This window comes from Malaclemys terrapin, chromosome 12 (genome assembly GCF_027887155.1).
Source record: "Malaclemys terrapin pileata isolate rMalTer1 chromosome 12, rMalTer1.hap1, whole genome shotgun sequence".
NCBI lineage: Eukaryota > Metazoa > Chordata > Testudines > Emydidae > Malaclemys > Malaclemys terrapin.
In genome coordinates, this window is record NC_071516.1 from 1,747,542 (window position 1) to 1,865,799 (window position 118,258).

General features: G+C 48.1%; 5 protein-coding genes and 1 long non-coding RNA gene across 9 annotated transcripts in view; all 6 read right to left on the bottom strand.

The window, feature by feature from the left end:
- The window catches only part of BPIFB4 (BPI fold containing family B member 4), a 10,475-nt gene extending 6,267 nt beyond the window's left edge, over positions 1 to 4,208 (bottom strand). The window contains exons 1-6 of the mRNA XM_054045937.1: positions 4,139 to 4,208; positions 3,149 to 3,442; positions 2,977 to 3,070; positions 2,136 to 2,240; positions 1,210 to 1,353; positions 418 to 478 (exon numbers count right to left, since the gene is read on the bottom strand). Of these exons, the coding sequence (XP_053901912.1) occupies positions 418 to 478; positions 1,210 to 1,353; positions 2,136 to 2,240; positions 2,977 to 3,070; positions 3,149 to 3,442; positions 4,139 to 4,208 (768 nt within the window). The remainder of the gene's footprint in view (positions 1 to 417; positions 479 to 1,209; positions 1,354 to 2,135; positions 2,241 to 2,976; positions 3,071 to 3,148; positions 3,443 to 4,138) is intronic.
- Positions 4,209 to 10,070: 5,862 nt separating this feature from the next.
- LOC128846924 (BPI fold-containing family B member 3-like) lies at positions 10,071 to 20,730 on the bottom strand. The gene is made up of 16 exons (XM_054046194.1): positions 20,690 to 20,730; positions 19,457 to 19,582; positions 18,992 to 19,106; positions 18,010 to 18,114; positions 17,539 to 17,676; positions 17,046 to 17,106; positions 16,289 to 16,349; positions 15,423 to 15,514; positions 14,571 to 14,753; positions 13,667 to 13,720; positions 13,401 to 13,565; positions 13,228 to 13,295; positions 12,594 to 12,636; positions 11,467 to 11,530; positions 11,274 to 11,350; positions 10,071 to 10,443 (listed from the first exon to the last, which is right to left on the bottom strand). Exons 2-16 carry the CDS (start codon positions 19,566 to 19,568, stop codon positions 10,414 to 10,416), a joined length of 1,368 nt encoding a protein of 455 aa, XP_053902169.1. The 5' UTR covers positions 19,569 to 19,582; positions 20,690 to 20,730; the 3' UTR covers positions 10,071 to 10,413.
- Positions 20,731 to 28,756: 8,026 nt separating this feature from the next.
- Positions 28,757 to 30,623, bottom strand: LOC128845845 (uncharacterized). Its single transcript, XR_008446742.1, has 4 exons — positions 30,556 to 30,623; positions 30,090 to 30,153; positions 29,299 to 29,375; positions 28,757 to 29,165 (listed from the first exon to the last, which is right to left on the bottom strand). It is a non-coding gene; the product is annotated as an uncharacterized LOC128845845 (long non-coding RNA).
- Positions 30,624 to 32,397: 1,774 nt separating this feature from the next.
- BPIFB6 (BPI fold containing family B member 6) lies at positions 32,398 to 41,496 on the bottom strand. Its single transcript, XM_054045938.1, has 8 exons — positions 41,411 to 41,496; positions 37,650 to 37,796; positions 37,139 to 37,202; positions 36,105 to 36,165; positions 35,106 to 35,197; positions 34,648 to 34,824; positions 32,759 to 32,929; positions 32,398 to 32,481 (listed from the first exon to the last, which is right to left on the bottom strand). Exons 1-8 carry the CDS (start codon positions 41,494 to 41,496, stop codon positions 32,398 to 32,400), a joined length of 882 nt encoding a protein of 293 aa, XP_053901913.1.
- Positions 41,497 to 56,584: 15,088 nt separating this feature from the next.
- LOC128846668 (BPI fold-containing family B member 4-like) lies at positions 56,585 to 70,514 on the bottom strand. Its single transcript, XM_054045910.1, has 16 exons — positions 70,432 to 70,514; positions 69,657 to 69,777; positions 68,448 to 68,562; positions 66,920 to 67,027; positions 66,036 to 66,179; positions 65,044 to 65,107; positions 64,492 to 64,555; positions 63,108 to 63,199; positions 62,146 to 62,325; positions 61,666 to 61,719; positions 60,407 to 60,574; positions 60,229 to 60,296; positions 59,753 to 59,795; positions 59,147 to 59,210; positions 58,158 to 58,231; positions 56,585 to 57,125 (listed from the first exon to the last, which is right to left on the bottom strand). Exons 2-16 carry the CDS (start codon positions 69,760 to 69,762, stop codon positions 57,102 to 57,104), a joined length of 1,368 nt encoding a protein of 455 aa, XP_053901885.1. The 5' UTR covers positions 69,763 to 69,777; positions 70,432 to 70,514; the 3' UTR covers positions 56,585 to 57,101.
- An 18,254-nt stretch (positions 70,515 to 88,768) lies between these two features.
- Positions 88,769 to 110,408, bottom strand: LOC128846655 (uncharacterized). Of its 4 annotated transcripts, none has more exons than XM_054045897.1 (16): positions 109,884 to 110,408; positions 108,954 to 109,068; positions 107,328 to 107,418; positions 106,943 to 107,047; positions 104,545 to 104,700; positions 103,851 to 103,914; positions 102,700 to 102,763; positions 99,715 to 99,800; positions 97,377 to 97,553; positions 95,554 to 95,607; positions 94,723 to 94,893; positions 93,587 to 93,654; positions 93,347 to 93,389; positions 92,888 to 92,951; positions 90,577 to 90,656; positions 88,769 to 89,523 (listed from the first exon to the last, which is right to left on the bottom strand). In XM_054045897.1, exons 2-16 carry the CDS (start codon positions 109,051 to 109,053, stop codon positions 89,485 to 89,487), a joined length of 1,362 nt encoding a protein of 453 aa, XP_053901872.1. In that variant the 5' UTR covers positions 109,054 to 109,068; positions 109,884 to 110,408; the 3' UTR covers positions 88,769 to 89,484. The 4 variants fall into 4 exon arrangements, with proteins under 4 accessions (XP_053901872.1, XP_053901871.1, XP_053901870.1 ...); XM_054045896.1 differs by having other exon boundaries at positions 109,685 to 110,408; XM_054045895.1 differs by having other exon boundaries at positions 109,639 to 110,408.
- Between the last annotated feature and the right edge of the window lie 7,850 nt (positions 110,409 to 118,258).

Below are 118,258 nucleotides of genomic sequence, written 5' to 3' on the forward strand. Positions count from 1 at the left end.
ACCCAAACCAAAACTCTGGCCCCAAAGACCCTGAACTTTGAAGGAATGGTGGGTTTTGAATACAAGCCTAGGTCAGGATTGAAACTTTACTAATGGCTTCTGCTTTTATAACGGGTTGAACCAAAACCCTGGATCTAACCTCTAGGGTGTATGAAATCTGAATGCTATAGCCGGAACCCCTCTCTACTGTGGATTTATTCTCTTCTCCCTTCTTTGTGAATATTAGGGAGTCAGAAGGAGAATCAAGGAGCAAACTGTTTGGGAAAGGGCTACACTTTACATTTCTCAAAGATCGTCTAACAGAGGATAATTTTTTGAGAAAGATTAAAATATTTGCTTGTTTAAAACATTCAAAAGACATTTTGGAGCATGGCTGTAGTTATGTGAAGCACTAACATACTCTCTTTTTGGACTTACCAATTCAGGAAGCAATCTGTTAAGGACCCGCGCCAATAAATTATCCACAATTGGGAGCAGGCTGAGAAAAATAAAACAAGAGGATGAAAAATGTTGGAAAGGAATAAAAGTATCTTGTTGAACAACAGAACTATGGATTAATAGTACCCGATGAGTACCGGTGTGGACCTCTGGAAGTAACGGCCCTGCCAATAAGACAGCAGTATAAAGCAGTTACGTGCTTTGTGGAAGTTTTGATTTTGAATGCTGTGATGAACCAAATGCTCATCCCATAGAAGCAAACGAGAGGTTTGCCACTGAGCTGTATGTACTACGGTTTAACCTTTTTAAAGTATTCATGTCTTTAAAAGAAACTACCTTGTCCCAGGAGGGGACTGTGCTGTGTATGTGAAATGTTGTGTATCTCAGAACACACACAGTGGTAAAGGAATCCAAGAGAAGAATAGGAAATATAGACGTATTTCCTTATGGAATAACTGGAGCATCTCACACACCACTCTGCGGTAACTCTAGTAAGTGCCAACTTTTCCGTAGCGACCACTGTCTTGTAAATGCATATTGCGTAACCTCCAAATAATATTGGTTTTGTTAATTGCATATGTATGTGACCAGCTACATCCTTAACTTACCACAATGGTCACCATCACACATGCAAATTAGGCACAAAAATGTAAACACATTTTAATACATGCAGCTGCATTTGCAGTTCAGAAGATATGGCCCTGAAGGTCATCAGTGCATGTTCATAATACCATCAGCACTATGGTCAGTTTAAATACCTTTTGCACCTACCCTCTAAGGATTCTGATTTTAATACCATCGAGAAGGGTATCGCAGCTCTCAATCACCAGCTTGGGGTAGCCTGTGCCATCCATGGTCAGTCTGACTTTCGACGTGATGTTCACTTCCACTGCAATGTCAAGCAAACCTAGGAGGCTGCACAAGACGACAAGAGCAACGTCAAGACAAAGGATCTCCTCCAAGTGGAGACTGATGGACTCTGTCCCCAACCAGCGGCTGCCTCCTGATACGCAGAAGCCTCCATCCTTTCACCCTTGCCCAGGGATGGACGCAGTCCCACGGCAGAGCACAGGCACTGAAACCTGTCAGTGCTTGGATATGATGGGAAAGACAGGAGCTTGCTACCTAAAATGGGGAGTGAAGGTAGCACCATGGCCCAACCTCCTCCCCAGTATAGCTGGCCAGGGTAGAGGGCAGTGCATCCCCAACGTCCTTAACAGTGTGATGGAGCTGCCATGGCTCTGAGGCCAAACTCTGGCTGAGTCTGAGGGCTCCTCCTAGGCCTGCCTGCTGCATCAACGCCCGTCCCACATCCCTCTGCTTCTACTTCACTTCACAGGAGTTATAGAATCATAGACTATCAGGGTTGGAAGGGACCTCAGGAGGTCATCTAGTCCCACCCCCTGCTCAAAGCAGGACCAATCCCCAGGCAGATTTTTACCCCAGGTCCCTAAATGGCCCCCTCAAGGATTGAACTCACAACCCTGGGTTTAGCAGGCCAATGCTCAAACCACTGAGCTATCCCTCCCACCCTTAGAGTCTGAGCCCCTTGCGTCATTCAGTGACTTGTGTTTGACTGGCCTCGAAGCTGACACTTCCCTCCGGAATGATTCCCCACCCCCGGGTCAGGGGCTAGAGAATGCCCAGTGGAGGTGCTGATTTTACTAGCTGTCCGGAGTGAACGAGACCCTACTCACCTCTTACCATTGATTGCCACTCTAGTATACAAGTCCAGGCGGACTCCAATCCCTGGTAGGAGTCTCACAGATACTTTGGGGAGCGTTAGTTCCACAATTCTCAACCTGCAGGATGCAAAGAGGGATCGTGAGCAAGTGACTGACTGGGAGGGCAAGTCTCAAGAAACGACTTAGAAATGTAGCATACAAATGGTGTCTTCTGACCTCCTTTAAAGAGCTTTTGAACTAATGCATAACTGTTTCAAAACTGTTTAAAGATACATTGCTCTAGGGTTACATTAGCACTTTCTCTAAAACAAGGATCTCAAATGGTTAAACAAGGTTTTAAATGATGCCCTCTGTGCATAGCAAAATCATGTCATCAGAATAATTTTAAAATGCCTCCACTGAAGTAAAGTAAGTGCCAATGGAGACAGAACCTTAAGGAACCAAATTCTCTCAAAACCTAGCTCCCAACATACACATCTCTCAAGTCACCATGGGAACCTTGCAAACCCGGTGATAATTGGATAGAAAAATTATACCCAGTAGTTCAATGTAGCTCTTGCATTTGTGCACGCCTATTTGCTTCCTGCTTTCAGCTGGTAGGGGTCACAGAAGTACTGAAATGCTCTTCAATATACTATCCTGGATACAGGACGTTACTGCTGTATTTTTGACCCTTCCAGAAGCAGTGGAAATCTTGTGGGATTTCCAGCCCAATTTCTAAGCTAGAGAGGTTTCAACTCTGAACCTCCTAGAGTTTACCGGCTGCTCCTGAGCCGTACTACATTATTGCCCGTGACCGTGCAGTGGGCTCGTTGCCACCTCTGTGCAGAGACCTTTGCAGTGCGTTCCTTACCCTGTGAGCCCCTGGACGGTGCTGAGCAAACCTCCTTCCCCGAGGATACCAAGTAGACCTCCGTCACCCAGCAGACCTCCTTTTCCTAGCAATCCTCCAGCAAGGCCATTGGGGGGACTCCCTCCAGGAACATAACCACCAGCCCCAGGTAGGCCTCCGCCATAAGCATTGCCACCACCGCCAAGGAGACCTCCGCCACCACCTCCACCAAGCAGGCCACCTGTAAGCCCACCAAGCAGTCCACCACCACCACCCCCTCCACCAAGCAAGCCACCAGTAATCCCGCCAAGCAGCCCTCCTCCACCGCCACCTCCACCAAGTAAGCCCCCAAGTAGGCCACCACCGCCACCACCACCAAGGAGACCTCCTAGCAGGCCTCCACCTGCATCTGGACCTCCACTATCAAGTGGCACATCTCCGACTGCGCCTTGGAGGGCATTGCCTTGTATCAGCGAGCCTGTGACAGCTGGAAACAATGCACTGGGTAAGTATTCAGCAAATGGGAATCTGGCTTCTTTTTGTACCGTCTGCCTACTTTATTTTAACAAGGGAGATGTCAGGCCACCTATATCCACCTGAGCTCAAACCCTGGATGAATCAGAACTAATGAATTTTAGTTCTGACTTCTGAATATTCTCCATAAGCATGGTTACAACTGTTGCTTTGACAACACATTAGAATTCCTCATTTCTGTCATCGTCATGTCAGCAAAGGGAATTCTGGACCTATTTGACACTACGGGGATGGGCAGCAGCAGAAAGACCTCTCTGTGAAAGACAGAGCAGATGAATTTGCCTAGTGCCTGGATAAGCAGAATAACATTTCTTGCACAATCACAATAATCATGCACCCGGCACACGTCCCAACTGCGTGGCCTCACTGTGCAGGTCAGTAACTGTAGCATCTCTGTGTGCCTACACCTGGCGGGGGCCAGCCTCAAAGCGGGTAGCTATTGCTGTCATTGGATAACCCTCGGGGAGAGGCAAGTGACTGAGGCAGACGGGCCACCACTTCACTCTCTCATGGGCAGCCCTTGACTGCGCTGATGTCAGATCTGCATATTGCCCTCCATGGCTGGGGTGGGTTAGCTGGGTACTGTCCTCCCCATAGGAGCGTGTGAGCCAGGATACATGTAACCTGGCTTTTTGACATATCTGCCTACTTCTCTCATGTCCGCTTTTCCCACGTATTCCCTGCCGTACAAGCCTGGTGGTTTTTCCCTTGCCAGGCATCTCGCCTGCTCTAACAGGCCTTACTGCTTTATGTCTGCACAATAGTTTCAGCACCTCTGATGACTGCTATTATTCCTATTTCCATCTGTACCCCAAAGGTGACGTTCCATTGACTTACCATTGCCTATCACGCCTTTACCAACCCTGAGGACAGCGTCTGGTGCAGGCTGGCTTAGAGCTGGTGTAGGCTGGTTTAGAGCTGGTGTAGGCTGGCTTAGAGCTGGTGTAGGCTGGTTTAGAGCTGGTGTCAGCAGACCACAGAAGATGGCAATGCCCCAGCCCTTTAGCATCATGGCGTCTGTGCCCTGGTGAGAACATTTCTGGTTAGCAATATGCCACGTCGTAAAAGGGGAAGAAACAAAGCTGCACCATGAAGAGAACAAGGAGTCCCAGGGAAATTCAGGACAGGAAAATGGAGAAATAGATCATACACATGAAATGGAAAAGAGAGAAAGGAGTAAGGGGCCGAATTCTGCTCCCATTGGGCCTGATCCAAATCCCACTAAAGTCAATGGGAAGATTGCATTAACCATAATTACCAAAATATGGCATACTTATACCAGGATTGCAAAAGAAATTTAAAAATAAATAGCAAAAGTTCTTCGCAGCAGTATTGTAAGGACCATGAGCACAATGAAATCATTACAACTGTGCTCTCCAAAGACTAAAAGCACCTGTACCGGCCTCATTCCTTTCTTTACCTGACTTTATCCCGAGTGTGAAAGGTGTTATTCTTGCTTTGCTGAGCTCTTGATCAGCCAGAGGTTCGGTAGCTGTCCATAGCAGCCTTGTTCTCGCTGTGCTCCGCGTCTGAAAATATAGAAAAGGCAGGTCTTATATAGCAAAAATCTGCAGTGGCGAAGAGGAAAGCAGCCGAAATGGCGAAAGGTGGGATAATGGCTTGAGTGCAAAAAAGAGGTTTGTGGTTTTGATGGATTCCAATATAAATAACTGTCTGTAAATCTGGGAAAGCTATGAAGCAACAGGTATCAGATACAGCCCAGGTTAATCAGCCAGTGCTGTAACTCAGTATTCCAAGGGCTAATGCCCACGTCCCCAAGCGCACACCAGTCATTTGCTAATACGACAGGGTTCCTGCTCCCACAGGCCCGATCCTGCAAACTCTTGCTCATGTGACCAGCACATAAAAGGGCGACTGATGGGGTTGGACCAAACAGCCATTCCGAATTCAAACACAGCGTGATCTGTGCAGCCCGGTCTCACCTAGCCCAGCTGAGATCTCACTGGAGACCAGAGCTTTCAGCTGTGACTGCGGAGAGTGAGGCACCTGCACCCACGTCTGCGTACGTAGGTATGTGGCCTGGTCCTCACAGATGCTGAGCATTGGCAGCTCCCATTGACCTGGGACAATCAGACCCCGCTGAAAACCAGCCCACCGATTTAGGTGCCAAAATGTAGATTTTGGTGCCCAGCTTTAGCACCCACTTTTGTGACGGCACCACACAAAATTGCCAGCGAGCCATCTCTATGTACATGTGTGTGCGCACATATCCCAGAGTCTGGGGCACAACTGTGGCCTTTATTTATTTGTTTAGATTTCTAAGCATCTCAGACAATCCGTGCCCAGCCGGTTCACCGGATGCGATTCCATCGTTTTCAATGTACAATCCCATCAGCCACTGACCATCCCACTCGAATAACCACCCCTGAATTGCACGTGCAAATTAGAGATGCAATTGCACATTCAAGTCTGCACATTCAGATCTCAATGGCTCAGAGATAATGTCAGCGCCAGGATTAGACTAACGAGCTCTAAGCCCGTGTCTACACTGCAATTTAAAACCTGCAGCTGGCCTGTGCCAGCTGCCTTGGGCTAAGGGGCTGTTTAAGTGTGCTCTAGACATTTGGGCTTGGGCTGGAGGGTCCCAGAACTTCTACACTGCAATAAACAACTCCTTAGCCCAAGCCCCACCAGCCTGAGTCAGCAGGCATGGGCCAGCCACGGGTGGCAAATTGCAGTGTAGACAGACCCTGAGTGCCCAAAGCAGGGTCAAGCCCACCAGGGCAAAGCTTCCTTTCATGCAAATGTCACTGGCTGCTTTTCGTCTCTTTGTTGTCTGTTATGCACAGTTCATGTCGGAAAAACAAATGAAATCCCTCACAAACAAGACACTAAGTTCCCTGATAACCTGCCCACGATGAGCCCAGCACAACACCATATGGTGCTGAACACCAGCTCTGAATCACAGAACAACAGCATCTGGAGCCTGCCTGGGGAACAGTCTCCAGGAAAGCTCAGAAGGAGGTTTATGTCCTTAAAGTTTCAACCTGAGACGTGTTTCCTGAAGATTATCAGCCCAGTTTCTACAGCCTCCATCGTGTTACTGATAGAACTGACGCCTTCCACAGACATCGACAAGTCCTTACCCAGTGGGAAATTGAGATTTCATGTCAGCTACCAGCTTAAATTGCCATCAGCTCATAACGATGCTTTTGTCCTAGTCACCTGAACGGTTAATACCTTTGAGATAAAATCTTTTGTTAGATCCCAGCTAGAGCAGTCAAGTATATCGCACAATAAGGGAAAATATGTTTTCAAACCAAGTAATCAGGTCATCAACTCAGCTTATCCATATCAGAGTCTTGGGATATAATTACCACCTTCCTGGACTCCCATTAAGTGCAGCTCTGGGAAATACCAGTGGATGTTGTTACAAGAGCAAACATTTTAAATAATGGGCCATCTTCCTACAGAAAAAGGAATGTCTCTTCACTGATACTCTCAGCTCTGCTTATAGGCCATCTCTGTGAATCACTGGCACATTTTCTAAGTTTAAATGCACACGGTGCTCTGAACTTTTGTCAACAACTGCCACCATTGCATGTGCGAAATAGGTAATTGTGCATGCAAATTGCTAACCAGTACTGGGCAAGCAGTGAGAAAATTACTTGCCAGAATGTTTGTGAAATCTGAATCATAATGCAATTCCGAGTCGATCGTCCTTTCTTTGCTGGTGTCGCTTCCCCATAAACATTAGTGTGACTGGGTTTTGACCCTGTGTGTCACTGAAGCCCTGTCAAGGTGGGGTGCGGGAGGGAAGGGACGAGCCATACAGGGAAGGTGCTACACACCGTTGGCCTGCTGGAGAGCAATGCCACAACAGACCCAAACCGATCCATGTGGAAGGGAAGTTTCATTTGGGGCTGACAGAGGAGGAGGCTATGTTTGTGCAGATGCCGACTCCCTGTGCAAGGGATACAAGGTGGCAGTGGCCACTAGTCCAACATGTGGGCCACAGACCCGACCAGGCAGGGAGGATGCAGCCCTGCTGCTTTCACAGACACTTTACATGCACCTGGAGGGACAGACTAGTGTCCTGCACAAAGGCCAGTCGCTTGGGTTTGGGCTGGGAGGGTGAATTGCTCTATAAACGATGCCCTAACCAGCGTGGAGGCCCCTGGGAGCTGGAGAGGGCATACTGGGTTACTGAGCTCCCAGAGGGCCGTGGAATAGACAGCAGTGTCATTCAGATGTTCATTTCTGGAATAGTTAAGTGCCAGTAGAACAGTGCAGCTGCCTCCGTTTCTTCCCAGCACAGACGGTGTCTCAGCTCTCCGGCTCGCAGCACAGAGATCTTCCTTTTGACAACCGATTTCTGGTGAAAGCCAAGGAGTTTCCCAGCCACAGAGGGAGGCATTTCCAGCCAGATGATTTAGCAAATGGGCCACTTTCCTGTGCAGGGTTTTCTCCAAAGCGCTAATGAGTGGCAGCGTGACTACCTTTCCATTTCCGCCACCCCACCACTTTATAGGTCTCTGCAGCAACACGGACGTTAACAATTCAGGGCCAGATCCTCTGCTGGTGTAAATTGGCGTAAGCTTGAGACACATCAATGGCACTGTATGCCCATGGGCACAACTTCTGCACATCTCCAAAGATCCCCAGGTGTTGAGCCGGAGCCTTACCTGGTGTAAATCTGAGTCGCTCCATTGATTTCCGTGGCTCTGTGCTGACGTTACCGGCCTGTTCTCTCCCCAGCCGCTCCCCGTAATAGCTGGGAGACAAACTAGAAGTTGGTTCTGTTCAGTTTGCACAACTCACATATTCAGCTGGACCTGTGACGTCCAGCTTGTGAAAGGGCATTTTCAATAGTACCTGGTTCAATGTACCCGGGGAAGGACGTCATCTAGGGCCATATTCAGTCATCTAGGGCCATGTCATCTAGGGTCATAGCAACTCCACAAACCCAACTGCGACCACTAGGTCTGAACGTGGCCCCTGTATACATGGCCATAGACATGTCACACACAGACCAGATAAACGCAGCCAACAGAAGCTCAAGGAACGAAGCCTCTACTTCTACAGAGAGCGATTAGAGGAATAATTAATAAACGGCTTATGGCCTAATTTTCAGAGGTGCTGAGTGGGTGCAGCCCCCACTGACGTCCACAGGACCTTTGACAATCAGGCCATTAGTGGTTAACCTCCTAAGACATTTCCAGACGATCCGCCTCGATCTGCGGCTGAGGAACATGCAGCAGGCGCGTCCTGCTCAGCTGTTGGGTATAGTGACCTCATCTGGCCGTGTGGGGAGCACATCTCCCAACCTCGCAGATAAGGAGCTTCCTTCAAACAGTCTCTTTGAAATGCCAGGCAGACTCAGTGCTCCTCAGCCAGGCAGGCAAGCAAGAAACCTCCCCTTCCCTTGCTCAGCTGTTCCAAGGCAGCACATAAGAGAGGCCCCCGGCTAGGAAGGATGGTCTAGTGGGTAGCGGCACTAGATTGGAACTCAAGAGACCCGTGTGCAATTCCTGACTCGCCTCCAGACTGCCTGTGTGTCTTTGAGCAACTCACTTGGCCTAAGCTCCCCACCTGTAAAGTGGGGACAATACTGACTGTATGAGGACTGTGAGGTGCTTAGATACTACACTGACGAGGGCCATGTGAGCAGAAAGGCTGTACTCCAGGGCACAGGAATTGCTCCCACTAGGGGAGCATCGCCGCTGAAAGGGGGCAGAGAGGCTAGTGCAAACACAGAGGTAACATTACCTCCAGCTATCCGCGGGAACTGAAACCTTCCTACGGACACTGTTGCATGTGACTCATTGGTGCATGGACATGCGGGGCGTTGCCTGATTGGTGGGGAAGGGCACTGTGACAGTGCTGCGGGCTGGCACTCTGGTCATTATTAGTACTAATTAGGCCCAGCCTCCCTGAGAAGGACTAATTGTACAGAGGTGTACCTGATTACCAGGCCAGATTGTAGGGTTACCAACCCTCCAGGAATTAAAGAGTAATCTTTTAATTAACAACTATGTCATGTGATAAAACCTCCAGGAATATGTCCAACCAAAACTGGCAACCCTACCAGATTGGGGCTAATTAGCCCATTAGCAGGGAAGCTGTATAAAAGGGCACAGGAAGGCTTGCTAATGGGGGAAGAGAAGACGAGAAACAGAAGGCTAGGAGAGCCTGGCAAAGGCAGTCCTGAGTAGGCTCCCTTCCCCACCCCGCTTTTGGAGAAGGGATTAGAAAGTTGAGATGCAGGTGTGGAGACACTGCTACGTTTTGGGGGGAGGGATTAAAACACTGTCACTAAACTCCCCAGTGGTGTTTCCAGAAAGAAGGCTCAGAGCAGTCGGAGTTTGTGGAAGGGAGGAGTGGCCCATCGCAGACATGCATTTGGGGTGGCTCAGGCATTGTGCTGAACTTCAGAAATGTGACCCTTAACATAGCCGCCTAGCAAACTATTAATGACGGCTCCCCTTTCCCATCAGAAGCTCTTCGTTATTGTCAGATGCAAATTTCTGTATTCGTTGTGTGGCAGTGGGGGTGAGGGGAGCATTCTGACCACCCGAGTCTTACAGCAAAGGGGAACAAAACCACATCAGGAATGCTGATGCAATGAAAGCTTTTATTGAAAGGGTAACAAGAAGTGAAACGCAGCCCCGTGCACAAAGCAGGGTTCTCGGCTCCAAACTCTCCTGAAGCTTAAACTGACTGCAGAAGTTTGCTTAGAAAACCCCAACTATTTTCAACCAATTAAGCAACAATTTCATTCCTACTAAGTCTTTTCTACAGCTTGATTCAATGATCAGAAGCAGAACAACATTTTGTTTCTATCGTCATAGCCTTGACTCAAAGTGTCAGGGGGAACAAAAGGAAGGAAGTGCAGGGTTCTTCAGTCGTGAATTCTCTCCTTCATCCCTGGGCTGTCCCCAACACTCGCCCCTTGTGGGAGGGTTAGGCTAGCGCGTTAACCGATAGAGCGTTCTGTGGGAAAGAAAAGGCACTCGTTCAGAGAATTCAATTTTCTTACTGGGATTTTCACCAACTTTTCTAACCCGCGCTAGAGGGTCCATTTAAAGAATTAGCAATGGTTAATGGGTGCTACAGTACCAGTATGTAGTACATTGGGGTTAATGGCCCTAGTTTTGATCACAAGTGGAAATCAGATGGAGGTTTAAATCCAATCTATAGCAAACATTTAATGTACCCACTTCACAAAGCTACTACATGGGTTAGTATAACTCGTCGTCTCATCTCAGGAGACAATTTGACTAGAACAGGATGGGGAGTTACAAACTATCACCTAGAGTAAGGTTAGAAGATTTGACAGGACATACATGTATGAAATTGCGACAGTATGCGGCTCCTGGTTGCACTGTGAAGATTTATCATTATGTCCCATTCAGTGAGAAGACATTTGTTTCTCAAATAAAGCAGCAGGGTTTGTAAGGTTTTACCATGCCGACAAGGTGGGACATTTCAATTGAAGTCCTTACTTTTAGAAGTGGCCTCTAATTTTCTACCGTATTTCGCACCTGCACTAATTGTGTGTCCAATTTTGTGGACACAAAGTATATCACTTAATTGCTGGAATACTTGATTGCAGCAGCTTAGTCAACAAAATACTATAAAATAGAAGAAAAATGTAGAGAGAAATTCAGAGGCAGAGTGAGGCTCTTCTTGAAAATTCAGGACCATGACTGGCAGGGTCTAACAGTATGTTACTGCGAAGTCTGAGGAAGTGAGAATCCAGAAAAAGAGACCATCATGAAACTCTACAGAAAAACAACATGAAGAAATGAGCAAACCCTTACATTAATGACTTTGACAAGACCATTCTCCCACTTCAGGTTGAGAAGATTAGGCAGAGGAATTCCGACCTCCAGAGCACCTGAAATAAACAAACAGAAACTATCAGCCTATCATTGGTTGTAGCCAACGAGGAAAGACAAGAGAGCTCTGAAACACTTGCGGAACTCTCAGAAGACTCAAAGATAAAGACCGTACCATTGATGAGTGGCACGTATGCAGCATTGAGTATGTCACTGATTAATGGTTCAAGAAGTGCAACCTGCAATGGAGAAAAAAGCATCTTAGTGACCACATATTTTATGACTGAAAAAGAGAACTTCTGCCCTTTCATTGTGGAGACATTGAATTTGATCCATTCTGTCTCCGGATCAGAACGTCCCCCCACCTGCCAGCTGTTTATCATGGGACTGTTTTTAGTAAGCAAGACAATCATTTCAAGGGGTTGAGACATTCCCATTTCACAGATCACAAGAGGAGGGCAGCTCGTGACTCAGTTCCCTGCTGGGCCCCAGACTGTCAAGTCACTTCATTTCTCTGTGACTCTTTTCCTATAAAATGGGAATAATAGCTCTTCCCCACCTCACTGAGGGCTGTGAGGGTAAAGACCTTAAAGATTATCAGGTGCTCAAATACTACAATCATAGAGGCCATCTAACTCTCTCATATAGATAGAAGGTGCTGAACGAGAGGTGCCTTCAGTAAGCTCCCTGTCAGGATCCCAGTTAGTCCAATCTGTGATGCCCCTTTTATATTTTAAGTGAGCAGCAAGAGTCCGGAGATTGCTTCAAAATCTCCCACTTGCTCCCCACTAGAGATGCCACAGGCTAGGTGTCAGCTTATGGAGATCAAAGCTTCCTTTGCTCTAGGAAGATGCCTATAAGGGTATAAAACTGAGTGGTGTCAAATTTATTAAGCAAATTCTATCAGTGCAGGACACTCGGAGCTCTTAAAATGCAAATCTTAGGCAAGAGTTTCCCAACTTTTTCAGGACTGAAAGCAGGTGTGTTAATCACAGAAATGACTGACAGGTAATTATGCTCCATTCCCTCCCACCCTCTCCTGCAACCTTCACAAACTCACAAGATGCTCCGAACGTGTGAAATTAATTCATATATTCAAACGCAATTCTTAGAAATCAGAATGGCTTAGTGTGAATGATAGAGTTTATTAAAATAACCTTCTCCAGGAGCATGAGAATACCAGCGTTTTCTCCCACAAGAAAAGCTTGGAGACCAACACTTATTAAAACTTTTGTTCCTTATTCCCTGGATACAGTCTCCATCATTATTGTACTTTGTTCAGTGGGTGTGTCATGAACTTACATTGAAATCACTAATTAGCGAAGAAGCCAGTCTGAGGCCGACTCTACAAAAAATGGAAAAAGTCAAGACAGAGTCAGAGACTATCCTATGTGATATCAACTTCTCCAGTATCTGCATAGCCGGTGGAAAGACATTAGTAGATCAGAGAAAACTAATATTTCACCGGGATGGCAACACAGTTACACAAACAGTTTATCATTAAATCAACAGACATGGAAAATCTAGGGTTTGACCTCCCGGTGCCTGATCTCCGCAGACTACAACATATTGTAACAATACAATGAAGTCCAACTCTAATCAAGTCTTCGAATGTTAATGAGATGCCCATTTGGCCCCTGAATTTGTCTTATACATGTACAGAAACAATTTTTGTGAAAACCAAGCTGAAAATAGAGGGACATTTTTCAGTAACCAAAGCTCCCTAATTATTTTTTATTCTTTTCAGAGTCCACATTTCAAATATCTGTCGTTACCGAAGTGAGCCCAGGGAATCTAATGTAAAGAATTATCAACTCTTTGTATTGAATTTAAATTGTGCATTTCCATTTAATCTGGTCTGGTTCACTGCCTGTTGTTCTCCTGAGGAATATTCCTTCCGATAGGAACGAGGCACAAGGGACGAAGCCCCATTTACCTTTCCAGAGCTACGGAGATGCGGAGTTTGTTGTCTGAAACGGTAGGCTGGACACTCAGAACAATATCCTGCAATTAGAGCAAGAAAATAAAGCAAATTGATTCCTTCCTCTCTCATTTCCAAGATTGAAAACAAACCCCCAAGTCACCTAAACTTGTTCTCTTCATACGTACAGCATCCAGAACAAAGAGAGACTGCTGGGGCGAAGCGGAGGGGGAAACCTCAATGGAAGCAGGGAGGCGCACCATGACTTTCCCATTTTGCACCGACACTGCAGGCGTTTCCAGAACTCTGATCTTCAGCAACGGTTGCTGGGACTCCGGCAGCAGTTCAGAGACCTGTGCAAAGTCACCAGGACTCAGTTACGGAAAGAAGCAGAAGATTTTGAAGGTAAGAGGGATATGGCAAAAAAAAATCTGAAAAAAATAAAATGGCTGACCTCAGGAATGAGCCCGCGAAGGGCAGAGGCGGTCAGCGGGGTGTCACTGGGAAGCTGAGGGAGAAATACAAAGCTGAATTGCTTCCAAGAACTGGATCGTGCATAAACCGTTATCCCTGGTAATGTTTCTTTGCTCAGCCAATTCTCAGGGTTGTTCTACTGGCAGCAGATCGTGCAAGTGGCAGTTTGCTGAGATTATGCAGATACAGTGGATGATGCAAGGAGAATTGTGTGGCCCAGATTCATCTCCTCTGCCACTTCTCTAACTGCTTCGGGGCTGAACCTGACCCCGAGCCGTTAATTACTAGCAAGCTGACATCCAGCGCGTCATAGCCTGGATTCTGCAAGTCCTTGCACAGGGAGTTGCAGGACGCCTATGGTTGCTATGCGCCACACAAGGCTGAGATACGCCACATGTGGGCACAGGTAAGTTGATTTGTCAGTCGTTTGCACTAAGCAGAAGTCTCAAGCGTCTTGTGCCCTTACTCTTAAGAGCTCAGAGTAAAAAACTTGCAGGGTATGGGCAGAAAATGGGCTTGTCTCAAAAGTCAAGGGCTTAATTGCCAGCGAGGGGTGCAGCTGGACTCTCCCCTCTATGACCTTACTGCTATTACTAGATAGAGAGAAGTCAGTGGCCATGCAGAAGCCCTCTCAATAAGGCAGGATCAGGTTCCCCTGCTCATCAACGTTTTTACCTTGTGCTCACATGTGCAGCATCCCACCCCTGTGCTGTGCAAGCTCAAGCCCCATGTGTTATCAAAATGCACAAGGCAGGAATCTTATCCTAACGAGTCTGACTGTTCCTAGGGCATTTGAGAGCAAAAATAGAGGAGGGGGCCTAAAGGTGGCATGCCTGGGCAGAAGGCTCAAAGGAAATGGATCCCTTCCTGTTTGCCACGCTCACCGTTTGAGCTGCAATGTCTGTGCTGAGATTCCCGGGCGCCAGCAGCAGTTTGAGCACTGAGCTGAGGAGACACACGGAAAGGCCAAGCTGGGAAGGGCTGGCCACCACGGACCGCAGAGATACGGTTGCTGCTGAGCACGTGGGATCGTCCACTCTATTGCCAAGCAGATCTTCAACTACAGCCTGAAAGAAAGTTTAGAAGGGGCGGGGGGGGGGTGACATCCATAAAGCTCCCTACAATGGAATACACTAGTCATTAAGCCAATATCATTGCGGCCACACTGTATAGTAAGATTCCATTCATAAATAGTTTATAAATGGTCTCTGCACAATTCATAGATGTTTTAATAAATAGTTAATCAATTGTGAAAACATCCAACAGATCAATAGGTTGCTTCTAGCCATGGCTTACAAACATCTGATATCCTCTCCTGATGTCCTTATAACCATCAACACCACATACTACTGATGTCCGTAATATGTTTGTAACGTCTATTAGCTATCTATCAACTCTTTATAAATGGAACCTTACTATCAAGCGTGACCACCGTTGCTTTAGGAAATGCTAGCATTAGGTGCTTCTGATTGAAGATCAACTTAACATTGTTGTATTAAACTAGCAAATATCTAAGCTGTTGTTCATCTCTCATACCCGACCATCAAACTTTAGTGTATGATGAAGTCTATAGCGAGTGAGGAAGTGACCGTCACTGTGAACGAGTCCTCTGCTCCAGACAACTGGGAAACAGGGGGCTCCTTTGAGAAATCGTCACCACACCGAAGGGGATCACAGGAACCATCCGGCATTGCAGGCTCAGGGCTGCGCACGCTAAGGAAAGTGACAGCACTTACATTTAAATTCAGTTTGATCTCCGCATCACTGACCACGGGGAGGCTCGCTAAAGTGTACTGGAGATCTCCTACCACACCCAGTGGGACCACGGCTGTAAGGAGACAAAGAGTCTCTTAAAATGGGATGAAGGGGAAATGCCCCTGCTCTCTGTTCCTGTTATTTGTTATATTCTCATCGCACCTAGGAGCCCAGTCAGGGACCAGGACCCCACTATGGTGGGCGCTGTGCAGACACAGAACAGACAGACAGTCCCTGTCCGGAAGAGCTTACACACAAAGTATTTCTGGATATCCCCAATCACCCTATTCCCAGCAGAACACGTCTGAGGGCAGCAGTCCTTGAAATGACCCGCATTGGGACGAGAACATGCAGAGAAGCACCCAGCTGTGGCGCTGAGTCCCTCTGAGCAAAGCTGTAGGAATTGGCTCAGAACTGAGCTGTGTCGCTCTCTCAGGACTAAGTGGCTCTTAGGATGGAGAAGTCGCAGGCTCCCTGTGGGAAGTCCCAAAGCAGCCATTGAACTTGCCCAGTATCTTCTCTATCAGAAACTTTACAGAGTTTTCTCCCCACATGGGGAAGGTTTGTTTCCCATCCCCTGTTGTTTGGATCACTCGGTTCTGAAATAATCTCACTTCCAGCACCAGAGCACTGATGGCTTCTACTGCCTACGTTCTACAGCTGCCCTTTTTGCTGCAGGACAGCTTAACAACGGCTTAAAGATTTAGAAAACCTGGTAGATCCTTTAGGTGAAATACTCTTGTAAAATCAGATCATTTTTCCTATTGGGCAGCTACAAAGTGCTGACCTGGACCAGGGAGGGAATATTTTGGAACAGGAAGGAAGGAGGAAGTGACCACAGACTTACAGTTCACGGTGCTCAGCAGAGGGTTCACGGTGTTGAGCACGGTATCAATTAAAGGACACAGCTGTAACACACAGGGAAAAGATCCTATTGCACGAGACTCTCCGAGTCACTGGATTCTGTCTCAGGCTGTATCATACTGGTACAGTCATAGGAATATTGCTGGTTCATGAACTTGGCAAGAAGCTGCCATAATGCAGCCCAGGAAGTTCATTGCCTGCATGGGGAAGCCTCTTAGAAAGCCTCCTCCCTCCACACCCTCTCTGCTGACAAATGAAGGACCAATGCTGACCTCTCAGAAGGGGTACAATTGTGGTGCACCAAGGGGTGCAGAAGCTCACCTCTCTGCCCAGTGCTTGTCATGAAGCCCATCCCTCTATTAACTTCTGCACGGGATAGTCTGTGGACCCTCTGAACCCAGCTGAGTTTCAGCCCAGGGACAAGATTTTCACAGCTTACGTGCACAAAATGCACAGTCAATTATGTACCCATTGACTGGGAATGCAGACTGGAGTAAGTGAGCATGCAGATAGCTGGGCACGTGACAACACGCTATTGCACATTACAAGGGCCCAGTTTTCAAAATGGTGGGCCAGCCCCTCCTTCGGGGGTGAGCCTTTACTCTCAGGAATGGTCCTTTCTCATGAGAGGCGCCCCAATGACTTAGGGCAATAGGGACCACTCAGCTGACTACTGGTTTGCACATTTGGGCTTCTCAGGAATCACTCTGATCCTTGCCACCATTGCTTTGCAGACTTACCACTCCAGGAAAGAGGTTCCCAAGGGCCTTGTTTAGGACAGCTGGACGTACTGGGAACACACTAAACAACAGAAGAATAGAAAATTAGAGGTGATGCCAGCTAGTAACTGGAAAACGAACGTAATCAGCACAAGAGAAATCGAACTGCTTGCTCGTAGCGTCATGCTGCCCTCCGCACAGCACAAGGCTGGGATTTTGTTCTGGAATTAATAGCAAGAAAGAAATTCAGGATCTGGCCCAATATTAGGATTGATATGCGTCCACGTATAGCGCAGCACAATGCAGAAACTCTCTCGTTTGGCCATTTGAGCCAAACCTTTGAAAGAAACATTTGTTCTAGTCACAGGAAACGAATACGGCACTGAGGTATCCTAAGTATCAAACACAAGAATTAGCGAATTTATTCTCTTTGAAGATAATAGTAAAAATGGCTGGTGCCGACCCATCTGTGGCGCACGATCATTGCGGCACAGCAGATATCTGTGGTACCTACTTGAGGAGCCGAACGTTAACAAGCTGCGTCTTGCAGTCTTCAACGATTAACTTGGGGGCGCCCATGTCATCCTGTGCCAGTCTGGCTCTTGCGGCAATGTTCACGTCCACCTGGAGATTGAGCACCTTAGCTAGAAGGCTGAAAGAAGACGGAGGAATTAATTGCATCCATCTTAACAATCGCCCCTGCTGACTGACTCTACGAAAGAGGGCCGGCTAATGGTCTCTTCACAGGACGTGTCTACATGCTAAACTGGGGGCTCTCCGATTAACTCAGCACCGTTTTACACTATCATCTTTCTGTTATTTCTGCGCCATGTGAACTTTTAAAGGTGGAAATATGGTAAATAAATGACACCTGCTGATATACACAAGCCTGTGAAAGAAACGACTCTGTCCACAGAGAGCCAGGAGGAACGCGTCCTGGTCTGAGTTTTCTCACGTTGCACTCTTCTGCTTTAAGACCACTCACCTTTTGCCTTCAATTAACACTTGGGTGTTGACGTTCAGCTGGACCCCCACTCCTGGCAGGAGCTTCAGCGATACTTTGGGGAGAGTAAGTTTTTTAATTTCCAGCCTGGAGAACGAAAGCAAACAAGAAGTAGGCAATAAAACGCTAGTGCTGAGGACACGGACTCTCCATAGCCCAGCGTTCGGCCCCTCAGCCAGCCAGTCCCCCGGAAGTGGCTTCAGGAGCTAGAGGGGTTTTCAGCGTGGGAGTTTAAGCTATGTTTTCACAGTGCTTTAATTCCACTGTGTGCTGGGAACTCTCCCTCCTGCACAAGTAGAACTGGGTACAGGGTTTTTTCCTTCAAGGGCCTACACTAGCTGTTAATAGGTTAAAACCCCAAAACGGAGGGAAAAACCCACCAACTGCGATTCCAGCGTCATGCTTGACAGAGCAAGGAGTGAGCGATGCTGCCTCAGGTGTCACCATTGGGTGGTTATGAAGCACACGTAGGTTCATCACTTATGGAGTTGCTCATATTGACAGTAATGGGTCATATTCTGGACAGGCGAGTGCATGGGCACATACCCAGAAACATAGTCTCAGTACCACGTGGGACAAATGCTCGCTCCAATCTTAGACCCCCAAAAGATCCTGGGGAAGCTGCCCCACTGCTCCTCTCTGACTCGGACCAGCAGAGGGATGTTATTGGGGGTGGCCAGTGGGTCGGGGTGCGCAGTGGATGATCAGGGCTGACAGAGACTAATGCAGACAGCACTTCCTACTAGATTATTCTCTCTCTCTCTCTCTCTCTCATTAGAAACGTATTGGAGTAGGGAGGGGAGGGGACTGCTCATATCCAGAATGGGGCCGGACATCAGCGCTGCCTTTTGCAACATCTTTGTGCTCCTCGTTGGAAGCTAGTTACGCCAGTTCCCCTCTCCCCCATTGGCCAGAAATCAGCCCAGGGTTTGTTCCCGGACACCTGAGCTGCCCCCTGACTTACTTTGTGAGGTCAGTGCCCAGCAGATTTCCCAGGTTCAGGAGCCCCCCATTGCCAGCTGACACGGTTCCTAGCACACTGTTGAGAATGTCGCCTCTGTGGAGCACAGTATCTATAACTGAAGAGATGACCTAGTGGTTAGAGGAGGTAAGGTGGGTTCCACCCCCAACTGTGTAGCCTGGGGCACGTCTCCTCCCCTGCCCGTGCTGCGCTTTCCCCATTTGTGAAGTGGGTTTGGTGATAGTTTCCCACCTGGGTAAAGCCCTTTGAAATCTTTGGGTACAAAGTACTTTATAAGCGCAAGAATGACTCTGATTATCCTTGTCACTGATACTCGGTGACTTTGGTACTGCCCACAGCTTTTCTGTGTAGGAGCAAATAAAAGGAAGGACAAAATGGTTCAGAAAATGGTAATAAATCTGACCCCTTCCACAACACTGAATTGAATAGTATTCTAATAAAACTTACTTTTTACTAATCCATTTGCATTCACGCTGGAAAGAACCTGAGTAGCGCCGTCTAGTCCTTGAGATGGGGTCAGCAGGCTGCCAAAGAGGAGAATGGCCCAAACCTTTAGCATCTTGGCTGTGGTACCTGTGAAAAGCATTCCCAGTCCATTAAACATCAGAGGATGATGATCAGGAACCGGAGACAGGACATGGTGCCAGACGGGATTAGAATAGACAGGGAAAGAAGCCAGTTGCACAGAATGAAGGGGAAGCAGAGAGAAAGGAGGAAGGCATGGCAGAAGGGATCCATTTAGGCAACAAGCAGATGAATGGCAATAGGTACTTGTGGCTAACTCCTGATCCCATTGAAGTTAATGAAGTCAAATTACCCTGGATTTAGAAGAGACCAAAACTTGAACCTTCAGCGGATGACTTCCATAATGGAGCCATGTGACAGAAGCGAGCAGTTATCCCACTTTCCTTACTCCCTCGCCTTAGGATAGTTGCATCATTTTCCTCATTCCATCGGGAATGGTTTCCGGAATTTTTGAACTGGAGTTTGACTGAGAATTTTCTCCCACAAACCAGAACCTGTATCCCACATGTAGGGGAGTCAGAACCTTGTTTGCAACACGACATGTCGTGAACATTCCTGGGATGGCATAAACACAGGTTTCCCTGGAGAGTCAGTTAGGACGGAGTGCAAACCCTTATTAAACACAAGCCTCTGATAAAAGCATGAAGTGTCTAAAAGTGTTAGAGTCGTTTTTCAAGGACTATGTTAAAGAAAAGTGCAAAAGGAACACGTCAAACTTTTTTTGGTTTTAGAGATATTACCAGCTCCAGCCATACAGTCCCTCTACTTAAATGGGGGGACACAACTAGAATTAGTATTGTCTCGAGAACCAGAATGAACTTCTTCATTGCTCCCATTGTATCAACACATTTAAATGGAAATATAACAACACAGAGCAAAAAGTATCAAGATAAAAATTAAGGGTCAACTTCACCTTGGGTCTAAGTGCACCTGGTTTATGGATCTACTCAAGGGATGATTTTAATTATTATTATTTATGAAAGCCTTGAAATAATACTCCAAGAATTCTCAACAACATGCAGCAAGTATATATATGTGCTTCGAAATCCATAAAGAGCAGCAATCTCTCCGCCCCCCTCTCTCTGTAATGGTGGATTTGCTTTCGTCCAGGCTTGATCTAAGAGAATGCTCTTCAGAGAGTAGTTTTGGTCTTACCTTCGCAAGCTCTTGGTCACTAAGAAAGGTCTCAAGAGTTGTCCTCCTTCTCTGTAGCTGACCTGCAACTGGCAGCCCTTATATACAAAAAAATCTGTGACTGGAATGAGGAAAATGACATGACTGAGGAAAAAGTCAGGCTAATTGTTTGGGTTTAACAATAAGGTGTGATCTCTGATGTCTTCCAATGCAAATATTTCCTTATAGATGTGAAAAGTTAGGTAAATTATTGAGCAACATGTATCAAATGCACATCCTGGTTTCTGGCCAGCACTTAGTTCGGCATTCCAGGGTGCTAATCCATAAAGGTTGACCTAAAAGGTCCTTGCCTCTTTGCTAGTCTAGTGCAGTGAGTTTTCTGCCTTGCTGCTCAACTGAATAGTAAAACTGGGATTGGTATGTAGGGCTGGTTGAAAATCTTCCCATTGAAACAGTTTTTGATGGCTATGTGGGTCTTTCATTAAATGAGGTGGGGGTGAGAAAAAAAAAAGTGTCTGCTTTCCTCGGAAAATTTCAACTTATAAGAAAACGTGACCACCTGAAAACAAAACCCTTTTCAGTTTTCAGCCAAATACCAAAAAAATTCAGCTTGAAATCTGTAGTTCGGGTACCTCATGCCCCCATCCACCTCTACAGGCTGGGTTCTCCAGCTAGACTACATCTCCCATGATGCACCACAACCAGGGGCTCCCAGCATGCACTGTGGTGGCTTAGCAAGGGGGAGACTGTGGTTTATAATTGGAAATGAAGCCCAGCACACACAGAAGAATGAAGGTGTGAGGCACTTGAACTATAACTCCCATGAGGCATTGCAGCATCATTTCCAATTTAAAATTTTTGGTTTTCAGCCAGAAGTTTTTGCTTGTAAACAAAATGGCAGATGGAATTCAATACTGATAAGTGCAAAGTAATGCACGTGGGAAAACATAATTCCAGCTACACAAATGATGGTGTTTAAATTAGCTGTTACCACTCAAGTAAAATCTGTATGATGGACACAGCACTGACCAGCCAAGGGAAAGAGAAGCCATGTGAGTTAATATAGGGCTCAAGGTCCAGAAGTCAGGAGGATCCTAGGCTGTAGCCACTGATTTTTCTGGCCTGGTGCTGGCACCACAGTAAATTATAACCCACCCACTGCACGGTGTGCATGTTTCCTGCACTCGTTAGCACATTAAGCAGTACCCATGAGGTCTTGTCTCTGTTGAGTCACTGAGTGACCATACACGATGCACTTAGGGCCAGCCTGTGGCATAAAGCGGAGGTGCCTTTTCCATTTGGGACAGTGCTCTGTGGCCAGCCAGGTCCAGGAGCCATCCACCTGGGAGAGAGGGTCCCAGGGATGCACCGATAGAGCAGTCCCTGCAGGCAAAGGGGGATTGGTGGGACACGTGATTAGTTGTGAATGAACCACTCATTACCATTAGAGAGACTTCCCAATGGGATTCTCTGCACCTGTGAGGCACAATGCGGGACCCACCAGAAAAGCACCTGCTCGGATTTAACACTTTGTTTAAACTTCTGACAGAAAGACGTGTCCCCAGAGGATTAGCCAAGATGGCTTTTAAAGCCATCACACTACTTCCAGCTTTGAAGATCTTATCTAGCAGCCAAAGTCAGCATAGGAGCGGTGCCAAGGTACTTATAATGCTGCCATTGTCCCAGCAACTTAATCACTCCCTAACCTCAAAAGAACAACGGGTTTCATTGCTGGCTAGAACATGACATGTAATGGGATACAAGTGTGTGTTGATAAAGGAGTGTTGTGCTGTCAGCTCATCTGAGTCACATCAAACTTGGAGTGGATGAAAATAAGAAGCATGAAATCAGCAGAAGCACAGCTCCGGTAAATGTCACTGGGATTAATCAAGAAGACCGGACTGTGTAATAATGGGACACCTTTCCATGACAAAGAGCCGCTGCTCATTAGTGACCTTTCATTCATGCTCAGAAGTTGGCTTCTTGTCAGCTGTAGTCAAATAGAGATGTCAATGGAAGTCATGTGCCTGTTTTAAGGGCACCATAATGGCATTACATATGTTGTGCAAATTGAAGGGGATTTTCCTAAAAAGAATCACATTGAGACCAGTTCTAAGGTACTTTCGTAAATGTAACTCGCAAGACACAACGATTAAGAAATTAAATTATTGTAGGAAGAAAGGAATAGAGATGAAACTGGAGGAGATGAGACTAGTTCAAAAGGAGAAGAATGGGGTGAATAGAATATGATTTTGGTGCCAGTAATCACTGCGCAATCTTAATTGGAAAGCAGATAACATACCTAAGAGGAGACTAAGGCTTGTCTACACTTGAAATGCTACAGTGGCACAGCTGCACCACTTCGGAGTAGACAGTACCTATGCCAACAGGACAGGTTCTGCCATCGGCGTAGGGAATCCACCCCCCCGAGAAGCAGTAACTAGGTTGATGGAAGAATTCTTCCGGTGACTTAGCGCTGTCTACACAGGGACTTGGGCATCTTAACTACGCTGCTCAGAGGGGTGGATTTTTCACGCCCCTGAGTGACCATTATGCTGACTTAGTTTTCCAGTGTAGACCAGGCCTTAGAGAGATCTGGGGACTAGGGAGAAGGAAACTGGCATTGCAAATGTGTGTGAGAGAAAAACAATTGAAATCAGGTGATGGGAGAATTAAGTTGTTATGGAGTCCAGTTATCTGTCTCCTTCAGCCTAAAGGGCCCCATGTGTGTGACTCCTGTTGGGGGGAGGGATAACTCAGTGGTTTGAGCATTGGCCTCCTAAACCCAGGGTTCTGAGTTCAATCATTGAGGAGGCCACTTAGGGATCTGGGGCAAGATCAGTACTTGGTCCTGCTAGTGAAGGCAGGGGGCTGGACTCGACGACCTTTCAAGGTCCCTTCCAGTTCTAGGAGATAGGATATCTCCATTAATTTATTTATTTATTGAAGTGACTCCATTAACATGGATAGTGATGGGAAAATAGACTCCCAGGGCCAGATTCCAAATGCAGCGATTGTGGTATCGCCACTGGTGTCAGCTGAGCGATCTGGGTTTATATCAATGTGACTTAGAGCAGAATCTGGCCTGCAGGAGTTTTGGATATTCCTGTATCACTGAGCTCAACACAGTGCGGAAAAAAACCTTTTACCCTGACTTAAAAGAATCAGACACCTTGGCTGCTCTATGCGGCACCACTGGGATCACTCTTATACAAGCGGCAGCCTCTCTGCTCATATACACCCCATCCCATCCCTGCTGCCAGAGGGAAGGAGATGTGGGCTGAGGTGCCCCTATACTGTGCTAATCTCCAGCTGTGCTTTTAGCCCCTAGGGGCCATTAGCAGCCAATGCAAGTTAGAGCTGCTCATAGGCTTCTCTCACTTGTCTGGAAACAGACCTATTCATGGTCTACGTGCAGTGCCGGTGGGTGATGCAGGACCAGAGAGTCATGCATACTCCCCCAGTCAGCTTCCAATAGCCCTTACACCACACACCTAGTGGCATTATCATAATTGCCAAAAACGAAGGTTTGGGGCCTGCAAAGAGCGTTTGGTGGGAAATCAAATAGACACCACCTGGGATTTGCCATTTGATTTGGGTTTTCCCTGCGAGATATGGAAAGATATTTTGATTTTTTTTTCTTCCATCAGAATTCAAGCTTGGTTCTCATCAGCTGCCGAAGGAGTGAGAATGAAGATCTTCATTTTTTCTTGGAATTGAAAAGAATGTTTGCTAAGCAATGGGGAGAGAAGGTACAAAAACCATCTCTCACAGGGAAACATCTCTGCGGCGTCTGGCTGCTCTTCTCTTTGATTAGAATTTTTTGCTGAAGACAATTTCTTGTCAGCATTACAAAGTGAATGCTTTCTGTGTTTCGCATTATAGGCATGGAAAGATCATTGGTTTTCATGGCTGGCTTTTACAGACTTTTTAGGGACACCATCTTGAAAACAAGTGCAAAGCCATTTTCAAAGTTAGCCTTAAATCTCCACTAGCTACCTGATGAATGACATCTACCTTTAACATCTTGCCGCCAAGTTAAAGGCTGGATGAATGGACTGTAAGGTGGATAGAAAGCTGGCTAGATCGTCGGGCTCAACAGGTAGTGATCAATGGCTCCATGTCTAGTTAGCAGCCGGTTTCAAGCGGAGTGCCCCAAGGGTCGGTCCTGGGGCCGGTTTTGTTTAATATCTTTATTAATGATCTGGAGGATGGTGTGGACCGCACTCTTAGCAAGTTTGCAGATGACACTAAACTGGGAGGCGTGGTAGATACACTAGAGGGTAGGGATCGGATATAGAGGGACCTAGACAAATTAGAGGATTGGGCCAGAAAAAACCTGATGAGGTTCAACAAGGACAAGTGCAGAGTCCTGCACTTAGGATGGAAGAATCTCATGCACTGCTACAGACTAGGGACCGAATGGCTAGGTAGCAGTTCTGCAGAAAAGGACCTAGGGGTCACAGTGGACGAGAAGCTGGATATGAGTCAACAGTGTGCTCTTGTTGCCGAGAAGGCTAATGGCATTTTGGGCTGTATAAGTAGGGGCATTGCCAGCAGATCGAGGAACGTGATCATTCCCCTCTATTCGGCATTGGTGAGGCCTTATCTGGAGTACTGTGTCCAGTTTTGGGCCCCACACTACAAGAAGGAGGTGGAAAAATTTGAAAGAATCCAGCGGAGGACAACAAAAATTATTAGGGGTCTGGAGCACATGACTTATGAGGAGAGGCTGAGGGAACTGGGATTGTTTAGTCTCCAGAAGAGAAGAATGAGGGGGGATTTGATAGCTGCTTTCAACTACCTGAAGGGGGGTTCCAAAGAGGATGGAGCTCGGCTGTTCTCAGTGGTGGCAGATGACAGAACAAGGAGCAATGGTCTCAAGTTGCAGTGGGAGAGGTCTAGGTTGGATATTAGGAAACACTGTTTCACTAGGAGGGTGGTGAAGCACTGGAATGCGTTGCCTAGGGAGGTGGTAGAATCTCCTTCCTTGGAGGTTTTTAAGGCCCGGCTTGACAAAGCCCTGGCTGGGATGATTTAGTTGGGAATTGGTCCTGCTTTGAGCAGGGGGTTGGACTAGATGACCTCCCGAGGTCCCTTCCAACCCTGATATTCTATGATTTTATAATTCTATACCAAAGTGTTTGCAATCTTTGAACTGTGAAAGCAGCAAACAAAAAGTAATTTTTACTTATCAAATTTCACCCTGGATATTTTGGTGGACAATTGCTTGTAAACATATGCAGAGACCTTTTCAGAATTAATCTTGTAATTCAACAGCAGATCCCAGATTAATGATGTCTGCAAATGCAAAAGAGTCTGCAATTTTTGAAAGCCTTTTTACTGTGAAAGCAGAAGCCCAGAGATTATGTTTGCTAAATGCAAAGATATTTGCACTCTTGGAACGCCCTCGTTATAGAATTCTGAATGTTTTGATACCATAGGCACTGCTAAAATCCCCATAAAGAGAGCCATGCTGTTTACTGTACCTCTATATGCCAAGGCGTGGAATGCATTTAAGAGATTGGACCATAGCATTGTGCACCCAAAATCCAAATTAATGACTACAAATGATGAAGGGAGCCGTGAGCAGCAGTACGGTCCTGTCCACATTAATTAAATGGCTTCTTTATTGCTGATTTTGCAAACACAGACAATACAGGGACCAACTTTTCCAAAATGATTTCTTGTGCAAAATGGCTGGGTTTAAAAAAAAAAAACGGACTGCCAGTGAGACAAGGGAAGAGTTTTATGGGATAGTGGGAAATGTACTGAACATGTGAGAAAATAATAAACAAATATGACCTTGAGAAGTAGCTGGTTTGTGCTGACTCTGGAAGCAGACCTCATAGACGCTCGGTGCAAAAGGAGACGGTATCAGGCAAGCTGAACATTTAGCTGGGGAGTGAGTGAGTTGGGAAGAACCCTTCTATTGTGAGAGTCCAACTTGTGTTTGGCAACTTCCGGAACTTTAAACTGTATTCTACTGTTCAGCCACTAGGTGCAGTGTATGTACATCATCTTATTTACAGGAATCTCGGCTGTACCTGGCAGAGCATTAGGGGACCATATGGTGCGTATGCGCTCAGTAATTCCCACACTGATTGAGTCTGAGCCAGTCACATCTAACTGGGGCCCCCAGCAGTGACTGGCAGTTTCTATCACATTTCATCACTGGCACTTAGACACATCATCACCGCTGTGCAGGAGAAAATAACGACACCACTTGAAATTCAGACGTACTTGGTATCCCATGGAGTATGGAGTGGGGCAAGGCAGTTACGAGGTGAGCGCGGTCTGTACAATACAGCCATGAGGCGTGGCTAGGTGATCTCCAGCCCATGCCTCAAACTGTGCTCAGCTCCCATGGTGATGGAGAAAGGAGAAGAGCTGCCCCTATTTGCCAGGACAAGAGTTAACTTAACACAATAGGGCACGTTTGCGGTCAAGAATCAGTTTCCTCTTACGGAGCTTTCGTGCCCTGCTTTGTGACCCAGCGGCAGTGAAGGAAGCCATACCGTTGACCGCTTTCATTAAACGGCCACCAAACCTTTTCCTTTGATCTAAGTGCATGGTGCCCTGTGTTTACCAGCAGTCAAGAGTCCCTGGAGTTTGCTGCCATATTGTCCCAGTCCCACTATGTCTTCTCTTGCTTTTAGTATCATAAGTATCACAAGCCTCTAGCATGCTGGGCAGCCCATAAATTCAGCACTCCCCGCTGTCACACATGGCACAATCATAGCCCAGCCTGGCAGGATGTCAGGACCCAGAGGGTCCTAGAAGGCAACTGTATGAATGAGATTCAACTACATTCATAAGAACAGTCAGACTGGGTCAAACCAAAGGTCCATCTAGCCCAGTATCTTGTCTGCCGACCACGGCCAATGCCAGGTGCCCCAGAGGGAATGAACAGAACAGGGAATCATCAAGTGATCCATCCCCTGTCGCCCATTCCCAGCTTCTGGCAAACAGAGGCTAGGGACACCATCCCTGCTCATCCTGGCTAATAGCCATTGATGGACCTATCTTCCATGAATTTATCTAGTTCTTTTTTTAACCCTGTTATAATCTTGGCCTTCACAACATCCTCTGGCAAGGAGTTCCACAGGTTGACTGTGTTGTGTGAAGAAATACTTTGTTTGTTTTAAACCTGCTGCCTATTAATTTCATTTGGTGACCCCTAGTTCTTGTGGTATAAGAAGGTAAATAACACTTCCATATTTACTTTCTCCACACCAGTCATGATTTTATAGACCTCTATCATATCCCTCCACCCTTAGTCGTCTCTTTTCCAAGCTGAAAAGTCCCAGGCTTATTAATCTCTCCTCATACAGCAGCCATTCCATACCCCTCATCATTTTTGTTGTCCTTTTCGGAACCTTTTCCAATCCAATCTCTCTTTTTTTGAGATGGGGCGACCACATCTGCACGCAGTGCAGCTGCTGGTCATTTGTTCCCAGGCACCTACCTAACTAAAATGAAGGGAATCAATGTTCCATTTGCTCTCTTGAAATATCCCTGCGTAGACAGTCATTGCCATGGACAGTGTGTGCGCTGACCAGCTGCAGAGCGCTGCACACTCAGAGGTTCATAACAACCCAGTGAACTTGCAAAACTGTTTTTATAGAGTAAGAAAAATACAGGTTTCCTTTCCTTTGTTAGATGTTCCATTGAGAGACCTGGGTCATGTTAGAGAGGGGTCCAAGCTGTGGAGTTCAAAACTGTAATCAGACCCAAATCCAAACTTCCCTAACATTTGGGGATGCTCAGATTCACTTTTAGAGATTGGCCCAGGTCAGATCCAGATCTGGACGGGCTCCAGTGGTGCCAGATCCAGTCGTGGTTGGGTTCGGGATATATCGGAACAGTTCGTTTGTAACTCCAGAGCATATTTCAGCACCACATTGCATAAACGGGAGTCTGCTCAAGGCAGGCTCAGGACTGGAAGGGGTTGGAGAGCACTGGCGACATTGTGTGGCGACATCTGCTCAGTGTCCTCCTGCCTAGCACGCTTTCGTTCCTCACAGTCCTGGACTCTGCAGCCAGACACAGCCGGTAAAACCTTCTGAAAAGAGGAAACACCAAGAATGCAGAGAAAGAAACTAGAATCTTTTATCGCAACGGCACATGAAATGTGAAACTCCACTGCCCACAGTGCACTGCTGTTCTAAACTCCCGTGAAGGCTACAAGCTGTAACAAAACGTCACTGAGAAAATGACAGAGATTAATTCTATTCAAGCAAAGGAGAGCCCTTTGATTCCGCTACAGGCAGAGCCCAGCATACGCCAGTTACCGGGAGCGGTGTTGCCTTTTTATATTAGTTCTTTAAAGCCAAAATATTGAATCAAAATGTTACAAATAAAAGAGGAAGACATGCTTCCGGGGACACCAGACTTGCTGTTCTCCGTCTCGCTGACTCTTTCAGTGGTGGTGAATAGTGCAGACACGCCTCCTGGATCAGCTCGATGTGGCTTTTACATTCAGCACAAGAGCATTCTGACAGAAGTAAAACATGTCACAGATATTAGTCACCAGCTAGTTCAGCGCTTCGGTCCCTACGTGCTGACTACCAGCACAGACCATGCAATTTACAGAGAAGCATGTGGCAAGTAAGTCTCCATACACTTACCTCAGACATGCTAATATCAGCATTTGCATATTTAATGCCTAGCAGGTGAGGCAGAGGAATCCCTTCTTGCAGTGCCCCTAAAATGAACAAACAGAAACCAGGGTGAGAACTGCCTTGGGCAGTTGAAGACAGTAGCAGTGCTCTGGTCACTTCTCCCCTAGTCTCCTGCAGCTTCCCAACTTCTGTTAAAAATGCCTAGAAGATTTTGTGTGTACACCCAGGAGGACTATTCTATTATTCCGATGGCACATTTTCCATTCCAAATATCCATCTAACGCCCAATAGCTAGACTGGGTCTTCTGTGTATTTTGTGATCAGCAAACCTAAGGAAAGCTAAGGTCAGATGAGCCCACTGGTGTTTGGAGATTTCCAAAACGTACTGAATTTATGAAAACGATCTCCAGTTTCCCATGGGATCTAGTTTTTATTTTGTCAGCAGGTACCACATTCAAGGAGCTTCCAAAAATGCACCTGTGGTGCATCTGTTTTGCATGCATAGACCTCAGGTTTCCATGAGCAACTGCACATGCAAATGAGCATGAGAACATACACACATTACCTGTTCTGAATGCCCAAATGCAAGTTCTGCATGTGCAAAATGGCTGTGTCTGCAATTTTACTGGGCACAGTTATTCACTGACTCGTGAAAGTTCAAGTTGGAAAGGCTTTGCTAGGTCAGTTAGTCCATGCCACTGTCAGAAAAGGTTATTTCAGTCTAAAGAAAGTACTGGTCGTCATGTTCTCTGAGAAGGATAAACAGTTTACAAAATGAAACCATCTCATTGCCTTACCATTGATTGCTGGCACATACGCAGCTTCAATAATATTCACCAAAAATCCCTTCACCAGCAACTCCTGAAAAGAGAGAAGTGATCTACTAATCCTGCCACAAGCAGCTTCCACCCCAGTCACTTTATATTGGCTCTGATTTCACCGGTGCAGACGTCCGGTTACAATGGCCCTGAATTCAGGCAAATTGCTTGTTTCAAGAGCAGGATGGAAAAATTTGAAAAATTCAAAATCTCGAAGGAAAATGACCATTTCCGCCCCACCCCCCATTTTACCACCAGTTGTAGTATTTCCTTTGGCAATGGCTCAGGACTCTTCCACAGGTCAGCTAGTGACCGAGAATCAGAGCGCAGTGCAAATTATCTCCCTCTGAGGCCAAATAGATCACCTCGGACAAACAGAGCCCTAAGAGCCTTGCTGTAATTGTCTCCTGTCCTTCACAGGCTTTTATGTTATCTAAGTACAAACCCTGGACATCAACAGCCCCTCCATCTCGATAATGAAAGCGGGATTGGAGTGAATGAGGAACCTTGAACCTTCAATGCACACACTGTTAATGCAGAACAGATTTTCATTGCAGCATTGTTGCAAGTCTTGGGGAGGGTTATTTATTGACCAAAAGTCTTCCAGGAATTAAAGTGAGTGCATTAACTCACAGCGATTGTTCCAGATTGCTAATACTTCCTGGCAAAAGAGGTGGTGAGTTCTCCAATTAATTTGTCACTAGAACTTCTTACTTGTAATAACATTTTGATTTAGGGGATTATAGCACATTGATTTTTGAAATAAAACTATTACTAGGAATACAAGAAATCCAGCTGGGTTCCCAGGAATGAACTCCAGGGCTAGACATTTTAGACCAACACGTCAACACTCAGATTCATAGATACAATTATTCTTCAGCATTTGCTTGTGCCAAGTATCACACACTCCACTGAACTCACAGCGAACGTGCCGATGGACGAAGCCGCCAAGGCCATTTCATACAAGCTGCAGAGAAAGGAAATAGGCCTTGTCATCTCCTCTCCATCCCTTGTTTTGCCTGCCGCTGGCCGCATTTCCCGCAACCCAGCCCCCTTTCCTCCCTCCAGCCTCTTCGTTTGACTTGCTGCCCTGGATCAACGTCTCCACTCACTACAAGGGCCAGACGTCTGACAGAGCTTGGGCTTTATCTCTGCACTGACTCCACTGATTTACGCCGGTGTAAGCAAAAGGAAAAGCTGACCTTCTCTTTACCAGAAAGATAGGTATAGAGATGAACGAACCTCCCCATTAACTCGCAGAACCACTGTTCTCCCTTCCCCGACCTACAGCTGGGCAGGAAATTCTTTTCCTGTCCCACAAAAATTGTCAAAATTTTGAACAATTTTCCTGTCCTAAATTGGGAGGAAAAAATCAAAATCTTGAAATTTTTTTTATAAACCAAAGACGCTGGGAAAAAATTCAAATGAAATATTTTGTTTCGATTTTGACAAGGGTGTGTCTGTTTATGGTGGGGGGGGGGGTGCTTTGTTTTTTAACTATAATTAGCTTAAATTTCTAAGCAGAAAATCATTTTGAACCAGGCAATGAGAATTTTTCATTCTGATAATGTCTGACATTTTTTTTTTTTTGACAATTTTGAAACTTTTTTCAAAATTCTTTAATCGAAAAATGTGTCAAAACTTTTCAGAACGCTTCCATTTTGACCAACTGGAGTTTTCCAACCAAAAAAATGTTGAAAAATTCCCAATCAACCCCCCTCAACTCTCCCAACAGGCGCTGGATTGGCTTTCCTTGAGTCTCAATGGGTCCCAGCTGTAAGGGTATTTTCTAATTGATAATTTTATCAAAAGTCTCCTGGAGGAGATGGGGGAAGGAAGAGAAGCGGATTTCCTTTTGTTCACTTGTCAGTCCGATTTCCTCTTGGGTCTTTTAACTCCTTGGCTCCGGGGCTCACCACAGCTGACTGACCCACCTTGCTCTGTCCATTCTCCATGTCCACACATAATACTTTTCTTTATTGTAACTACGGATGCGACTGGCCCTAATCAAGATCAAAATTCTGCACATTTTATCTTATTCACAGTTCACCCACCTCAGAACTGGGGGTTGCGAACACTTAAAATGATCAAGACTATGTGGCCCCAGCCCATCCTGCTGCCCCTCGGGGGCTCAGCACCGTTCCCTCTACCTAATTCGTCCTACTGGGACTCTACCCAGCGACCCCTCCTGGCACCTAGCAATACCTGGGCATGGTTTCTCTGTACCTGGCCTTTCCAATAGTCAGGAATTATCACACTCTTAATGGTAAGAAACAACGGAATGAGACTAGCAAACGTCTGACCTGTCCAGAGCCAAGGAGATCCGCAGCTTCTCTTCTTGAAGAGAGAATTGGGTCCCCAAATTGATATGCTGCAATGAGAAAACCGAGTCAGCACCGGAAGTGGGTTCAGTCCTGCATGGCAGCACGTGGGCATGGAGCCAGACCTTTGGCCAGCATCAGTCTCCACTGAGCCATTTTAGCGACGCGAAGGGGGCTTCCAGCTGCCCCACAGAACACAGAGGAATGCCCAGGGGATGCTAAGCAGGGCCCAGCATCCTGCCTCCCATCTAGGAGGGTGTGTTGGGGGCAGGCTGTGGACGCTCTAGCTCTCCCTAGAGCAGCCCCTAACCGATCATTTCAACGTACAATGTTGAGGACGAAGAGGGACTCCTGAGCAGCGTCGGGCTGCGACGTGAGGAACTCCGCGGTGCCGAAGAGATGCACGAGGCCTTTGTCCTGCTGCATGGTGAGCACGGGCCGTTGAGTTATTCGGATTTCGATAACCATCGGCTGAGATGGAGGCAACGACTCCGAGAGCTGGCGAGATTCCAAATGCCGAGATGATAAAGCGACCGGCCCACCCAGCCCCCTCTCTGATCAGCCTCAAAGGCTCTGGAGACCAACACCCGCAAGCCCATCAAACTTCCAGGTTACCCGGAAAATGGTCTCCTGAGAAAAGCATCCCACTGGCATTGAATTGTGTGTAGATCTGAGAATGGTACACGTCCCTTTCACTGGCATTCCCTGATGCTTCCGTGTTCCTTGGGCAAACCAAACTGCCTCTTCTTATATAATAGACACCCCCCCTCCTTGATCAATTAGCAGGTACAACAGCTGGTTTTCTTTATTCTTCTCCCCCGCAATTTTGAGGCGTATCCTGCGAGGGGTTCAGCACCTGTGACTCCCTCCAAAGGCAGTGGAACTACAGGCGCTCAGCCACTCTTGGGATAAAGCCTGGAAGAACCACTAGTACCAGTCCCTCAACATCTGTGAGCACCAAACTCATTCATTTTTGCCCAGATTTGCAGAAATGTGCATGCTTCATTTGCACATGCAATTAGCCCAATGGTGATTGCATGCACCAGTAACCAGCTAGGCACTTAGCTCACTATATGAAGCCCCTGTCGTTATCATGGCACATGCAGTCACAGTAATATGCTGGCAAATGTATCCACAATTCTGAAAAACTGGGCTCTCAAAAATCCCTGGATCTAAGTTAAACCTGGTGAGACAATTCATCATTGTACCCAACGCCCAGGATCTGTCTTGTTGATAAAGCGAAGAGAAAGCAATGCTGGGTTCGGGGAAAGATCCAAAACAGAGGATCCTGGTGGAGGAGGCACCATGCTGTCTGCTTCCACAGAAACTAGGGTGACCAGGTGTCCCGATTTTATAGGGACAGTCCCGATTTTGGGGTCTTTTTCTTATATGGGCTCCTATTACCCCCCATCCCTGTCCCGATTTTTTACACTTGCTGTCTGGTCACCCTGCAGGAACCCTGAGATGCCTCAGAGGCCAGTGGGATAAATCAATAAAGTTCACCAACCGTGGGGATCAAGGCTCCAAGTGTTGTCGTCGTTAATGGAGGAAGCCCAAGAATCTGCCAATAGAACGTTAAGAGGCAGTGAGACGATAGGCTCACGTTAAAAAGGATGGGAGAGCAAAGCAAAATAGGCAACGATTATATAGGAAAACTGAAATCAATGGGCCACAGCCTCAGGTGCATTGGAAAGAGGGCACAGGTAGGTTTCTACCATCTTTCTTCTTCCTCACCCCCTGGGTACAGCCAGGAGCTGCTTTGACCCCTGATCAAGTTAGAGCAGCATCAGCTGGAACGGCCCCCACGAGCCATTCTGGGGCCCAGCATTGTCACCATGCAACAAGCTCTTTTCCTCCACCGCCTGGCATCCTGGCTCCAACACCCACACTCTGCTGGGGGGGAACTCGGGGTAAGTGGCATTAAACTAGTAAGCCAGGTTTGTGCCTAATGCCACCTAGAGATTCCATTATACAAGGGAAATCTGCAGCATTCCTGTAGCATCCAGGTGTATGGTAAATAATGAGTTTCTGAATTTATCTCATGGAGTAAATTTCTTTCCTGCTCCAAGATATTACAGGAGTTGGGACTTTACGCTCGTGACTCCAGCTGCAGGGTCACTGCAGGGGAATGATAAACAGGTATGGATCTTGCCTGAATAGGTGTTTAGGTTTCCTCATTAGCCCCAAAGGAAAAGCCCCAACTTTGAATTGCTCACTGTGGTCTCCGTGACATCAAGGTTGAGGGATGTTTGTAGGAGAGTTAGCTCGGCACTCAGGAAATTCACTGACAGGGCCAGCTGGGTAGCGGAGTCCATTTTCGGCGGCAGGGAGGTAAGAGCTGGGGGGTCGGTGGGAAGGTCAATGAGATCTCCGCCCTCGTGCAGGACCGTGGTCTGAAAGGAGAGGTAAAGAGAGACATTCGGCCATTTCCAGAGCGGGGCGCAGCGATCCAGAGGGTTTGCATTTGGACAATACACCGGCCACTGGCGGACTCTCTTTGCCTTGTTCTAGGATTTTATGTATAGAGCACTGGCAACTGGGGCACGAGATTGAGCAGCTTCCTTGTCCACGCAGCCCCCTGCTTAAGGCTACAGGGGCCCAGGCAGCACCTATGAGAAGAAGGGTCCCTGAGCCCCCCACATCCCCGCACACCCAGCCCAGCAGTGGGGCTTACATTTAAATCCAGTTCTATGAAATCTTCTCTCGTCACCGGCGGGCTCAGCAAAGCATAGCGGATGCTTCCAGCATCACCGACTGAGCTCGGGGCTACAGAGAAAAAGCGAGAAGCCATTTAAACAGCAGCAAACGCTCTAAGTGCTGCGAACCGGACACAATGGGACGCCCGCGGGAAGCAGAGCAGGGTGCCCTCCCGACGAGGTTAGCCAACCAGTTACACAGGAAGGCAGTAACTTGAGTGCCTCTGCCCTCACTGCTGCCGAATGCTTGGGCCTGGTACAATCCGGGGCTCCCGATGGGATTTCCCTGTTGCTCTCTGCCCACATGAACAAGGCCTGTCACCTGGGCTCTGTAAAGCAGCCCACGCACGCTCTTTGGAGTTCTCTCCTTCAGTTTCCCCACAGACCCTTCTGCCACCCCTGCAATGGTCCTGGTGGCCTGGAAGGCTCCATCTGAAACCCTGAGCAAAACCCAATACAGATCCCTCTGCACTAGCCAGCCCTAGAGAGAGTGAAATAGACCAGGAGAGGACTGGGGATTTGTTCTCGAGAGGACCCTTAATACCCAACTATCTCTATGTGCCTTGAAGAGCAATGAGTTGTCTCCTTAGGCACCACTTCAGAAAAGCACTTAAGCACATGCTCAAAGTTAAGCACATCCTTAAGTCCCCAAGGGGACTAAAGCACTACTCAATGCTAAGCAACTGTTTCGGTGATGTACTGGAGAGGGCTGCTTTCTTGAACTGAGCCCTGATAGTGCAGTGATTGTGGGAGATGTGCAAGGCAACAATTGTGTGACCACCCTCCACCCCATTCCCTTTGTGGGACCAGGCCTGACAGAGCAGCCCCGGAGCTCCCATGAGTGAAAGGACCGCAACTGTGCCTGCAGCAGCACTCCTTGGCCTGCCCGCTCTGGCCTTGAACGAAGGCATCGTCCTTGGGTTTGCTCCGTGTTCTGGGAGCTACTGAGAAGAGGACAAGATGAAGCCACAACTTACAAACCAGGGTGGTGAACTTTTGGTTCACGAGGGTAAGCACAGCATCCACTGCTGGACACAGCTACAAGGTGAGAGGAGAAACAAAACTCCAGTGAGGCACAAGCAATAACAAGACCCAGAGCCGGGCATTTTCCCTACTGCGAAGCTTTTGGATTCATCGGTGCAGGGCCAGATTCTCCTCTAACTTCCAGCAGTGTCCCAGTGGGGTCACTCCAGTGGAGCTACTGCCCGATCTACACTGACCTACACAAAAGTTCTCCACACCGAGGAGACGGGTCTCAGAGAGGGACCAGCCGTGGTTTATTTAGGATCCATCTACACACAAACTTCCTCTGGTTTAACGGAAGCACTTTAGGCAAACCAATGTAAAGCTCTGTGTGGACACTCACTCCGATTTAGCTTAAATGTGTTTCGAATCAATTTAAGCTGAACTGAAAGAAGCCTGATTTAAACTGAAGTATGAGTGTTCACACAGCGTAGTTCATCGGCAAAAAATAGGAGTGTAAACGTGGTGGCAGATGTCAGCAATGTGAGTATGTACCCAGGGTCCCTGGAGAGCTTGCCCTACTGCATCTACACACTGCTGTTTGCAGCTGGGCTAGCAAGGGCACGTCTACCCGAGCTGCAATCCCAACTCCAGTTGGCAGTGTGGACACGCTCTCATCAGTCAATAACACACCTCCAGTTAAACAGCTGCAAGCGTGTGTGTAAGCAAGTCCCTAAACATTGAAGGGTTGTCGAGACATGGTCATTCACCATTGTGACCACTGTAGGCAAATGTTGCGTCTGTGTCACTCTGTCTGAGATGACAAGCTCTTTGGGACAAGAACTGTGTCTTCATTTATATTCGTACAGACCCCAGCACATTGCAGGGGGGACCAGAAACAGACAAATACTAGAGCACATTTACTGTTACCCAAAAGTGTCCTACTTCAAATACAAACAGTATGAGAATGGTTTACTGACCACCACCCCTGGGCAGTTCTTCTCTGGAGGAACAATGGTTAGTGGATGAATTACACGAACAGACTTACCAGGTCTGGCAAGACTTTTTGAAGGGTGGTAACCAGGAACTTATTCACAATCTCGGGCAGCATGCTGGGGAAAGGTGGTAAAGAAAGAAATCAACAGAGTAAATAAAGAGATTCAAAATGACAACAGTTGCTGCAAAGCAAAAGGTCAGAGGATCAGCTCCGGAAGAATCCAGGTGGCAAACTAGTCAGAAGTGTTTTGTGCTGGCTTTAAACAAGGCCAAAAGGTTCCCGTTCCTAGCAGAAGCTCCATCATCCTGGAGATCATTTCAGGGCACGTCGATGGATACCGCATGGAAATTCAGTCAGTTGTCTGTGGGTGAAATTCACTCCAGTACCGGGGGGCCAGCACAAGGCCGTTGCTCTTTTCCTCTAGCACTAGTGCTCTGATTTTCACTCTGCCGGCACTGAGCTGGGGACGGGCCCTTGTGGTTATAAGTGTTAAGTATTACAAACAATGGCAAATCTAGTGAGCATTGTCCTCCATAGCAGAGGCTAAATCTCGGGCACTCACCTGCTGGGAAGGTTGGTTTTAACACTAACGAGAGAAATCTGGCAGTCGCCAACGCTGAATTTGGGGCAACCCAAGTCATCCTGCGACAGTTTGTTCTTGGCGGTCATGTTTGCAACCACCGTGATTTCCATATTTGCACCTATAAAGCTGCACAGAGCAAACTTCAGTTACCTCCTGGTGAATTCTTTACGTGCGTCATCCTGCCGGGAGACCAGCTAGCCTCCAGAAGGGAACTGACTGGTTCAGGGTCCATGCCAGCTGATCTCCTCCTTCTGATGCCTTAATGCTGCTGAGGGCTGCTCACCCTGACCTTTCCAGCTGGCTAAAGGGAGGGGGGGCTTCTGGGGTGGTCCCAGGGAGTTGCCTTAGGGAAACGGTTAAGAAATCACTGCCCTAGAGTCCATGTGCATTGAGTCTAAGACGACATGTCTAGCGCTGCTCGGGTCTGTTTATTTATCTCATGGCAATAAAACTCCTTAAAACTCTCCTGCCTCTTGCTCATCTTCTGGCTACCTGATTTTATGGAAACCTTGAATGTACCCTTTGGCTAGGGACGTAGAGCTAACGCTATAGCCACACGAGCCCATGCATGCTGAGCTGGTGAGAGGCAGGCAATGCCGAGCGCCGGAGTGGTGAGAGCTGCTTCCCGGGAAGAGACGGCTCTCCATCAGATCAATGCACTGTGCCTCTGGAAAGGCAGGCAGAGGAAGAACGGACGCTGGATGCACCAGGGAGGGTACGAGATACAAGTCCAGCCTGGTGATCTTTGGCATGCCAGGTGTGCCTTACACACGGAGTCTGTTTGATAAGTGCTGGTGGGGGGCCCCTCTGCACGTTACCACCCCTTCTCTTCCTTAACTTTGCAGCTCTCAGGCCCAAACTAAGCCCTTGTTTGCCAGATGCTCTCAGCTCTGGCTAACCCATCTGCACAGAATGCCACATGCCGGCCACTGCACTTCAGGTGTTGGACATTTTTGCAGAAGATGGGAAATAAACATGTTGCATTCCTTGCTGTCCTGAATAGAATTGTTTTTAATTCCTTATCAGCTTCCTGGGATCATTCACTCAAGGAACTTGGGAAATAGTTTATCCACTAGATCTGCTCACACGGTGCCTTTTCCCAGGTTCCCCAGGGAGACCTTATTTGTTTTCAAATATTATCAGTTCAATACGAATTGGTTAAAAGGAACGACGCCTTCTCACACCCCGAGCAGGATTGCACTCACCTCTTCCCAGTGATGGTTATGCGAGTTAACACAGCCATGAAGAGCCCAGTCCCTGGTAAGAATGTTAGTGTTATCTCAGGGGGTTGAACGTCTTTAACTTTTACCCTATGGGATAAAAACAGGTGAGTAGTTAGGAGAGCAGGTGCCTGCACCGGTGAGACCGGAGTCTAAAGGGATACAAATCCCGTCAGGATTATTCCATTTGTCATTGCAGCAGCGTCTAAGGGCTCCGGTCTGGGATCAGAACCCCACGTGCTGTAGAGACACAGAACTAAGAGATGCTCCCCTGTCGTGAAGCGTGCAGACTAAAGAAGAAACCTAGAACCCTCCGTGACGGGCAGACCACGTCTCCATGGCCTATGCAGAGGTTTGATATGCAGGTCAAAAATTCCTAAACAAACAGGGGACAAGTTATAGTAATCATAGAAGCGTAGGCCTGAAAGGGACCTCAAGAGGCCATCGAGTCCATCCCCCTGTGCTGAGGCAGGACCAAGTAAACCTGGACCATCCTCACAGGCGTTTGTCCCACCTGTCCTTAAAACACTCCAACGCCAGGGATTCCACAACCTCCTCAGAAGCCTGTTCCAAAGCTCAGCTACCCTCAGAGGGAGAAAGTTTTTCCTAACATCCAACCTGAATCTCCCTGGCTGCAGATTACTGCTCGTCCTGCCATCAGTGCACATGGAGAACAATTCATCACCGTCCTCCTTAAAACGGCCCTTCACAGATTGGAAGACTTACCAGGTCTCCCCTCAGTCTTTTTTTCTCAAAACTAAATATTCCCAGGGTTTTTAACCTTTCCTCATAGGACAGGGTTCTCAACTTGCAATCCTTTTTGTTACTTTTTCCTGGACTCTCTCTCCACTTTATCCACATCTCTCCCAAAGTGGGGTGCCCAGAACTGGGCACAGGACTTCAGCTGAGGCCTCCCCAGTGCTGAGCAGAGCAGGACAATTACCTCCGAGGTCTTGTCTTGTTAATACACCCCAGATTTCTATTAGCCTTGTTTGCAACTGCATCCCACTGTTGTCTCATATCAGTGATGATGGAGTCTTCCTAAAAGTGGCGGGGCCCGGAGGCCTCGTCCCTCCTTTTCCCCACAAGGTCCCACCCCTCAGCCAAGCCGGAGCTGGGCCAGGGAACCCAGGCTCCTCTACCTGCCCGGGGTGGGGGGCCCAAGAGCAGCCCCTGGCTCGTGTCCCCAGGCCCCCGTGGAGGGTCTGTGGTTCCCCACAGCTGCCCCAGGCTCCCTGGGTCGCTCTTCCCTGAGCTGGGCTCCAGCTTCTGGCCTGGCCAGGGGGAAGAGCCTCTGGGGGAAGAGAAGGGGCAGGGGCCAGGCCCATCCACTTTCAAAAGTGTGAGGGCCATGGACCCTTGGCCTCCTCTGTTTTGGCACCCCGACTGATATTCAATTTGTGATCCGCTATCCCCCCAGGTCCTTTTCAGTGTTACCACCTAGCCAGTTATTCCCCATTTTGCACTTGATTTTTTCTTCCTAAGTGAAGTATTTGGCACTTGTCTTTATTGAACTTCATCTTGTTGATGTCAGATCAATTTTCTTGGTGCCACCCACAGATTCTATAAGTGTACTCGCCACTCCATTATCCAAGCCATTAATGAAAATGTTGAACAGAACCAGACCCAGGGCAGACCCCCTGTGGGACCCTGTTAGATACAGCCTCCCAGTTTGACAACAAACCATCGATAACTACTCGGAGTACAGTCTTTCAACCAGTTATGCACACACCTTAGAGTAATTTCATCTAGACCACATTTCCCTAGTTTTCTTATGAGATCATCATTTGGGACAGTCTCAAAAGCCTTACTAAAATCAAAGTATACCATGTCTTCTGAGTCCCCCCATCTGCTAGGCCAGCAACCCCATCAAAGAAGGAAATTAGGTTGATTTAGCATGATTTGCTCTTGACAACTCCATGTTGGCTTTTACTTATTTCCCTATTATCCTCCAGGTGCTTTCAAACTGATTGTTTAATCATTTGTTTCAATATCTTTCCAGGTGTTGAAGTTAGGCTGACTGGTCTGTAATTCCCTGGGTCCTCTTTGTTCCCATTTTTAAAGATCAAAAGTATTATGTTCGCCCTTCTCCAGTTCTCTGGCTAAATGCAAACAATGTCTCCAGATATGGGTGATGCTGTATCTTTGATTTAACTTCAGCCTCTAGTCCCTTCTGTATCTATCCAGGAACTTCTGATCTATGGCCACCCTGTGTTACAGAAATTTGCCGTGTCTACAAGAAACTCCCTAGCAAAGTAAGCAAGAATTACAATATTAATGTCTGCCCTGCTTGGAAGCAGCAGCTCACATGCTGTGTTGCCCTCAGGTGATGGCACCTCCATATGTCTGTAAGGCCAGTCATGCCTTTGTCACTAGCATGCTGCTTTCCATTAAAATCACACTTATTAATGGCTCCAGAGTCATTTGTTTCTCCTCTGGGCTGATGCTTCCACACCTAATGCAAATAGCATTTTTCACCTGCAGAGCATTGACATGCTGCTTGGGTCGTGTTCAACTCACCTTGAAATGCCTTTGATGGGTTTGACACCTGGCTGCTTTTTAGCTGCAGCTGCTGCCAGTTTCTGAAGAATGTCGCTCTCAGTCATTGCGTCGGAGACAGCTGGAATATTTCCGCAAGACAAGGTGTGGTTAGCACAGATGCCTCATCAGCAGGGATGGAGATAAGTGGGGAGGGGGGGGGAAAGGGCGAGGGAATCTTTTGTCAGGGAATTCAGGAGAGCATGCTGTGTAAATCATTCAGTTGCATGGCATTCCTATCCCAGTAAACACAGGTGTGGCTGAGAAGCCCATGATGACAGTCATATGGCAAATTACAGCAATCTTTGCTGTCACTCCGTGTGGCTGACTTCTGTGCAGGGGGTTCCACCTGAACCACCATCTGCTGTGTGTGCATTTTAATTCTACACATGGAATAGCTTTTACTCAGCTCAGCTGCCCACAGGCAATGCCCTCCCGCTTTACTCCTACCCATCAGGCCATCACGTAGCTAGAACCTGCAGGTCTCCTGTCTGTGGGCACTGGTACATTGTCCCACCTCTGGAGAGCAGAACATGCATTTCTCCATGTGAGCGACTTCTACTGAAGATTATGGAAAACAGCAAACAAAGGAAAAACAAATCTAAAGAGTTTAATTCTCAGGCCTGCCTGCGCTGTGGTCAGCACGAGGGGTCAGGTGGCTTTATACCCCTTTAGCACTTCCACCTTCCTGATCCTAGGGAGAGCGTGGCCTCTAGCATGCTTTAAAGTAGCTGCAGGGCTTCTCTAAGTTATGCCCAAGGGGCTGTTCTGGCCTCTGGGAATTGGGGAAGCTCATTGGTGCTTTGGCCATGTGCCACATACTGTGGGCTGCACAAGGGGGCAGCACTGGTTCTACCCCACCTGGGGATTTCCCCAGTGCCCGGCCAGCCGGGGAATTCTCAGCCTTTGCACCACCGAACAGCACACAGCTGCTATATTGAATCCATGGGTCCCCATATTAGAGCGCCCAGGAATTCACGGTCACATTCTGCAGCTGAAGTTAAACACGTGGCTGCAGCTTCAAGGGCACAGAAAACAGGACGGCAATCTCCCCTTTCCCACAGCCATATGCTCCAGCCACACCGGCCTGAGGGGTTCGCTCCAGGCACAGCCGACTCTGACTGACAGGCTAATTAACTCACCACGATCTATTGTTCCCAGATCAATCTTCAGGATGGCCCCAGGGGCGTCCATTCTTTGAGACGTGGCCAGCCAACCACAGGAGAAGAAAATGCACCAAATCCTTAACATCTTCGGCTCCAGCACCGTGGTGCCCAACGTTCCAAGGTGCGAACAGATGGGCTGAAACGAGACCCTCTGCCAACACGACCAGAAAGAGACTCTGTGAGGCTGAGTTCATCACTGCACAGAGCAAACCCACAGTTCAAGGGCCAGACTCTAATCTCACATGAATTGTATTTGGGGGCAACTCCGCTGATGTCAGAAGAGTTAACCAAGGATAAAACCAGCACGTGCGGAGAATCAGCCCCTACTGGTTTTACCTGCAGAAATACAATTTGAACGCACAGTTTAAGGTGCATTTGAATTGGCTCTTGTGGGGGGCGGGGGAAGAGACTCCTACGGTACCTGCTTAACTTGCCCCATACAGAACCAGGGATCTAGGCTGGGGTCTGAGCTGTATTACAAGCATCAGAGTGGCTCAGGGGCTCTTTGCAAACAGAAGAAAGGCAGTTAGTGGAGAGAGTTAACCCCGGGGCTTCCTTGGACGCTGCATGGAGCAATGTCTAAATTTGCATGTGGCCGTCTACGTTTAGGTGCCACCCGCCTGCCCCACTGAACGTTAAACATGCAAAAGGCCCTTTGGTGCAACCATCTGAGGAGTCTTAATTCAATCAAACGGCCAGCAAGGCGATAACCACAGCTAGACGCTCCGTGCCCATCTCATTGCTACCAGCGCGACATGGGTGTAAAATGCTCCCAAGTCCGACCAGTGGCGGCAGCATTTCACAGCCCCATGGGACAGCTGTTCCTGAGCACACGAGGTACAAGGCAGCGGAGAATCGGGCCCTGGGTGGGTATAAAACAATTATTTTTCCTAGTGTTGCAATAGCACTAGAGACACTTCATCGGGGCGTTTTGTGCTCTCACCTGGCCGGGCTGTTGTCCAGTGGTAGGTTTCTCAAGAGCTGCCAGAGCCTCTCTCCTGCCCCGGCGATATAGAAGGGGCAGCCTTTATATACTACAATTCGGAGCGAAAAGTAGAAAAACGAAAGGAGCCGATTGTTGGGATGTAAAACTAACTCCCGTGTGGTTTCTGACATCTTCCAATGTAAATAATTTTGCTAACAAATGTGAAAGTCTGGGCAAGTCGCTGAGTCTGAGGTATCAAGTGAATGTTCCTCGTGTGCACGGAGCCAACACTCTTACTCAACAGCCATGCAGAGCTGCCTGGCAGATTTGCATGCAAATCCAGAAGAGCAGGGTAAAAAAAGAGATGTTGGAATTGGCCAAAAAAGTGAGATGAATGAATGTAGGGAAGGGAGGAAGTGGAGACTCAAAGGATAAATTCTGCTGGGGGGGGGGAGGGGTGAGACACGCATGCTTAACTGTGAACCTTTCCCATGTGATTAGCATGGCACATGTTCCTAATGCTGAGCGACGGCAGAGGTTACACCAGCATCCAGGGGGAACCAGGGCCTGATCCATGGTTTAGTGAAGTCGGTGGAAATCTTTCCATTGATTTCAATGGGTTTTGGACGAGGGCCATAATGGAGAGGTCTCATGGACAGAGCAATGGACTGAGAGCCAGGACTCGTGAGCGCTCTCAGCGGCGCTCACAGCTGATGTTCTGGGTCAGTCACACCAATGTTTGCGACTTGATATTTCTGACCTGCTCTCAAAGGAAGACAGGAGAGAGAGACCGACTCATTGCAGGGGTGCAAGGGGGGAACTAACATGAATCTCTTTAAGGGACTGAATATTTAGTTTGTTAAAACAATCTCACCTGCCTCCCTCTCTCTTCCCTGTCATGTCTAATTCCCCTTCCTTCTCGGACCCCGTCAGGATTGGAAGTGGAGCGGTGTTTCTGTGATATTGCCAGGCCGGACAAAACCCAGAATTGAAAAGCTTGCAAGAAATGCTGTTCTTACTCTAGTTCTAGCCCAATTTTGTCACGATTGACATAAGGTCTGAATGAACATAACCACCCTGAAATTGTAGCTTTACGTCTTCAATACTGATTTCTCTCTATCTGTACCTGGCTAAGTAGTTACACCTTGCTCGGACCTGTGGCATCTGAGAGCCTGCTTAGCTGACTGTTTCGAGGTTTACCCATCATTCCTGTCAGACACACCCATTGACTTGGCCATGTGCACCCCTGAAATTGTAGTTGCGGAATTATTTCTGTCCTCTGCATTATTTTTATGTAAAAACGTGTTTCCTGAAGCTTACCTCTCCGTGCCACGCCTGGTGGCTTTCTATCAGCTGCTACGCCCAGCTTCGGAGATTTCTCTCTTATCTATTAGGAATTTAAGCTTAAGTGCCCATCAAGTCAGAAAGATGCTTTTGTGCTGGTAACGTGATCGGTCCTTAACTAGATTTCATCTTACAGGGTAAGTCCTCACTTGGACAGTCAGGTACAGTACAGCTGAACAATAGGAGAAAATCCACATCTAAACAACAGGGAGTCATCCTATCCCCTCAGCTTACCGGTCAGACTCTTTGCACAGATTAAAATAAAATAATAATAATAAGCAACCACGAGGTGGAGATCAATGGACTGTGATTATGGGGGTCCCTTCTGGCCTTAAAATCTATGCACTGGCAGCCAATCAGCAAAAATAAATCAAACTCTCCCCTGGTTTCGGATGAAGGCTACAAATGCCTTTGAAGGTGGGAGGCTGGATTTTGCAGCAAGAGACCAGCAGTAAATGCAGCAGGTTGCAGAGGAGTCAGTAGAAACCCTCCTGACACCTACTTGAGGCTCCTGAGGGTCATCAGTACATCTCCGAGAAGGGACTTGCCGGCAGAACTGCTCGACTCAGGGAAGCCTGTGGCACTTCGGAGACCGTGGATGTCCAGCTGGAGGGATGATCCCACTCTCAGTCCTGTTGGAGCCAGGATGCTGAACAAACAGAACAACCAGCTGTGCGATTCCTGGCTTTCCCAGACAGCCCAGAGCCTCAGCCACTGACACCAGGAACCAGGGAATTGGTTTGTTCCATTCAATGAGGTCGCACTGATAAGAGAGTGTTAAACAGCATCCTTTGGCCATGAACGTTCTCGTCCTATTGTCATGCCGCTGGATACCAGTAACTTCCACTGACGTTTGTGCGCTATGGTCTCTAGCTGTGTTAGAAGTGGGAAAGCTGCCGACATTCAACACCCAAATATCTTTGCCTTACAGACCCATTGCAAGGATCTTACACACTGTATCTATACTCTCTCTTGAAATGAATTAATAGGAGCTCTTTAGGGCAGGTATGCAGCACCTGGCACACTGCGGCCCTGGTCCATCACGGGAGCTCCCGGGCACAATCCCAAAAGCAATACCTGAGCCCTCAGCCCCCTGCACTCCCCACCCAATATAACAGCCCTGCAAAGACACAAGGCAACACGCTCACACTTTGGCTCGGAGATGGAGATCAGTGCGGAGACACAGTTGAACGCCAATGTGCAGGACGAGTTTCACTGAGATCTGGGGGACAATTCAGAATACTTATCCTGCAGGGATGAGACTGGCGTCACTAGGAGGAAATCTCAGCTTTCCCTTAACACAGTACATACATTTCTAGCCCTCATGCCTGCAGAGAAACATCTGAAAACCTGACCTTTAGAAGCTCAAAAGCTGGGAGGCAAATAAAAATAACGCAACATGTATTCTGACAAAAAATCTCCTGATTTTTAGGCCAATCTTGTGACATTTTGGGGGCCTGACTCCTGCTTTTTGCATGCCTGGGGTTGGCAATAGATGACCCTCCATTTTAGAGGTTTGGTGCAGTTTGTGTGATGCCAACAGACCCTGGTCGTCAGTGGGCGGAATCGAACCTGGGACCTCCGGAGCTTAGTGCATGAGCCTCTGCTGTATGAGCTAAAAGCCAACTGGCTGTTAGGTAAGGCTGTAGGGCAGACTCATTAATTGCTTTCTTTCTCTCTAAGTGGTCTTGGAGCCACCAGATGGGACAGAACACCACCCCCAGAAGGTGTGTGGGTTACATATGCTCATCCTTAGTAATCCTCTTTGGCCTAGAACTGGTTCCTGAGGCTGGAAACCTTCTGGGAGCAGCAGGCTTTTCCCCGACATTCCTTCTGGGTTCAGCCAGGTCAGACAACCGGCCAGAGGAGCCCAGAAATTGCATTAGTCTCTTTGGAATGAAAATCCCCAATTCTCCCGGGCAGTAGGAACAGCAGCCAACACTCAGACAGGGAAACTCTTCAAATGGAGGTGGGGACCCTTCGTTTCGTACATCTCCAAATACTTATTCCTCATCCCACTCAGCCACGTGCCGTGCGCCGTGAAGGCAGAGGTGCTCCGAGGGGCTCAAAGTGAGATGAACTGATGAAAACCTCGGCCAGTGGAGGAGGAGCAGACTCTGTTCAGGGAATCACCCAAGGTACCACTGTCACGCTGGCAGTGACACTCACCCCGGCAGCCAGGCGCCAGTACAAAGCTTATGCACCTCTTCAGTCCCATGGAAAGGCCTCCACACTGGCATTAAAGGATGCCTAGGCCTCGTGTCTATGCCCACTGCACGGGAGTGAATTTCACCTTTAGTGAGCACACCTGGAATGAGCTGTTTAGGGGCTTGACTCACCCTACAATATTCAAGACTGATCCAAACAGGCCTTTTTGGCCACGGAAATCCAGGATGTCTATGATCCGAATAGCCTGCTGCAGGGGAGCCAGCCAGTCTGGCACACTGTGGAAACACAACACAACACACTTGGTAAGGACGCTCCATGGGAAAGAGGAGGAGTTGTGTTGGGCACCACTTACCCTGCGCACACAGCATATCTGCTCTCAACAAAGACCTAGCAGGAAACCAGTTCTAGGACAGCATGCAATACAAAGCCAGCCCAAACGAGTGGCTAGAGAAGAGCAGTGGTGACATTTTTCATCATGAATAGTGTCTGCTAGAAATGCATTCCCTTCTTCTGGCTGAGAATCATTTGCAAATCGAGTCTGATTTCTTTGAACAGGTTCAGCATCAATAAATACTTGCCCAACGGTTTGAGACAAACAGGCCCAGACGTAAATCAGCATAGTTCCACTGAAGTCAGCACCTCACTCAGTTCAATTGGCACAGTTCCACTGAACTCAATAAAACTACACCAATTACACTGGGCAAGGATCCGGCCCACAACTTTTAGACAAGCGACTGTGTGTGAACGGCTCACTGTTCTAGGAGCAGCCTTGGTCCCGTGAGGTGGTTTCTGCTCCTTGACTAGCGGATTGCAAGGTTTTAAACAGGAGACTAATGGATGACAAATGGTGACGAGCACATTTTGCAGAGGGACACATCACTCAGGCTGAAATCTGTGAAGACGCTGGGATTTGCAAACACTTTCCCAAATACCCATTGGCTGTCCAAATGCTCCCAATAGCCCCCAACAAGACCCCACCATGAATCAAACCCCAGGTTCAACTTTGCCAATACTTTCGTGAATTCAAGGTTTTCAAAATCGGCTCAGTCCCAGCATGGTGCAGATGTCAGAGTGCAGCGAGGCAGATATTTCACTGCCCCCAGCCTGTCAGAGGCCACCGCAGATGGGCCGTTCCCAGTGCTTGGCAGATGAATGTAACAAGATGATGTAAAGACAGGGGCGGCACCAGATGATTTGTGGGATTTGCTTTTGGCTTGAAGCAAGCAGAAGGAGGCTTCCCTCACCATACTCCAGCTCCTCGCGATTGACTCTCCCCACAGTCCCAGGTGTGGTCGCATGAGACGGGACAAGGAGACAAAGGAAAATGCTCAAGGTACAAAACAAACATCTTTCCTCCTGGACTGCGCAGTCACCTGGGGACAGGGAGCCTGAGTTAATCATCATGCAGGTCTCGGAGGCCACTAGACCCTGTGGGACAGGGTCTGGTGACTTCCCATGCGGGAGCCCGGCACTGCAGGGCAGGTTCTGGGGCGGGGGGTCCTGACACTATGAATGATACCAGAGAGTGAGCGAAATGTGGGTTCCCCCAGGGGCGGTGTTCAGAGGAACATGGGCCCGGGAAACGGGTTGAGCAAATGGAATATGCCGCACAAAAGAGCCTTTCAAAGGGAAGCTATTGAAGAAGCTGCAGACAGAAGAAAGAAAAGAACATGGGGGCCTTGGGCCTTGTCCGGTTACACTGAGCACATGAACATACCGTCAAACACCAGCTAAGAACAGTGCGTGCCAATAACGAGATGAATTAGCAGTGTTTGTTTACCGCAGGTGAGGTATGTAGCTGAATGGCTAAACTCTCTGAAACCTGGCACCTGGGGGGATAGGGTCCCAGGTGATTCTGAGTTTTACATGGGAAAACACAGTAGATTTAGTATAATGAACAAGTGGTGTCTGTTTTGCAGTTTTGCACCCAGAAATAACTGTGTGAAAGAGAAATTGTTGGTGCAAATATAGTTAAACAACCTGCTTTATAGGTGCAAAAAGGCACCATAGCTAGACATCTAACTACTCATGTTTGCACCTGCAACAAAGCACGGTTATACATGAAAGCAAGCGAGTGTTTCCAAAAACAGAAGTCCTTCTCTGAAAATCAGCTCCAGGGCAGCATGGCTGTATGTTCTGAAACCTTTAACCGGCACAAAGAGGGAGCAAACTGACAGGCACAGTGCTGACATGCTTTAATAGACATTTCATTTAAAGCATCTGTCCCCTGGTAGAGGGAATTGCCAATTGCTTAGAGCAGGGACTTGCATCAAGGTTCCCACGTTGTATTCCTGCTTCTGTCAATGATTCACACTCACTTTTTTAAAGTCACTTAAGCTTTTCGTGCCTTGATTTGCCCAGCTTCTGTGAAGCTGGAAGAGTGCCTGCCTGCTACGTATTTTGTAATGAACACATGAATGTTTGTGAAGCACTTGGAGAGTTGTGGACGAAAGGCGCTGCAACGAAAGATAGTAACAAGGTCATTTGCTCTGTCATTTCACAGATAGATAAATTGTTCCTTTAACAAACACTTTATTTGCTTTCGGAATAATTTCCCATTTTGACCCATCGTACCCTTCTTACCCACAAATACAGCACAGACTTACCACAGAGAGTACACAGCCCAATCGCTAGTTCATTGAATTATTTGCCTTTTTTGATCCAGACCTCAGGAACCAAATTGTTCTTATGGAAACAATGTAACCCCAACTTACGCACTACGGAACGCTCTCAAATGAGTTGGGAGACCGTCAGGTTGGGTGTACCTCTGACAGCCCCAGTTCCAGATATTGCACATACACTATATTGGTCACTGAAGAAGACCCTTGTGTTGAAATTCAGAAGCAGATATTGACTCTCCCGTATGTTTATAACAGTCATGTGGCTTCACACCAAACAGCAGTCACAAGCTACTTACTTCTGTTGGTGAGAGAGACAAACTTTCGTGCTACACAGAGCTCTTCTTCTTCTGACCTGAAGAGCTCTATGGAAGCTCGAAATGTCTCTCTCGCCAATAGAAGTTGGGCCAACAAAAGAGATTCCCTCCCGCACCTTGTCTCTCTAATGTTCTGGGACTAACACGGCTACAACAACCCTGCACATGTCCAGGCAATGCTGACGAAGACGAGCTGTACAGGACTCAGGACCAAACTGCTGTTTTGTACTGAGGTTGCAGCTGCTACCAAAGATGGAAGAGTAGATTCATCCCAAACCGTAATGCTGCCTTCAGGCCTTGGAACCCATGAAAAGGACGTTCCCGGCTTCCCTTCGGGATGTCGCAAATCAAGTGAATTCCTCACGCCAGACCCTGTGGGGAGCTATATTCTTTAACTAAACATCTCCTTGTATAACCTTCATCAGCTCAAACAGCACCAAGACGAGGACAGAGCACAAAAGGCAAAGATACTTTAATGCAAACAGATTAACTCCTCCATACAAACCGCTGAGGACACAGACGTACTTGCTAAAAGCAAATTGAAAAGCCTGAACTTCTCAAGTTACACCGGAGGTATTTACTTTCCCGTCTCCTCCCGATTGATGAAACCCTTCCTGCCAGCCCATTAGTAGCAATAATGCACCCAGTAGCCACGCTGGCATAAGGTATAGACTTTGGTCAGTTTCGTAACCCTTAGATAGCAGAGCTCAGTCACCCTCTAAAATCTGTATTGTCCCCACATGACAGTCGCCAGATAGAAACCAATGGAGACCGAGACGCTTCTCTGGTACCTGAGCATTAAAGCCGCTAGTGCCAGCCGTTCTGTCCGCTGCAACTGCGTGAGCTTTGTAACTGGGAGCGGAAATGGACCATAAAAAGGCAAAGATTGTAAACATCAATATGGCAAAAAGAGCAGGAGTCCTTGTGGCACCTTAGAGACTAACAATTTTATTTGGGCCTAAGCGTTGTTAGTCTCTACGGTGCCCCAAGGACGCCTCGTTCTTTTGGCGGATCCAGACTAACACGGCTGCCCCTCTGAAACCTGTCAATATGGCAATCACACAAGGTCAGAAGGGGAGCACGAAGCAGGACAGGAGAGCAGCAGAGAGCACCAAATAAGGCCTTTTCTACCCCAGAATATTACCCCGGTTTAACTAACAGTGTGATTTTAAATAGATGTAGTTAAACCTGAGCAAAAACCTGTATGGACACACTTATTCTGGTTTGGCTTAAGACAAGCAACAATTAGTTTAAACTAAACTGAAACACGCCACCCTAAACCCAGCTAAGAATGTCCACACAGGGGTTTGCATCAGTTTAACTAAACCGATTTCAAAACCAATTTAAATTAGGGCTTGTCTACATGGAAACTGGCACCAAAGTAACGACAGGGGCTGTAATTCACACCTTTCATTATTTCAGTGCAAGTCTGTGCATCAACACTTAGTTCAGTAACTATTTGACTGACAAATAGTATCAGTCTACTCAGGCTAGAGCAAAATAAAGGGGGGGGGGCATTATTTTGAAAATATTCACGTCATTCTTTCAGTTCCAGTTTTCAGAGAGGCAAAAAGCCTTTAACCCGGTACAACTGCCTCCCATCGACAGGGCTTAGCACCCAGGGCGCCAGCGACACCGGAGCATAGGAAAGGCTGGATCCAGCCGCGTAAGAACTCGCCTGAAGGGAGGCGAGCAGGAGGAGATTCCTGCGTGATGCTATGGCCCTATCGCACCCAGTAGAGTGGCGAGAGAGATTGGAACAGCTGGGCAGGCCCAGCCGTCACGGAAGCACAGGGGGAGCGGGGGTGTATTTGTACTTTAAAAAAAAAAAATTCTGTTTCTCTGGGTTCCTACTCTTGTGACCCTCTTGAAGCACGAGCTGACCCCTCTCTAGCAACACAGGCACTGCTCCTTTCAATCCCTAGGTTTACACAGAAAGAAGCCCATAAAACAAGGGGTTCCCCAGGCCGCTCTCGCCTCCCCAACAAGCCCCCTGAACCTCATCTGGCTCCCTGCTTTTAGAAACAAACATCCCATGTTAATTCAATTGCTCTTGCCTCTTCCAGGTCCGGTCCAGTGGAAGATTTCTCAGCTCTGCAGATCCTTCTCATTTCTCCGATGCTGCTGCCCTTACATCCGAAAGAGTCTTTGAGCCCACAGTGCTCCTGATCTTACCATGATCAGATACGGTAGCCCACCTCAGAGCCCAATTATGGTGTATCCCAATTCTGGCCCTAATTCTGCAGGCTGCTTCGAAATCAGTTGTTCAAGAACATATTTCACTTCTAAAATTACTCAGAAATTGCAGAGAGATTCAGAAAAATCCCCCACAAAATGGTGTGGGGCCCATAGCCAGAGAGCTATCTGAAGCTGTTTCAGAGTAGCAGCTGTGTTAGTCTGTATCCGCAAAAAGACCAGGAGTACTTGTGGCACCTTAGAGACTAACACATTTATTTGAGCTGTGTCACTCTGGTCCGTTTCCTCATTCCAAAGTAGGTTTGTTTAGGTGTAGAAAAGTAGCATGGTCCATATCAGCATCAGAGAAACAAACGGCAAAGGGGCCAACAACTGATAAGCCTCCCATCGCGTGGCACATAAGAACATTAAAGGCCAGAATAAGCCATACAGGCTTTTCTAAACTTGAATATTTGCCTCATCCTACACTAGGTGTGACTCATCACCTGACCCCTCTCTGCTCAGCTGCCACTTGGGTGCATTTGACGAGGTGGTTCTATTGCACGGATGCTATTTGTCCTCTATCTGCATCAACTGTTTGGAAAAAAGAAACCTGCCTGGCCAGATCTCATTCCCTTTTGGTTTTACAATGTCCATGCATGTCCAGGGCAGTGGCCATCACAGGAAAGGTCAAAGGAAAATATGGCAGGAGAGGGAGCAGGCTCGGATCTGACCTCAGATACAGCTCTTGGGGGTGTCCAGTTGCAGAAGTGTTACAGTTTCATAGATTATAAAGCCAGAAGGGGTGACTGTGATCGGCTAACTTTGACCTCCGGCATAGCTCCAGCCATCGAACGGCCCCGAGTTAATTCCTCTTTGAACTAGAGCAGGTCGTGTAGAAAAACACGCAATCCGGATTTGAAATGTCCAGTGCTGGCGTGGTGGGTCGTTCCAATGGTTAATCACCTTCCTTGTTAAAAACTGGCACCTTTCTAGCCTGAATGTGTCCAGCATCCACTTCCAGACATTGATCTTGTTATGCCTCACTCTGCAAGATGGAAGAGCCCTCGAGTATCAAATTATGTTCCTCACGTGGACATATCGACTATCAAGTCACCTCTTAACCTTCTCTGTCAAGCTGAACAGACTGAGCATCACTACAAGGCATGTTTTCAATGCTTTCAATCGTTTTCAGTTGGATATTGTGATCCCAATGCGCTGACACAATCACCCATTAGACAAGACCAGATTTTCATCCCGGGCCCCAGCTCTGCCTGTGGGTTTGTTTGCGTTTTCACACACACTAAGCTGGCTGCTCCTGTAAAAAGGGGGCCTGCGCCAGTCGGTGCGTGGAGCTAGCTGTCGATCTGAGTAAACAGACGGGCATGACCTGCTCACAGAAATGCAGCTTTGCATGTGCACGCCAGTGGCTTGCCCATTGACAGGAGAGCTCTAACCTGCGTGCAAATGAAGGCCTCTGAATCGGATGCTGGCGCATGGGGTAGCTCCCATGGTGCAAGCAACACATGCACATGGATCTCAGCTCCAGCGTGGCCCTCCAGCCATGCTGATGTGATGCTACTTGCAACCACTGGCAAAGTTTCCAGGAGCCTACGGCCATTTTGTAATTAAGCAAGACTTGATCGTCTCTGCCATAATGCTAGCTGATGTCTAGCTTGGACACATAGCAAGGCGAAAGCCAAAGCCTCGTGGGCTGTACGTTAATTAGTGCTGCTGTAGAATCCAAAGTGTCCTATTGCATTGTTACGATAGGTATTTCGAAATATACGTTTGATGTTTTACTAATGATGATTCTCCTCTGTTACGCTCCAGTGTAACCCCATTGCTACCAACCAGTGTAGCGCAGGAGAGAACAAGGCCAAGAACATATCTAAAAATCCTTACCCTAAATCCTTTTCTACACTTCAGGCTAGAAGAGACCTCAAGAGGTCATCTAGCCCAGCCCGCTGCTCTCAGGCAGGATTAAGTAAACTGAGACCATCCCTGGTAGATGTTTGTCAAACCTGCTCTTAAAAGCCTCCAGTGACGGGGATTCCACTACCTGCTCCAGAGCTTAACTAGCCCTAGAGTTGGAAACGATTTCCCAATACCTGCCATACCTTTTCCTGATTGCTTCGTGTCCTACCTCCAGACACGGAGAACAAAGATCTCTTTGTAACAAACATTTATGTTTGAAGACTTGTGTCCTCCCTCCGTTTTCTCTTCTCTAGACTAAACATGCCCAGTTCTTCCAACCTTTCCTCACAGCTCACGTTTTCTAATTTCATATTCTCCCTGCTCTCCTCTGGACTCACTCTAACTTGTCCATACCGTTCTTAAAGGGTGGTGCCCCAAACTGGACACGGTTCTTTAGCTGAGGCCTCCCCAGTGCCAAGTAGAGCAGAACAATTACCTGCCGTGTCTTACATCCGACACTGGTGTTAATACATCCCAGTGTGACATTTATCTTCTTTGCAACAGCATCACATTGACGACTCATATTCAATTTGTGATCCACTGTAATCCCCAGATCCTTTTCAGCTATACGACCACCTAGCCAGTTAGTCCCTATATATAGTTGTCAGGGCCGGCTCCATGCACCAGCGCAGCAAGCAGATGCTTGGGGCACCCAATGGAAAGGGGCGACACATCCGGGTCTTCGGCAGCGGGTCCCTCGGTCCCTCTCCGAGGGAAGGGCCGGCCGCCGAATTGTCGCCAAAGAATGAAGCGGCGCGGTAGAGCAGCTGCCGAAGTGCCGCCAATCGCGGCTTTTTTTTCCCCCTCTCTCTCTTCGCCGCGCTTGGGGCAGCAAAAAAGCTGGAGCCGGCCCTGATAGTTGTGCATTTGATATTTCCTTTCTAAATGTCATATTTTGTGCTTGTCTTTATTGAATTTCATCTTATTGATTTCAGACCAATTCTCCAATTTATCAAGGTCATTTTGAATTCTAATCCTGTCCTCCAAAGTGCTTGCAACCCCTCCCAGCATAGTGTCATCTGCAAATTTTATAAGTGTAGCCTCCACTCCATCATCCAAGTCGTTAATGAAAATATTGACTAGTCCTGGAGCCAGGACAGATCCCTGTTGGACCTCACTTACTATGCCCGCCCAGTTTCATAGAGGGGAGGGATAGCTCAGTGGTTTGAGCATTGGCCTGCTAAACCCAGGGTTGTGAGCTCAATGCTTGAGGAGGCCACTTAGGGATTTGGGATTTAGTTCAGGATTGGCCCTGCTTTGAGCAGGGGGTTGGACTAGATACCTCCTGAGGTCCCTTCCAACCCTGATAGTCTATGATTCTATAGTAAACCATTAAGAATTATTCTGAGTATGGTTTTGCAATCAGTTGCACACCCACCGTAGAGTAATTGCATACAAGCCACATATCCTTAGTTTGCTTATGAGAACATCCTTTGAGTGTGTGTCAAAAGCCTCACTGAAGACCAGACTGTGGGGGAGGGAGCAGTTGGTGTGATCTATTTACGAGGCTGGTTACCCTGTCAAAAAGGGAAATTAGGTTAGTGTGGCGTGATTTGTTCTTGGACAAATCCATGTTGGCTGGTCCTTATAACCCTGTTGTCCCTAGGTCCTTACCAATCGGTTATTTCATCATTTTTTCCAGCATCTTCCCACATACTGAAGTTAGGCTGACTGATCTAGAGTTCCTCTGATTCTCCTTTTCCCCCTTTTTAATGATGGGGTCTATTGTTTGCCTTTCTCCCATCCTCTGGGACCCCCATTGCTCCCCCATGAGTTCAGAAAAGAATCGCTAACAGTTCTGAGATTGCTTCAGCTAGTTCCTTAAGTACCCGCGAGTGAACGTTCTCTGAATTTCTCCAATTTACGGTAACTTCCTTCCCCCTTTTGTGTAGCCAAGAACAGACTCCGGTCTCACCAACACTGCCAAGGTCTGATTCTCCTCTCACTTCCCGGGTGTAACTCCACTGGCTTTGGTGAGGTTAGTGCCAATGGACACTCGTGTGAGAGGAGAATCGGGCCCCCAGGTTCATTTTAACCAGTCGGGACTCTTGTTTTTAAAACAAAATGTGCCAAGTTCAATTCCCTTTTCACAATGGTGGAGTCCAGGACATTTTAGTCTGTGCAGGCATAGAACTTGGTGTGCATGAGTCCCCCTCCAGTGGAGAAGAATGGCATAGCCATTCTCTAGTAGTCTCCCTTACTCTCTTTCAGATTTTAGAAACCAGCACTCTCTTGGTGGCCTTTGCAATGCAGTGTCCTCCTGATTCTTGGTCCTGGATTAACATTTGGTCAGGTAGAGACACAAGCTACTACATTGTTACAGATCGGGAGGAAAAGTCCTATGGGAGTTTTCTGGTGAGCAACTTCTCAAAGATCTGTGTGTTAATTACCAAAAGTGAACTCAATCTGCAGTGGGGAACTGAACACGGGGAGGTCTTTGGGAAACAGACAAGAGAAGCACAATGTGGAGTGTTGAAAAAGTAGAAATGTTTATTAAAAGAGTTACAAAAAGTGAAACACATCCCTGCCTACCCATAATCCACTGCTTGGCACAGGAAACTCTCCTGACCCTGAGACGGTGAAATTTACTTAACCATCACTTGTTCATTATACTAAATCTACTGTGTTTCCCATGTAAAACTCAGAATCACCTGGGATACTATCCCACCAGGGACCAGGTTTTCAGAGAGTTTAGCCATTCAGCTACATACCTAACCTCACCTGCAGTACACAAACGCTGCTAATTCATCTCGTTATTGGCGTGCACTGTTCTTAGCTGGCGTTTGACTGTGCAATCCTAGTACTTACATGTGCAAATTAGGCCTAAACTACCTGAAAATCTGACTCAGTCTTGAATCAAGCTAGAAAAAGAAATAGGATGATATCAGTCTAGACGTTTCATTCTTGTGGGTCTTTCTGGCTCTCTTTCTGCTGTCAGCGCTGTCACCACAAAGACCTCGGCCTGCTTTGGGCTTTCCAGGCTCACACACGCACCACAACCAGGCCCTGAGGAAGTTCCAAAAGTGACAAGTTTAACTTACTTTCTTACCCCAAAGGATGGGTCATTTCATTAAGTCTGTTCCTTTATCAGCTATGGGGCTGTCGGGGGTCTGGAGTGTTCCTGGAAGCTCCTGGTAAAAATTCTGGCCCCAAACTTAAAGGAAGGCTGTGGAGCAATTTCCCTGCCTCTGCTGGAGACGCCCCTCTCTGGGTCCTGATCAATAATCCCTGCTGGAGGTCAATTATTTTAGGGTCTCATAAAAATGTATCAGGAGCGTAACTTCCCCACCCAGCCCTCCTCCATTACAAGTGGAACACCGAGCCGGGCTCTCCAGAACGCTGTCAAAAGCACAAACGCCTCCAACACAGCGCAGCTGAGTGCATCTCTTATTGCCACCTCCCCGGCCTCAAACTTAGGAGACAGCCTCATCGTTCTCAGCCGACAAGAAAGGACAGATCCTTGGGGCAGTTCCAGCAGGAGGGGGGGCACCTTTGTGACAGCCCCTTGCTAACGCATTGGCAGCACACCCGAGCCTGTCCTTCGCTAAAGAAATCAACGATTGCAGCAAGGACGGACGAGAGGCTGCGATATGCAAAGATGTGACACCAATGAGGCAAGGGGAAACCGTGGAATCATCGTGGTTTGGGGGCACAACTGTGCATGAGCGTTGCACCAGTACAGGGAGGGTAATGGTGCAAAGACTCCCCCCATCCTTGTGCATCCCATGTATGGATGTGTCACAAGCCAGTCCCTGTGCTCCAGCAGAGGCCGTCTGTGCACCCTTCCTGCACAAAGCTGGTCCCTGAGGTACAATTCCGACAACCCCAGCCAGTGCCTTTAAAGGCGCAGTGTTCTCCCAGAGAAGAAGTGTCCCTGACTCTAAAGGGAGGGAACTTGGTGCAGCACAGACAACATATCTGACTCTACAAAAGGCAAAACTTCCTGGCCAGCGACAAACTTCAGGGGTGAGCTGCTCCAAGCACACAGACGGGAGAGGCGGCAGCAGGGCAGATGGAAATAGCCCTTCTGAATCCTACCTCCACAATCTGAACAGCGTTAATCAGCTTAATGCCCAGCACGTTTGGCAGTGGGAGTCCGACAGCCAGAGCCTCTGGAAGAGACAACAAGTAGGTTTATTTCACCCAGCTGGTGAAGCTGACCAGTTCCATGCACCTGCTGAATTTTCACCCTAGACATGAGTTTACCCATCAGACTAGCACCGGGAAGGCTCGGGGCACCGGAGCTGAGTCTCAAATACAAACAGTGCCTGGAACTTTGCAAAGCATCTGTTTTCATTTCTGAGGTTCTTTATTGTTAATGGTTACAAGGGCCACCAGCATCTTAGCCGGGGCCAGGTGCCTTAGGAATAGAGGGCTAGGTAACGGCTTCTAGCCACAGCTCTGGGGCTTTCGCCACCCCCCGGGCAGCACTGAGAGGCCATTCACTAGCTGTGCTGAAGAAGGAGTAACATTTGACTCCCCTTCAAGAGGTGCAGCAGACTCCCTCTCATTCACTCAGCCAGCCAGTCCTGTTAGCTGCAAATCTGGGAGTTGGGGGGGAACCCTGGCTCCCCCTCTGCCCCCTCCCATTCTGGTGAGAGGCTCCCTGCGGAATAGGAGGGGGCACATCTTCGGAGTAGCCCATCCACTTCCCCAGGCATAGGAGCTGCAGCTCTGGGCCCCTGTATGCAGGCTGCTCAAGGAAAAGGGGGGTGCAGGGGAATTCTCTCCCCCCCCCCCCCGGGCAGCTGCCTAAACAGGGGAAACCCAAAATTATCACCATCACCAATAAAGCTTTAGCAAGACAACTGACAATGTGTCTCCCAGGGCTCCGAAGCAGCTGCCGGCAAGCTGCAGGTTTGGTTCCAGCCCCACTTCAACTCTTCCCATTCAAATTCAAAAAGCACCTAAATGTCACGGTGACTTTAAGAAGCCGGCAGAGATTTACCATCAAAGCAGCAGAGACATTTGCTTTGGGACGTCCCTGGCCAATTTGAACTCTGAAGATAGCCCCGAGCTGGCCTTACCATTGATGAGCGGCACAAAAGTTTCCACCAAAAGTTTATTGATCAACGTCCCGAGACCAGAGACCTGAAACAGAGCAGAGTGATCCAGCGAGCTGCTGGCCAGCATGTGACAGCCAGGCACGCGCTTTAACATGGGTAACGCAGGCTGGAATTCCGCTGGCCCTGCAGCATGGGAGCAGCCTAATGCTTCATCTCCTACCAACGCAGCTTATGGAGAGCAAACATTGCCCGTTTTCTTCGCCAAACCTTGGCATCCTCACTCAGATTTCATGCCCTCCTTTCTGAGGCAAAGCTCCCACTCAGTCAACGGAAGCTTTGCCTGAATCTGGAGTGAGGACTTTAGGGTTTGACCCTGTGTCACCCGATGGAGGCAGAAGGAGAATGACATGACAGAAGAACAACTTCAAGCTACGAACAGTGGCAGCTAGTGATTAAGAAAGTCAGCCAGCTGAGACCATCACCACAGGCAGGAGAAAGCAACCTTTGTACCAACAGCAGCCTCCAGTGCTACAGATCTCTGCTTGCCTCCTCTCCCCACAGACATGCGGCGTAGCAGCTGTTTGTTCTGACCGGGTTTTTTAGATATTTCTGGGAAAAAAAACTTACGCTAACGATGCCGACGTCTGAAGATTCCAAGACTAGATCCGCACTGGGGAAAAGAACACAAGTGGTACCTCGTCAGCCAGCAAATCGTCTGATTTGATCTTTTATCTTCCAGAGACAAAATGGTTGGGTGAATATCTTTGGAGCAGTCACACACCCAGAGTACAGCGAGAAACACACACGCATACAAAATACAGTCACACGTACACAGATATTTCAGCTTTTAAACCCGGAGCCAGATTTTTCATACACGGATTCCTGACTTCCAACCCCTATGTCCATATTCAAGCCCCTAACAAATAACTGCCTGGATTTCCTGGGCACCTGCAGCCCCTCGTCAAGTCCCTGGGCACTGCGCGTGCTCAGCACTGCTGAAAGCAGGCCAGTCCAAGGAAGTGCACTGTTGTTGTGTACTTGGTGCCCCGTTCCCTCTTCTGGAGACAGTGCTGCCGAGACGCACAAACAGCGAGACCGGATACCTGGTCAGGGATACGCTGAGCAGCAGTTTGTCTCCAGCAACAGAGGCCTGGGCATCTAAAACAAGGTCCTGCAAAGAGAGAGAGTCCGTTTGAAGAGTTGGTTCCAACTCCACTTGCGATTGGTTCAGTCAGCTGGGTGCAGACTGTACCAGTTTGAACTCTGGACAGCCATACTTACCGCCTTCAGGGCAAGGAGCGTCTGGATGGTTCCATCCGAATATTTCGTGAACACCTGAATCGTGACAGAGAGCTTGACAGTGGCTTTGTTTGCTTCCAGGGTGATGAGTGGGGGCCCAAGCGCTGTTATTTTAATGTTCAGAGGAGATACCACAGAGCAGTTGGGACACTGTAGGGATCAGAGACACAGGGCTAGGCGTGAACTGAACTGGATATTGCCCTCTATTAACACAAGCCAGCTGGAACATGATGGGTTAACGCCCAGGGCCTCGCAGTTCATAACTAGACCCCCACCCAGCTCAGAATCCCAGTGAGAGGTCAGGGCGATTTCCAAACCTTGCAGGGATCCTGGGTTTGAATTTCCTGCACCTTGCAGAGCGAAAACAAGTTCTTCGGCAGGCTGCAGGGAGCTTTGGGGAAATACGAATGAATCCTATTCAGGGCAGCTGCCAGGCTTTAGTCTCTCAATACCAGACACTCAGTGCGGCCAGAGAAGGGGGGAGTTGACCTCCCTGCAGGGTGACTGCCTGCCCACTGACTCCGCTACCCCTGCCCCATTCCTGTCCTGTCACTCTGCCCATCCCTGTGAGGTGCCTTAGATTGGGTAGCACCGGTCACCTCTCCCTGCTCTGGAAAGCACCAATGCAGGGAAGTGATTGCAGATCTTTCTGGAAGGGGCTGGGGGCAGTGAGGGCCCTGTGGCAGAAAGCCCACCCTGAGGGATATCAGAGTGGGGCGAGCCACCCAGGGGCGAGGGTCCAGAGCCAGATCAGGAGGCGGGGGCTGCATAACGGTGAGCAGCTATTTGTGCTGGCGAATGCAGGCTGGTAGGGGAGGATGTTTCCCGGTTTGCTCAGGGCAGCAGAGACCCTATGGCCAACCCCAATGTAAGAGAAGACTGGCTGCAATGCCAGTCCCTCACAGGAGGGCAGTGCCTTGAGTACAGGCCGCAGATGAACCACTGCCCTCCTCCCAGAGACAGCAGGACTGGAGGGAAAGGAAGAAAGTCTGTTTGTGGCCTGCTGCGCCCCTCACACCTCCTGGCAGCAGGGCTGTAGGGAGAGGAGCCGGGACCATTTCAGCTTGAATTAGCCACAAGGTACGTACTGCGTGGCTGAGAGCAGGAGGCATAAAGATCCCAGGGCGCTAGCATCAGCAGAGCTGACCCGGCATGCTAGAGCTCACCATAATGGCTAGTGCAGAGAGCCGATGGTGTTTACACGCGCACACCGTGTAATGCGACACGAATACGTCACTCACCCCAGCAGGAATCAGAGCCACAATGGCGTCCATCAGCTGGGTGGCACCAGAGAACTGGGGAAACAGAACAACTTTCAGCTGAAAATGCCAAGCTCGGGGGTTACGTGATTTAAATGGCAGATTTCACCCTCTGAGCAGTATCCCATTTGCTTCCCAGAGCCACTTTGCACTTTCCAGCCAGTTTGCTCACAGCCTCTAGCCCAGTCCGGAAGTCCTAGCTCTGCAACATTGCCACGGACTGCGCGGAAGTTTGGGACCCGCGAGGAATGCTGGTCACACTCCTACATGCTCACAGCTCCCCGGCCAGAGTTAATGTCTCTGCTATTTCAATACTTTCCAAGCTGTTAAGCACGTCTCAGTGAGTTAGGGCAGGTGAATTAGGAACTGCCCAGAGCATCAGGAGATGCAACCAATGCTCCAAACAGGCACCCATATATTTCCTTTAGCCTGGATGGAAATACCCCGGCACTCAGTACTCACCACGTCCAATGTGGAAATAAATGTCTGTGGCTGGATCTGGACGAGGAGGGACAGCGCGGCATTGAGGAAAGCCTGGCTCAGCCCCAGATTCAGAACATTGCCCTGCAGGGCAGGCAGGGCCACGGGGACGGCGCTGCCAGGGAGGGAGATGTTGCCTCCTCCCACCTGATGGATCACGGTCTGGAAAGGGAGATGGGACCGAGTGAAACCATCACCTTCAAACAAGGAGAGTCACCTGCAACTGCGAGTCCGAGCGAGGCTGCTGCTGGGCTTACCCCTTTCCTATTGGTCACCCACTCTTGTTCTTATTTAAGAACATTTTGTTCTCTCAACAGTTCTCTTTACATTTAACAAAACGTCAGTTTGCTAAACTCTACGATGCATAATGAAGGTTTCCCTGTTTTATTAAGTAGGCCCAAAACCAACCCCTTAGCTCACTGCTGTGTTCCACTCTGTGGATTTCACTGCTTGGCAAATGAAAGGGTTTGGATACGGAGAGCTGATGGGTGGAACTGGCTGTTTCCTGCCACGCTGCGTGCACTCAAAGGCTGAACCACCGCGACATTCACATGGCACGTTTTCATTCACACATGCCTGGGACATAACTAATCCTAACTCCAATACCTGTGTATTGACATGCAATAGTTACCAGTAATAATTATCTTTGCAGTAATCAGGAAAGGTTTGTCAATGATTTGCAAAGAGAAAAGCAAAGGGCTTGATCCAAACTCCATTGACTTCAATGGGCTTCGGATCATGTCCTAAATGTGCGACTAGTATTTTAATAGTAATGAGGCCAGCTGTACTCTAGGGTTATGCTGTGCAGGACATTCCTCATTTATATGAGCTGTATCGATGTCCCTGAAGGCAAACAGACTCCCCCTAAGAACAGCGATCAGAATAAACGCCATAAAACAGCACAATGCAGTCGCAGGGTTTTGTTATCCAAAGTCAACACTTACATTTAAATCCAGTCCGACATGCAGGTCAGTTATCAGTGGAAGGCTGGCTAACTGATACTGGATCTTTCCTACGGCACCAAGTGGGACCAGCGCTGCACGGAAACAGAGTGTCACATCAAGAGCAAACAACAAGCCAACCAGCTCCTTTGCTTCCCAATGTGCTCTGGGCTCAATGCCGAGACCGTTACTCATGCTGAGTAGCAAAGGGCATTGGCTTTGGTGGGACTGTTTCATAGAAGAAATGTCCGGCTGGAAGGGACCTCACGAGATCATCTAGTCCATGCCGCCATCTTGAGGCAGGACCAAACATACCTAGACCATCTCGGACAGGTGTTTGTTTGTCCAATGTGTTCTTAAAAAGCCTCCAGTGATGGGGATTCCACAACCTCCCTTGGTGACCTGTTCCCGTGCTTAACTAGCCTTAGAGTTAGAACATTTTTCCTAATATCAAACCTAAATCTCCTTTGCTCAAGATTAAGCCGAGAAAGTGCTACTCAGGGCAAGCAAAGGATTCCCAAATTAGGCCTTTTGTGATCTGAACCTTAGAATATAGCCAAAAAGGCAACGAGCCAAATACAGTGGTAATTTGTAAATAGCGTAAGTGGGGGTGAGACTAAAGACACCTACAATGGTTTGACTCACCCCCCAGGGGAGCGGAAGAGACGAGTGTAGTAGGAAAAGCAGCTGACGTGAAGCTGGAAAAAGGTTCAGTTACAGCAGACTCTGATTTACCCCTCCCTTTTTCTAGCTTTGCTTCCTTTACACTTGCCTAGGAACTCCAGCCCTATTCCTGACGTGCAGCTTGAACGAAGGCTGGGCAGGAAATAGTTAAAAACACACAATTCCCATCCCAAACTGGGACAAAAAGTTGAAAACTCCAAAATTTTCACCAACTGACACGGCAAAAAAATGTCCGTTCCAGTCAGTCAAAACCTTTTGATTATGGCCTTTTCCCTTTTTTTTAACCTTTTTTTTTGGGGGGGGGGGGGGGGCGAGTGTGAATTAAATTAAATTTCAAAACAAAAAGTTAATTTTGAATCAAAAACCAAAATGTTTCATTTCAAAAATGGCAAAATTGGATGCTCTGGCAATTTCAAGTCAGGAAATTCATCAGAACTGGCTCGTTCCCATCAACAAATTCAAGGAATCTTCATTTTCCATGAAAACACATTTTGTTGAAAAACTCCTGACCAGCAAACCACCTTTGGCATCATCCCTGAATGTAGCCTCTCACTCTCAGGGTGGGCCCGAGCCCCCCGATGGCATGGATCTCCCCCTGTGGACTGCAGAGCTTATGCTGACCCACAGAACGACGACTGCTCCATGTGCTGGGATTACTGGGAAAGGGGAGGAAGTGGGAAGGAAGCTTGTGCAAGATACGTACCATTCAGGGTGCCCAGCAGCTGCACGTTCACGAGCGTGATGATGTTGTTGACTACTGGACACAACTGTAAAAAACAGCAAACACTCAGCACCTGACTATCTGCTAGCAGACCCACCACCAACTTCATTGGGAGTCCTTGGGGAAAAGGTGCTATCAATGTAAGGGCAGCAGGGTCTGGGCTTCTGTGAGGAAACCCTCAGAACTATGGAGAACAGTTTTCGTTGTGAATGTCCATCTCAGAGATTAGGAATTGTTCTCACACACCCTAGGAAGGGGACAGGGTCCGGGGGAGAGGTCCCAGCAGCCACTAGGCTGCCTACCTGCCCTCCGTACCTTTGCACAGGGTGGGACACCAAACAATGACAACAAAGAGAGGGAAAATGAGACAGGAAGAGAACTGAAATTCCACATGCCCCTGTAACCAATCAGTTCTGATTCTTCAGTGCCTGGGCTAGCAAACTTCACAATGAATCTAATAAAATAACAATCCACGCCATCCCTCATCCGCTTCTCAATGCCCCTCTGGCAGGAGTGGTCTGTCTTTGATCTCACCAGGCTAGGCAGAGTTGTCGTAAGGGTGCTAGACACTAATCCATTCACTGATATTGGCAGCAAACTGCAAGAGAAAGACAACCAAGTATGAAAGCCAAAGCAGGCCCAGAGTGGCTAAAAACACAAGTCTCAAGAGAGGTAGCAAGGGACTAGAACAGAGGTGGGCAAACTGCGGCCCACGGGCCACATCCGGCCTGCGGGACCCTCCTGCCCGGCCCCTGAGCTCCTGGCCTGGAAGGCTAGCCCCCGGCCCCTCCCCTGCTGTCCCCCCCCCACACACACACACACAGCCTCAGCTCGCCCTGCCGCCGGCACAATGCTCTGGGTGGCACACCTGTAGTGCTGCCAGCCACCGGTGCTCCAGGCAGCGCGGTTCGGGATGGTGGTCAGAGGCGGGGGTGTGGATGGGGTCGGGGCGGTCAGAGGGCGGGGAACGGGGTAGTTGAATGGGGGCAGGGGTCCCGGAGGGCAGTCAGGAAAGAGGGGGGGTTGGATGGGGTGGCGGGGAGCAGTTGGGGGGGAGGTCCAGGGGCGGTCAAGGGACAGGGGGTGATGGATGGGGCAGGAGTCCCAGGGGGGCAGTCAGGGGGCGAGAAGCAGGGCGGGGTCGGATAAGGGTTGGGGGCCAGGCCATGCCTGGCTGTTTGGGGAGGCACAGCCTCCCCTAACTGTCCCTCCATTCAATTTTGGAAACCCGATGTGGTCCTCGGGCCAAAAAGTTTGTCTGCCCCTGGACTAGAACCGCCGAAGTTCCACAGTCCGAGGTAGCGTTAGCTGCCTTTAGTTTAGATAAAGAGTTTTGGAAATGACACAAAACCTCATGCTTCAGGTTTTAAACCAACTTCAGATTAGGATGAGACTTTCACCAGGGGGGTGGGGGTGGAGAATTACCCCACATCTGCTGCCACGGGGGGGCCCAAAATGAAAAATGTATTATCCACTCAGCCCTCCTGATGATCACTACAGAAGGCAGGAAAACCACTGGCACCTACCCTGAGAGGAGCCGGATGTCAAAGGGACCGAGCAGGGACTGGCAGTCTTCAATTACAACTTGGGAGACACCTGCTGAATAGTCGGTCACCCTGACTTTTGCGTTAAGGTTCACGTCCACTGAAATATGGATCAGCCCAGATAGCCTAAAGAAATAAACTCAGGTTAGATATAGCTCCTCTCACAGCATGCTGCAATATGGTTCATCTAAGGAGAGACGTTTATAACCTTCAAAACCATGATATGATGGTCAGATTAAAATTAGTGAAATCTCACACCTCTCCCTATTGAAATTCACTGCCACCGCTATTAACTGACTTCTGCACCGGCACTGTGAGCACATTGCTACCTGTGGGGATCATGTGAAAATCCATACAAGGTGTACATTTCCTAGGTGCTGTGATGCACACAGACGTAGGGTTACTTTGCAATGAGGAAATTGCATAAACAACATGGTGCACTGCAAAAATATCCACCTCTCTGTATTCCTGAGGTGAAGTAACAAGAGTAAACTGGGTCTAAGTGGTTGCAGTAGGTTAACAGGTTTTTTTTCCCTCTTTACTGTTCTTTGAGTTTTGACCCCTGAGTTCTACAGACCTCGGGCGTAACAGAGATTTTCTACGGGAGGGAGGTTTCCAAATTGTTGTGTTTTGTGAAACAAAAGTTACAGTGAGCCAGGTTATGCTCTCAGATGCAGGCTCATGGCACCCATTGGCTTCAGGGGGAGCCACCAACAGGTATCTGAGAGCGGGAGAGAGCCCACTGCTTTTCCCAGCGCGAGTCAGGACTCCTCCAAAGAGCATCTGACCAACGTATCCAGTCATCATTCGGTTCTGTGCGCCAGCGAGAAGAACAAAAAGCTGCAGGTTGTCAACCCCGCACTCACAACAAGTCGCCATTGATCTCCAGCTTCGTAGCAAAGGTCAGCTGGCCCCCAATTCCAGGCAGCAGCGTCACCGACACCGTGGGCAGCTGGACTTTAACAACTTCTAGTCTGCAGAACGAAAGCCGAGGCCGGGAGAAACGTCTGAGCAGTTACACACATTCAGGAACTGAAATCCCAGATTAGCCCTCTGTGATCTGCACTTTAGAAGTTACCCACAAAAGTAATGGGCCAAATGCAGTGGTGACGTGTAAAATGGTGCCCGGGGTGGGGAGGTGAAGGCAGTCTAACATGGTTGAACTCACACCCCGGAGGAGCAGAAGTTAAAATGGGGGTAGGGAAAAGCAGAGCGATCACTTGCAGCAGGATGCATTGTGTAGGATACAAACCTGCATGCTGGTGCGACACACACCCAGTCCTGAGCAAAAAGCCAAAGTGGGGTCCTGGAGTGAGGCTGATCCAGGAAGTTGCATATGTTTTTTCATTATGACCCTATCATTGACCTCCCCACCCCCACCCCCCACACACACACACTGCTGCGCACGCACACGCACACACAATGGCTTCTGCATCTGAAAATATAAACCGCACCCCCCGAGACTGTCACACTGTTGTCCAACTTGCTACGGTGAGATGCAGCCTGGACATCTTGCCCACAATGCACCGCACCCCCATCTTACCAACCCGTGGGAGAGCTGGAGTGACAGCCTGTGGCGTAACAGCATAGCTACGGTCTGCAGTTAGACTACGTTTGGTGGGCAGTGACCTGCCCTTTTCCTTGCCTGTCAAGCACCTCGCGCACACAGTGCTGTGGACCATCCAAACCATGGAAATTCTTGAACTAATCCAATCCTGGCCTCTGCATACGTCACACTAGGCACTTACAGGTGTCTGCCTTTGCACATGCACGGGCGCTCTCAATACCCCAACACCCGCACATCAGTATGTGTGTGAATTTGCACCTGCAAAAGCTATTGGGGTCAACGTTCTTTGTCCCCAAAATCTGTTCTATTCTGACAAGCCAAAACCCTGGATGCAAAGAACAAGCATAACAACCTTTACAGTCTGGAAAGAGCAGTAGGTGTGGGATGTCCCAGTGAGAATTGCCACCTACAAATGATGACAGAGCGTCCTGAGGGTCATATGGGGGGAGACTTGGACCCAAAGAGGAAGGAAGTTCAAAGGAAAGGCTAAAACTACCTTCTTAAGTCATTCCAGTGACTTCAACTGGTTGGGGCCCTTGATAACAATAAATGATTCTTCTATACGAGATGCAATCATGGACCACAAGGGATGAAATCTGAGTCTGAGTTCACAACTGGCATCAGTAGGCAACAGCGCCAGCTTCTCCCCTGGTATAAATCAGTATAAGGATCCATGATAGGGACTCTAGACTGACCTTATTCTTGCTGATGGTAGCTTGTCCCCTGCTTCTCCCCTTTGGAGTCAATCATAAAGACCCCCATTGAATCCAGTGGGATTTGGGTCAGGCCCCCAATGCAGAAGCTTTAGCATATTGTTCTCCGCTTACCCTGTGATGCTGATGAATGAACCGAGCAGGCCCCCTCCGCTCACGATGTCGGGGATCTGTATCGCCTGGAGATGCTTTTGGAGAAGCCCATCCTGAAGCAATGCACCTGAGACAACTGGAACACATCTTTCCATGAGACCAGAGACCCTTGAGAGTGACCCCTAGTCAAATGGAACTCAAGGTGCGAGCGTTACATCAGTAAACCATAACACACCATACGGGGGAGGGGGGAGAGCAATATTTTACAATATGGACTGAACTGAAACAGTCCTTGGCTTAGTAGCTCTGAAAGGTAACCATGAAGAGCATCCTCAGTGTGGTGTAGGGGAAATGGTGTTATAATTACAAGCTAGCACTTTCAGTGAGAAGGGTTTCCTGGTCCTGCTTGCAGACTACGGGGCTTTGTAGGGAAGTGTGTGATCTGGGTCTTGTGCAGTCAGTCTGCAAAGAGCCAGCCTAGAGAAAGGGGGGTGACTTGTGCATCTCTGCCTTAGAGAGCAGATTGGTTTGTGTCTCTCTGGTTTGGGTTCTTGTGCGTTAGCATTCTAGAATCTAAGCAATAAAGTCGTGTTACGTTACAACCTTCTAGAAAGAGAATTTTATGTTTTTATCTCATTTCGGTGTGTGCACCGCGAACTTAACACACTATAAATCTAATTTAAACAGGATTACTATGTAGTTGTGTCTGCTTTACAAACTTGCTACCACCTTTGCCAGATTAGTGCTGAAAGCACAGCTTGTACCGTTTGTGTTCCATTTGGGGCATAACCACAATTGCAATTTTAGTACAACGAGTATGTCAATATACATTAGAAACATTAACTCGTTCATTAATTCTCACAACAAACCCTGAGGAAGGAAAGTCAATTCCCCGCCTTTTACAGATGGGAAACTGAGGCACAGAGGGGCAAATGCGGACCTGGGCTCAGACCCTGGGATGCCGAGCGGCGGCTTTGTGCTGCACCATCCGCTGCTCCTGACCCTTCTGGGATTGCACAGGGCCCTACAAAGACCCATGATCACTTCTGAGTCTCCTGCTGGAACCAGGAGCTCTGAGGAGCCAGGACTGCCCCCGGTAAGTGAGTAAATACAGAACAAAGTAGGAACAGGGAAGGTGACAAAGCAAAGGGGCTGTTCAGAGAGGCTTTGTTCCCACTCATCATCCCACACAGTTTGCAGCATAACTGTGACCCATATTTTTCTATTTACCATTTTGAATTCCCTCTGGACTGACTACCGAAAAGACTCCAGGGACCACTCCCTGAGATAGGGGCAGCAGGCTACAGAAGAGGACGATTCCCAAAACCTTTAACATCTTCAGCTCTGATCCCTGCAGAGAGAATCTCCAGTCAGTGCAACTGCAGTGTAACCAAGGAAAAACAGGCCCCTGCTGAGAGATCCAGGGCCCGTGGGCCAAATCCTGGCACGCCGCTCAGTCCTTTCTCAGCCAAAACTCTCACTGGAGCCCATGGGAGTGTCACTTCCGTAAGGAATGAGTAAAAGCTGAGTGAGGACATCAGGGTTTGGCCCAAGAACAGCATATCACCTTTTATTGCACCACCAAAGCATTTCCGACACCTCTCAGGAAAGGCAACCAAGCGGCCTTTCATGGAGACGAGTCCTTAATCAAGGTTCTAATTATGAATTACTTTCTATAGCCTTTATTGAAGTAGTGCAGATTTCTTCCAAGGATCCCTACCAAAGGATTCATCCCAAGAGCCATGCTAGACATAGCAATAGCTCGAGCTTGACATGCTATTTTATTCGTTTCAATTTTCATAAGTGACAAAATAATCAACGGAAATAAGCAATGTGAATGATAGAAAAGTCACAGATTTAAGAAACCCAGCACTGAACTGAGCATCCACGTCGTTCAAGGATTAGAAATGTAATGACTGCATTATCACTCGCTCGTTTCAAACTCGTTCACATCACAGGATGAGCAGCGGAGCTGGTGAGGTAGAGTCGTAGGTGTTATAATTACCTGGATCCGGTCTGGCTCCCTTGGCTGATGCCTGGTAGCTCTCCAGAGCTTTCTTGCTTTCTCTGTTCTTGGGTAGCTGAGGTGAAGCAGGGAGCCCTTATATAATCAAAACCTACGTAAGAATGAGGAAAATCAAACATGAGCTAGCCCCTTGGGTATAAGAAGTCCGTGGGGGGAGGAATTTTTTCCTGTCTCCCAACATAACTGAAGACATTGAAAAATTGAGCACGTTCTTGAACAACAGGTTGTTCAAACAAAGCTGCAGGATAAGGGTCACCACCACCACCAAGCAGCATTCTCACGCTCCCACGCGTAGTGCTCGGAGGTCAGGAGCGCTGAGAACTTGCAAACCTCATGGCATTGGAAGGGACTGCTGTCCACCAGGGTTGCTTGCTGGCTGTAGGACAGGTTGTAAGGTCTTTACGTGAAGCTGTGGAAGTCAAAGAAGAACATTACTACTAAGCAGGCATTGAAGAAGGTAGAGTCCCCATGAGTTAGTTGTCAAGCGTCTTCATACTCATCGTCCCAGCTCTGTTCCTGGAGAACAAGCATGGATGTAAACTCGATTTTTAAGGCATATGCCCAGAGCATCAGTTTAGAGTAGATATTTGAACCAGGTTCTTCATATAGAAGAGAAAACAACATAACTCCTGCATGAAGGAAACATTTTAATCTCCTAGGGCTCCGTTGATTTCTGATGTCTGGGGAGGTGCATTCTCCCATTGCATATCTTGTAAAGCCAACGATTGTGCATGTGTGTGCAAACACTGCAACAAGTATTAACCTGTGTAATGTCACAGAGGGCTGGGCGCATTCTGCTTTGGAAGTCTGGTCGTGGGGGCCAGAATGTATCAGCTCCGTACATCGGAGTGCTGAGAGACCTGGAACCCAAGAGCCAGATCCTTAACGGGCATAAATTCTAGTGAACTCAATGGGTCAGATCCCCCATTTGATGTAAACAGGCAGAGCTCCATTGAAGTGAGCTGCGGGTCTGGCCCAGAGATGTTAAAATTAAAGATACAAACATGGACACTATTATACAAGGCCGTAAGAACATAGAAAGTCAGAATAAAGCCCTCTAGCCCTTGCTACACCTAAATTACAACCAGTAAGATGCCTTCATTCATCATTCCCATCTAATAATGAGCTCTGCCGCTATATTCCTGCTCTTGCCGTGCCCAGCTGCCACTTGGATTGATTTATACTGCATGGTTTTATTGCTGACATTGCTGCTGGTTTTGTTTGCCTTGATGGCTTGGAAAACCAGCCTGGGCAGCGCTCTCTGTTTGCATTTGAAAGGAGCCTCTCCGATTTAACAAGGCCAAAGCAGTCACCATAAATGTCAACGGAGAATTTTCCCATAGAGGAAAAGATGTGGCCTCCTTTTGCACAGATCTCAGCTGCAGCCGAAGGATGCGCACGGCCACGTATCCAGTAAGGAAAGTTATTGTGTAGACGTGCAAACAGCACATGCCAGTTTTACAACATAAACATGACACACACACACACACACACACCCCTAAGATCCCAATCAAACCCCTAATGAGTCAGTGGGAATGAGAATCTACAGCAGCTGTCAACCATCCCTTTGGTTCAAAATTTCAGAGGCATTTAATAAAAAGGCAGATCAAGGCGGAACGCTAACGAGGAGCCAACAACATGCAGGGGACTTTTGCAGAGCCCAAGACTTATACACAGTTTTATCCATTTTGTCACCATGGGTCTGATCTGGGCAATGGCCCAGTGCTCAGCACAGTGCAGGAAGGGGACATGTCAAGATGGCTTTCTTAAGGTCCAGTCCTCAGTGTTTTGAGAGCAGGGCGTAGGGGAATCACAGCCTTGCTCCCCTTTCCCCGCACACCGATGACTGGGGGTGATGCTGGTGTCGAAACACTATAGGAGTTCTGAAGATTCTCCTACCTGGAGGAGGCCACCTGTGGAGGGACAGGTCAGCTACAGGGTAGTTTTGCCCCAACGTCCTCAAGGATCGGGCCCCAATACCACATCCTTCGTAGTCATACAGCAGACATAAGAATCAATGTTTTCAGTTCAATCTATGGGGAGCGTGGATCAGCAGCCACGTCACATTCCCGGTCAGTAACCCGGCCCGGCCCGGCCCAGAGAAGCGAATGATCCAACCAGTGATGAATCCTGGACATGGGCCACCTGAGGCACGTTGTGCATAGCTAAGAAGTAGTTCAATCTATGCACGGATGTGCCCCCGTTATTGGGCATTGCCGTGGAAAATGGCTGCATTTAATAGACAGAGTGAAATGAACTAGAGCTGCCGAAAGGACTTCAGAACATTCTTCCTATTTAGAGGTTTTCCGTGGGGTTTTAGCTGTAAGTGGCATGCAGGCCTGGAGCTCGCCGTCTGCAGGGCGGGTGGATTTCACCCTAGCAGCACAGGTGGAGAGGTGAAGACTACGACAACTCCGACACCCTGAAAGAGACAGAACCCCAGGGCTGGATGTAAGAATCTAGCCTCAGCAGTGTACGTTGGCATGACTCCGCTGAGGTCAATGGGGATGTGCTGATTCACACAGCTGAGGCACTAGTCCCAAGCAGTCCTACTTCACTCCATGGTGAACCTAAGGCTATGGCCTACTTAGCAGAGGTTGTGTGCGCTCTCAGATACAGGCCTGGGTGGTTTAACTTGATTCTCTCCCCGCTTGGTGTAAGCTGTTGCTTTATTTAAGGACCTGGACATTTGGACCTGGACTGTTCTTGGGCTACTGACTGTGACATGTCCTCAGAGACATAGAAAAGGAATGTTTGTTCCCAGGGGAGAGACAAAGGGGTTAGGCAGGTACCTAACTTAGAGCATTCAGGGCTAAGGGGGAGCCAAACATTGCTGCCGGGAACCTGGCTGCAGTCATGCTTAGAACCGGGTCAGGGAGTAGCAAGGGTCACGCCAAGATGAAGCAGGAACAAGGAACCAAAGATAACACCCCACAAGTGAGGTATCCCAGCCCTGGAGCTGGGGAGCGTCCTCACACAGGTGCACAGAGACAGTACGGACAGCACGGTCCTTCCGAAAGCAAAGAACCCAGGCAGCTAAACTCCCTCATCATCATCATCTTCACATCTGATGATTAGCTCAGCCACCGTGTTCCTGATTTCTTCAAACTGTGTCCAGCTGTCTCTTGGATTTATTTACAGTAGCTAGCTTTATTGCTGACTTTGCTATTTGCTATCTGCTTTGATCACTTGGAAAAACCTGCCTGGCATGCTCGCTTTCACATGCTGACTTACTCTGTCTTTTTTTTCCTCCCCGAGTGTAAAGAAACCGCTTTGAGTTTACAAGGCTGAGGTTACCATGAATGTCCAAGGAGAATTCTTCACAGGGGACCACGGGACCTGTAGAGCTCAACTCTGACCTCACCTATGGTACAAGAGAGGTTTTTTGCTACGTGCCTGGTAAAGTCAGCCATTGTGCATGTCCAGGGGCTGATTTTCAGATAGTTCAGACAGGCAATGGTGTATGTAATATAGACGTGGAATTGTGTGATCGGTTGGTATAGTATGACTGAACATGCAGTAATTGCACAGGTAATGACTAATTAGTTGCATTTGTGTATGTATTTACCTAACTTATACACACATATTACGGTAACAATTGCAAGTCTAACCTGTAGTAACCGTGTGTTTTATACATGGTTTCAGACTCTGTGTTGTTCTGCAGGTTTTCTGGTTTGGTCATTTCTTCTGCTTCCCAACCCCGCTCTAAATCACTAATATTTCATTTCCCCCTTTGATAAAGATTTGAGTATTGGTTATCAGAACGCTGAACCCAGCCCTGGAGTGAACAGACTTAAAAATGAAGCATTATGAGAAATATTAGAAAAGAATATGATCTGAGTGCTGAGAAGCACTGAAGTTTATTAGAAGACTAATGCATAGATGGAAAATACCACTTTCCCTCACAATGCAGTGTTGCGAAGTTCCCTGGAACTTACGATCCAGGAAGGGGTTAACTTAGACAACAGCAAACCCAGTAAGAGGGTACTATTTGTTTTTAAAGAAATATTTCCCCTTCCCTTCCATTAAATGTTTAAATCTGCTGACGTTTTCACTCGAGAATTCAGAATCACATAGGATTGGTTGGTGTTTGTTTTTGTAGAGAGTCAAAGTGTTGGATCAAGTTAGAAGAAAAGCATAGCTCAAACCTTGTTCGTTCTTGCTGGTTTTTATTCCACTCTTTCTGCTCTCTGTGGTGTAGCACCAATCATCTCTTCTTGCATTGATTCCCGTTCTCTCACATACACACCACATAAAATCCTGCAGGAATTTTAAATGGATATTTAACTCATATCCATACACAGCGGATGGAAACTTCTACCAGGTTTCTTCCTTGCCTGTGTATTAATCTATACAGGCTTTTCAGTTACGTCTCTCTGCTGTAGGCTTGCATTGTCTCCATTAGAACATTTGGTTTTGGTGCTGGAGAGCGGATGTGCTGCAGTTCAGCACCTAGAGAAAGAACACCAGGGTTTGGTTTGATGATGCTCATTCTTAACCATGCAGTCCCATTTGAGGATTGAAAGTGAAAAATGAATGTTCGTGCTGCAGAGAAATTCTAACTACACCATAAAACTGCAGTCAAATATAAAGCAGAGAGATCTGCACTAAGTACTTGACCGTTAATTAATAAGAATTTAATGACGCAAAAACATGCCACTGGCCTCACCACTGATGAGTAGCAGAGAGATTTCCACCAGATTACAGATCAGTGTCCCAAGATGCAAGACCTGAAGTGCACAGACGTGACTCCAGGAAAACAATGACAAGACACACAGTGAAATACACAGTATGAAACATGTGCACAGCCACCAGGATTACATCTGCTGCACCACTGGCTCCTGATACACAGACACATTTTACTGCTGTCCCCTGTTGAAATCCCCTTAGTGTGGCTGTGGGTCTGATACGTTCTTATGTATCATCTCCCAGCCCTAATGTTTTGTGTAGTTGATTCTGGGCTTCAGAGCAGATACACTGGATTTTAGCTGAACCCGGAAAAACATTCACCACAAGTGAGGTTCACCCCGTGCAGTGTGTCAGCACCTGGCCTGTGCACCATTTAAGTCCTAGTCTGAGAGCTTAAGTTGGATTTAAGTGGCGTTTAGGGTTTGCGCAGCCCCTCTGCTCTAGGACGAATGTCCTAACTGTAAGGGCATTCTTGTACCTTGAGTTTCCCCGTCAGTAATGTGGGGATAATGCACACTGCAGACAGGGTAATTTATTCATGTCTGTCAAGACCCTTGAGGCCCTGAGACAGAAGATACTATGGAAATGCAAAGCTTCAGTGGTGTTAAAAATGGGCAAATGAGCTGAGTGTCCATATTCAAGATCCCAGTTTTAGTGCGTCTCAATTTATGTCAATATTTGTTTTACAAGAAGTGCAGCTACGGGAGGCAAATCTGTTGTGTTCTGTTATGTGGTGAACACAGGAGAGAGAGAACAGAAATAACTTCCAATCTACAATGCATGGCAGCTACTGATTAAGAATATCTATGAACCGAATCCCATCACTAGAGGTGAAAGAAAACAAATTTGGTATCAAGGACTCCAGCGTCGGATGAAGCGAGTTGTTTTAAACAAACATTCAGCCCCTTCTCTCAGTAACACAATTTCTAGTAACTGATTGCTTCTGAGAGTGCATCACAAACATGGTGAGATTGCTCAGAGACCTATTTCAGTGATGCCATGAGATGAAGAAGCCAGGTCGACAGCAGCACTACAAAAAAATAAACAAACAAACCACCCAGGTAAGAAAATGCTTCTTGGCAGATTCCAAACCAAATTATAATGCCAATGCAAACTCCAGCCCAGAGAAGGGACGGGATGAGAAAACTAAATGAAACATGATCTAAATGTTCTGACCAGATTTGGGTTGTGAATTTCAGTCTGGCTCCAAAATGTCCAAACCCCCAAATCCAGACAAGCATCCTCTCCTCTCCCTGTTACTTATGCTGGGGAACGGGCTGTTTTTGTACAGAAGATACAATGCAATAAGGCTTGATATCTGGTCAGGGATACAGGAATCTGCAATTTGCATCCAGGAACAGAAAACAGGGACTGTAATAGGGAAGTCAGAGTGAGTGCATGTGAAATTGGTCTCATCTCCTCTGCCATCTCAGCGCCGCAGACAGACGGTCAGCTCCAGTACAGCAGAGACATTGTCTTGCTTGTGCCCATTAAGCTGCTCAAAGAATTAGAAGAGTGAAACCCTCCGTAAATTCCCTGATTTGGTGCAAACCGATCCCTCCATGAGGGGATGACAAAGCAGCGTGTGTTAAGTTACCAGCATCCAAATTTGGACTGGGATGAATGAATCCTGCATAGTGCCAGGCAAGAGGGATTTTACAAGCCAGTCCCCAGCCTCCAGCAATTAGTTTCCTCAAAATACCATCCTAATGATCACATGCTGGGACAGGAGCTTGGGAATTTTAGTGAGAACCATTAAGGAACCAACAATCCCGTGCCCTGGGATGGGACTTCACCACTGGATTTGTGGCTCTCTCTATATTTTCACTGAGTAATCCCACAAACCCCACTATGCACGTACTGGGGGAGGGAAGGTAGCTTCCATTGTAGCCATCCAACAAGAGAGGACCAGTTCAATAAAGCCAATAGTTCTTTACATCCTTACTGAGCCCAAGTGCATTAATTCCAGGCTCACATTGATTGGGGCCCCAGCAACACCTCCTGGTTGTGTCAGCCTCTGATCTGCATCTTAACTCGTTCACGAGCACAGTGTCAAAAACACATCCTTTTTGATCACACACACACACACACATCCCCGAGTCACAGTTTCAGGGTAACTGCACCTGTATTTCCCATCCGTGGTCTCTCAAGGGCACCCACTTAAGGTTTCAGGTTCCCAGCCATCATCTCCCGTGGGCAGAGGCCTGTGTCTCTCCTTTAAGGTGGCATAGCCCCCTGCCTTGCACTGTGATATCCCTAGCAAGCCAGGCTGGCTACGGCCAGTCCCTGTGCATTGCTTTCTCTCGCTGAGGGCTACAGACAGTGTGCTGCCAGCAGTTACGAGTCACCACACAGCTCTTTCTAAGCAAGTGCCTTTATTGTTAAGGTAAAAGCGTTAGAGAAAATACATCAAAACAATAAGTGTTCCTATGCGCATGCGAAAAGCTCACCGGTGAAACTCGGAGTAAAACCAGGGTAATGTGCCAAGAGTGAGCAAATGTCTTTGGGAATTTTACAGCTGTGTTGGAGATGTTAAATGAAGAGCAGTGAGTGGAATAGTCTGTCTGAGGAAGTGGGATGAACTACACTAGCCAAACGCTACAGGGATGGGCTCCAATGTAATAACCAAGACAGACAGACAGACACAGCATTATTATGTGATTTGCAGCGGTGCCTACAGGCCGCAGCTCGGGATTAGGCCCCACCGTGCTATCCTGAAAAGAGGGTCCCTCCTCCGGGGAGCTTACAATCACAGTACAAGGTGAGCGACACCAGGTAGATACAATGCAATCTAGGGAAGAGGGTGTACGAACTCCAGCTGCTCTGGGTGTGCCTTGGTTTCCATGAATTTTACCAAAGGCAGTCTCAGAGTGGGGCTCCTATGGAGAGCCACCCGGATTGGAAAGCTGCCTTGCACCTCACCGGAGCACAGCTAGCGCTCTGGGCTTGGGGAATACTATCTGCATCCACGTGGTGAATCTGGTCCTCCATGTTAAACACACCAAAGCCCTGGCCTGCATTCCCAGCACCACCACAGATCTGTGAAACGGGACGACTTTTTAACCCTCTTCCTGTGCCCCGTTGACTGTGCGCGACTCAGGAGCTGGGGTGGGCAGCCTCACATTCCGACAGTGCTTGGGCTGCAAGTATTCCAGGGGAATTTGTAGAATGTTGATAGGAATGAACAAGAACAACAACGTCAAGGGCACGTTTCTGTGGGTGAAAACTCGTTTAGAAAGGAAAAAAAAAGTTCAATACTGAGCCAAATTTGCCTCGACAGCGTCCTTTTAATCCCAGACCAGAAACAAAGGTCCTACAGCTGAGGTGCTTAAACACCCCAGGAACGGACAGATGAGTGATTTAATCCTTCACCATTTACACTGACTCTAGCAGTATTAAGTCCTTTATTCCAGAATGGGGAGGATTGGCGGGGGGGGGGGGGGGGGGGGAGGAGATCATGTAGGAATGTGTCATGAATATTGATGCACCCACACAATGGGACACAGGCACCAGCTGGCTAGCTAATGGAAGGTAGAAATCACCAGCACCCACCCAGAAAGGAGTTGGAGGTTAGTGGAGCCAGCCAGGCAATCGCTGTCTAGCAAGCCACTCTGATTTTCACGGAGCTATCGATCCCTGATGAAAGCAGAGAAAAACTCGTGCTGAACTGACCTCGTGTTACAGCTCCCTGCAGACCGGCTCATGCAAACACCAGCAAGTCTGCCCATGGCCCGACCTTCCCCTTCACTGCACCACGCAGCAGGGATCCAACGAAAGACAGACTGGAAATCCCGAAGAGCAGGGGAATGGAGCCAGCACCCCATTCTGCTCCCGGGAAAGCTGCAACCCAGCTCCATGGGGCTAGAGATTTGGGGTGAGTACTAGAGTAGGAGAAGTGGAGCTGGTCTCTTTCTGGTCTTCCCCATTCTCCTTGCTGCTGAAAAGAGCTGCAGGCAACATCTGCCCAAGCCCTACTCGCCATTTACCAGCCGTGTCTGGGTTGGTGTTAATTGCTGGCCGAGTCCTGATCCCACGCAAGAGCTTCAGGGTGAGCGTGGGACGCTTAACAGTCATGACTGGCAGCCTACAAGAGCCGGTACGATGGGGTGAGACCCAGACCAGCCCCACACACTGACTCCTTTTCTCGGGACCTGGCCGTCTCTTTCCTTCCACACAGGGCCCCTGATCCCATGGCATGCTACTGCAGCGGTTCCCAGGCGCCAGGGTCCTTTTAGGCTCCTCAGGGGGAGAGAAGGGGTTCATATGGTGCAGGAGAGAGAAACGAGTAGACAGGATTCGCTCTATATCCTGATCCACAAACGACGAGAACTTATAACTCAACAGTGGATGCAGCTGCTACTTATTTCTATAGCATTAGTGCGTGAATCGGGATCAGGTGCTGAAGACACACGGACAGAGACCTGGTCCCTGCTCCAAAGTGTTCACAAGCTAATTTGGGGCTGCACTAGAGTAATCAGGAACCTACTAGAACCAGTTAAGGCAGGCAGGCTAATTAGGACACCTGGAGCCAATTAAGAAGCAGCTTCTAGAATCAATTAAGGCAGGCTAATCAGGGCACCTGGGTTTTAAAAAGGAGCTCACTTCAGTTTGTGGTGTGACTGTGAGGATCTGGGAGCAAGAGGCACAAGGAGCTGAGAGTGAGAGGGTGTGCTGCTGGAGGACTGAGGAGCACAAGCGTTATCAGACACCAGGAGGAAGGTCCTGGGGTGAGAATAAGGAAGGTGTTTGGAGGAGGCCATGGGGAAGTAGCGCAGGGAGTTGTAGCTGTCATGCAGCTGTTATGGGAGGCACTATAGACAGCTGCAGTCCACAGGTCCTGGGCTGGAACCCGGAGTAGAGGGCGGGCCCGGGTTCCCCCCAAACCTCCCAATTGACCTGGACTGTGGGTTCTTTCAGAGGGGAAGGTCTCTGGGCTGTTCCCCAATGCACATGGTGAATCTCTGAGGCAAGAAAATCCGCCAATAAGCGCAGGACCCACCAAGATAGAGGAGGAACTTTGTCACAGGTGTCTAAGACAAGGTTATGGTTGGCTGGTTATGATTATGCTCTCTGTATGTGTGTATCATTTTTGTAGTTGAAGTTATGAATATTGGCTCTATACTGTCTGTATTTCAAATTTATGCTATGCTTCTGGGTGACATCCCAGACAAGCTGGTGTTAGCTCTGCCTAGCCTGCTTGATGGCCCATTAAGGACCATCAGCTATACAATTGACCCATTCAGAGAAGGCAGATACGCCTTGTAACTCAGCAAAGTATGCAGGAACTGGCCCATGTAGGGTTACCATATTTTGTGCCTCCCAAAGGAGGACACTCCACAGGGCCCCGGCCCCGCCCCCAGCCCCACCCCCGCCCCAACTCCGCCCCCTCCCCAAAGTCTCCGCCCCCTCCCCTGCTTCCCGCGAACATTTGAGTCGCGGGAAGCCTGAAGCAGGTAAGGGGGAGTGTGGGGGGGAGGAGGCGCGGCCCAGGCTGTCCCCGGCCCTGGGGTGCCGGCCCCCGGCCCACCACCCCCGGCCCGCCCAGCACTGCGGTCCCCGGCCCGGCCCCCGGCCCATCCCCCGAGCCCCCGGCCTGGCACCGCCGGCCCGTCCCCTGAGTCCCCGGCCCCGCCAGCGCCCCCGAACCCCCAGCCGAGCCCCTGAGCCCCCGGCCCGGCCCCGGAGCCCCTGGCCAGGCACCGCACCGCGGGCCCAGCCCCGGAGCCCCCGTCCTGTCCCAGCCCCCAAGCCCCCGGCCCGACCCCCGAGCATCCACACCGCCGGCCGGCATGTCCCGATTTTCCCGGACATGTCCGGCTTTTTGGGCTTTCCCCCCGGACGGGGATTTGGAGCCCAAAAAGCCGGACATGTCCGGGAAAATCCGGACGTATGGTAACCCTAGGCCCATGTGACTCCAGACTCCATTTTGCTGTAATTTTCCACAGTAAGGACAAAGAGGTGTTCTAACACCTGGAAAAGACTATATAAGGCTGATGCCTCATCTCCATCTTGTCTTCAATCCTGCTTCTTACCTCTGGAGGGACTTTGCTACAAACTGAAGCTCTGAACGAAGGACTGATGACCCATCCCAGCAGGGGATGTATTTCAGAGACTTGATTTGAACCTGCAATTTATTCTATAACTGCTACAAGCCTGAACCAAGACATTGCCATGACTGTATGTAATTGATTCCATTTAACCAATTCTAGCTCTCATCTCTATCTTTTTCCTTTTATGAATAAACCTTTAGATTTTAGATTCTAGGGGATTGGCAACAGCATGATTTGTAGGGAAGATCTGATTTGTATATCGACCTGGGTCTGGGGCTTGATCCTTTGGGATCGGGAGAACCTTTTTTCTTTTACTGGGGTATTGGTTTTCATAACCATTTGTCCCCATATCGAGTGGCACTGGTGGTGTTATTGGGTAACTGGAGTGTCTAAGGGAATTGCTTGTGAGACTTGTGGTTAGCCAGTGGGGTGAGACCAAAGTCCTCTTAGTCTGGCTGGTTTGGTTTGCCTTAGAGGTGGAAAAACTCCAGCCTTGGGCTGTGACTGCCCTGCTTTAAGCAATTTGTCCTGAAGTGGCACTCTCCGTTGGGTCCTGCCAGAACCAGCATCGTCACAGCAGACTAACACGGCTGCTACTCTGAAATCTGAGGAGCACGACAGTGTATGTAGCACAGCCGAAAAGGGGGGGGTGGGGAAGGAGAAGTAGATCCGAGTCCTGCAGCCAGGCTGCTCATCCCCACACTGCACCCTGAGTCTCCCCCTCAGAGCTGCTCTCTCAGGCGCCGAACGCCGCCCGCACTGCAAAAAGCCTGACGCACAGAAGCCCAGCAAGAAAATTATATTGTCTTAGGCTCTGCCACCCCCTGATGGTGGTAAAATGCAGCCAAGATCAGCTAGACATGGGGCAGAGATCTCCAGGAAGAAATACAGACAGATGTTTTGCTGTCATGGGGTTGATTGACATCCACAAATGAGGACATCCAAAGCCAGTGCAACCTCCTGCTCCCGTTTATTCAGGCTACCGTGACTAGAGCACAGTATCTCATCTAATGCACCGGACAGCTCCCTGTCAGAGCTTTAAGAATCTACAGGATGAAAGTCACCCCTTATGTAGAGGGGCAGCTCCTCGCCCTGTACCCCACACCAGAGCTGTGCACAAGAACTCCACACACTGACTGAACACAAAAGAGTTGCCTTGCTCAAAGCCAGCCCTATTGATAATCAGTCTGCTCACTGCCGCCTTCCTGCAGAGCTCTTCATTCCATCCCCCCATGTCTGGCAGCATTGCCCTCCTCAGGCCGGTTGGGATTTGTACAGCGGGCACGCTCAGCTATAACCTTTCTGACACATGGAAAGCAAAACCACCAACCCAGCCTGTCGCACACCAAGCGACCGAACAGAGGCGCCTGTTCATTCTTTCTGCTAAATCAACTGAAGAACATGGCTGCAGCTATTGCGCCCCGGGTATGTCACTTTGTGAAAACTGGAACGATTGATGCATCTAGTGGCTGGATGAGAATTACCATTTGTACATTATGGGGCAGATTAACTCCAGAGAAGTGAGTATAGTTAGGTCTGTGGATTCAGACAGTTCTAACTGAAATCAATGTATATATAGTCCTTAATGTAGTTATTCTGCAGCGAGCAAAGTCTAGGAACACGCCACCGGTCATGTATCAGACAAGGATGTGCAGAATCAGTGTGCGGGAAAATTGCTACTTATTGGTACAGTTTAACCCCTGGATGAAGGTGTTAGAGGGGTTCGTTTCTTAGCGTTAGAACTGAATGCAAACCAGGTGGGGACAGCATGCAGAGCAGCCACTCCAAACGCTCCCCGCAGGAAAGCACTTTTTTGAAGCCCTGGCACTCAAGGTCCAATTGAGCCCTGTGCAGAGAGGCTTAAGGGGAACTCTTAAGTGGTGCATAAGCTTTGTGCCGACAGTCTGCACCGGGTTGCATTTCACCCATACCGAATAGCTTCAAGGTGGGTGCAGGACTGATATGGTCTTAAATCAAAGGTTCTCTGTCAAATATGGAGAGTGCATCTAGTGGGGTCCAGTAGTCCTGGGTCCAGTATTAATAGAGATTTTCATTAAATGACTTGGCTAATGGAGTGGAGAACATGCTTCTAAAATGTACAGATGACCCCAAGCTGGGAGGGTTGCGAGCACTTTGGAGGGCAGGATTAGAATTCAAAATCACCTTGACAAACTGGAAAATTGGTCTGAGACCAGCAAGATGAAATTCAACAAAGACAAATGCCAAGTACTACACTTAGGAAGGAAAAATCAAATACACAGCTACAAAATGGGGAATAACAGGCTAGGTGGTCGTACTGTACTGCTGATCTGGGATTATAGCGGATCACAAATTGAACGAGAGTCAGTATGATGGAGTTGCGATAAAGGCCAATATCATTCTGGAATGTATTAACAGGCGTGTTGTATGTAAGACATGGGAGGTCATTGACCTGCTCTACTCAGCACTGGGGAGGTCCAAGCAGGAGTCCTGTGCCCAGTTCTGGGCACTGCACTTTAAGATGTGGGGAAATTGGAGAGAGTTCAGAGGACAGCAACAAAAATGGTAAAAGATTTAGAAATCCTGACCTGTGAGGAAAAGTTAAAAAAGGGGCATGTCTAATCTTGAGAAGAGACAACTAAGGGAGGGTCCTGAGAATGGTCTCAAACATGTAAAGAGATATACCTATCTCATAGAACTGGAAGGGACCTTGAAAGGTCATTGAGTTGAGTCCAGTCCCCTGCCTTCACAGCAGGACCAAGTACTGTCCCTGACAGATTTTTGCCCCAATCCCTAAATGGGCCCTTCAAGGATTGAACTCACAACCCTGGGTTTAGCAGGTTCATGCTCAAACCACTGAGCTATCCCTCCCTCCGAAGAGCACAGTGATCAGTTGTTCTCCAGGTTCACTGAAGGCCGGACAAGAAATGGGCTTAACCCGCAGCCAGGGAGATTAAGGTTAGATAGTAGGAGAGGTTTCTAACTCTAAAGGGTGGTTAAACTCTTGAACAGGCTTCCAAGGGAGGCTGTGGAACCCCTACCCACTGGAGGTTTTTAAGACCAGGTTGGACAAACACCTGTCAGGGATGGTCTCGGTTTACTTGGTCCTGCCTCAGCTCAGGGGTTGGACTTGATGACATCTCGAGTTCCCTTCCAGCCCTACATGTCTGTGATTCAGCACACCCAGAAGCACACTATGACGGATTGGATCACAGAAACCCCCTTGGGAGCTGCCATCCGATGTGCCAAGACTACTTCTATCCCTGTTTTCCCTGCCAGCTCAGGACTCCAGCATCCTGTCTTGCTGAGACTCCCGTCTGCTCCAACAAAGACCCAGGGTCTGAATTACTTGCCCCAAAGCTGCAGGTTTACCTGAAAACAGCTCACAGAAGTGTGCTTGTCTTGAGCACGCAGATGCCCAACTCCCAATGGGGTCTAAACCCAAATAAATCCGTTTTACCCTGTATAAAGCTTGCACAGGGTAAACTCAAATTGTTTGCCCTCTATAACACTGATAGAGAGATGCACAGTTGTTTGCTCCCCCAGGTATTAATACATACTCTGAGTTAATTAAGAAGTAAAAACATACTTTTATTAAATACAGAAAGTAGGGTTTAAGTGGTTCCAAGTAGTAACAGACAGAACAAAGTAAGTCACCAAGCAAAATAAAATAAAATGCACAAATCTGTCTAATCAAACTAGATACAGATAATCTCACCCTCAGAGATGCTTCAGCAAGTTTTTTCCTCAGACTGGACACCTTCCAGGCCTGGGCACAATTCTTTCCCCTGGTACAGCTCTTGTTCCAGCTCAGGTGGTAGCTAGGGGATTCTTCATGATGGCTCCTCTCCTCCACTTTTGTTCTCTTCCACCCCTTTATAGATCTTTTGCATAAGGTGGGAACCCTTTGTCCCTCTGGGTTTCCACCCCCCCACACAGGAAAAGCACCAGGTTAAAGATGGATTCCAGTTCAGGTGACATGATCACATGTCACTGTAAGACTTCATTACTCACTTGCCAACACACACATATACAGGAAGACTCACAGGTAAAACACAGCCATCTGCAGACAATGGTCCTGGTTAATGGGGGTCATCAAAATTTCAAACCACCATTAATGGCCCACACTTTGCATAATTACAATAGGCCCTCAGAGTTATGTTTTATATTTCTAGTTTCAGATACAAGAGTGGTACATTTATACAAATAGGATGATCACACTCAGTCGATTATAAGCTTTGTAATTATACCTTACAAGAGACCTTTTGCATGAAGCATATTCCAGTTACATTATATTCACTTATGTTTTTATAAAACCATATAGACTGCACAACGTCACACACACAGTTACACAGCATGTCCTAATATTTAAAAAGTAGAATAAACTGAAATTGTCAAGCACAAATTCTGTTCTCAGGCACTCAGATTAAGACAATGCAGTGGCAGTGAGTGGTACAACAGAGCGCTATTGACCCATTAACTAAATCCACTAGCAATTAAATCAGTATCATACACAATGTCCCTTCCACGGAAAGAAGCAATCCAGTTGTAGACCCTGATCCTACAAAAGTGTATATATGGGAGCAAGTGTTCCCATGAACCCAATGAGATGGCTCACAGAGTCGGTGTTACTCACACGTTTTTGCAGGATTCGGGTCTGTAGGGGGTTCGGCCAGGGCTCGTCCCCCTCCGGGGCGGTGGGAAACCAGACCGCCTAGCTACTTAGGTCAGGTGTGTTGGGGAACTAGCCTGGCTGCGGGTCAAACAGTCAGTACCTCAGGCCCTCAAGCAGGGGCTGAGCAAACGGTTGAACCGCAAACCCCAGGCTCCTGGCTCCGAGCGGCCTGGGAGAGAGGGAGACGGCCACCCGCGAGGTGGGTGGCAGGGGGAACGCAGGCCCACTCACTCCACTGCGTCCCAGCCCGGGGCCCTAGCAGCGGCAGAAGACCCGCTGGTGTGTCAGTGGGGATCCTGAGCGCGACACACTGACATCGGCTCTGGGTGTGCTGCTGCTAGACTAGGGTCGGCTGCCTACAGGCTACTTCCTACCTCCCCCTCTAGAGGTACCTGGGTCCGGATGGTGTCCTCCAAGGGGTCACACACCACGGGCTCCTCTGGGTAACTGGTGCACGGTTGGCTTGGCAGCGTCTCTGGGCTCGGGCTAGCATCAAGCATTGGCTGGTCCGGCCAGTCCTCAGGTCGGCCGCCGATTGCTGTGGTCTCCCAACTGGGAGTTACGCCACAGGCGTCTGGCCTCTCCGATGGCTGTGTTCCAAGTGAACTCTGGGGTCGGGCTTTTATACTTCCTGTCCTGCGCTCTGACCTCTGAGGGGCGGGCGCAGGGTTCGCTGGCTCTGCCCACTTTGGTGTCCAGAGAGGCTCGTCCCTCTCTGGGGCAGCGGGGAACCAGACCGCCTCCCTACAGGGTCATTGTTTAATAAAAACTTGTAGAAGTCCAATTAGGGTCATTTAGGACTTGTCTATACAGGGAAATTGACTTGCATAGATAAAGTGGAATAATTATTGGAAGTGGAGTAATTATTCTGGAATAGAGTGTCCACACAGGGGGGTTATACCAGCATAGCTATAGCAACATTATTCTGCTAATAGCTACATTGCCCCAAGGGGCCAGCTTCCCCCTGTGCACAAGCCCTTAGCAAAACATAAGCAGAGTTCCAATATATTTTGTTCTGTTTCCAGGACTTTTAACAGAAGGTACCTTTTGGAAGCATAAAGAAAATGTAAATAAGCACCCATGGGTGCATATAGGCTTTACAGCTGTGATCGTGGGCGTGAGAGGTTTCAGCTGGGTGAAATTGCAGGATCATACCATGCCACAATTAATACGGTCTCCAACAAAGAATTCGATCCTCAAGACATCACCACGCTCGTGTTATTTTCAGCACCACCCTCCCAAGCAGACGACGCTTGGACCATAAAGAATCACTACACATTTTGCTGCCACTGATATTTGATTGCCTTCAGCAGCCATTTGCTCTGCCTCCAAGATAAGAGGCAGCCGAGCTTCAAGGAGTTTGGGTACTTTGAGTAGAATCTTCCCAACATCAAAGTCCTAGTAGAGTTTTTAGTGAGACTAGCAGCTGAGCTAAAATATTTAATGTGCCTAGGACCACTACCTAGGATCAAAGAGACAGCTGTCTGCAGGGAGCTACTGTTTAGCAGTCACTTAATTGCATGACCATAGAGCTGAACTAAACAGTTCCATCAGTAGGATTTCCTGAAACTTTTATTCATGGGAGATATTGGCTCTGGAGATTACTTGAATCCCAGCAGAATTTCTTTCAGAAGTTCTGACTTTTCTGCCAGCCATATAAAGTTACCTGGACATGGACAAGATCTTGAGGTTCCTCTGAGCCTGTGCAACAGCACAGAATAAATATGCTCATAAAACAAGAGGGTTCAAGACTTCTCAGACCTCAGACATGGAAATCAAGAGCTTTTCTACCAGCCTGGGAGTCCGAAAGAGAGAGCCGTGTTCCCAGATCTTTGAGGTATATGTTTAGAGCCACTGTTATAGCTTGTATGATTTTCTTGCTGAAGTCATAGCTAAGAAGGGACCATCTGTGTGGTGGGTACAGAGGCCATGTTTATCAAGTTCTCTGCACAAGAATTTGGCTGATGCCAGAAGACAGACTAATTCCACCCATGTGTGGACTCCAAAACGCCAACCAACTGTAAATCATTCTCTCCTGTTGCTGCATTTCAGATACCCCTTACCTTTGAATGGCTTGTCCATTAGCACTAATTTTTCCATGTGTCTCTAACACAGTACCCTTGAGAGTCAGCATTTAAGAAGCTTGTGATTACGTACACCGGGGTCGGCAACCTTTGGCACGCGGCTCGCCAAGGTAAGCACCCTGGCAGGCCAGGCTGGTTTGTTTACCGGCCGCGTCCACGGGTTCAGCCAATCGCGGCTCCCACTGGCTGCGGTTTGCCGCTCGAGGCCAATGGGGGCTGCAGGAAGTGGCGGCCAGCACATCTCTCGGCCTGCGCCGCTTCCCGCTGCCCCCATTGGCCTGGAGCGGCGAACCGCGGCCAGTGGGAGCCATGATCGCCCGAACCTGTGGGCACGGCAGGTAAACAAACTGGCCCGGCCCGCCAGGGGCTTTCCCTGAACAACCAGCGGCCTGACTTTGAGAAGCACTGATCTAGGGAGCAATAGATCAGATGACCTATCAGAACTTTTCATTTCTAACATCTGGTTTCCAGGAGGATACCAATTAACAGCCAACGAATTGACTAGACCTAAAATTAAGAATGTTCAAGAGATTAGATAATCAAGCTCAAGCAAATTTATTGTCTAAAGACAAGGCAATACAGTACAGGAAAGAGTTAATACCTCACCAATCCTTCCCAGGAAGCAAAGTCAGGCAGCATTTTCAGTTCACCCAGAAGCTGTGCTTCCCAAATGACTCCAATCTTTTATAGCATGGCTGGTTACAAGTAGCAGAGCACTGTTCACACACAACGTTTAAGTGCAACTAGCCAGCTTTGTCTCTGGTGGAGCTGTACTTTCCCATCTTTTGTTTTGAATATTAAATTCCAAATGTTAGGGGGCATGAAGGTACTCCCTAATGCAAAGCATTCATACAGCTTCCATGATTTCCTTATGCCACATTGCTCCTATGTTTAGAACATTCGTCCATCTAGCTTTGGATAGTTTGTGTATTCGCCTAAACCATACATGTCCCAGAGCACTGTGGGACATATGCCTTAGCATAAGCGAGCAAGAATAATAGAGTTTAGCATGATCACCCAACACACACATATAAATCAAATATTAATACCATGCACATAACTATTAATGTGGTGTGTGTATAAGTTCATGTATAACCTATATGCACTGGACAATGAAGAACAGCAGATGGAATGAATTACTAATACACAAATCTTATGTGGGGGTGGAGAGCAGTATGAATTCTCAAATAGGGAACCGAATCCTGCAGTGGGGTGAAATGAACACAGCAGGCATGCTAAGAAGAATGATTTATTAACAGAGTAACCAAAGGAAACTAATAGAATAATAACCACAATCCCAAACCCTCCCTGAAACTTATCACTCAAGACAGATTTGATTTGAAAAATAGTAAATCCAAGTAACAAGGAGACTATCAGATCTACGGCCGTTCTTTAGCTGAAATTCCATAGCAGATGTGGCAATTTTTCCCCAAAGTAAAAAGCTTGAATCAAAATTTTGGAAAAAGGAACATGAATTAAGCCTCCTCATTTGTGCCACTCTTTCTTCTCTCTCCTCGGTGTCAGAGGTGAGTCAGCACCACACTCGCCTGGTACATCACCCTTTATGGAGTTTTTTATGGCACACAAGACAGTGCTAGAACAACAAAGGAGAAATTCTCAGCTCATTTCCAAAGGATGGATTCTTTCACCCAATAAGTTCGGTCCTAGCTGTTCAAGGAAGTGGGTTGCCCTGTTATGGATTTTGTATCAGAGCAATGTGGTGAGAGAGTTGGAAACATTTAATCTGACTAGGGTCAGACGTGACTATTTGGAAACAAAAAAATCAGAGAGAGCTAAGAATTCCGTGATTTTTATTAAAAGACTTAAGAAGGAGAATAAAATGTTCTTTATACCAAGTAAGCACCCTGCACAGGCCTGGAATTCCAAAGCACTTTACAAAACTGAATTGGCAGTGCATAGCACAGCTTTTAAAGGAAATGCAGCCGTCACCAAGCCATGTCTACTCAGCCAAAGAGGCTGATTTTTTCAGTTGTGTTAGCTTAATACAATCGAAGAGCCCTCTTAACATCCATACCAATGCAAGCTAGCATCTTTGAAGTCACATTAGGTGCTCTTGTAGTACCCTACGTGTGAATCTACATTATGACACAGCCCACTAACATGCCTTTTAAGAGGTTACCCTGCATGTTCATGGGTGTTATGGCCACTCAGGAAATCAGCATTTCCAAGATGTGGTTTCCAGGCATGCAATTTTCTGTTCTCTGTCAGATCCACAAGCAAGTGGTAGATTTCACATACAAAGCACACGGTGTGAAAAGTCTCTCTCTCGCTTGTATTTTCATGCAGAAAGCAGCAGGTAAAATGCACCGCACATGCAAAGCTGGCTGGGTTGAGATCCCTTTAAAATACGGCTGCTACAATTTGTAGCCTCTCTCTATGGACAATAAGAGCCACACTGGCATGTGAAATCATTTGGGAATTCTCCCAGTGCAAAAATGCCCAGGGCCAGCCCCACTATAGCTTAGGGGCAGGCGATGGCTTCCTACCAGATATGAGAGCTGTACGTTTTTTGTAACCTAATTTTTTTTTTTAAAGAAACCTCCCCATTGCAGATGCTGCAGAGGAGTAGCAAGGGGCAGTGATATGGGGCCGAAGGAACAGATTTCACCCCTTTCAGAAACCTTACCTTAGAAGGGTGGCAATGAGCAAAGCTGGGCTTCAGTCCTGGTGCTCTAAATATTGGGATTTTTGCTAAGTGGAGGTAAACTGAAACAAACACACACATCTCAGCACTCACAGCCTGCCAGGAGCCAGATGCAGAATTCCATGTATCTGCCAGGTTTAATCATCATAGCATTGAGCACGGGGAGACGATATAATGGTTGGGTGGGAGTGATCAGCAAAGCTCAACGGGGCATGGAACAGGACTTTCAGGTTTGCAGGGGCCATATGCCTTTATAGTGCTATAGATAATGTTAGACAACTAGAGACAGGTGCCCTTTGCTTGGCTCTCACCCAGATCAGATTGGTGACCACCCATGCTACGAGGAGGTGAACCTGCTGGGAAACCTGGCACATTTTCCTTTGGACTCATGGGGTTCTCAAAGTGAATTCGGGCCTCATCCTACTAGGCTCCCTGTGCTGGCTTCACTGGGAGATCCAGGTGGGCAGAGAGCTCGCGGGATCAGGGGCCCAGAGATGCATCACATTTGCCTTGTCATTCAAATCTATCCCATACAACACCAAGGTGGGTTAGAGATTTTGGTATTCTAGTTGAAGGATACCTAGGACTCTGTTAGGGAGAGAAGAATCCAAGCCCACAGCAGAAAGGAAGCTAGGCTGGTACAGGTGAGTGTCCTCCATCCAGGGCACGGGCACGTGTGGCCTCCAGCCAGTACATATATTTAGACACTGTACCTGGGTTTTTCAATTCAGTTTTTCTACCTCCCTGATTGGGCTCCATTTTTCACCCTATTTTCTCATTTTTTCCCATCCTGCCCTTTTTCACAGCACCTCAGTGAAACATGAACTCTATTTCTGCAAACGGGCCCAGCCAGACCCCAACACTGCATCTGAACAACCCCCAGCCTCAGTTGTTTGACATCCAGACCCCGGTGCCAGGGTGGTGGGTTTAGCCCATCTCCACCAGTAATGAACTAGGCAAGGGGACTTTGCCCATCCCTCTCTTGCACACTGGGTTGATTGGAACCTAAGTGTGACAAGTGAGCCACAAGGAAAACCCAGCACATCTTTTCCACTTGCTCCCATGGGCTTTCTTCAAAACCAGGCAATTTGGGACATGGCTTTGCATCTCTGCTGTGGGACCACTTCACTGCTGCAGATCTGGGCAGAAAGCAACCTGCCTGCCTAGCACATGGAAGATGCGAGCAGTAGTCCAGTGTTTGTACAGGGATTATGGCTCTCCAGAAGCACCTAGAGCTCCAGTGCCCAGAGGCAGATAAGGAGGCTGCCTCTCAAAGGCACAAAATCAGAGAAGTTACTAATCATCACGAACACTAACTAGGGTTTTGTGGTGAGTGAACGTACCAAGATATAACTCCAGGGCGGTTAGTGAACTCGTATATGGTTTGCAAACTCCAACAAGCTTGGAGGACAAAAAACCTGTAAACACCACCCCCATCCTTAGAAGGAAGCAGATCGAGACGGGATTTGAAGAGCCAGTTTCTAGGCCCAAATTAAAGAGGCACTCATGTGTGTTCCTGATTTGGTGCATGCATCTGGGCTTACACAAATAGAATCAGGCGTGCGCCAAAGTGAACTTTGGAAAGTTGGGGCCTCAGTGTTCTGTACCATACGCACCCCATTATTAAATATTGATACTGCAGTAGCACCCAAAGGACACATCTTGGCCCAGGTGCCAAGCAGTGTACAAACATGTAATAAGTGATACTCCCTGCCCCAAGACTTGCAGCTAAAAGATCAAACCCAACCGGTGGATATGATAAACAGACGAGACAGGACCTATGTGGAGGAGGGGAGGGGACAGTCCAGAATTCATGCACAAACGCAGTAAGCAGCCCATTACGCTGCAGTTACTTTTTCAGTGCTTGGATTTCTGTCGGGCGGAGGAAGCCATTTGGGAGAGGAAAGCTTTAGAGGGCATTTCAGTAAGCAGCATGATTGCAGGAGCTTTTACATTTCTCAAGTGGCTTTCCTGTGCGACTTTGGGCTCGCTCGCTCTCTGACAGCCCTGTAAAAGGGAATTCCCAAGATGGTGGGCAAGTGAGAAGGGAATTTCACTCCCATAAATACCCTTTTTTTAAAAAGGGTCTCCATTTCGTAAATCCTTTTCTTACGGTCACTACCTCATGAAGGCAGCAGCATGTGTCCTACCTACCTACCTTAGGAAGACAGGGAGTGCCTTTTGCGAATTAATGCATGAGGCATTTGTGATCACTTAACCACAGCACACAGAGATGTAGACTATGTACTTGGCAGACAAGAAATCACTTAAGAAAACATCTAACTGGACTTACAGTTGATCTCCTTTAGTATAATTTTCGTGATGAAGGCTCTCAAAGGCGCCTGAAGACGTACAATCTGAAACATAGAGATGACTTAGTAAGTACATCAAGTTCACCTTCCAACAAAAATCTTTTTTTAAGGCAACAATAATAGTTTGGTAAGAACAGATCATTCACTGAATCATAGATACAGGCCCCTGGGGTGATGGGGGCTGAGAATAACTGGAGCAGAGAGAACCCTAGCCGTGCCCTTTGACTTGCTCCCCCATGCCCTATACTAGTGACGATAATAGAGCCCTCTTCCCATCTCTGAGCTATGAGGAGCAGCCTCGTATTCTGGCGTTCCCCCAGGGGCCAGCATCCGGCTGGATTGACGTAAAAGAGCTGTGGAGAATCAAGGTCCTGATTTCTAACAAATGTTTGTTTCTGCTTCCTAGCATAGCACAGAGGTTAATAAAAGCAAGGACTTACAATGACAGGGCCCACGATTGAGGAAAGCAGCTTGAAATGCAATCTGTGGAAAAAGAAACCGGCTCGGACTTATCAATCTCAAAATCATTAGCTCGTAGTTTAGGTCCCAAAATATCTAAAAACTTAAAACCCAGGTGGTAAGGGAGCCACGATGCTCTCTTCATTGCCCATCACTTCTGCTCAGGACCCTATTCTTTAATATTAACCCATTCTGGAGAAAATACTTGGAAGACTTGATACCTGTCCAGGGATGCAGTGAATTGCACCTTTCCTTCAACCAGCTGGAGAGTGGCAACCAAACCAAGTTCCTGCAAGGAGGAAATGAGTCACCAAATCAGCTGATCTGAGTGTCAGCACCTGAGCTCTGAGAACAGACCATCAGCTGCAGAATACAGCAGAGACATTTCCTCCCTGCTTGGGTTAAGCTACTCAGAGAAAGGAAACCAACAATGGTCCCTCTGTGAATTCACTGACATCACACGAACGCTCAGAACTGTAAGCAAGGGGCAGAAAGGGAAAAGCAAGTGGCCCAAGATCTTTCCCACAATCCCAGAGCAGCTGGAGAATTCTGCTAAATTGATCCGGGAGGGGATAGTTTAAAATGCTTTCACAGGACTTCAATGTCAACACCCTAATGAGCTGAACAGAGGCAGTTCGCTCGTCTCAGAACCGTTGGGCCAGGAGGCCCCCCGTGGATTCTGTCAGACCGTGCAGTCAGACGGCACTAGCGCTGCGTCAGATCACAGTCCGCTCACGTTCGGAAGGTCTGTTCTGCAGCCGGGAAGGCTGCACTCATCTATTTTAACGACACACAAGCTTGGGTTCTGCAGGACCTGATGGAGCCGCTAGAAAAGTGCGGCTTCAGCAAAGTACTGCGTCCCAGCTCAGTCCACCTGCACACCACAGGCCCCTCCTGAGCCAGCCTCGGTCTAAACCCATGGTTAGAATCTCAGCTCATGCAGCGTGAGGAATATTTTCTGTGACCGTGTATGAAGTTTAAGGCCGGAAAGCAATAACATTTCATTCACAAGGATGGGACAATGCTCTGGACGCTGCACTGTGGTTAGTCAATATGGCCTGGAGCAGAGTGCATTTTTCAGAGGTTCTTTTTAACCAGAGCTGGGATCTACCAAAAACCATTGCTTAATGCTCAGCTTTCACAGTTCTTGGACAGGCTGCTCTTCCTCCAGCTGCAGAATCACACTTGTCAGACACAGACACAGAGCACCTACTCATCGATATGAATGAATGACTTCGCTGTAACCCCAAACCCACCCGTCGGTCTCTGCATACAGAAAGCCAGTATCCATTGGGCAGCAGCTCCTCCATTTTTCACCCTTTGGGATTAAATCGGATCTTTCTATCGCAGTACTTACTGCTTTCAAAGCAACGAGGAGCACAGGTTTCTTGTTTCCCTTTTTATCCATTATCTGCAGGCTGAGAGTGAGATTCATGGTGCACAGGTTCACATCCAGACCGACCGTCAGAGGTGTGACCATTTTGGTAATGATGAACAGCGAAGAAGAGATTGGAGTGCAGGTTGGGCACTGTAAGAAAAGAGGAGACAGGGACTAGATTTAACCTGAAAAACACACAATGAGATTGACGTGGGCCCTCCCATGGACCTTGGAGAGGAAAGACAAGGAAACGACAGGTGACAGTAAGGGCATGACGAGGTATTCAGTAGGTGGAGTAGATGCTGTGTAATCCCCAGAGACACAACAGCAAATGCAGATTTTGACTGTCCTGCTTGTGTGATCTCAGAAGTCCCGTCAACCCCAACACTTCACTGGGATGGAGATTCGCGTTCTTACTACTCTTCACCCCCTTTTTCTGTTGACAAACGCTGCCTCCTCTCCCAACTGGCTGTTTCTTTCCAACACAAAGATGAGTCAATTTTCTTCGAGAGCCTGCAGCTTTCCATTTCAGCAGTCCCAGCCCAGGCTGCAGTAGGACAATACTCACTTCTCTCTGGGGGGGACTGCTTTTTTCTCTCAGAGGGAGCAAGAGCATCAGTCCATGCAGCTGGGACAAAAAACACCACAGCACCGGGAGCAAGAGGTAAGGCCCCAGGTGCCACGGCCCCTACGTAATCAGGCATGAAATGAACCCTTCAGACATCAGCAAGGTCTGTTGTGCAGCGGGATAAGCAATGTGACATTTGGTCCAACAGAGACATGATCACCGTGTGACTGAGGGGGACTCACCTTGGAAACAATCAGTTCAGAGAGGATCAGCTCCAGGGAGACAGTGTCAAGAAACTGAAACAAAAATGAAGGAGACACACGGTGGATGAGATAAAGTCAGTCACTGGACCAGCATTTGTTGGCGAGACACAAGCTTTCAGGTTACACAGAGCGCTTCTTCACGTCATGCTCTGCGTCAGCTCCATAGCTGGGCTCTCTCACCAACAGAAGTTGGTCCAATATATCACCTCCCCCCCTTGTCTCTCTGATCTGCTAGGACCAACACAGCTACCACAACACTGCATACAAAAATTAACAGTCAGTTGAAAATGATGAACCTTCCCCAACAGTGTGTGTCTCATCATCCTCCTCCTTCAGGGGGAAGGTCACTCCACCCACATGAAGCCACAGTGAATGGGTATTTTTGTTTTGTGTTTTTAAGAGGTGAAGTGTACAGGTGCTGCAGAGGGCACAACCCATGCTGGGGTGATGAGTCTTGTAGCTCCATGCCCCAGGGCTGCCTCTGAACATGGAGTACATGGTTACCCCAGCTCCAAAGAAAGTTTGAGTACCAACTGTTTTGAACTTACAGGGAACCAGGGTAAATTTTAAATCAACCACAGCTCATGTACAGTTTGACCTCATCTCGTCCAACTTTGCAGGAACGTTCTCCTTTGCCATCACAGTAAGTGTGGTGAGTTTTGGAACCAACCTATTTTTCCAGCCAAAACTGCTGGGGTCTGAGCAGATGAACATAGGATTTAGCTGACTAGATCTCTGTCCTTGTTCCCACTAAGCTCTGTGTATTGTGCTGAGTTTCCAGGAATGAAACCCCACCTGGCAGGGTCAGTAAAGGTCTTCAGTGCTATTTGGCTCTTCTCCATTGGCTTTTTTTAATTCTAACCATATTCTGTAGGTTCTTCCTCCTAGCCCAGACTTTCTACAGCTTTTAATTAACTAAATCCAACCTGTTTCAGGTGAATGAAGAACAAACGGCTGCCTCAGTAAGGATATAGCTTTGCACAGAGATCTCCAAACCCCGCGGAGGCAGTACCATACCTGATCAGGCTCCAGGCCTAGAAAGCTGGAGATTAGACTATTTCTGCATTTGCATAAAAATGCATATTTAATGAACATGCACTGCCTTGTTTGCATATATTCAGCCTCTTGCCTGTACTCCCAACTTAATCCTCCCTGGTCTTCCCTTGAATTCCCCCCTTAATTTTCCCACTTGTACCTCCTCTCCCTGGCTGACCTCCCATTCCCTCCCTTGGCTTTCCCCTTTGTCTATGCCCCATGCCTCTGGTTCTCTCCAACTCCCCTTATACTCTACCCCCAAAAACCCTTCATTCAGAGATGCTTCTTCAAGCACGTCCCCGAACCAGCAGCGGCCACACCGATATAGCTAAAGTGACTGCAACGCCGCACCGCTCCACCCATTATACTGCCCAGCACTCGAGCCTGGTCGCTAAGGGTACGTCTACCTGCAGTGTGGAACGAGTCTCCCAGCCCAGGCAGACAGACCTATGTAGCAGGGCATGTGCTAGGGTGCTAAAAAAGCGGCGCGGACATTGCAGCACCAACAGAGGCTTGGCCCAGCTACCCGAGCTCAGATCTAGGGGGATAGGCCTTAAGGCTGCAGGACAGCTGGATGCTGTGCTCTAACGCACCTCCTTCTCTATAGCTCCCCGTGCTGGGCCAGTGAAAACAGGAGATAAGCAGGTGCTTAGGAAAGGACTCCTAAAATCAGGAGCCTCCTGGGCTGATCCAGGAGGCTGAAGGGTTTGGTGGAGGACGCTGACTCCACAGTAACACCATGATGTTCCACTGAGGACATCACTCACCGTTTGAGGGGTACAAGAGAAGGAATGAGGTTTCTTGAAGACTGTGTAGGAGAAGATAGAAGTGATGACATTCTCCCCTATGGCCTCAGATGTATGATTCATTTCTGGCAATATCACAAAGTTCTCCGGGAGGGGTGGAATGGGGATCTTCTTCCCATCGTCAGCCAGGTATTCCGTCTGAAAGCAGAGATCAGAAAAGCCACTTAACACAACAAAAAGCCCCTTAATTAGGAGTTTAAAATAATTATTCTAACTGGCAAAGGCACAAAATGAGGGAGAAAGAAATTACTCATGCAGTACTGAGGGGAGGGATTCATGCCTCCTGTGCACATAACACACTCCATAGCCTCAGTTCACGAGCCTTCAGCGTGGATATGAATCATTTCCAGCAATAAGTGATAGGTGAGGCGCCAAATCTGTGCAGAAAGGAGCAAAGCCCCTCAAATTGTGGGCCCTTTGGGAGGTGGGCCCTTGGCATATGGAGCAGAATGAGGATCCACCCTCCACCCTGTGATCCAAAATCACTTGCCAGACACTTGATTCACCTTTGCTAGTAAGGGAGATACAAATTCCACAACCCTGAGCCAGTGGAGGCCACTGCAGGAGGATCACACACACACACACACCCCCGGGAGAACAAAATGTGTCACTGGGAGTTCAGCTGTAAACTGCCGTTCAGACTGTATGGGAGCGGGGATTGAAACTATGACCTTGGGATGGAAAAGCATGGACCTCTACTGCCTGAACTAGAAGACCCAGGTCAGACTCATACACCTCTATGTGGTCCAGGCAGGAGAGGGGGGCGGAGAGCCACCATGCATAAGGGTGAATTACAGGATAGATGGCCGGCGGCCATGCCGAGTGCTGGATGGTTGGTTAAACCACATCATCTGGCCTTGCAATCTATGAATCCATAAGGGACCATTGTGATCATCGGCATTGCACAGGCCAGATAATTTCACCTGCTGTTTCCTGCCTGGACACCCATAACTTTTGGTTGAGCTGCAGCATCTCTTAGAAAGACACCCAGCCTAACGTAAAGATGTCACATGACGAAGCATGTGCTACATCCCATGGGAAACTGTTCCAGTGGTTAATTATCCTCGCTGTTAAAACATGTGCTTTATTTCCTATCTGGGTAACTGCGAGCTGTGAATCGATTAGCTTTATCTGCAGAGCAACCCTCTTGTTCTCGCTCTGCTGGGTTACCGTGGATTTGGTGACGGATTCCGCTGTTCTGCTGAGGCGGGGGAAGGTTGTTTGGTTTTAAATAACTAGTCGCTGAAAGCCCTGGCTGGAAAAACTGACAGTTGGGCCAAGTAATCCTCCACGGTGCAGTTTTCCTCTCGCAACCAATGAAACTGTTCCATGCAAATTAGCTGCAGAGTAAGGGTGGTGATGGTCTGAGTGATCTCTGATGTCACCATGGTTCAGGTGACGGTCTCTAGGTGGGGCACAGATACATACATGCCTTTCTGTCGCATGGGTGTAATTTGTAACGTCAAAATGGCTTAGAACTTAAAAATCGGATGGTTACAGACTGCAAAGCCCAGTGATGATTGAACCGGGTGATATCCTGAACAAAAAGCTCTCACAGTGGTTTCCAGCGCTTTACACGGACTCAGACATTCTCAGGCTTCAGCGTGACATGCAGAGTGACAATGCTGGAGCCTTATATAATTAGTATTGGTGTCAGGAAGCTACCAAGTCACTCAGCAGGTCCAAGGTTGTTCTTCGCTTTTGCTCCTGCTCAATCTTCAGCCCTCTTCCCATCAGCTGACATCAGGAAAGAAAAATGTTGCTGACAAAGAAAGCCCGTTAGCATAATCCACTGACGAGAACCTCGCAATGGGACAAGCCTCTGCTCCTGCCTCTTATGTTTCACTGAGTAATAAACGCCTCATTGACCCGGATTCTGCTCTGCTGACTCGCAGGGAGTAGCACTTACTCACGTGAATTGCCCCATTGCTAGATATCATACAATTCGTTCAGGAGAAAGAGCAGGAAAGCATATGGCCCTGATCCTGCAAAGTCTTATGCAGGCATTTAGCTGCACTGGGAGGAGTTAAGGAAGTGAATAAGTCTTTTCAGCATCAGGGCCTAGATGAGTAAGTGCTAACTGACATGAATAAGGGCAGCAGAATGGATCCCTAAGTGAGACTGTGGCTATACTGACATCTGACGAGTTACCCTGAGGTTTTTCTGTCACTCATTTCTCTGACCAACATCACAGAAGGTAAGAAAGCTCTGACACCTTTCAGAGTTTCAGGGCTGATCCAGAGTAAGAAAGTTGTGAAATCTCAGTCTCAGAAATGCTACCTAGAGTTTACACACTTACCTGTACAGGAATTTCAATGAACCGGTCATTTACTTTTGGAGTTTGAGCCACATACAGGAGCTTTCCCTTCTCAAATGGGAGTACAGCTGCATGGAAAGGAAAAACGTTTACAACATGGACCAGAAACAGGGAGGAGAATCACTGCAGATGGAAGATGCACAACCTTGAGCTGGAATTTCAGCAAAATCCCAGATAAATTTAAAGATAGGAGGTTGGTTCCAATCAGTGGAACATCTCCAATAAACTTGTCAGAATTAGATATAAATGACACCGACACGAGAACCCCCTCTTCCAAGAGAGAGTCACTTGTCCTCATGCCCAGAACTGAGAGAACATGCATCACATAGTCATTTTCCAACACAGGTAAAGATGCGTTCCATGCCCAAAGAGCATTTGACTGAACTTAGACAAAGCAGAAAACCAGACAAACCAAGACCCTGGTCAATGACTGAGGCAAGGGAGGCTGTGAGGATAATTTGGGGCAAAAAGCAGCATAAAAATACATGTTATCTTCAAGCCCCTACGTACTCTGCCGCAAGCTGGTGCTAAGTTCAGCAGCAAGGTGCTTGGATTGTGTGCAGTTTAGTGAAGTCTAGGGCAGCTTGCGATAATTCTGTAAAAGCCTGTGTATTGTAAACTTAAATGTGAGGCTGAGAAGTAAAGTCAAAACAGCAAGCCCTGTGTCATTTATTGCGTAGTTATTGAATTCAGTTTGTTTTAGGATCTTCCCGCATATTCATGTTTTGATATGTTGCCGATTGTTGTCTTTATGTTTCTAAGTCAACCACGCACTGAGATGAATGGGGCTGTTCAAAGCTCTCAGAGATATTGTTTCAGGATGGCTGCAGACTCAGGCAGACGCCCCAGTATTGGTTACACTTGGTCCCATGGTCAAGGTTCTCTCTACAAACATGAAGGATAGAAACGGAATTGTTTTCACGAAGACTGAAGATTCTGGAGTCTAGTTCTGCTGCCAGGGATGAATTCCAGACTCCCAGGATACACTGGGCCCTGATTACTATTCCAGTCAAACAGGAAAGGACTCAGTCTTGTGACAAAATGCTGCATCCCCCACCAACACAGCCCCCCACCCATCCCTGACCGAGCAGAGATCCGGCCACTCCACCAGACAATGGGGGAAGGCTGTGCAGACTGCGCTCAGATCCGGTAATGCCTCTCCGAGACAATGTTAAGGACAGCGAGGAGCGAACTCCATATAGGCCCCTATTCGAGCTGACCTATACCCGATAGATCTTAACAGCTGCAGCGGAGTGGCTGAGTAGTAAGACACTAAGAGTACGTGCACACTAGAGCAAAGTGTAAATTCCAGCACTATCTCGGCTCACGCTAGCGTGTGAAGAACAGAAGTGTAGCTGCAGCAGTGGAAGCAGCAAAAGGAGCTGGCTGCCCCAAATACAAACCTGTCCAAGACCAGCGGTACATACACAGGGCAGCGAGCGCTTCTGCTGCTCGTGCTGCCATGGCTACACTTCTATTTTTAGCATGCTAGCTGGCTGCCCCCCCCCGCCCCCAAACGCTTCTTATATTCCCTGACAAAAGCTCCTTTACCCTTACTTTCCACCGGGCTGGTGTGGTGTTTGGGAATAGGGTCAGTAAGTAACAGTCACGTGCGAATGTTGGTGACAACACAGCAGACTGTTCGGAAGCTTTCTCAATCCATCACTAGCTTCCAACGCTTGCCAGCTGACCCCCCAGTGATGTGCCGCAGGCCGTCTATCCATCTTCTCGCTGGCCAACCCCTATAGCCACGATCTGGTGTGATGGGCTGGTCACCCCACACTAGCCCGGGAAGCGCCCATGCGGCTCAGCAGGGCTAAGTCATCTGACAGGTCACACTTGAGGGAGGATCAGGCTGACAAACAATCCCTGATTGAGGATGGGGCCCAGCTGAGCAGGAGGGGGCAGAAAGGGGCTGCAGCCTGGAAGCCAGCAGTCACTGTCTGGGCTTAGAGAGGGAAAGGCGGAGACCCAGGGGGAGAGGAAGGTCCCTGGAGGAAGGTTTACCCAGGTGGTGGTGGAGAAGAAGCCTGAAGGGGTGGAGTAGGAAAAGGCTCAGGGAAAGAGCAGCAAGGATGTGGACGGTGCAGACTTTGGCAGCTGATTGGAGGGTCCCTGAGCTGGAACCCAGAGTAGTGGGCAGGCCTGGATTCCCTGCCAGCCCCAGGGAAGTGGCATTGCCTTGGATTGGACGAGTGCCGGGAACGATACCCAGTCTGCCAGTCCAGGGAGACTGACACTCCAGAAGGGGGAGAACACAGCGACTGGCCAGAGGGCCCAGCCCCAAAGAGGGAGCACACACTGCAGCTACTGGAGCACGAGAGGGGCCGCAGTGTGAGCAAGAGACAGGCTGGGTGTCAGACCCGGCGGAGCTACTCCTCAGATGCAGCCCAAGCAGTGAGCAGAGACCCCAGGACACCTGTGATCATTCCTTCCATGGCAGCTTTTCTCACGGTTATTTCCATCTCTGCGCTTGATGTGGCCAAAGTTTGTGCCTGTCACTTTTCGACAAAAGGGTCTGCTTCTCTCCAGCAACATTTCTAACAGAAGCATGTTATCCAGGTCCAGGACACACACAAAAGCCTTCGCCAGCACTGCACTCAGAGGCAGCAGTAGGACAGTATTCCTTTAAAAAGCCCGTAAGCTCTCTAGGTGTGCTCTGTGTTATAGGAACTGCCACCCAGAGCAGCAGTGTATATACGCAGGTAGGCTTTGCATGCTGTGTATGTTCAGTAAACAGTGTTCTTTGGACCCTACTATGCCCAGGTGGTTCCCTCATATTACGTTTGTTGTGTAAAAACAAAAGATACAACAGCTGGGGTCATCCTACTCAAAGGCAGCAACGCCAGGAGCAGGTCTCTACACATGTAGAGCTTCTGGATGGGCTGATAAAAGCCCAGAGCTTCCAGCGTTGAGCTTACTGGACACAGAAAGAGAACCCACAGGGAGACAGTCCGTGGCACTTACAGTTAATCTCACTCAGCATCTTTGAATGCCCGAAGGAAATACAAGCCGAAAGTATCGTCGGGGTCTGTAACACAAAGCAAGAGACGCAGTCAGGGAGGAGGAAATGGCTGCGATGGCCTGGGTGACTTTCACTAAGAGGAGCAGTTCTGTCCCTGAGATTTGTACGGAGCTTAGTGACATCTTAGGGTGGGATTGATTGATTTTAAGGCGGCAAGTAGAGGTTGGAGCCACATGAGATTGCCCAGCACCATTATCACTGGGGACAGAGGTTCTGCTCCTCACTGGGCTCTGCTCAAGGCATGGAGGGGGCTTATAGCCTCAGTGTTAACAAAAACAACAAAGAGTCTGGTGGCACCTTAAAGACTAACAGATTTATTTGGGCATAAGCTTTCGTGAGTAAAAACCTCACTTCTTCGGATGCAAGTGAGGTTTTTACTCACGAAAGCTTATGCCCAAATAAATCTGTTAGTCTTTAAGGTGCCACCAGACTCTTTGTTGTTTTTGTAGATACAGACTAACACGGCTACCCCCTGATACTTGACAACATGCAAAGTGTTAACAAAGACATTGGCTCAGACGCCTTCCCACCCTTTGCCCAGGGAGGGGAATAACTGGCGACAGGAAGGTCTTTGCCATCTCACACCAAGGGCTGGTGTGACAGCTGCCATCCTGGGCCGCGGTGGGGATTAGAAGCAGGAGTCTCTACAGCATGAGCTACAGAGCCCGGTTTCGTATGCGGGGCTGTGATGGCCTCACCCCCTGTACACATCTTCCCGTGTGCCCGATCTGTAACACACCAACCAGCGGGAGATGCTAGAGTGAACCTCTACGGCCGGAGTAAGAGGAAGCAGCATCACAAAACCTTCTCTGCTCCGGAGGGGGGAGTAACCCACTGCAGTCCTGACAAAGGTGGCGGTGCAGCTGACTTCTCACTTTACACGGGCCAGCGAAGGGGGTGGAGGTCAGAGCTAATGCTCTGCCCCCACCAGGTGGTGGATCGGGGAGGTAGGAGAGGAGTCCGACAAAGCCTCTCCCCTCCCTTGCCATGTCTGAACTAGGCATCGGGGGGGGGGGGGGGGGAGAGGGGCGTGCCTTACATCACCTTATTCCTCCACACACCAGCAACTGGCAGGGTTGGGTAGGAGACTTACCTTGACTTGTAACGCCAGTAGAATGTTGTTCCCTAGGCTGGCTGTCACGCTCGCCCGGATATCGCTGCATGCAAAATTACAGAGAGTAAACCAACCAAACCCCAAACCAGCATCACGAGAGAAATGAGATGGGCACGATCAGCATGGAATAGTCCAAAGCACATTTCACATTTTTAAATGGTACCTAAAGGGACCCCTCCTTCAGGATAGAGCAGGTTGGCGTGCTATGAGTTTGGGGCATTTTCTGTAGACAGAGACCAAATAAACCGAACAGCTCTAATTTCACTGCTGTCCCCTGGCCAGCTGAGTTTTGTGAATTAAAGCTTAGTCCATCAGGATCGTATTCTGCAGCCATTCCCCTGCATGCCGGGATCCTGGTTCTGCAGAGTCAATTATTTATCGTGTTTTACGGGAGTGTCTAGAGGCTAACTGAGAACAGGCCCCTTTGTGCTAGACTCTGCACAAGCACAGAACAAGAGACAGTCCCCATTCCAAAGAGCTCACACTAATCTAAATCGATGGCACCACAATATACTGGATCACATGGGAATCTACTTCTCTGGCTACTTGAACGCAACGGAATTCAGTCATTCTGCTGATAAAGACGGATTCTAGACCTAAAGATGCTAGGTAGGAAATGGAAACGTATCCAGTGAAGATATTGACAGACGCAGCACAGAACACCGGCACTCACAGCAAGTTGATACTGATGTCCTTGAGAACCATCGCACATTGACAATCCTTGACGGCAACGCTGGTGGTAAGCGGCAAATACTTAGGCAGCAGAACGAGCGCACTACAGTCTACATGCACGTTGATAGTGGTCAGGCCAGATAAGAGGATAGACCAGCTGCAGAGACAAATACACATTAAACAGACAGACAGTCGCACACAGTACGGCAACCCTGTGATCTGCTGTGTACATGGAGGCTTGTTTCCAAATACAGGGTGTGTACATTGAGCAAAACCAGTTTCCTTCCATCCCTGCCAGCACTACAGCTCTTCCCACCAGTCAATTCACTCACTGGCCACCCCTCAAGGGCTCCTCGGATTGCATTCTGTGCAGCAATAACCCAGGGCCAGATTCTGACACCCTGACTCGCAGTGCATATTACACCTCACCTCTGTGGGTACCCCCCTGATAGCAGTGGGAATAGTCCATGTGAGCAAGGATGGCAGAATCTGGTCAAAGAGAGCAATGAAAGGGGCCAGTATTACATGTGTAGATTTGCTTTGCAGTGAGGAAGGGTTGTAAACACTTTGATCCCCTCGAGAGAAGTCCACCCTGCTTGTCCTTTAGACGACGTAGGGGACGTTGTTTATAAACTCCAGGTAGTGGCATTGTTCAGTTAGTGCATTCTCACTGCTGAAGCCAAGGGCTCAAATCCATGTTTAGAGGAAGTCACAAGTGAACAGTGGAGAAATTAGAGACAAATGACATAGGCTATTTAGCCCATCATCTGACATCACGGCAGGATTGTTCCCAGCAGTGGATTCACCAGTGCTCTCAGGGATCTGGTTTTAAATGACTCATGGAATGGGGCCTCCACTCCACAGGAGCCTATCCCCAAATCGTACAAATCTGGTCTAGCCAGTCCAGAGGGAGAAGAAGAAAGACAACCATATGAGAAAGCCATCTAGCAGCAAGCCAAAGGGAGCGAGAGAGACACAGGAAACGGGGAGAAACTGGCAGCCAAGGGAGCGAGAGACACAGGAAATGGGAGAAACTGGTCAGCTCTGCAGATCAGAGACCTGCTTTAAATTGACTCCCGTCATTGAGAGATTCTGAAACCTTAAAAAATATATATATATATATATATATCCAGGCACAAAATCTGAATCGGAAGCTAAAGTTGAGAGCAGGGAGTGGGAGTCACTACAGAAGCAAAAAGGAAGTGAACGTGGTAGGTTTTTTAAACACAAACATGAGAAAGCTGGATATTCAAAGTTAAATTCCCACTTTAAAAAACCAAATGAACATTCTGAAGTATGGAAACGTATTTTTGCCCACACAGCCAGAGCACAGAAGCTTGGATCCAATGCTAACAGCAAACGCTGAGCAGGGGCATTTCAGTGGCGACCCCCCAAAGTCAGAACACCGTTTACTAGACTGCCCTACTCTTACCTTTATAGTAATTACAGACTGCTCTCCCACTAAAGGAAAAAGCTACACTGGTCTAAACACAAACTCATGTGATTCCTGGCTTCTTTAGGACCATCTGGTCAATGGAAATATGCATTTGGCCACTTTGTGCATGAACAAAAGGCATACTGGGAACATCTCCTCTCAATGATCACCAAAGGGACCCGGGCTTCCAATATAAATGTTGTTAGACACCAAGTACTGAATCAACAGTGCACATTTCCAAGGCCCAGGACCTGCATGTTAAGAGGTTAGTGTAGTGATGAAAGGAAGAAACATGTCTGAAGCCAATGCTTTAAAATACACAGGTGCTGCCTCTCACGTGTGAACTGCATGAATCCTTTCAAATACCGAAAATTCCTGCAGCCTTCCAAAATTACATTCCAGACCCACTTCTGTTTAATCCTGTCTTACATACCCGGTATGCTGGCTAAAAGATGGGAGGCTGGACAGAGCATAGAGGAAGAGATAAGGTTATCAGATGACTGTGGTGTCCTTCTGACGAGTGGCCTGTTCTCAGCAGAGTCCTAGTACAAAGACTATAATTCCCAGTAGCCACTGATGCTGCAGTATCCAAGATAAAGTGACCAGAAGTACCATACGTCAGGAGACCTCCCCTACCCTATTAGTGCCCTGCAGAGCCACTACATGGGCAGGGCACAGAGGGTGAGGGGAGCTGGTTCAAAGCCATTTGGTATTAGAGAGTCTAGTAGCTTCCATTGATTGGTTTTGCTTTGTCTGTTCTGAGCCTTGTGGGCTACAGGGTCTGAGTCTCAACAAGTTTTCATCATGGAGAGGGATCCCAGGTGCAGAGTTTTAATTTTTGCAAAGTTTTCTGAAGAAACAACATGATGTTTCCTGCCCCCTCCCGCATCCAGCCAGACGGCTTCCCTCATTCAATTCCCTTCTACTGTGGAAACAAACTAAAAACAAGTCTAGCTCCACTCACCAAGTGCCCAGGATTTTGAGTTTAGCAGAAAATTTCACCTTGACCCCAACTCCAGGAATGTACTTGGATTTCACTGGGAGCACAATGGCTTTAGCAACATGCAACCTGCAAAATGAAATCAGAGGAGGTCAGAAAGGAAACCAGGCTCAGATGTTCAGGGACGCTGCTTCAGGGCCCCACTCATAAATATTATCTGCTGACCTGACCAAGAACACTCCATAACACAGTGACCAGGGCTAAAAGTTATAAGGGAGTCGTCTTTCTCCTCCTCTTCCCTCCCACCCCCAGCTCTAGTCTGGTCTAAGAGTGGGGCCTCCACACTACCATGATACAGATACAGAATATTAATAATGCAGAAACCTTTATTCTATTTTTCGTTACTCACCCATTGATAGCAATTAAGGTAATTGTTGATCCTGGGAATTTGAGTGTCTCCATTTCATGCCGGAAGAGGCCAGTTACTGACTCTTCACAAGCTGAAAAGAAAAACGTTCCACGAGACCTACTGTTTCAGACACTGAGCTCAAATTGGATACAAGAGAGGGTGCTTTAAGTCATCACTTTCTCTAGTCGAATAGGCCAAACAGTCAGAGGAATCTTAGCCCAGCCTCTGATCTTGTGCAGTCAGTCAATTGTTGCTGCAGACTACAGAATTCAGCTGTCTAATGAACTGATTTATGGGTGCAGCAATGGAAGCACAATTTCTGTCACCTGCACTTGTCGTTTTGCTCCCATATGTGACTGCAAGTGGGAAATTGTAGGTACAATATTACAGGTTTTTTAATACTTGATCCTGGCATGATCACTCGTTCAGAATTCTCAGTACTCTCTTGACTTCGCAAAAAGCGTCAGATTCCAGTGCAGTGCACTCTGCTGAAAACTGACACAAGATGAGTTTATGGGGCCTACTGCGTTATTCTGTTTCAGTCCATTGAAATCAATGGAGACATACAGCAGAGTAAAGCTGGGGTAATAACGCAGTGGGGCAGCATCAGGCCGATATCTGTGTTTATGGAAGGGTGCTTCACGCTCAGGGGCACCATACACAGAGCCGGTGGATAAGGAACTTCGAACCATCATTTGTACGGTTACAAGTTCAATGATCCTTCACGACAAGGGAGGAGAAACTGCTTTTATAGTTGGCTAGCCGTTCACAGTCTTCGTTTAATCCTGAGCTGCTGGTATCAAATTTGCATACTTGACACCATCCCTTGGTGTTCACACCTCAGCTGCTAGAAGAGGGCCTGATCCTCCCTGATTGAACTAACCTTGTTACCTCTAGACTGATTCTTGCCTGCATATTTATACCTGCCTCTGGAAATTTCCATCACATGCGTCTGACGAAGTGGGTATTCACCCATGAAAGCTTATGCTCCAATACATCTGTTAGTCTATAAGGTGCCACAGGACTCTTTGTTGCTTTTTACAGATCCAGACTAACACGGCTACCCCTCTGATACTAGAAACTGTAAAGCATTTCCTCGAGTCCTTTGAGCAGCCAATTATTCAAAGGATGCACAACCTGGCCCTTGACATTTGTGCCTGCAATTTCACTTGCACGGCTATTTGCAAACACAAAAACCCAGATTTGCACACATAAATCTGGGATCTGCAAACACACCTGCATCTCCAGACCTGCAGACATGACTTCACAGGCTGCTTTGTAAAGTTTGGCCATAACGTGTTCTGGGGACGTTTTCATTTCACAAGGGACAAGACTGCCATGTTCCTTGCAGGGCAGATTATTCTGTTGCATCTCTCCAAAGGAAGAGACAAATACCTTCCTAACTCATGGGCAGGAGGGGGGTCTTCAGGGCAGTAGGCTGTCTGAATTTCCTAAAGGAGAAAGGAGTTCAGAGGACCTGGGACTGCCACAAAACAAATCAGTAAATGCAAGAACAAACAGAGCAGAAGTATTCAATAAGAGAAAGAAAAGGGCCTGGTGAGGCAGGTTTTATCCCCAATTATCCTGTCCCAAAGTGCAGAGATTGACATGACCCGAGTCACTTACCCCTTTCATATGACTCTTGAGGGATAATGCAGCGTCCTGTGCCTGAAACTTGCATTGGCATCAGCAGGCCACAGAGAACAAGGCCCAAAACCTTCATCATCTTCAGTCCTTGTACCTGCCAAGAGCATTCAGGATCAGGGCAACATCACAGAGCAAAGGGGGAACCCACCCGCAAAGGAGACACGGTGTCCAAGGAGACAGGCCCTGTCTACGCTACAGAAACTCATGCTCCATGGACAGTTACTGTAATAAACCCCTAACGCAGTCATGCTGCACCAGAGCAGACTGGCACTTACATCAAGAATGGGGGACTGCAACCATCTACCACCTCTTTAAACACCTCTGTCCTTGTCTACACTAGGTGCTAAGTGGTGTTTAAAAACATGCTAAACATACCTCAGTTCCCCAGTGTAGACAGGACACAGGGAAGAGGGAGCAGAAGTCTAGAGAGCTGCCAGTAAGCACTCAGGCCACACAGGAATACGAAGAAGGTACCTATGTGAATTAAGGACCAGGGAAAGCAATTGTAGGCCTGACTCTCCATTGTGTTGCACCTCAGGGAGCTGGATAGCATTTCACACTCACTCTGCACGGGGTGAACACTACACAATGTGCAGGGTGGAGAAAACTGGGCCCAGTGCATCTAGTACAGATAATCCCATTGGAATTTTGAGAAAGAACATACCGAAGATCACACCAAAGCAGCTTCTCTGCCTGCAGCATGAATTTACCGGTTTGTTTTTCAGCTCCTGTTTGACGCCTTCAGGTATCACCAAATTACATCTCCGTAAATGGACTTCCTACCTCCTCCTTGTCCATTGCTCCTTGCGCAAAGCTCAGCAAGCACTGAGTAATGTGAACAGAGAGATGGAAGGTCTCAGTGGCCCATAGAAGTGAAACTGAGCAGCCCACATTAAAACGTAAAAGCACCTGCCACACTTTGTTCTGTCCCCAGAATAATCTTCCCTAATAACATCCACATTAGGATCTGAAAGAGTTTCAGAGACAAACTGGAGACACATTGAAAATCTTCTTAGAGAACATGGAGCCCTTTTTACTGATCCATAAAGAATAATTAATTGGCCCAAACTTGAAGTCCTTATGCAGCCAGAACTGTGTGTGTTTTTCCTGAGTAGTGACTATGGAATGCAGCTCTAATAACTATTCACCTGGCCACTCCCCAAGCACAGCACTCTTGGCATGCCACACAAAATGCAACCAACACCACTCATTTATGCGAGTGCTGCGTTCCTGTGTTCTTGACTCGTTATTGCCCCGCCAGGAAGAATCAAAAGATCTCTCTCGTACAAAGTATTCATAATCAATCCATAAAGGTAACAGGTTAGAAAAAATAATTAACCTGGGATAGTGGTCTCCTGCAATTCACTGTGACCAGAAAAATGCAACCCCAACTAAAATACCAAATAGCAAGTGCTGGATACTCAGCAGGGTGCCATGACAACAGGATAGGACTGTTAAAGGCCAGGAATCCACCCTAAAATCTTAAAAAGAAGAACAGGAGTACTTGTGGCACCTTAGAGACTAACAAATTTATTAGAGCATAAGCTTTCGTGGACTACAGCCCACTTCTTCGGATGCATATAGAATGGAACATATAATGAGGAGATATATATACACACATACAGAGAGCATAAACAGGTGGGAGTTGTCTTACTAACTCTGAGAGGCCAATTAATTAAGAGAAAAAAAAAAAAAAAAAAAAAAAAAAAAAAAAAAACTTTTGAAGTGATAAATCTTACTAAACCTGAAATCACAGGCAGTCAAAATCCTTCCTCCTCCCCATCCCATCATTACTGCGTTCTTGTCCACTGGTCCTCCAGATGGACTCCCAGCAGCATAGGTTCTATTTCTCACCATTCTCTTTGTTCTCTACCAGCTTTGACAACCACCCCCAAATTAGGCGGAGCAGCCCACCCACCCACACTCAGCAATAGCACGAAACACACACAATTAGTTACCAACAGCAGACAAACTGCAGGTGCAACAGCCCAAAGCCTTCTCCTCCCTGCTAAACCCAGCAGGCACCCGAAACTGGCTACCAAACTCACTTAAATAGAAACTACTCTCCGCGGAGTACCCAATCAGAGACCAAACCGATGAGACTCACATCAGGTCATACTAACCTCCCAGACAACATGTCTAGAACAAGCAGTCACTAATGCAATGCCAACAGAGTGAGACGCCATTTCAAGAGATGGGCAAGATGCACTGCTATTGTTTGGATTTGGCCACAGTGGGAGCTAAAGCTTTACAGGGGGGGCTGACAGTACCTGCAGCTCAGGAAAGGTCATTGCGGGTAGTCTGGAGGCAAAACAATTGCTCTGTAACCTTAGTACATCTGATGTGAGTTTTGCTTGACATGTTTCAGGGGCCATATCTGCTAAGGAAGGACTCGGCGCATACCTGGTACCACCCTTTGGCCTATGCACACCACACATGCTCAGTTTGCCTAAATAAAAGAAAATAAAAGGCTAATCAACAATAGCTTCAAAAAAGGTGGTTTTCCATCTGCTGTCCCTGCCCAGTCCCCTGGGCTCCGAGTATCAAACTAACCCTTTCTGGACTTCACACCATCACTGGCGATAAATATTTCACAGTTCTCAATGTTGCTGGACAGGAGAACGATGCTTGAGCCTGAAGAAAACTCCAGTGGCTGCATTTTCCTTCGCAATACAGCTGAACTTCTCAAGCAGTCATCTACCATCCACTCAACACCTGCCCATCAGCCTTCTTCTCGGATTTCAACTCCTGTTTCTGTCTCTTCCGTGCATCAGTTTCCCACACTCATCCTCACTAACTTCAATTTCCACGTAACCTAGGCCGCATCTTCAACTCTGGCCTCTCTCTAGGTCCTCACACATTGGCTATGTCTAAATCTAACCGGTTCTTTCAGCACTTTCCTATCCATCCCCACAGCTAATACTCTTACCCAGGCTCTCCACATCTGAATATTGCAACATCCTTTTCTCTGGTCTTGACAAATGCATCTTGCCCCACCTGGATCCATTCATAATGCTGCTGCAAAGATCGTTTTATTAGCCCCTTCATGTGGCCTCGTCACCCCTCTGTCACATCAAACATAAGCTGCTTGTCTTCACTCCCAAAGCCCTTTGTGGCCCATCTCCACCCTGTCAACTCTCATTCACTATCGAGATCTCGACTCCCCCTCCAATGAGCCCCATGACACCAGCCTCCATTGCCCACGTGTTACATATTCCAACAAACACCTTCATGCTGCTCCCATGTATAGAACGAGTCCCTTTAACTGTCTGCCAAGCCACCTCATTATCCTTCAAACTCTCCTCCACCACAATGCCTACAACAAAGTTGACAATGGCTAGGCCACTGGTGCGCTGAGACAGTCCCTATCATGCCGACCAATATGGTTTCCCTGTACTTCCCCCATCTGTCCGTATCCATCTGTTGTCTCATCTACTTAGTTGGTCAGCTTTAGGGGAAAGGACAGTCTTTTTGTTCTGTTTGTACAGCGCCTAGCACCATGGGGTTTTGGCCCATGACTGGGGCTCCTACACACTTGTAATACAAAAACAACTCCTCCTTAAGGTCTGAGCTTTCTCCCATTGAAATAAAATACTAACAATGATAACCAGAGGTGAAAGTAAGCCGGTACACCCCGGTACGGTGTACCAGCAAGAGCCAGCGCACCGTACCGGGGCGGCCCGGCTCCCCCAGGCAGCAATTTAAAGGGCCTGGGGCTTCCAGCAGCGGCTGGGGTCCCAAGCCCTTTAAATTGCCACCAGAGCCCCGCTGCTGGAGCTCTGGAGGAGCGGCAGCGGGGCTCCCGCTGCCTCTACTGCCCTGGGCCTTTTAAATAGCCACCGGAGCCCCGCCGCCGCTACCCCAGAGCTCCAGGAGCTATTTAAAGGGCCGGGGCGGTAGAAGCAGGGGAGTCCCAGGCCCTTTAAATAGCCCCTAGAGCCCTGGGGTAGCAGCGGCAGCCGCGGGCTCTGGCCGCAGTTTAAAGGGCCCAGGGCAGTAGCAGTGGCCAAGCCCTGGGCCCTTTAAACTGCTGCCGGAGCCCCCAGCTGCTGCTGCTACCCCAGCGGGGGAAGGCACTTACTGGTACAGGGCGGGCCAGGGGTGGCTCTGACCCCCGCATCCCCGCCCGAGGCCCCGCCCCTTCCGGGGTCCAGAGCTGGCCCCAACCCAGCCCCATACCAGTAAGTCCCTATTTCTACTTTCACCCCTGATGATAACCAATAGTAAACAACAAAGAAATCAAACTCTTCATGGAGTAAAGCACAGCCCATCACAAGGATGGAAGAATTAAAATTTCTGTGTCTATGAGAGCAGGACAGGCCCCTCTGAGGAGATTAAGGTGGGGTGGAATCAAAGGACTTCTCCTGCCCGTCCACCATGCTCCTGCCCGCTCTCCCACAGCACATATGATATGTCTTTGAGGAACTCCTCTGCCAGTACCAATACAAACACATCAGCTAATTTTTCATGCCCCAGGCACTCAGGACCCTAAGGAACTGGTGGCTGCGATGTTATCGGCAGGCATTGTCCAAGCTCCATCAGTGCCACGGTTCAAAGCCACTTCACAAACAATGGGACGCTTCACCACAGGAGGTACAATTGTGGGCTGTTACCTCAACGAGCTTTGTACAGCAAAAACTCCTGCACAGCTCTACTAGCCACTCACATCTGCCACTGCGTGGTAACAACACGTGCCCTGCCAGTGGCACTAGGAAAGAGTAGGTGAAAAATCTATAGCTATACATCTCCTGTAGAACAAAGTGTCCATGTGATTCACCATTTCCCTCTGCTGTGAATAAACAGCTCCACAGAGGGAAACCAAGGAGTATTGGCAAAAAAAATATTTAGTGGTGGGGATTTGAGGGAATCAGCCCCAGCCCCATCCTGATCTGAATACTATGCCCTGCATTTTTGGATCCACTTATGAACTCCTTGGGTGGCTCGGTCTGAAGAGTTAATTCCACCGAGACACCTCGAACTATAGGGACGTTCAGATCTGAATCCAGCCCCAAACTTCATAGGTGAGACTTCTCTCTTTCATGGACCTGACCCCTCTCTTCTCAGCCCCATCCTAAACATGGGAAAGCTCTGGGTCCAGCTTTGTATTCAGAGTACATTGAGCCAGACTCTCGGCTAGTGGTAAGCAGGACAGCCCCTTTGATTTGAGAGGAGTTGTGCCCTATTTACGTTAGCTGAGAATCTGGCTTGCTGTAATGCGTATACTCATTTTCTTGATAGAGCGAAGGAGAAAAGGAATGAAAACAAATACAGACAAACCTCAGGGGCCCGCTCCTCTTTCTTTCATTCTATCCCCTTTTGTTTCCTACAAAAGGGAATTGAGCTCAGACTGATGTCTACCTCTTAAAATATTAAGATCATTGAACAGAAGCTGTTCCAATCCTGACTCAGCTCTGAGGTTTGCCTACACACACAAGTTGCACCAGTTTAATTTAAACTGATTTTAAAATAGACTAAGTCCAAACCCTGTGTGGACTCTCAGACTGGTTTAAAACTGGTTAGGGTGGTTTAGTCTGCAAGCCAGGTTTAAATTGATTTAAGAGTGTCTGCACACAGACCTGCACTAGTTTAACTCCATCATTTTAAAATCAGAGCTTTAGTTAAGCCAGTGCAACTTTGGGCATAGACCTGTCCTGAGATTTAAGGATCTCAGTTCAAGCTCGGTACTACGGGTTAGACGGTTTCTGGGCCTTGCACAGATGCTCAGGGAGGAAGAGAGGACAGTGAAGTCAATGGGAGCTGAGAGCACTCGAGGAAGCATTGTAAGTGTGATTAAGGCACAGTTCTATTTCTGGCCCTGCCACAGGCTTACTGGGCAACCCCCGTTACCTTCACTATTGCTCAGTTTCCTCCTCTTCCAGAGGAGGAGCAACTTCGAAGGGAGTCATGAAGCTAAATCCATGAACATTTGGAGAACACTTTGAGACCCTTGGATAGCAGGTGTTATAGAAATGCCACGTACTATTATACTGCATTGGACAGACTTGCAGCTCGGGTCAAGGAGACTATTTGCATGACAGGTTATACAAGGGTTACCAAAAAGTGTAAGAAAAGGAACAGGGAGGTGCCATTTACCCAGGTGCCATCTGCAGGGCGTGCGTGGTGTTATCCCCTGGTTCCATGGGTCCGTATTTCCCATTCCTGATCCGGTGGCAGTGCCCTAGGCAGTGCAGTGCCCTCTCTCTCCTTTATCAATGTCCTGCCTGGATTCCTCACGGCTAGCCCCATCCTCCTAGCACTCCTTCAACAGAGCCACTGGAGGGTTCATGGCTGGAGGCCACCCAAGTTTTTCAGAGAGGCTGGTTCTATATTTACTTTGAGAAGCTGGAAAACCCTGCCTGGCTAGCTCCCCATCCAAGTTCTGGGAGTACAAGCGGCTGACACGAGTGCCATGGGGGTCACACTGAGACAGCAGGGCCCACCAAGGACTGCTCTGGTGGGATTTCAGCCAGTGGTCCAGCCCCCAGTCTGGCTGTAGTACAGCTTACCCTGGTTTCAAGCAACTGCAGTGTACAGCAGTTTACCCAGTTTCCACTAGGGGGTCTAGCTCTGGGCAACCATCAGAGGCTGAAATCCCCAGTGTAGCAGGCAAGGCCTAAATCAAAGGCTGAAAGCGTGGGTACCTGCTCACACACTAGGCCCAAAAGAGCTGCGTTTGTCCACACAAAACAGGCAAATGTGCACTTACATGGATACGTGTGGATAGAGGCCACAACTGCTCACCCACCTCTCTCTCATATCCTGGGACTAACACAGTTGCACCAACACTGCAAATAATTTCTCCTGACGTCCAGCCATGCTACGGATTTCGGTGAGAGATTCTGGATGCAATTTCCTGCGTGCACCTACGTTTTACACTTAAAATTAGGTCATAAAGACCAATGGATCATTCTGTATGGAAAAAAATGAAACCCTTAGGGCTTGTTTCTGCCGCTCCCTCCCATTCATGGGTGTGCCCGCTGGGCGTCTGATACAGTCAGCTTGGAGTACGTGTACAAACAGCAGCCAAAATGTACATGCCCCAGGCGACATGCCCCGTGCACCTGGAGATCCCAATCAACCCCCAAATGGGTAGATGGGTGTGATGTTATCAGCAGCCATTGTCAAAGCTCCATTTAGTTCCAGAGTTCAAAGCCACTTCCGTAAATAATCAGACTCTTCTAGGGAGAGCTACGATTGTGAGCTAACAAAATGCCAAGGAGCCCCGTGCAGCGTAAGGCCCGTGCATTGTTTTATCAGCTACTTGTGTTTGCCTCTGTACATGACAATATCCCATGCCCTGCACACTTTTGACTCGGATAAAAAAAATTTTAATTTATTTTTTAAAGGGTGGTTTTTTTTATTATATCTAACTATCTATCGATCATCATTGGATATTTCCTTCCACAACGTAACGCCTCTCCAAAAACCAAAGAAGAGAATAAAATACCCCCTCCCCACCAACAGCCGCCTTTCATCTCATCCCTTCTTTCTTACAACAGAAAACGGAAGCCTTCAAATGTTAACTCACACCAACAGCCTTTGAGAATAGTCACATCCGAGAGGAGGAGTTACCCACTGCTGAGTCCGGAAATGCGAAGGGAGTCTCAGGTTCAAGTCAAGTACTGACGGTTTTTCAAGCGAGCCGTCACACTTACCTGCTGTGTATATTGATGATGTAGTGGAAGCTGCCACATTTTATAAGTTTTCGTAACTGTTCCCTGGGATGTCCTTCAGTACAATTACCAGATAAGATGCCTGGTATCCTTAGGAATTGCAGAAGGGTCATCAGTCACTTAACTCTCTTGCTGAGGAGAGCTTCTCTCGCCAACAGAGCTACCGCCGCTCATTGGGGGTGGTTTAATTATGTTGACAGGAGAGCTCTCTCCCATCAGCATAGTGTGGCTACAGGAGAGATCTTACAGCGGCGCAGCTGCATCGGTACAGCTGTGCCGCTGTAAGCTCTCTAGTGTAGACACAGCCTAAATACCACTGTTGCGATTGGATTGGACAAGGCTGATACTGTAGGCGTCCTGGTGATCCCCGTCCTGAAAAGGGATTACCAAGGCAGAGAAGCAACTGTTGGCTAGTATCAGAGTAACAGCCGTGTTAGTCTGTATCCGCAAAAAGAAGAACAGGAGTACTTGTGGCACCTTAGAGACTAACAAATTTATTAGAGCATAAGCTTTCGTGGACTACAGCCCACTTCTGGGCTGTAGTCCACGAAAGCTTATGCTCTAATAAATTTGTTAGTCTCTAAGGTGCCACAAGTACTCCTGTTCTTCTTTTTGTTGGCTAGTAGTTTGATCAGGGAATGAAGAGGCATGACTGCTGGGGTCCGTTCTTGGCTCTGTCGCTGATGTGCTATCCGACTTTGGGCAAGTGACATCTCTTTTGCCTCAGTCCCCTCCAACTGGAAGATGATTGTGATGAGTTACACATACTCCACATGGGAGCAGAGTTACAGTTAGGTGCTATCACAGTCACAAACACTGACTATATCTCAAGGTTTTTCCCTTTTTGTAGTCTGCAGGACTCTCACTTAAAATGGATTGATAGCAGCAAACTAAACCCAAGAGAAACTCTTCACTTATTTGCAGTAAAACCCCCTTTTCTGACAGCTGGTCCATGAGGAGTATAAAAATAATTCTGCTCATGTCACCCCCCTCTTTAGATTTCTGTCAGAATTTTTTTTAAGATCAGAAAATAACTATACATGGCACAGGAACCTGGAAATATTGAAGTAACTTGCAAACATTTAATGGAAAAAAAGAGGGATTTTCCCCAGTCAGTTTTCAAACTAAACTGGTTTGACTTGGCTCTCTCGGAGATCTTGAAATGTAAATAACCTGTTTTTCCCAGTGTGCACATTTCTGCACATGCCTATAGATGAGCTGAGACACTCAGCATCAGTCTCCAGAGGGGACGAGTGACAAGGGGCTCTAAAGTTAATATATTGAGCAAGTTCATGCGATTAGGCACCTGTAGATCACGTGCCCTCTGACCTTTAATGCCTGCCAGATGGAAGCAATATCCCAGTGTAGTCTTTTGTTTACCAGATTTATTCCAGAGCTGTTTTTATCAACTGAACCACATTTTTATCTCATGATTTAGTGAGGACACCACTTGCATTGCACCTATATGCACGGAGACATCTGCTCCCTGAGACATAAAGATCCCTTCAAAACTTTTTTTTAAATCACTTTGCCTAGTCAACATCAGCAGAATATTACACTTCTTTGTAGAAGGAGCTAATTAAGTAAGGGAAAGCATTGTTTAACGGCTAA

Excerpts from the sequence above, each read along its gene's own strand:
- BPIFB6 (XM_054045938.1), bottom strand. The coding sequence starts at position 41,496 with ATGACTGAGAGCGACATTCTTCAGAAACTGGCAGCAGCTGCAGCTAAA. Across the intron at positions 32,930-34,647 it reads TTGATGTCACGGAGACCACA|CTCTCGGAGTCGTTGCCTCC; the intron begins GTGAGCAATTCA and ends GAATCTCGCCAG. Across the intron at positions 32,482-32,758 it reads CCCTCTTCGTCCTCAACATT|CATATCAATTTGGGGACCCA; the intron begins GTACGTTGAAAT and ends TTCTCATTGCAG.
- LOC128846668 (XM_054045910.1), bottom strand. The coding sequence starts at position 69,762 with ATGTTAAAGGTTTTGGGAATCGTCCTCTTCTGTAGCCTGCTGCCCCTA. Across the intron at positions 67,028-68,447 it reads TCATTCATCAGCATCACAGG|ACTAGAAGTTGTTAAAGTCC; the intron begins GTAAGCGGAGAA and ends TTCGTTCTGCAG. Across the intron at positions 59,796-60,228 it reads CTCAGCGTATCCCTGACCAG|TGCGGATCTAGTCTTGGAAT; the intron begins GTATCCGGTCTC and ends TCTTTTCCCCAG.
- LOC128846924 (XM_054046194.1), bottom strand. The coding sequence starts at position 19,568 with ATGCTAAAGGTTTGGGCCATTCTCCTCTTTGGCAGCCTGCTGACCCCA. Across the intron at positions 13,566-13,666 it reads TTCGCGGGCTCATTCCTGAG|GTCTCTGAACTGCTGCCGGA; the intron begins GTCAGCCATTTT and ends GACTTTGCACAG. Across the intron at positions 11,351-11,466 it reads ATACGTGCCACTCATCAATG|GTGCTCTGGAGGTCGGAATT; the intron begins GTACGGTCTTTA and ends TGTTTATTTCAG.
- LOC128846655 (XM_054045897.1), bottom strand. The coding sequence starts at position 109,053 with ATGATGAAGGTTTTGGGCCTTGTTCTCTGTGGCCTGCTGATGCCAATG. Across the intron at positions 103,915-104,544 it reads GACATCAGTATCAACTTGCT|CGATATCCGGGCGAGCGTGA; the intron begins GTGAGTGCCGGT and ends TTTTGCATGCAG. Across the intron at positions 99,801-102,699 it reads GATGCTGAGTGAGATTAACT|CTGTACTCCCATTTGAGAAG; the intron begins GTAAGTGCCACG and ends CTTTCCATGCAG.